We start from the raw sequence: 144,179 nt of genomic DNA, 5'->3' as shown, positions 1-144,179 counted from the left end.
GGTCTCAGTCGCTGCTTTCAGGTCTTACTGAATAAAACACAATATTCATTTTGTAAATTATGATTTCATTACAGTCACAAATGAGCGGGGAGGATTACTGGGTAATGACCTGTCAGTCCAATCTTGCTACAGACTTTATGCCACGTAGATCATGACTCCATAAAAACTGGTTTTAGCACAGAAACGGTTGGACACAGTGCTGGAACAAGCACATGTGTTAGAGCTGAAATTCATAGGCTTTTGAGTCCAGCGTGAGCAGATCTTAATGTCTGACACTGTCACACCTGAACACTTCCATTTATCCGTGGACTTTGTTTTCCTGTGTTTCAGAAACAACTCTAAAGCAGGGCGAGAACCAGAGACCATCCTGCAGGCCGTATGCTTGCCTTGCAGTGTGAAGGACATGGAGGCCAGACCAATCTTCTTACAGATTCAGGTGTACGAGAGGATAGGCACGCATGAGTATTGCAGCTGTCCGTTCGATCTGGCGGTTGGATGCACCTGTGTCGCGAGAGAATGACGGCCGGACGCCAGGCTGTGCTGAATGTGCCGTAACAATCTGCTTTAATTACTGGGTGTGCCTATATTGAATTTATTTATTTGTTACTAGTAAATACTGTTTATCAGGTTATATATGAGTGTGCATGTAAAATGCGACGACTTCATCCTTTTTTAACTTACCTATATGTCAATGACATGTTTGTTTACATGAGATAAAACTTCATGACTTATTGAATTTTGTGGCAGTGTTGCTCGTTTCAAAGCAACCTGAATCCTTTTTTCTGGAAAAATTCAGTGTACTGATCTGTTCAATGTGACTCGGCATCTGAATATCACATTTTATTCTTTACATGCATCATGTAATATGCAGTAACTTGATAATATCATAGTCATTTCAGAATATTTCTGGTCAGTACCAATGTGAAAATGTTTGTTTTGTATTATCAAAATGCCTGATTTTTATGTACCTCACTGAGCTTCATTAAAACTATTAAAGCCTCGTATTCATCAACGGATTTGTAGTGCACTAAATGTGTTTTTATTGCTGATGCCTGATTTTACATATTAGCACAGTGCTAACAGACAGATAAAGCAATGAAAATATATCTGGTGATTTATAATAATATTGCTTAGCAGAACCTAGTTAAATGTAAAAAAAAATGTTGTTGTAGCACTGAACCCTGTGGAACTTGTAACAGTAACAATGGTGTGGTGTCTCTTTAATGTAACATAAGTCACGGGGTTATGAGGTCATTAGTGTGCGCCACTGCCCTCTCTGAGATTTATGGGAGCAACGTGCTTGCACAGGAATACATGGAGAGAGACGGACTTTATATGTTTTACCCCTCCATAAACCTTTGCAACGTTACGGGTTGTATGAACACTGTCTGTCATGTTTGATAAGCAGCAGCCGTTCAACCGGGCCTTCTATGGTTGATGAAGAGAAGGTGCATTAAAGGAAACGCTGTGGAATTCCCAGGACCAGTCTGATCGTGTATTCTTCCTAGTATCCTGCTAAGGTTTCTACCGCCTCCTCTCAACCACTGAACACAACCCAATGTTTCAAACTCCATAATTGACCTCAGTGTGTGAAGAGGACTCTCCATTTACATGTACAAATTGGAGTCTATTAGACAGATATGATACAAACCACTGCAGTGCAGTACCTGTAATACCTACAGCATGTTCTAATCGCTCTAATAGGATATTATGGTCGACAGTATAGGTCTAGCAGGACAAGCACAGAGATGAGTCCACTGTCAGAGGCCATAAGAAGATCATTTGTAACCTTCACTAAAGCTGTTTCTGTGCTGTGATGAGCTCTGAAACCTGACCAGAACCATCGCAATCTGCACAGGTGCAGGTGAAGCGGACAAGATCCTCTCTGGGACTTAAACATTTGAGGCGTGCTTATGGGCTCAAATTGTGGTCATAAATATTTTGTACTTGTAAATCAGGATTTGTATGTGTAAAAAGAATTTGTGTGTTTGTAAAAAAGATTTGTGTCAGTGGTTAGAAATACCATTATTACTTTAGGATTAGTTTAACACAAAGTCAGGGCTGACCCGGGACCATTGCTGTGAGTCACAGTGCGCAGCATAAAGGTCCTTTCACATCGGACGCAGGATGTGCTGCTAATGCTAACTGCTAACTAAAAGCAAAGGATCCAGAATTTGTTGCGCTGGCTGCTGAGCTCTGTGGGTTTTTGCAGCAGCTCTACCTGTACTAGATGCACCTGCTCCTTGTCGTTTCTATCTCTGACTTTATGTCCTCTACAAGAGTTTCTGTTTGTTTTGCTAGTTCTTCAAATGTTCAATAAAAACATGTATGCTAATTCATAACGAAGAAAGCTTTGTAACTATCCCCACTATTGAAGACTGTCATTTCCACAACGCTCCCCCCCACCGAGGTCCGCAGCGCTGTTGAAAAGGCTGTGGAGGTTGTTACGAGTTCAAAGTATTGGAGATGGATACAAGAGGAAAACCAAAATAACAACACTGGTCCAGCTGGGTTGAGTCAAACGATGATTTTAATGAACACACGTGTGGGAGATGAACACTGTACGCAGACAGCACCAGATCTCAAAATGATGGAGCATTGCTCAAACTCTTATAGCCTCTAGTGGCCCCCACCTAGTCATAAAAGCCTAAACATTCACATTCTTCCTCTCACACGGTGCCTAAGCTATGACCTTGGCTCCCTGTTTATCTGCTCCTGCTGAGATGGGGCAGAAAACCTCTCCGGTATGTTCTGTTCTCTTCTAATCAGACGAATAAGATCATGACTCTCTGAAAACAGTATTTCTCCTAACTCAGCCGTATAATGCATCATAAAACAATATCATTCATTCACAATAAATCAGCAGTCTAATCTAATACAAATCAGTTTAACAAATGTAATAGTTATCACCTTCTTCTAATTCAGGAGAGTAATGCAAACTAAAACTACATAATATTTCACAATCTTTAATTAGGGGTATAACATGACATAAGGTAATATAATAATTTCACAATTCCCCCTTTTGATCTCTTTTTCAAAGAGATCACTTACATCTTGCAATCCAACATTACGAGGTCCATTTCTTCTTACCCCTGAGGCCTTCTGTCCCCCTTTAACGGGTGGACCATATGTGAGATGATCTCTGTGTTTGCGCAGTTCAGTTGCAAGAAAAACTATTATTACAACAACAATAGTAGGTACAGATAACACTCCCATCACTCCCCAGTTCTCCTACAGCTTTATTTTGGTGCTCCAGTTTCCCACCGCCATCTTGGTGCCACCTTATACCCTTCAAACGTACTCAGACTAGAACCTCTGTCCGAGGAGCTTTTAGCCTTTATTTTATTGCTGCAGCTACCAGTGTCTTCCCGTCGGGTGATTCTCTGTTCTTCTTTCTTCAGCCTCAGGGGTTAGACCACCCTTCAGTCGTTGCACAGATCAGGGGATTATTCTGCCCCTATTTCAAACAACGATCTGTGTATTCTGGGGTCACAGCTGTGTCCCCCAGAGAAAGGAACAGGAACGTGTCCCCCTTTTGCCAAGAGCCTCTCGAACCTCGTTGGTGGTGTTCCTGGATTTCCACCAACCCCTTCATGGTTATTGCTGTGTTTATGGGATCCTTCCTCTCCAGGTCACTAGTCGGAGCCCAAACACTTGAACCCAGTTGGTGTCTTGGCAAGGTCCATTAAGCACGTAAACCCGTGACACAAAAATCACAAAACTCGGACGACCACAGACTGTTTTCCTTCATGGTGATGAAGGAAAACGCTGGGCTGGCATGTAAAAGGGCATTTATTCCCTTCAAGGACCTGAAGCTCCATAAAATACCCCTCCGACAGCCAAACCCATCTGTTCTCTGATTGGATAGTTAAATTTGTGATTGACATGACATTGACCAATCAGATGAAAGGAAGAAAAATAGGGTCAAAATTCATACTTGTAACTTGAAACTTGAGTATTTTTTGGCTAAGTCCACACACAAATCTTTTTTACACATACAAATCCTGATTTACAAGTACAAAATATTTATGACCACAATTTGAGCCCATACGTGCTGGATGGTTTTTTGTGGGACACCTGGATTTCTTCCTGACGAGGACGATGGCGAGCCTTTCCTTTTGAATCGAACCACAGCCATTCCGAGTTGGCCCAGAGGGGCAGGTTGCTCTTCCCTCATGAACAATTGCAACAGTGCGGTAGGACGAAATCGCACCAATCACAGACTTTTGACCTTTTGGATTTGACTTGACTGTAAGTAAGTAAAATGTATTTATATAGCGCTTTTCACAGATATAAATCACAAAGTGCTTTACAACACAAGAAATGGAAATATAAAACAATGTAACAGTAAATAAAAGAGTAATGTAAAACAATAAAAACAACATAAGAAGAAATTAATCAAATGCTTTTCTAAATAAAAATGTCTTCAGCTGTTTTTCAAAAGAATCAATGGAGTCTGTGCAGCATAGAGACAGTGTTTAGAGACCACGAGTTTTAAAACGAGTGCGCGGTACCACCAGCAGTCTCTGATCTAATGACCTTAAAGCTCGAGAAGATGAATGTGGTGTCAGCAGGTCAGATAAATATTGGGGAGCTTGACCATAAAATGAAAAATGAAAATGAAACCTAAAACTTACAGGAAACCAGTGAAAGGAGGCTAAAACTGGAGTAATATGAGATCTTCTCTTGGTGCCTGATAAGAGACGTGCTGCAGCATTCTGCACAGTCTGAAGACGATTTAAGGCTGATTTCTGAGACCATGTGGTCTGGAGCAACAAGTAGAGTTTCTGTTTTATCAGAGTTTAACTGGAGGAAATTGATTTAACCATTGGTTGATTTCTGTCAGGCAATTCCTTAAATTAGACAATTTATGAAACTCAGAAATTTTGAAGGAACAGTATAGTTGAATGTCATCAGCATAGAGATGATAGGAGATATTTTTATAGCGCTTAATAATTTGACTGAACACTATTAAGCCAGCAGGACTGACATATCTGAGCTCAGATAGGATTCTGGGGTATTATTATTGCTGTTATTGTATTTTTATATTTTTGTTCCTGTTTATGAACAGCTTTTTAATTGTTGCTACATGTTCAATACAATTCAAACCAACTTTACCTGCGACTCCAGTCATTCTTCTGCATACAACTCACCTTAGCCCTCCTATGAATCTAGCTATTGGCCCATTCTCTCCTTTTTACTTCCCCTACCCTATTGTGTACTTTGCTACAGGTGGCTAAGCTACCTTCAGCTGCAACAGCTGCAGCGGCCTGGCTAGCTATTGGTTTTTCAAGGGTGTCTCCAGTCCAGCTGCAAACAGTCTACATTTATCACAAGTATCATTATTACTAAAGGAGGCCGAGGAGTAACTATCTGACACAATAAGTGTTGAGTCTGTGTTTCCACAGGCCCCACTAGTTTAGAGACTTATTCCCCATGAAGAACGACACCAAGACAGAACATCTTCAACCGGTCTTTTACTCGCTAACGAGGGACGGCTTGGTCAGAACCAGGCTGTGGAGCTAAATGCTCCTCACCTTCAAAGAGCAGCTCTCCTCGCAGCTATTTATTGACAAACTGTTACAATACACATCACAGCACAAGCACCTCCCACCGTAAAACCCCCCAATGGTTCTAAGACAAGGCACTATATGTGTGTGTGTGTGTGTGTGTGTGTGTGTGTGTGTGTCTTCCTGATCACAACTGTTTTTAAGAACATCCTTGGTCATAAAGTAATCTCCCCCACACCCAATATATGGTTCAATTCCTGTATTGGTTCACCATACACAACACAGGTGAAGCCATGAAAGGGCAGGAAGTTTACCGAACAACAAACAGAATCTTCACATGGGATGTGTCTGTGATAAAACACTACAGCCTCCCCCAGAACCTCGAGAGGCTGGGGAGGGGGACAAAGGAATGCCTTTGATCCTATAGTTTGAACTAAGACTTTACAAATTTAAGAAACACAATGACAGCATTCAACAATTTGACTTAAAAATAAGCAAGAGGAGTGCAGGAGGCACAGGTGAAGAGACCATGCTGCTAGCGAGCCGACTACGAGCTAAGCTAAGCTAGTGAATCTCTAAAGACACAGTGAGTGAATACTGTGAATATGTTTAGCAAGTGAATCCACAGTGTGCTTTGGACACATGAAGATTGCACTGTGAAATAGGACGGTTTCCAGGAGTTCCAACAGGAACAGGAAATGAGGCTAAGACAAGGCTAAGAGTCAAGCTTTCAAATGAAGTTTAACTCTGTCTAGGTCAGGGACATCAAACTCGTTTTACATGGTGGGTCACATACAGCCCACTTTGCTCTTAAGCAGGCCGGACAAGTGAAGCTCGCTTTGTGTCAGTGTAAAGAAGTCGCATATTTACAGTGTTGGGGAGTAACGGAATACATGTACCGCTGTTACGTATTTAAAATACAAAATATGAGTAACTGTATTCCGTTACAGTTACCGTTTAAAAAGGTGGTAATCAGATTACAGTTACTTTGTTGAAATAAATGGATTACACGGCGGTCTTTTCCTGTTTCATATGTTAGGGTTAGGGGTTATTCCACGCTGGTGGAAACCCAAACAAAACACGCATTAAGAGGCCCTAATGCCTGTGTCTCAATCTCACATCTCATAATGACGTGAAGAAATATTTTTTAAAATGATTTAATATGAAGGCAATAGGCAGAATGCTACAGGCATGGCCCTAAAGAGTGTAGCTTCATGGGCAGTGTAGTCCGTGCTGCGGGGAGAATGGACTGCCATACCCGTTATGTGTCTGTGAGCAAGGGAGGGAGAGAAAGGAAAAGTACGAGTTGTCAGCGAGCAGAAACGGGAGCTGGAAGCATGTAAATATAATAATAACCACTGCAGCCAAGAAGAGTGCCTGACGAGCCCATTTGTAAGTAAGCTAGTAAGACTCAACTGTACACTGTGTTCGTGTTTTCCTCCAAAACAATAAGTTCCGTTGGAGCCTTTCAACGCCTCTCTCTGTCTCTTGCTAGCAAAGTTGACCCAGACAACAAAGTAAAGCTAGTTTTCAGCTACAAGCCCGACACGAACCCGACGTATTAGCCAGAGGTCCCTTTACTACGGTTCGGAGCCGCGGACCTGTTTTATATACGCGCGGAATAGTTTTCTATACGAGATCGCTGCCAAAAGTGCAGCTTTACCTAATGTCCACCTACTGTTACCCATTTATATTATTATATTATAATAATATATTATAAGATTTAAACATCTAGTCGGTATTGGTATGGTGAGTAACCTTCAGTAATAGTAATAAATCACACAGCAATAGGACATTCATGTAGATGTAAAAAGCACAATAATATATTAAGTAATCCAAAGTATTCAGAATACATTACTCTCATTGAGTAACGTAATGGAATACGTTACAGAACACATTTTGGGGCATGTAATCTGTAATCTGTAGTGGAATACATTTTAAAAGTAACCTTCCCAACACTGCATATTTAAGAAATCTCTTTGGACTGAAATTACAGAAAAAGTTCTGGTAGCTCATTGCCCACACTGTCCATTTTTTTGTTCTTGTAGTTTTTTTTAACCTGTAGTCATAAACAAACAGAAATGTCTAAAATAGAAAGTGAAAAACAGAAACTCTCCTGTTTTTCACAAAGTTACAGAGGTTTTATTAGAGACATCCTTGCAGCACAACTAGTGCAAAGGTGGCACCACAGGGCTGAGGTGGCCGCTGGGCCATTATGCACCTGCTGCATCACTGAGTGGAGTTATGTGTGAGGAAGTAGGATCTGGTGGTAAAATACGTTGTAAATACTGTCTGAAGTGGGAATGAACACCACAACTGCCAGGATCTTTTGTCTGGTTGTGCAATAGTTTTTTTTTATTTTTTTGCTAGCTGGCAGCTGCCTGCTCCCATAGGCCAGAATCCATTCTTCACCCCCTTGTACTTGGAGAGGATCGGTCCGATCCCCCAAACTGTCATCGGTGTCAAGGAACAGCTCCTGGTCCAGGAGTTAGCCTAGGCCAGGAGCTGCTGTAAGCCATTTTTAATTCTTCAAATGCTTCCTGGCACTCAGCAGACCAGTTAAAATGGGCACACTTCATAGTGAGTTCATGGAGGGGTTTGGTTATTGTGGTGAAGTCACAGGAGGATCCATGCTTTGTGTTTACATGTTTTTGAGGAATCTGTTCACCTGCTCTTTAATCATTTGCTGTTTTAGCTGTTTGGTGGTCGTTGAAATGGTTTTGTGAGCTTTTAGCTGAGATTCTGACGTTTCTGTGGATACCACACATGTCTATATTTAAATAACAGATTGGGCAGTACATCCTGCTCTCTCTGTCGCCCCCGATACTGGGGGCATTGGGGTTCAACAAGTTAACTGTTTATTGAATAACCATAAGGGAGGTTTTAATCTGTGGGAAAAGCTGTAAAACTAAAGAAAATACATATTGATGCATGCTCAATCATCCAGGTAAGTAAATCTCCAAAGGTTGATCAGTGGACTTTGATCAATAAGCTTTGATCAATGGTCATGAGAATTTGCATAATCATGATGAAGGTGACCCCCCAGCCCATTGTTCCTTCAGTGGGCTGGTTTCACTCATTATACAAATGTCCTGTTTATAAGATTGAAAACCTGCAGTCAGCTGAGACTGAAGAAGTTACCTGGACGAAACGTTTCTCCCACGTCCAGATGAACAGAATCAACCTTTGGTAATGAAAATAAAGTTAAAAGTCCAAAATGTCTTTTTGTGCTTGTTTGTGGTGAGCAGCGGATCAAACATGTTAATAAGTATGATGATAAGTATAAATGGCTTCACTGAGCCATGGCTCTATGCTACATGCACGTATTTCTGCATCTGCACTCAAACACACTTTATATACAGTTTATTTTATGTGACGTTCAATCCTGAACGGTACATTCAGTCATTTTCAAGGAAGCAATTTTTATTCAGTGTTTTCATCAAAGCCTTATTTTTATGGATTTACTACTACTAGTGAGAAGACATGAGGTTTAAGGCCTGGACAAGTTTGAAACCAGCTGAAAAAAAAGCGGGCATCACTTTAATAATGTTATACATTCTGCTCTCAGCTTTGCAGTCTTTTTGCAAGTTTTCCCAACATGCATTTAAATCCAGCTCCCCGTCTCTCTGTATAACTGGCCTGTACCACTGCACAGCAAATCCAGTATGTCCAAATTAACACTGTCAGATATGATTTCAACCCTAGTAAAGTGTCTTTACGAGTCCACACCAGAGAGAGTTAATTTAACTCTTTTTGGAGAGTTAACTCTGATTTACTGTTAAATATGTATGTTTGTGGGCTTGGCCGGTGAGCCGGCCGGCATCAGGGCGATCAGCTGATCTCTGGAGTAAACAGTCTGTGCAGTATGTAGGAGTTGTGCCGCGGTCCCGTTCCTCGATAAAAGTAACAGTTCCCCGGCCACCAGCAGAACAAAAACTCTCTCAATCCACATGATAGGAAGATAATAAATGGATGAAAGTACAAATAAGGAACAAAGCTAAACTAACGAGAAAAACCAGGAGCAACTGTAACAGGCTGCATGCTGGTTGACGCATGCGCACTTTTTGTGTAATATTTTATTTGATTGTATTTGATGGTTTGAGCCCCAGGAAGACTGGAGTTCCTTATAAACAAACAAATAAATACACACACACACACACACACACACACACACACACACACACACACACACAGTTCTAGAGTCTGTGAGAGTAAAGTCATTTTTAAATGTGAGCACAGATGTGTCTGACCTCGTCAGCAGCAGTGACTGAAACACCCTCAGCACTGAGATCTGATTCTGGAGCAGTTCAAAGATCTGCAGCTTTAACCTGAGAGACCTGACTGAGTGGTAGACACTGAGCAGGTCACAGATGTGCCGGGGGAACCAAACCACTGAGCGCCTCTGTGTACCTGTAAGGCCTCCGCTGCAGTGCAGGACCTGAAGTTGTGCTGCTGATAAACAGTGTTACAATAATCTGACCTGTTTGATATGAAAGCAAGTATTACTGGTAGCCTTATTTGGATGATCCAAAATGATGCCAAACTGCTGACTCACTCGCAGAGATAATAAATACACACACGTTTTATCTCTGACTATTTGGACCAACAGCAAGCATGACTGTCAGAGCAGCTTGCTAGTCTGTGAACAGAGGTCATCAGAGGAGAATCATAAGTACCACTGTGTGTCATCTGCATAAGAATGGTATGTGATATATTGTGAGTCCTTATGACAGTACCAAGCCAGAGCATGTGAAGTTTAAAGAGTAAAGGTAAAGACCGACCCCTGAGAATCGCTGACTGAATGTTGATCTGTGCAGAGTTACAAAGCCTTTGAATCCACAGAGTCAAAGGCAGCAGTCAGGTTGAGCTGGACGTGAAACTCTGAGAATTGCTGTTGGTCTTCAGCTCAACTTCAGCTGGTGAAAGAATGTGAATGCTTTTACTTTGAAAGAATACTCTCATAGAAATATTTATTTTTCCATGACACTGAAACTCTGGCGACTGCATCACTTCCTCTTAAACAGGCCGAGACAGGCTGCATTGTTGCAGTAGATCTGATATGGGCTGCTTAAGTAAGTTCATGTTGTATCAGTTTATTTCCATTTTATTTATGTAACACCTAATCACAGCAACAATCACCTCAGGATGCTTCCTAATGTCAGGTAGAGGCCCTACAATAATACAGAGAAACCCCAACAATGAAACAAGCCCCAATAAGCAAACACTGGGCGACAGGTCAAGGTCAAGTTTATTTATGTAGCACATTACCAACAGTCCAAGCTGCACAAAGTGCTTAACAACGTAAAACTCCACTAAAATAAATAAAATGCACAACAATGATGCAGTAAAACATAGAAAAACAAATGAATCCATTAAAAAAACTAAAACTAAAACAACAACAACTAAGACTGGTAAAACCAAAATGTTCAGGTCAACGTGTGTTAAAAGCCAGACCATAAAAATGTGTTTTTAGTAACTACTTAAAATGTTGGAGTGTTTGTGCAGATCTAATATTAAGACTATTCCAGAGTCTGGGTCCTGCCACAGAGAAGCCTCTGTCACCACCACACTTAAGTTTAGTCCGTGGAATAGTTAAGGTTAGTTCTGACCTCACGGTTCTTCCTGGAGCATAAAGAAACAGCGTGATGCAATGCAGAGGGCACATTGCATCACAGTTTGAGCTGGTTTCTGTCCACCCACATATCCCTGAAATGCCTTACTCATACTGTTTTCTTTCAGTATGAATTTGGTTATTCCACTGAACTGTAAATGCTTTTTGACATTTCAGCCATATCTCAATATCTGTACAGTTCAGCCTCCTCATTTTTCATTTTACAAACATCTCTCCCCATCTACTGGAGTCAGGTGTTTGTAAATCATGAAATCCTCCTGTATGGCATCATGAATATTTCTCTTCTCATATTTCTGAGCATAGTTGATATTACTTTTTCTAACTTATCTTTTCTAATTTCTGAAATATTTAATAATTTATCAAAAATTAAAACCTAAAACCACTTAAATGACTTGGAGAAGGAGTCTAGAAGCCAAGCTCAAGTTAGCACAGTTAGCCAACTATTGGAGCTGCAGGAAGGTGTAATGAAGAAGGTGCCTACGAAGTACAGCAAGCTGTCGTCACTGAGGCCTTGGAAACTGCAGAGCAAAGACTCACAGCCTTGGCCAGCAGCTTGAAGAGGTACACCAGAGAGATAGAAGGCAGGAGAATAAACCAGCTGTTCTCCACAGAACCAGCAAAGGTGTAATCTCAGTTGTAAGGGAACAATAAGAGAACAGCACCACCTAGGCTGGAGACGGAGCAACACTGGAAGAGCATATGGGAGAAGGAGGCAACAATAACAATGCTCAGTGGCTAGTGGATCTGAGGGCAGACCATAGCGACCTCCCTGAACAGGGTCCAGTAACCATCACAGTGGCAGACATCCAAGAAAGGGTCTCCAATGTGAAGAGTTGGACAACATCAGGCCCCGACATGGTTCACGCCTGCTGGCTGAAGAAGCTGACTGCACTCCACGAGCGTCTGGCAGGACAAATGAACCAGCTGCTAGTTGACGAGAGACATCCAGAATGGCTAACCGAAGGCCGGAGAGTCCTGATCCTCAAGGACCCCCAGAAGGGACCGGTCCCCTCCAACTACCGACCAATAACCTGCCTCAGCACCACATGGAAGCTCCTGTCAGGCATCATAGCGGCTAAGATGAACAGGCACATGGGTCAATACATGAGCGGGGCACAGAAAGTAATACCAGATGAACAAAACACCAGTCTAGCTACTGGTGGACAAAGCAGTCGCCCAAGACTGCACGACTAGACCCACCAACCTGTGCACTGCCTGGATTGACTACAAGAAGGCCTATGACTCAATGCCCCACAGCTGGATCCCGACTATGTTCAAGAGTGGATTTTTGTTAATATATATATATATTAATGCTGTCAATAGATTTAAAAATTTTTATTTTATTTTTTTTCATTTATTTATTTATTTTTTGTCTGTCCCGTTTGGATCTTTAGCCATCAGAATTGTTGTCTGAAGGCCAAGAAAGATGCCAAGTGGATCATCATGGCCTTGCCATATTGGTCCATTTGATTGACCTTTATTATAATTATGTATTTATTTTATTTTATTTTCGGTTGTTACAGACGGGACAGACATGACTGGGGGATAGGACAGGGAGAAAGAAAGAAAGAAAGAGATGGTGAGAAAGGCGGGAAGAGAGAAAAAAGAAGAAAAAAAAGAAAGAAAAACAAACAAAACACCTGGATCACCTGTATGGAGATAAGAAAGAACAGAAGAGAAAACAAACAAAAAAGAGCAACATAATAAATACAACACCATCACAGTAAGCTAGCTAACAGTAGAGACCAGGGGTGATTTTAGCCCATTTTTGGGGGTGCTTTGATTCATCTTTGGGGGTGCTTCACCCCCAAAGATGAATCAAAGCACCCCCAAAGATTTCTTACTTTTTTGACAATATTTGCTGTTTGTGTGACACACTGCTAAAAATATAAAAAGCATACAGTACTTGGTTGAGATGTAACATTTCAACAACAAAAGTATAGATAACCCCCCCCCCAAAATGGTTTGTTCCAGCTCGCCTCTCCCCCACTCTGAGACGCAGCGGAGCGGAGGTGTGAGGGCCTGGCTGAAAACAGGACATATTAGCTACATTTAACCTGCAGTTACTCTTTATGTAGTTCGGTAGGAGTCAGACCATGTGTTACGGCTGCGGCCATATGACCACTGTGTGCTGTCTTGTTCTGTCTCTCTACTGTGTTCTAGACTCTTTGCAGGTCCATCCTCTAATGAAGAGTAGCGAGCGGCTGATTGGCCCGTGGAGCACGTGCCCACGTTCAAAAGCCGCTCTGACAGTTCCGGAGAGAGAGAGAGAGAGAGAGAAGCGAGCAAGCGGTTTGACAGCCGACGCGGTCCTGGCCCTGGTTTCCAGCTTTTACCTTTTGTTGTGTATTTGTGTGAGCGTGTTCAGTGAGAGCAGCTCCTAGTGGGTTAACTTAGTGCTTAGGCACTTGTAGGCTGAAGCAGAAGGGGTGAGCCGCCTTTTTCTTTGAACAGTTTTCTCCTGTTTTCCGGGTTAGGGAGCGAGGGTTAGTATTGTCATTTGTTTGTTTTATTTCTTTCATAGGGTTTAGTTAGTTTTCTCCGGTGGGATTTAGTTGGTTTTGTTTATTGTTTTGGCCTGGGTTCACCCTGGAGCTATGCTTCATCACCTTTAATAAAATCACTTTTTTTACTCACAACTGGTTTTTGGATGTTTGGCTTGGGAACCAGGGCGGGTATTTGTCTCTCTCTCTTCCAACCTTTATGTGCGCCTCCACCCGCCTAGACTGGGGGCGTAACATAAATGGGGGCTCGTCCCTTTTTGTTCGTGTGATTGGTTCGCTTCCTTTTCGCTTTTGCGGTGGGGGAAGAGTCATTGAGGGTGTGTGGGTAGACGGAGAGTTTCATTCGTCTATGCGTTAGGCGCGTGTTTTGCGGCCCTTTAGTGAGCGGATGCTGTTAGTTGTCTGCAAGGTTGTGTTTTTCTTTTTTGATTTGCTCGTGATGTCGTTTGACATGGATGATTTTGCACAACAGCCCTCCATTGAGAAGTTGGAGCGGTGCACAAAAGCGGATTTGCTATTAGTGGCTAATTTATTCAATGTGGATGTTCCGTTGAATTCTAAGAAGGCGGAAATTAAACAGTGTTTGGTGGACAAACTGGTGGACAGGGGAGTGTTTGGGAGGATGAAAACTTCGCCGGGTGGGTCTGGGAGTTTGGAGACGGCGGTGGGGGCGGAAGCTGCTGGGGCCGTCCCGAAACCTTCCAAGGGGCGAATGACGTCGGGGGCGGAGGCTCCTGTCGCCGTTCAGTCTCCTACATTTGACCCGATTAGCCAGGTTGCGGCGGGTTTGGTGACGGAGGATCTTAAGCTTGCCCTTCGCTTGAAGGAGGTGGAGCTGGAGGCTAAGGCTAAGGAAGTTGAGCTCATGCATCTTCGCATACGAGCTATGGAGCTGGATCCTTCTCGAGCGAGAGACGCTACTCCCGTCCCTGTGAGTACACTCCCCGACACTTCCACTGTTGACCAGTTTAACGCTAGCAAGCAAATTGTTTTGGTACCTCCTTTTAGGGAGGGGGAGGTTGATTCGTATTTCACTGCTTTTGAGCGCATCGCAACCACTTTAAAATGGCCAAAGGATGTCTGGAGTCTGTTGTTGCAATGCAAATTAGTAGGAAGAGCGCAGGAGGTTTGTGCGAGTCTTTCCATTGCTGACAGTCTGGATTATGAGGTTGTCAAATCCACTATTTTGCGGGCTTATGAGTTAGTCCCGGAGGCTTACCGGCAAAAGTTTCGTGCCTGTAGCAAGTCCGACAGACAAACATTTGTGGAGTTTGCACGTGAGAAAGCGGTCTTATTTGATAAGTGGCTGGCTGCCAGTAAAGTAAAGAACTTTACCGAGCTGAAGGAGTTGATCCTGTTGGAGGAGTTTAAGACATGTCTCCCTGAAAGTATTGTGGTGTACCTTAATGAACAGAAGGTGGAGTTACTGTCTAAAGCCGCTGTTCTTGCCGATGAATTTGTGTTAACCCATCGCGCGTCACTCTCGACAGCACGCCGTGAGTGCGTTTCCCCGACTCAGCATGCCAAAAGTTATAGGGTTTCTCCTAAGCGACAGACGCGTTCTGCTGCTATTCCTGTGTCAGACCGCAAATGTTTCTATTGTCATGAAATCGGTCACCTTGTCGCTGCTTGTCCATCACTACAGCGCAAGGAGCAGGCTCACACGGTAAGGAAGCCGAAAAGTGTTGGTTTCGTTCGTTCTATGTCTGCTTCCACTTCACCTGACAATGAAGTGAGAAGTGACAGCTTTGATGACAGCTACCGTCCTTTTGTGTCGGAAGGATTTGTTTCTCTGAACGGCAAGGAGGAGGATCGGGTGCCGATCACGATTCTGCGTGACACCGGAGCCGCGCAGACACTTATTTTGAGGGGTATTTTGCCTTTTTCTGATTTCTCTTTTTGTGGTTCGGATGCTCTTGTCTGGGGAGTGAATATGGATGTGTTGCGAGTACCGCTACACAAGGTGTTTCTCCAATCGCCGCTCGTTTCGGGTCCGGTAACGGTTGGAGTGCGCGATTATCTGCCAGTGCCCGGTGTTGCGATGATTTTGGGGAATGATTTAGCAAATGGGAAAGTGTTTTTCACCCCGAGAGTGGTTGAGGATCCTGTGCCTGATACTTTGATATCTGACCCTGCTGCGGAGTGCTCCCACTCTGTTTTTCCTGCCTGCGCAGTAACTCGCGCGCACAAGCGCAGGTATGGCGACGTTGATTTGTCGGATTCTTTTCTCTGCGCTGGTGGTGAGCCGGAGCCTGAATCTAAACCCTGTGACCCGCTAATGGGCGACTCGGAGGCGATGCTGTCTGCTAGCCCATCCGTGACATCTCAACTGCCTTCCGGAGTTAACAAAAAGGATTTTGTTTTGGCACAACACAGTGACCCGACTCTGGTGGGTTGTTTTTCAGCTGCCCACTCTAGTGACCAGTACCCTCGTGTTTATAGTGTTGAGGATGATGTGTTGATGCGTACCTGGTATCCGCCTGCAGCTGGTGATCTGGGTTGGAATGTGTCTAAGCAGGTTCTGGTGCCTCAACAGTACCGGCACAAAGTTCTTAGTCTTGCCCATGACAATTTTTCTGGACATTTAGGTATTAGGAAAACCTACCACCGCATTCTGCGCCATTTCTTTTGGCCAGGACTGAAGAGTGACGTTGCTAAGTATTGTCGTTCTTGCCACACCTGTCAGATTAGCGGTAAGCCTAACCAAGTCATTCCACCCGCTCCATTACACCCCATCCCAGTTTTAGGGGAACCTTTTGAACACATACTCATCGACTGTGTTGGTCCACTCCCTAAAACAAAATCGGGCCACCAGTACCTCTTGACTTTGATGTGTGTTGCTACACGTTTTCCCGAGGCAATTCCATTGCGCACCCTTAAAGTTAAATCAGTGGTTAAAGCGTTAGTGAACTTCTTTTCCACTTTCGGGTTGCCAAAAGTTGTCCAAACCGACCAAGGCTCTAATTTCATGTCTAAGATTTTTGCTCAAGTTTTGCAGTCGCTCGATGTTAAACATCAAAAATCCAGTGCCTACCATCCAGAGTCTCAAGGTGCACTTGAGCGGTTTCACCAGACCTTGAAATCCATGATGCGAAAATTCTGCCTTGAGTCTGGAAAGGAGTGGGATGAGGGGTTGCCGCTGCTCCTTTTAGCGGTGAGGGAAAGCGTGCAGGAGTCACTAGGATTTAGCCCTGCTGAGCTGGTGTTCGGTCACACAGTGCGTGGCCCGTTGCTTCTACTCAAGGAGAATTTTCTGTCCGACACAGACGCTCCTAAGGTAAATGTGTTGGACTATGTTAGCTCTTTTAGAGAGCGTTTGCATAAAGCATGTGCAATCGCACGCGATGCTCTCGTTGCAGCGCAGGGTAAGATGAAGAGGAAGTTTGATAAGAAAGCTGTGCAAAGGAAATTCGAGGTTGGTGATAAAGTGTTAACACTTCTACCGGTCCCTGGTCCTTCTCTCCAGGCAAAGTTCAGTGGTCCGTATACGGTGCAGGCAAAGTTGAGTGACACGGATTATGTCATCGACACCCCAGAGCGAAGGAAAAAATGTCGTGTGTGTCATATTAATATGATGAAGCCCTACTTTGCTGGTGGTGTGTCAACAGTTGCGACTGTGGGGGTGCCAGGTTTAGAAGCCCGGTATGACCCCGTAAATGATGATTTAGTTTTCGGTTGTGCGGAGGGCTGCGCACGTCTTAGAAACTCTGAAATCCTAAGTGACCTCAGGTCCCATCTAAAAGATCTAGATGATGATGTTCAAGATGATGTGTGTCAGTTGATTGAGAATCATCTTGATCTTTTCTCGGACACTCCATCCTGTACTACCGTGCTGGAGCATGACATCGATGTGGGGGGCCATCCTCCAATCAAGCAGCATGCCTACCGGGTGAATCCCACTAAACGTGCTCTTTTCCAGACAGAGGTCTCTTATCTGTTGGAGAATGGTCTTGCTGTTCCTAGCTCTAGCGCGTGGAGTTCCCCGTGTCTCCTAGTGCCTAAAGCGGACAAGACCCCACGGTTTTGTACAGATTTTCGGAAGGTGAACAGCGTGACCAAGCCTGACTCATATCCTCTTCCCAGAATGGAAGATTGTGTTGATAGGGTCGGTTCTGCGAAGTTTGTCACTAAGCTGGACTTGTTAAAGGGCTATTGGCAAGTTCCTCTAACATCACGTGCAGCCGAAATCTCTGCTTTTGTCACTCCTGACCATTTTCTGCAGTACACTGTCATGCCTTTCGGGTTGCGCAACGCCCCCGCCACATTCCAACGACTCATGAACATTGTGTTGGGAAGCGTTCGCAAGTGTGAAGTGTACCTAGATGATATTGTCGTCTACTCAGACACCTGGTCAGAGCATATAGAAACACTCACTGACGTGTTCCATCGCTTGGGAAGGGCATCCCTTACCCTCAATCTCGCCAAGTGTGATTTCGGTAAAGCCATGGTGACATATCTGGGGAAGCAGGTGGGTCAGGGCCAAGTGCGCCCTCTTCTGGCCAAAATCCAAGCCATACTGGACTTCCCTGCCCCTCGTACTAGGCGTGAGCTCCGCCGTTTTCTCGGCATGGTGGGCTACTACCGGGGTTTCTGCCGAAATTTCGCGGAAGTGGTCGCACCCCTCACTGGCCTCACTAGTGTATTGAAACCTTTTGTGTGGTCTTCTGTGTGTCAGAGTGCGTTCCTGGCTGTTAAAGCGCTCCTGTGCAGTGCGCCAGTGCTGGCTGCCCCTGATTTTGCGCGCCCTTTTAAATTGGAGGTGGATGCCAGTGCAAACGGAGCAGGTGCTGTACTGCTACAGGAAGACCAACATGGTGTGGATCACCCAATCGGCTATTTCTCAAAAAAATTCAATGTCCATCAGCGAAGGTATAGCACGATTGAAAAAGAGGCCCTTTCTCTGCTGTTCGCATTGCAGCATTTTGAGGTGTATGTCGGTTCCAGCCCCTCGCCTGTGATCGTCTATACCGACCACAACCCCTGGTGTTCCTAATGCGTATGCAGAACTCGAACCAAAGGCTTATGAGATGGTCTCTTCTGGTGCAGGATTTCAATTTGGACATCCGCCATAAAAAGGGGACAGAGAATGTGTTGGCGGATGCACTGTCCCGTACCTTCCTTTAAACGTGAATGTCAAAACATCTACAAGGGCGATGTCTTTGATTTTGGGAAGGGGGGTGTTACGGCTGCGGCCATATGACCACTGTGTGCTGTCTTGTTCTGTCTCTCTACTGTGTTCTAGACTCTTTGCAGGTCCATCCTCTAATGAAGAGTAGCGAGCGGCTGATTGGCCCGTGGAGCACGTGCCCACGTTCAAAAGCCGCTCTGACAGTTCCGGAGAGAGAGAGAGAGAGAGAGAAGCGAGCAAGCGGTTTGACAGCCGACGCGGTCCTGGCCCTGGTTTCCAGCTTTTACCTTTTGTTGTGTATTTGTGTGAGCGTGTTCAGTGAGAGCAGCTCCTAGTGGGTTAACTTAGTGCTTAGGCACTTGTAGGCTGAAGCAGAAGGGGTGAGCCGCCTTTTTCTTTGAACAGTTTTCTCCTGTTTTCCGGGTTAGGGAGCGAGGGTTAGTATTGTCATTTGTTTGTTTTATTTCTTTCATAGGGTTTAGTTAGTTTTCTCCGGTGGGATTTAGTTGGTTTTGTTTATTGTTTTGGCCTGGGTTCACCCTGGAGCTATGCTTCATCACCTTTAATAAAATCACTTTTTTTACTCACAACTGGTTTTTGGATGTTTGGCTTGGGAACCAGGGCGGGTATTTGTCTCTCTCTCTTCCAACCTTTATGTGCGCCTCCACCCGCCTAGACTGGGGGCGTAACACCATGTTTCCTATTAGCTGAAAAACATTACACCAGGTAACCTGCAGTGTTGGAAACGTGTTTTCCGACGATGTTTGCTACCCTACAATCCGTCCTGTTGCTCCCTTTGAAATGTATACAGCCTATTTAAAATCTAAAACTTAAAATTGTCCGTAGCTTCTGTTGTTACCACTGTCCTGTTTGAAATGGATACTAACTAGCTAACCCCCCCACTGCTGCTGTTCCACCTCAGACACCTCAGATACTTCACACCTCCTCTATTCACCCTGCTCACTCCTCCCCACCCCCAACAACAGCATCCAATACACACAACACAAGGCTCCAGCCTGTCTCTCTCAACCACCCAGGTTCGGAGGGAACTGAGGAGGATTAAAGCCAAGAAGGCAGCGGGTCCAGATGGCATCAGCTCGAGGGTCGTCAGGTCCTGCGCGGACCAACTGTGTGGTGTGATGGAGCACCTCTTCAACCTGAGCCTGAGGCTGGGGAGAGTCCCACAGCTCTGGAAAACCTCCTGTGTTGTTCCAGTGCCAAAGACTTCACGCCCCAAGGACCTCAACAGCTACAGGCCGGTGGCTCTGACATCCCACCTGATGAAGACCCTGGAGCGGCTGGTCCTGGCTCAGCTTCGGCGCCTTGTGAGCTCATCACTGGACCCACTTCAGTTTGCCTACCAGCCTGGCATTGGAGCAGATGATGCCATCATTCACCTCCTACATCGTTCCCTCGCTCACCTGGAGACCGCTGGGAGCACTGTGAGAATCATGTTCTTTGATTTCTCCAGTGCCTTCAACACCATTCTTCCCTCGGTTCTGAAGGACAAGCTGGAGAACTCTGGAGTGGACCATCACCTCACTACCTGGATTTTGGACTACCTCACCGACCGACCACAGTATGTGAGGACTCAGGGCTGTGTGTCGGACAGGGTCGTCTGCAGTACGGGGGCCCCACAGGGAACGGTTCTGGCTCCGTTCCTCTTCACCATCTACACTGCAGACTTCTCCCACAACTCCACCCAGTGCTTCCTGCAGAAGTTCTCTGATGACTCTGCAATAGTCGGCCTCATCACTGATGGGGAGGACAAGGAGTACAGAGGACTGACTCAAGACTTTGTGGACTGGTGCCAGCTGAACTACCTCCAGATCAACGCCAGTAAAACCAAGGAGCTGGTGGTAGACTTCCGCAGGCACAAGCATCCTCCACTGCAACCACTGAACATCCAAGGTATGGACATCGAGGCTGTGGATAGCTACAGGTACCTTGGTGTTCATCTGAACAACAAACTGGACTGGACTCATAACTCAGACGCCCTCTACAGGAAAGGGCAGAGCAGGCTGTACCTGCTGCGGAGACTCAGGTCGTTTGGAGTGGAGGGCCCACTCCTGAAGACCTTCTATGACTCTGTGGTGGCCTCAGCCATCTTTTATGGTGTGGTCTGCTGGGGTGGCAGCATCTCTGCTGGGGACAGGAAGAGACTGAACAGGCTGATCCGAAGGGCCAGCTCTGTTCTAGGATGCCCTCTGGACCCAGTGGAGGTGGTGAGTGACAGGAGAATGGTGGCTAAGCTGTCATCCCTGTTGGACAACATCTCCCACCCCATGCAGGAGACTGTGACAGCACTGAGCAGCTCCTTCAGTGGGAGACTGCGGCACCCACGGTGTGGGACGGAGAGATTTCGCAGGTCTTTCCTCCCCACTGCTGTCAGACTCCACAATAAAGACTTTTGCAGCTGATCAAACACACAAACCCACACATGTGCAATAAGACTGCTATACGTGCAATTCTTCTTCTGACGAAGTTGTGTTTTTGTATTTTCCTACTCAGTTGTATATAGTATTTGTATTTCTATTTTATTCTATTGTATATATTATTCTATTCTATTTTATTCTATTGTATATAGTATTTGTATTTCTATTTTATTCTATTGTATATATTATTCTATTCTATTTTATTCTATTGTATATAGTATTTTATTTTATTTTATTGTATTTTATTGCATTCCAGTGTTTTCTAATTTCTGCTACATAACTTTGCACTTTTGCTGTAACAAAACAAATTTCCCACCTGTGGGACTAATAAAGGCCATCTTATCTTATCTTTATCTTAACTGACTGGATGCCCATTAACCTTATAAGTCCTGCTGTATGTGTGTGTGTGTGTGTGTGTGTGTGTGTGTGTGTGTACAGAGAGACAGCCAGGTTCATAATGGATATAAGGAAGTTTTTTTAAAAGTATTATGTTGGATCAGTGTTTCAATATTTATATCTTTTATTAGATGTTCATGTGGTTTGGTTATTTGCCTTTTGGTTGAAAGTACACTGAGAGAGGACTTTTCATTAGTGATCTTAATAGTATTTTTTTCATATTCATGTAATTTTTCTTCTAATTGAATCCAATCTATTTGTGTATGATTGTCAGTCCAAAGAGGGAACGTGAGGAGAAAGTACAAGGTCAGGAAGAAGCAGGTAAGTAAACAGACAGGGAACAGTGACAGGCAAAACAGAAACTGTTAAACTGACAAAGACGAAAAAAAACTAATTTTACTCGTACAATCAGGAAGTTGTGTCTCCCTATATTAAAGCTGCTATACAGAATCTGCTAAACAAACTGGGTTGAAACATTTTTGACCCTCTTTAACAACATTCCAACATAACATTATCATTGATTGGGGAGATTAAAATTAATGATATATTTTTATGTGGTTCAGCCACAACTCTACTAAAACCTCAGCCAGTAATAGGTAGGCCAACTTTTGGACCATCTAGTTGTCTGTATGTCTGCAGCAGTACGTGCACCACATTTGCACACTGAATCAGAAAGTGCCAAAGACAGTCCTGGTGGAGTGAGGAGCTGTAACGAGAAGCAGATGCTCTGTTTATATTCTAAAAATGTTTTAAGCTTGTTTCAAAGATTCTGTACAGCAGCTTTAAATGTTTTCCAAAAGCGCACATACACTTATCAGTGTTTCTCAAACTTTTTACAGTGTGTACCACCTGATAAAATGTCAAGCTCTCCTAAGTACCACTATGAAAGCATGAAACTCATAAATCTTACAACACAAAATTAGTATTATTAAATTAGTCAAATTAGTATCTGCAGTAAAGATTTTTACATACATTGTATACACTGTACCACAGGCAAAGTTGCCTCCATTTTTATAGTTTTTTTAATTAATATTTTGTAATAATTTATTCTGTTTTGGGAGTATATTTTTATGTATCTGTATTATATTATACACACACACATTAAAAGTGAATCTCTGTCCAAATGCACTCAGTTTACTTTTTACTCACTATGAGCATCATTCATTATTCTCCCCCAGTAATTAAGGTTAATATATGTATTTTTTTTATTCCAATCCATTCTTCTTTTGCAGCATTTAAATAAACTTTATCAGATTTGATGGTTTTGTTACAGACTTTAAAAAAGTGTTTTGCTTTTCTTTCACAGATGTGGGGATTAAATTGTGTTAAAATGTACAAAACGGTGATGTCATGTATCGTGACGAGGACCCAGGCACAGAGAGACTTGATGAATTTAAGAATCTTATGATTTAATAAAGAAATTTGCAGACTTGCACAGAGAAGGTAAAATTATGATGACTGATAATGGAGACGAAGACAACAGACGACGAGGACAGGGAGGAACAGGTTTAAATGCACCAAGGAGACAGTCAGAGAGAACTCAGGACAACTGGAGACATTTAAGGATGCAGGGACTGACAGAGACGGGGAAGAAGTCTCATTGTGACGAGTAAAGTTTATCTTGCCTGGCTGGGCAGCTCTCTGGGTGCTCAGCACCCCCAAAGCTCTGATCCTAGAATCGCCCCTGGTAGATACTAAATATTACATGTTATTGTGCAGCACGCAAGATCGACAGCGCACAATGTGCTTTGAGGTAGCAGCCAAGAAAGGTGTAGCTTGTGTCTGTGTACACCTGTGTGCACACCTGTGTGGATCGGCGCGCTTGTATTCAAAAGATTTCTCCATGTAATGATCTGCTAGGGACTGTGGGGAGCCACAGCCCCGTCCCCCAGGGCATGAAGCAGGTATGGAGGAGATCCAGGCCCCAGACATCCAGAAGCCCCAGAATACGAGGACCCAAGGAGGACCACCGCAGGGTAACCATGCCACCCTCCTGGGAAGAGCTGAGGAGAGCCCCAAACGAGAGGTCACTCAGCAGCCACGGAGCAGAGGCCAGAGGGGGCTGCAGTGACGTGCCCGTGGGCCCTGCCGGCAGCCAGCTGTGCCAGAGAGGACCGGGCCTCAAGCCCAGAGGTTAGCCAAAAGTCGTAGCAGCATCTCCGGCTAACGTATGCTTCATGTCAATGTGATATTTTAAGGTGGAAGTGCTTCGGTGAAAAGAAAATGCATAATACTTTATGTCGGTCAACTGTTCCGTCTTCTTATTTTTTTAATACTCAAATTTCCCATCGAGAGGGCCAATGCGTGTTTATCATCTTCCATATTGAGTTGATTGACTCAGCTGCCCGTCACTACCAGATGTACTGCCCACATGTGTGAAGGTAACTCTACTTGGACAAACTGTCGGAAATGCGTTGACAGAAACATTTCAGGGATTTTGAGGCATTCTGCGCTCCAGATGCGTTAAATGCGTTGAAAATTTTAATCGTGTTGACCGTGATGGCGGATTAATTTGTATTAACGCGTTAATTTTGACAGCACTAGTTTGTATATATATATATTTTTTTAAAAATTCCCCCCCTCGCCCCTGTGGGCGGTCTTTCTCCTTCAAGCTCGGGTCCTCTACCAGAGGCCTGGGAGCTTGAGGGTCCTGCAGTATCTTAGCTGTTCCCAGGACTGCGCTCTTCTGGACAGAGATCTCCGATGTTGTTCCCGGGATCTGCTGGAGCCACTCACCCAGTTTGGGGGTCACTGCACCTAGTGCTCCGATTACCACTGGGACCACCATCACGTTCACCCTCCACAATTCTTTTGCTGCTGGTTCAGTGAATTTTGGTCTGAGAAGGACGAAACCTACAGCTTCAGAATCCGTGAGATGTCCGTGTACGGTGAATGATCCGCACTTTGTGTTTAAATCTTTCTGCAGAATCGTTGCTGGTTTAGCTGTTTGGCAATTGTTGAAATGCTTCTGTGAGCAAAATAATTTTTATTTAAAAATCAATTCAGGATTTAATGAATTGATATCACATTATTCAAACTAAAATCGATTTGAATCAGAAAATCGATTTTTTAAACCTATCCTAGTCCTGTTGATCTTGTTCAAATCAAGGCATTTCATATTGCCAATATTATTATAAATCACTAGATATATATTCATCACTATGCAGATAACACCCAGCTATATCTGTCTGTTAGCACTGTGCTAATATGTAAAATCAGGCATCAGCAATAAAAACACATTTAGTGCACTACAAATCCGTTGATGAATACGAGGCTTTAATAGTTTTAATGAAGCTCAGTGAGGTACATAAAAATCAGGCATTTTGATAATACAAAACAAACATTTTCACATTGGTACTGACCAGAAATATTCTGAAATGACTATGATATTATCAAGTTACTGCATATTACATGATGCATGTAAAGAATAAAATGTGATATTCAGATGCCGAGTCACATTGAACAGATCAGTACACTGAATTTTTCCAGAAAAAAGGATTCAGGTTGCTTTGAAACGAGCAACACTGCCACAAAATTCAATAAGTCATGAAGTTTTATCTCATGTAAACAAACATGTCATTGACATATAGGTAAGTTAAAAAAGGATGAAGTCGTCGCATTTTACATGCACACTCATATATAACCTGATAAACAGTATTTACTAGTAACAAATAAATAAATTCAATATAGGCACACCCAGTAATTAAAGCAGATTGTTACGGCACATTCAGCACAGCCTGGCGTCCGGCCGTCATTCTCTCGCGACACAGGTGCATCCAACCGCCAGATCGAACGGACAGCTGCAATACTCATGCGTGCCTATCCTCTCGTACACCTGAATCTGTAAGAAGATTGGTCTGGCCTCCATGTCCTTCACACTGCAAGGCAAGCATACGGCCTGCAGGATGGTCTCTGGTTCTCGCCCTGCTTTAGAGTTGTTTCTGAAACACAGGAAAACAAAGTCCACGGATAAATGGAAGTGTTCAGGTGTGACAGTGTCAGACATTAAGATCTGCTCACGCTGGACTCAAAAGCCTATGAATTTCAGCTCTAACACATGTGCTTGTTCCAGCACTGTGTCCAACCGTTTCTGTGCTAAAACCAGTTTTTATGGCTACGTGGCATAAAGTCTGTAGCAAGATTGGACTGACAGGTCATTACCCAGTAATCCTCCCCGCTCATTTGTGACTGTAATGAAATCATAATTTACAAAATGAATATTGTGTTTTATTCAGTAAGACCTGAAAGCAGCGACTGAGACCATGAAGTCACGAGGACAGAGTTTAGAGAGGCCCCCACTGTAAGCCGAGTGTGAGCTATGTGCATCCTTACACTCACGAAGCATCAGTCATATATATACAGCTGTATCTGTGTGATTAATAAAGCCTAAGTCTTTCTTCCTCCTCTGTTTCTTGGCTTTAAGTAAGTAAACTCACTGTAGTTTCCAGGGCGCGACTGAAGAACTTTGGAGGTCTGACACATGAGTGAAGTACTGCCTGTGATAGTGCTGAGCGTGGTTGCAGTTTTGAGGACAAACCGGGCTGCTGAACGCTGTCCCCATCAGTCCCAGGAAGAGCTGGAAAGACAAACACACATTTTACAATGACGCCGATCAGAGGCTTTGGCTGATCTGTCTCCAACATCCCTCCAAAAGAAGCTCAATGAAAACGGTTTGCTCTGTACACACACGTCACACAGGTTTGTGTAGTAATGAGCTGTGCAGTCCAAAGCTGTTTCCAGGCTGTCACTGTGAGGTGAACTCAGACTGTACAAAGCGTCTGCACACCTGTTCTCCAGGTGATGGCTCGTACTCACCAGAATAGCGCTGGAGTTCATGCTGAAGCTGCTGAGCTGGAATGCGTCTCCTCCTGTTCACCTGTGTAAACTCTCTGCTGGCACAAAGCTGCTGGTGTCTCCCTGTCTGAGCACACCTGTTTTATCCCGTCACTCGCTGATGAAAGCTCATTTGCATTGCGTGGGAGAGGTGGCGGAGCCGTGTCAGCGGGATGTCATCATCACGCTCTGGTAGTCAGCGAGTGTGTACGTGGTTTAAGTTTGTTTTGTGTCGTGGCTAAATTTAGCCTGAACCTGCAGACTTTAAGTCAGCTTTAAGCTTTATTGTTCCCGAGGGGAAACTTTCAAGTTTCAAAGCAAAGAGAGAAAATCAAAGGTGAAAACATAACATGAGATTTCAAAAGGTAAAAAGACTGTAACAGAATTAAATACACATTTAATGGCTTTTATTTCATTTAATTGAGCTCTTTTAGATATGTTATAATATCCTTTAGTTGGCTTTTGACTTTCTGACCTGCTGATCAGTTTGAAGTTATCCTGGATTACTGAGCACTTTCAGACTTCTTCTCTGGTTTTCAGGCTCTTATTTTGTCAAGTCAGCCTTTGGGATGATCCTCAGTCAGACTAAATACTGACATTTATCACAGCTTAAGGGAAACTACATTTGACCTGATGTAGCTGCAGTTTATACGACCTGTGTTTTGTTTCATGTCCAAACTGAGTGTTCGAATGTCTCGTTATCCAGTTATTTTCCTCGAGGGTCAAAATTCCCAGGCTCGGGACACCATGACAGGGATTTCCTTAGGGTGTCGTGCCAGGGAATCCTCGTCTTCTGCTACATCACCAAAACGCAGCTTCCCTGGAATTTGACCCGGCCTGACACCCACACACCGATGGAAGTCCTGATGCAAGTGTGGGTTGGAACAAGTAGGAACAAGCCTGCTGCCTACTATCACTGCTTTCACAACACCTGAAGCGCTCACCTAATGAAATTCCAAACAGGCAAAGCTATAAATAGAAATCTTGGAGGGCAAGCAGATACAGGCTTTGCAGTCAAACAGCTTTGGATTCAGGAAATGTGTGTCTTCAGGAACAAAGCTGCACACGCTCAGTTTCATCACTATCCCACACACCTTACAGTGAGAGCAACAGTTTTCTGTGAATGAACCTTTATAGTGCAGATTAACTTTAATCCCCAGTTTAACTGGGATTGTCATAAAAATAAGCGCAACGATCCGACTTGTATTTGTAATCAGGCCTTCATCGTCCTGTGAGCTCTGAGTGATTCTGGTTTCACGATAGTTTCGTATTTGGACACATTTATCGTAAGATGTCATAGCTGTGACGTTTCTTAGTATGAAGCACAGTATTGATGAATTTCATCGCTCTGGTGTCTCCTGAATGTCACCGATTGCTTCATCAGTGCAGACGAGTGGAGGTGAGTGTGCGTTGACTAACATGCACACAGTCTCCAAACAGCCAGTGTGACCTGTGCTTCTCTAGGAAGTCAGTAACGTTTATTCAAGAACTAAAGTGGCAAAGTGCTTTTGGGTCTACAGCACAGTCTCCTTTAGTCGTTCACCTGGACCGAGGAAGTACTGATGAGGGGACCTCAGAGACCTCGTAGTTAGCAGTGGATGTAGTACCTCATTAATACTCCCGCAGATCTGTAACAGTGATCGCCAAAATCTGACAGTAACCCTGAACTTTATGGGGAGCCGGTGTAAAGAGGACACAGTCAGGCTCACGTGGGAGCTTTAGGAGGACCTGCCGAAGCCTTCTGCAGCCTCACAGCAGCATCCTGGACCGCCTGGAAGTGATCCGGGGATGATTTTCTCAGGCAAAGGAAACAACAAATGACCAAATCAAAGCTTGTATGGTTCCAGTTTACACGGAGACGGATAAAAACACGTTTGTACAAGGCGGCCAAGATGCTTATCAAATCTGAACAACAGTAACAGCCACACTCCTCACAGCACAGCCCCTTCTGTAAGTTTAGCTTGATTGATTCACCTGATGCTGAAATAGTCCCTCTGTTTGTACATCAGTCCTTTCTTTGGGTTTCCCCACAGCACACCTGGAATTACTCCAACAGCAACACTCCCTGACATTTCAGCTCAACATCGAATTCTATTGTCCTGCACAAACTCATAAACTCAATAAATTATCTATTGGAGAGTCAGAATAATTTGCCTCAAGCTGCATTATATTGTAAAGACCCTACAATAATACAGAGAAACCCCAACAATCATATGACCCCATATGAGCAAGTGTTTTGGCGACAGTGGGAAGGAAGACACCTCCGGCAGAACCAGGCTCAACGACGAGAGCCGGAGATTAATAACAACTATGATTCAGTGCAGAGAGGTCTATTAACACATAGTGAGTGAAGAAGAAACACCCAATGCATCATGGGAATCCCCGGCAGCCTACGTCTATTGCAGCATAACTAAGGGAGGATTCAGGGTCACCTGGTCCAGCCCTAACTATATGCTTTAGCAAAAAGGAAAGTTTGAAGCCTAATCTTGAAAGTAGAGATAGTGTCTGTCTCCTGGATCCAAACTGGAAGCTGGTTCCACAGAAGAGGGGCCTGAAAACTGAAGGCTCTGCCTCCCATTCTACTTTTAAATACTCTAGGAACAACAAGTAGGCCTGCAGTGTGAGAGCGAAGTGCTCTAATAGGGTGATATGGTACTACAAGGTCATTAAGATAAGATGGGGCCTGATTATTTAAGACCTTGTATGTGAGGAGCAGGATTTTGAATTCTGGATTTAACAGGAAGCCAATGAAGGGAAGCCAAAACAGGAGAAATCTGCTCTCTCTTTCTAGTCCCTGTCAGGACTCTTGCTGCAGCATTTTGGATCAGCTGAAGGCTTTTCAGGGAGTTTTTAGGACATCCTGATAATAAAGAATTACAGTAGTCCAGCCTGGAAGTAATAAATGCATGAACTAGTTTTTCAGCATTTTACTGTTTAATAGGTTTTGCATGAAATTTCATAACAAAGCCAACTATTAACAGTCATACTGCAGTGTTTGATCAGGTACTTAAGTATGTTCATTGTTTATAGGTAAATACCTTTTATTTAACATAAAGAATCTGTAAAGTTAAATCTACAAAAATTGAATTTCAGCTTCTCATAAAAAACGAATGTTGTGGATTGGAATTAGCTCTAAGTGCTGGTGTTTTCTGAACACTTCAGGCGTTGAAGAACATGTTGACATGTTGGTAATTCCCCTCACTGGAAGAATAAAATAAAGGAAACACCTTTCTGTGTATTCCCTTCCTTTGTTGTCATCCTGTTCCTCAAATGTCGTGCTGCTCTCTGTGTTCGGGAATCCTGGGGAAGACCTCGAATGTCGTATTTGCATAATGAAAGGTAAACAGGTGGGTGGATGGAGGACGCATGAGAGGACTGGACAATGGGAGAGCGGACAAAAGGCGATCCCACATGCAGCATGGAAAGTATATTCCACAGCGCTGTTCTGTGTTGTTGTCCAGATATGAGGCCTGTGTACAGGCAGGGAATCCCTCCGAACACTCTCACGCACATGGAAAGTAAACCACAGGACTTTATGATTCCAATAGGAACAAATGTTGTTGGCTGTTTGTTTCTCAGGATCTTTGACTGCAGGTCATCACCGGCTCAAAGCAGAAGAATATATAAATATACACCTACAGGAGTGATTCAGTTTAGGGAACGAAAAGTCACCCCAGACTTTCACACTGTGTACAATCTGTTTATCAGCTGCACTGTGTTCTGCTATTTTCTATATATAGTATATAAACATATATAAAGCACGTAGTAGTTGTGTTCGTTTTAAGCACCGTGTACAGTGTTGATGCCGTGGTTTATCAGCTCACAGCTTAAATAAACACAATGGTTTGTAGCTGAGTACAACAATAAAGTTATGAAAGCACATGTGTGCAATCTGACACCGGCTTGAAGCCACAGCCTCTGTATTTGGTTTCAGTGCATTTAACACTACAAGCTGCTGAACGAGTTGGCGTGCTGCTACAGGCGCAATAACATCCTGACATCGGCGAATTGTAATGAGGTGCTGACGAAAGCGGCGCATTTCTTATGATCCAACGTGATTTTGAAATCGTGAGTGGAGGCAGATCAGATCTACTGCAACCATCCAACCTGTCTCAGCTTGTTTACAGCGAATGACTCAGCCACCGCAGTTTCAGTGAAATTAATGTTCATGTGAGCAGATTCTTTTTAAATCAAAGCATCCACATTCAATGACAGAGTAACACCAAGTCCGTTGGAACTTGTCCTATTGTGTGCCTTCCTCCTCTTCACAGATATTCCTCCTTTTTATTATTTATTGCTGCTGTCTCACCGTGCATATTCCTATCCATGCACAGATGGTGATGTCACTAAAGCCACAGCTGGCCTCATTGTTGCCGCAGGGCCTGATATGCTGTCAGTTCCTCCTACTGGCTCACTGACCACACATCTGTAGCATTTATGGAGCTGTTAATCAACAGTGTACATCTTCCCCGCATGTTTCACAGTTTATGGCTCATATGTAAAGAAGAAAAACATGAACAAAGAAAATCCCCCTGGGGCCCTGAAAAGAGGAACAACCATGCTGCCCGCCTGCAGGAGGGACGAGAAGCTTCACAGTGAATGAGCACATGTCGGTGTCAGCAACAGGCAGAGGCACATCACACATGAACATCACTGACCAGAGGTCAGCCATGGAGAAACCCCACAGAGACTAACGTCAACCCTGTACCGACTCTACAAAACACAGCTTTAACGTCCTGCCCGGTGTTTCCTTCAAACCCAGAGCCACCGCACTGTCTGCCCATTAGCACAAAACAAAACACAGTCGAAAGCTGAGACCGTCTGGAGCTGAAAGGCTGATGTGTATGAACGAGGTTACTTTTTGCAGTAGATGTCCTGCCTGTGCAGCTCCACGCTGCTGCGTGAGGTGCACCTCATGACTCACAAAAACAAGTGTTTACACTGGATTTTAGTCAGGAACATTACTTACACCTGCAGGGATTTCTGTTGGAAATGTAGCTCAGTGAGAACTCCCAGAGCAGAAAAGACATGAGACTGAAACCGGAGGAGAGGAGGAGGCTGGGCAGAAGTGATGGCAGCACCTGGATCCAGGCTGGATATCAGAGACTTAACAGGAATCAGCTGATCCTCACTGAAGGGCTGAGATAGAAAACCTCTCTGGTGATGCAGCACTGCACCGGGATCAGGGCTCCACCCCAGACCAGGCTTGGGGAAGGAGCCCCTAGCTCTCGTTCACGTCTTCAATCCAATCAGCCCTCGCAGGTCCTCAGATCTGTGATCTGCTCAGTGCTTTTTCCTTCCCACTGTCGCCAAAGTGCTTGCTCATAGGGGGTCAAATGATTGTTGGGTTTTTCTCTGTATGTGTTATTGTAGGGTCGACCTTACAATATAAATACCTTGAGACGACTGTTGTTGTGATTTGGCGCTGTGTAAATAAAACTGACTTGAATAAAGGTGAACTCTGAGTCACATGTTTATCACTGACAGGTGTGTCCACATCAAAGAGCTCCCGTTTGCAGGTTACTTCAGATCAGCAGCCTGACGGTGCTTCAGGTGTTTGAAATGAGTGCGAGTGCAGATCTAACGTCAGGGCCAAAAGGGCAGAGAAAATAACAAATTTACCCCTTCTTCACAGGCTAGGTCTGTAGCATCAGTTACCATGGTGATTTATCAGGAAAGACATGAGCCATCTTCACAATCCTAAAATCATGACACTGGATGGCCACGAGTGCGGCTGATCTTTGGGATCAGCGTGGAGAATGACGAGACGTTTTCAGGTTGTAACAATTTTAATTTCCTGCCATGAACTTGATCACAAAAAGCCGTTCACATCACGAGGAGACAGAAAGAGCAGAAGGTTACAGAGACGATGGATGGCGTCTGTCTTCGCCTTCGTGAAGGGAAACCAAACATAACAAAGAGCGAGAATAAAAACTTGGATCAACTTTTCCCCCCCAGTGATAAAAGCTATCAAACCTAACAATGTTCAGACAGAGATATAATACAGAAACACTACAATACTAAAGGCCCCCCTCCCACGTGACTGCTGAAGCCGAGGGCGCACGACCACGACACACTAATGCCGACTACTGTACACTGCACACCGCCGCTTGACACCTGCCCACGCCCCCCCTGGGTCCGGTAACGGTGCTGTGTGAGTATCTGCTCAGTCTGAAGCCCCGCCCTGTCTTCCGTTCTGCACCTGCGTGCTGACCTCACATTCTTTATATTCCTGTAATACCCAGAAAAGAATTTTAATTTTACCTGTAAAACACCTCAAACACCTGAGCTCTGTGAGGGCGGGGCAATGCTGCCTCACTTCACACACTCGTTTTATTAACACGTCAAATATCATCAGTACCGAGGTCAGTTTTGGCATTTAGGTCAAATCAATATTTTATTATTATTATTATTATTGTTAGTATTATTGGCCAACAACGCACACATAAATGCTACACAAAGTTTCAAACAGCTGATTCGCTCGTCAGTGATCGCAGTTACACTGCTTAAACAAAAGGGGGCGCTGATATCAGAGGGCAGGCTGGGATGTTCTCTCCTGGCTAATCATCATGAAGGCTGTGTGTGTGTGTGTGTGTGTGTGAGAGACAGAGATGTGGACTTTATTACTTTTTAATGAACACTTTTCACAATAAAGGCCTCTGGCTGTTCAGTAGAAGAAGACTTTTAATGTGAAACAACAGTAAGTGAGTTATCTGAGTTTACAGTTGTGGGTGTGATTATAGTTTAAATACAGGTAAATTAGCCCGGATTCAAACTCACATGAAGCGTGGTCCTTACTCATGTAACTGTACGTAAATACAGTGAAATCACTCTGAAATTACCAGATATTTACAAGTATTTCCTCTGTATAATTACTATATTTCCTGTGGGAAAAAAAGCATATTTACTGTATATATTTACTCTGTAATGACATGAGAAATACTCGGGTAATCACACTGTAAACTCAAAAGAAAACAGGGTAACTATACTGAAACTGCGCTGTAATTACGGGTGTGTGTATCTTTGTGTATGTGCATGTGTCTGTTTGTGTAGCTGGTGGTGCTAACATCAGCCACAGATGGTGCTGGGTGGATTTTACAGGAGAATCGTACATTCTCTGAGCGGGAGTGGCGGTGCTGGTGGAGGATCCCCCCCGCCCCCGCCGCCAGCGACCCTTCGTTTGTCGGCCATGAAGCAGACAGTGGGCAGATTGACGGTTTTAATGATCCCGAGCAGCGGTGCATGCTTCACTGTCCCCCCGTGCAGCGCTGCAGGAAACCGTGTGAGGAATGTTGTCTGTGACAGAATGAGGCTCGTTTGGGTCAACTTAGTTTTTAGTCTTTTTTCCTTCATTTTTGTTTAGCAAGTTTTTGGTTTTTATAAGAAATCTTAGAAAAATGTGACGCCTTGGAGAGGAGACTGAACGCAGCCATTAGCTCAACCACCACATCTGCAGAAGGAAACCTCAGAGACGATGTGTGGAGGTGTGTGTGAGGGGAACAGAGAGGTGAAAATGTGACTGGCCAAGTCAGACCAAACAAGTGCTACAGCGCAGCGACCTCAGTAAAAATGTGGCAAAAGCTGCGAGGACGATGGTCCAACGACAAAAACAGAACAAGTCTCAGATCAGGACCTGAGTTTTCAGCCACACTTCGCCTCCTCGTGCACAACGGCGTCACACAGAGGGCTAAACGACACCACGGCACGAAGGCTCTAATCTAAGAGCGTCACTGTAAACACGACTCAAAGACCACGAACGGGAACGGGCTCGACGGCTTGTTAATCAGCTATAAATATGTAAAAACCTCTGACACTCGTGACTTTTATACGTCCAAAAATTTCACTTGGATTCGACGTTAGCTGCCGATACAAGTCGAGCGAGCACAAACCAGGCAGTCAAAGGCGTTCCCACGAAGCCAGCATCGGAGATAAAGGTAGTTCTTGTAACATCCTGTTTTTATAAACTGCTTTAAAAATGCTCAAAGTTAACTGGAGCATCACCAGGATGTGAAGAAACTCCACATCCAAAGCCCCGGCGTGGCGTGCGTGCAAATGTATGAAGCGGCGAGCGCTCATTTACAGCATGAAGATGCGCTGGTGAAATGCTACCCCAGGTGGTGAAAGGGGGAATCACAACCAGTGCCCTTATGTAGGAGGTTTTCGTGTTTATTAACCCGCTGCACCTCCAGTATTAAAAAAAACAAACCTTTATTTACACAGACAGGAAGTGAAGTTGGCAGGCTGCGTTTGGTGCTTCGGGTCACTCGTGTTACAGCTGCGCTCCTCCGGATGACCTCTTTGCTCAAGGCGTGGCTCATGGGCGGAGCTTTAGCTGCATTTCCCTGTTTAAACCTGTTTGTTTGAGTAGACTCTCCGAAGCCTGGGACAAAGGCTCCGCGTCATAGCCTGGCAGCTGCGCGGCGGTTGGTGCTGGTGGCAGCCGTTTAAGACAATATAGTTTTTATTGGTTTATTTATTTTATTAGAAATAAAGTTTGAGGTCATTTGTTTCTTTGCACATTCCTCTGAGGTCAGAGGTCAACCGACTCGAGCCAACCGACACATTTTCACCTCTGTGTGTGTTATCTGGGATTTTCTGTGTGTGAGGAAAAGTAGGAAGAGGAGGAGGCGCCTGTCTGGAGCTGCTGTGATTGGAGGACAGGCGGTGGTGTCGGGCTTTCCTCTCTCTGCCGCCTCGATGGACTCCGGACGGTCTCTTCTCCACCTGCTCTAGGTAGCCTGCAGGAGAGGAGACACACCTGGATTATTGGCAGGGAACCCAGCACGACACAGGAGTTCTTCATATCTTCATATCCGCAGCCTAAATTTCCCTCTACAAGGAATAAGTCCTGAAATACGGAATGCCAGGTTTTACGTGTCAGGACTGTTTTGGCATTTTTTGGACGGACGCTCTGCCGAGTGGCGGGCTGACCTCTGCGCTCTGCCGCTGCATCTTGTGCATGGAGCAGGACGCCGGCTCTTCTTCCCCGACCCCTCGCGCTCCGACTCGCGCTCCCGTTTCCCTGTGATGCCGCCCGGGGAGCAGAAGGAGTCCTGAAGGAAAAGGAGGAGATAAAGGTCTGAGCCGAAGCTGACGTGAAACACTTCAACTGCTTCCCGCCCGCGGCGTACCTGGGTGTTGAGGCACAGCAAACTCGTGGTAGAGTCGGCTGCTGGTGTTCTGGCTGGCGTCTGGCACTGTGTGGTATCCTGCATCACACACACACACACACACACACCAAATATGACACTGTACCACTAAACTGTGAATCTGACGTCAGTTTGGCCTGTTTGAAAGCACACAGGAAGCTGCGGCGTCTGATGGCGACGCTGTCCGTGTCATGTACCATGCTGCTGCAGGCGCTGATGCTGCTGTCCAACGCCGCTGGGGCCGGTCTGTTCTTCGCTGTCAAAGTTGAGCAGGATGCTTCCGCTGCCATTTCCTGTTGGAACGGGGCTCCCTGACACTCCGGGCGCTGAAGACCATAGAAGAAGACGTGACTCAACAACAGAGCTGCCAGAGCGGCTGGAAGCTCGGACTGTGTCCGGAGGCCTTACCGTTGGTCCCTGGCTGCTGCTCTCCAGGAGAATAGGCCATCATTCCTCCGTTCACGTTCCCGTTGGTGGACGGCACTGATGCCAGCAGACCTGAAAGATGCACACACACTTATTACTCTGCCATCGGGGACGTAACTTTGAGAGTTTGCCCCAAGTCCTCCCTGCTTCCTGCTGCTTTCTGACCCTGACAGGACCACTAACCAATTAGGAAAGCCTCAGGTACTTGTGGTCAGCAGCAGCAGAAGTTACATCTGGAAGCCTCAGGTGTGTTTTATAAATGCAGTGCACTCAGTCAGGACTCACAGATACCAGGCGACGCTGTACTGCAGCTTTCTACTCTATCACGCCTCATTCACACAAGCTCTTTGTCTGCAGGGGTCAGCGTCTTGCCAAAGGGTACTTTGGCATACAGACTGGAGCTGCCAAGGATCGAACCCCCAACCTTTCAATGCCCTGCTCTACCTCCACAGCCACCTTTAAAGGAGACTTTCCATCCAACTCTCCCACGGGCTGATATGAGCCCAAAGGTTTACCCAGAATGCACTTGGTTTCCTCCAGCAGAAGATCAGACACGACTCAGGCACCAACGCTGGTTGTGCTCGTGTCTTGGACCTTTGTCTTCCTCCACTAACCCGACTGCTCTCTCAGACAGCCGCCCCTCCCTCACCCTTTTACCTGATTGAGGTTTTTCCTCCCCACTGTCACCAAAGCGCTGCTCATATGTGGTTCCTCTGTATTATTGTGGGGTCTTTACAATATAAAGCAGCTTGAGGGGACTGTTGTATAAATAAAACTGAACGCTGCTGCTACACGTCACAGACATCAAACTACTGCAGGTTATTCCATCACATAAAACCTCCTGTTTGGAGGAGAAAAACACTCCTGCAGAATAAAAACCAGGTTTGGCTTTAAATGAGTTTTTTTCATGCAGATCTCTGTTAAACTCCTGAAGCTACGACGACTCAAAACTCTGGAAGGAATCACATGAATGTGACCCGTGTGGTCCTGAAAGTTTGCGCATCATGAAGATAAAACTTGGCCTCATTAAATATTCTAACATTACTCACAGCACCGCAGATAAAACCAGCCGATCGGCAGGTCGGACCGCTCTTCCTGGAGCGACCTGGGCGTGATTTAATGCTAAAGATTTATGTTCTCGGATCTCGTACCCAGTCCTCTGTATCGGCTCAGCTGCTGGTAGATCTGCTTCATCCTCTCGATGTTGAGCCGGCTCGCCTCTGCGTGGTGCACCATGGGCTTCGGGTAATGGACTCCGATGATGCACTTGGCCGCTGCCTGCACGGACTCTGGAGCGTTCCACGGGTCATAGATGAACTTAGCAGGAAAACCTCGGAGGACAGGTAAGTATCGTCTGGAAGCAGATGGAGACATTAGACAATGCTGGCTTCTGTCAGCATGAGGTGGGGTACAAAGTGCATTGGGGTGGGGGTGATGTAGGGAGGCAAAGGGTTAACAGGAAAAAATGCCATGTTTGAATGTTTCGGAGCTACGTCTCAGATATGAGCTGAAATGTGTGTCTCCAAACTTTAGCTGCTGCTGTGTGAAGAGCTGGCTGAGGTTTAGGCCTGCAGCCGGAGCACGCTGGTCTGCAGCACTTCGTGCTTACAAGTTTTAAGGAAGTCCGCTGCTGCAGAATGAAGCTACAAACAAGCACAACACTGCACAGTAAGGCTACAGGACATGAGTGAGAGGCACTGCGGGCAGTAACCGTCGCAGGGCGCTCAGGGAGACACTAATGCTGCCAAACGTGGTGGAAAACCAGGGGCTGTGGTCCCAACAACATTTACTGTGAGCTGGTGTGACGGCAGCCACGCCATGCACACGCAGAGCGACGCTGCGAGAGCCAATCAGACTGCAGCAAGAGGTCAACATCTCACAACCTGCTGAAGGTTCCTTGGACTGTCGTGGAAAGAGAACCACCTACCTACTGCGCTTGGTCCGACCTTACCGAGTCCAAGGAGGGGACACAGGCGGGGCGGAGGAGGGGGCGAGTGGAACTGTGGGAAGCGGCACAGTGGGGGCAGGCGGCGGTGCGGCCTTGTGGACGCACGCGCGCTCGACGGACGGAGAGCGCCATGTCGTTAGAGAGATCACTGCTGATTGGTGCCGCTAGGAGACGTCTACTGCAACACGCCATTAGAAAGCACAAAGTTTTGAGCCCACCCGCCCAACCCCTCCCACCCCACCTGGACCGAAGCCGGCGTATGGTGGAAAAGTTCTGCCATCGAGCTTCCCGTCCGTCCGTCGCTCAGAGCTCTTCCTCGGTTTCATTCTTCACAGCTGAACAGCAGAGGAAGCTGAAGTTCTCCTGAGAGCTTGCCGTCGATGACAGAAGTCCTCCACCCTACCTCCCAGCTCCGGCCCCACCCTCCCCCCAACCTTCCCCACCTCCATCCCCATCAAACAGCAGTGGACTGAGAAAAGAGCTCAAATCTGCCCCCCCCTGCCCCTCAGACTGTGGTGGTTGTCTTTTAAGTGGTCAGTGGGCCCAAAGCCCCTGCTGACTGTCCTCTCCCACAGCCACAGCGCCACACTCTGGGCCGGCACACTAGGGAGCCCCCTCATTTCACCAAAAGGGACCACAACCCTTTTGCCAGGAAGATTCGCGACCTGCCGGCAGCACGTGGGCCGATGGAGGGCAGCGGGTGGCGTGGGGTAATAAGGGCTTCCTCTTCCTGTCATGTTTTAATCTTTGGTCTATAATCTTTGATGATGGTAACCTTTAATCTGCTGTCCAAGTTTAGTGTCACGGCTTTGGATTTTCACCTCACACCTACGCTGGCAGATATGCAGACATCTTTAAACAGTAAGGGTGGGGCTGACTTTCCCTGCTGCATGTCGTTGGATGTTGGATGGATGTAACTAAGGGAGGGTGGATGATGGTTGGGGAAAAGCTTAAGCCTGGCCATGCGAGGGCTGTTTATCCTTTGTATCTTCTTTGGTCTCGGCCTGTTTTTGGCCCTACGTGATGCACATGTGCACTAGTGATCCACGCCGCGTGTCTTAGTGAGCCAGCTGCCGCTCCGGGTCCGACTAAGCCGGCAGGGCTGCATTCACAAAAGCAGAGCGCCACTGAACATTTCACAAAGGGCCGGACGAGGGGCTTTGCCCAGCGCCTGGACAGTGGACCGGCTCGCGTGGCACGGCGCAGGTAACGAGTCCCGGCGCCAACCGTGCTTCACTGCGATGGCAGAGCTACAGCTGGTCCAACGCCTCTCCTCACTACCCTCCGTGGAATGCTTCATAACGCTCTACCTAACGAATGCAGGCGAGGCGTTTGCATTTCCCTACCAAGCGGTCAGAATCCCTTTTGACGAAATGAGACGCCACCGAGTCATAAACCTGCTCAGAGGGTGCCACTGGGGCGCGAGTGCCTCAGGGCTGCACAGGTACATGAAACAAACCGCCATCAACAACGTCCATCCATGGCAGCCCCAGCTGGAAGCGGAGGCTGCACCTGGGTGGAGGGGCGAGAGAACGGCCAATCACCTTAAAAGCAATCAGCTACAATCTACGAAGGGGAGAGTGACCGCTGAACTTTTCCCCCAACCCCCAAAAATCACAAACAAGGGGGGGGGAGCGGGGGAGAGACCGGTGGGGCAGAGGGGAGGGGGAGCGGAGAGGGGGGAGACAGGAGGGAGAGAGGAGGGGGAGAATGGGGGAGAAAGCGGGGGACGGGGGGGGAGACACACACACACAGACACACACACACTCAGTGTGAGGTCATTAGCATCCTGGATCAAACTAAGCTGAGGTGTGAACGGACAGCTACAAACAGCTGATGACACACAGACAAAGACGAGGAGGGAAGGACGCTGGTTTGTTGACTTACCCAAAGATCTGGACGTCCCCTTTATTCCCCCCCCCATCTCTCTCTCCCCCTCTGCTGGCTTCAGCTGACCTGTCCCTGAGCTGACTGTGTGTGAAACACTGACATCATCACTCACTGGCAGCTTCCATCAGGTGAAACTGGTGTTACTTTTAAAACAGGTAAATCTGTCTGCTCTCCCCTGCGACTCACTGCTCTCCTCTGATGACGCTCAACGCTCTAATATCTGTGCAGTCCTGAGAGACAGAGGGAGGAAGGGCGCCATCCAGGTGTGGGCTCAGCTGTTGGCACCAAGGGACGATAGAAGGAAAGGTACCCACCTGATGAAGTCCCCGTTGGGGTCGGTGCGCCGGCCGAAGCCCACGGGGCAGTAGCAGTGGAAGAATTGCTGGAAGAATGAACTGCAGGACAGCCACATCCAGCTGCCCGCGTTCACGCTCCAGTCTGCATCCAGCAGCAGCTCCTCAAACACCTGCAGCAGGTAACCACAGCCCATTAAAACATGAAGTGTGAACATAAGGCGATACCCGAGTGAGGAACATCGCTTTGTTTTCACTCGGTCGTTTTTATTCCTTGAGCATGAACAGCAGTTATTGGCAGAGAGCAAACGTGGCAAAATAATGAGGCTGACACGAAGAAGGAAAAACAACTACGACATTAAACCCTGACGCACAAAAATAAAGGCAGTAATGTGATCAGCTGTTCCCAACACCTCTGATTCATCAGCATGTTTCAGTATCTGCACGTCATTGCACCATGACTGCTTCCCATGTGCTCACCTTCATTCCTTCCTCCCAGCTGATCCACAGGTCTCCTCTGGTGAGGAAGCAGGCCACGGCATGTCGGGCCAAGTGATGAATCCATCCCTCCTGCCTCAGCTGAGTCATGATGGCGTCGATCCAGGGAAAGCCCGTCTTCGCCTCAGCCCACTTGGCGAGCGCCTCAGGATTTTTGTCCCAGGGAATGCGGACGCAGATGGGGTTTCCCTCCATCTTGTCGAAGCGTGGGTTGTTGGTGGCGGCGGTGTAGAAGAACTCGCGCCACAGTAGCTGTCCGTAGAGCGAGAGTGGAGGAGAGCTGTTCTTCTTCACCTGCATCAGTAGAAACATCACAAAAGCATCGGGTTAAAAGCGTTCAGGGGGCTTAACCTGACTCTTTCAACCTCATCCATCGTTTTTATAAACGTGTTTCACTTCAACGACGTTCTGTTGATCACAGAGGTCGGTCACCGTTCGACCGTCTCAGTGGGTTCAGCAGCACCGACCTGAGCCCAGCGGTGACGTCACCGCCCTTTCGGCAGGGCCTTCATGCCAATATTTCATCTCCGATGGTTCAGATCTGACCAATCAGATCACTGCATCTGGCAACAAGCGCACTCATAGCTCACACCTGCACTGATATGCAATGATCTGGAAATAATAAAATGATATTATCCCTCTTTGGGAATCGTCCTGTGAGGTCAGAAATCCCATTTCATGTCGAACTGCGTTATGTTTGGCGTGTTTCATAGATTCACAGATGATGTGTTTGCGTGACAGCCTGCCTTCTTTATTTTTAGCTTCCGATTCGAATGTGTTTGTAATGTTAGGTTGTGTCTGCACACAACAGGCACAACCTAACACTACAACACTGGTTCAGAATGATTCAGAGGTCAGAGGTGAACATTATAAAGACCTCTGGACAGCTGTTGCTGAAGAGCACTTCAAAGATTGCAGGAACGTTTGTGAAGAAATGAGGGGTGGCTCAAGACTTTTTCACAGCATTGTCTCGTCTTCCTACTTGAGCCTGCAGAGCCGTAAATATGGAGTTTGTTCGTACAAAAACAGAGCAGCAGATGGGCTCTGCTTTATACACGTGGATAAATGAAATCAGTGCTGTGGTGCAGTCGCGCTGATGCTTCGGGGCAGAACAAACGTGCAACAGCAACATGCGAGTCTGAGGCCGACCTTGCGGTACAGGTCGGTGAGCTTGAAGTAGAAGAGGCGGCAGGAGAGGCAGCCGAAGCGCAGGTACGGGCTGAGGCCTGTTGGGCTGGCCAGCAGCGAGTTGGCGTTCATCCTCGGACGCTCGAAATTCGCCACCCACGCCTGGAGAGAGAGAGGGCGAGAGAGAGGAGGGGAGTTACTAATGCGTTTACTGAAACAGATGAATGCATGTTTCTTCTATTGTGATGTTGAACGTCTTTAATCTGCCCCAACCACAACCAATGAAAACAGGAGCGGCGTCACTGAGAACTCCTCCCACAGCGCTTCTGCTGAACGTCATCCACTCAGCTTTCTGTGACCACAGCCCAGCAACAGCTGCAGTACCCACCTTTCTCTCCAGGTGGCGCTCTATCCTGGTCAGAGCCTCTGTCTCTCCTCCCGGCCACACGGCTGACGGCAGCCCCTCCGTGTCAAAGCCTGAAAGAGACGGTTCACCTTCATCATCTTCCTCAGCAGGTCAACCTTCCATAAACACACACAGCCAATCAGAACTCGGCACCCTGCCCAACTGTCTCCCATCCCAGACCTGTTGGATTACCTGAACCTGCTCGCTGTGCCTTTAAATCACACCTGCACAGGTGAACTTTAAACCTTAGGTACCCAGAGCCACAGAGACAGACGCTTCTTCTGGTTCAGGAACTAAAGAGCGATGCTCCGTCATTGCACGACCCCGTGGTTAAACGACCCCGTGATTTCACTTCTTTAACCTCTCGAGAACGAGCTCAGAGTAAAAGTTGGTCAGAAAATAAAGATTGAAGATGATTAATTTTTATGTGTTCAAGTTTTTTCACCAGAATAAAAAGTTCAATATTTCATTTCTGGACATTTTTGACATTATTGATCAGAAGTAAAAGTATTGATCAGATCTGCTCTGATGCGGCCCATCAGTGGATCTGCTGTAGGATGAAGGAGAAACCCAACCCACCGTCTCCCCACCTGCCAAATCCGAGGACGACTTGGAGTGAAAGAGCGGTGTGGGCCTGACGCCACGACTCGTGACAGATTCAACTCTGAGTGAGAAGCCTTCAGAGCACCAGAAGTCACTTAATTGGGATCAGATTGAGATAGAGATAGAGTTATATTGGGCAGGTGTGCATCACTCTACACGTGACCTGATGAGGTCAGTGAGCGGCAGCCGTGAGTGGCAGATGGAGGCGGAGCTTTGTGGAGCAGCAGGTTTCTGTGAATGGGGAGCAGACTGAGGATCAGCACGTTCATTGAGGAGCACAGAGCTCCTTAAATGCCTCGGGGTCAGAGGCAGGTGCTCCACAGCAGGTGCTCCACAGCAGGTGCTCCACAGCAGGTGCCTGCATGAATGGACAGAGACAGATGGCTTCACCCGACTCAGAGCTTTAAATTAGAGAGCAGGTGACAGTTTCGGGGTTTAATTATAGGAGGAGTTCTTCCTTCAGCATCAATCAGCTGACTGCAACTGCAGATTCTCCTTAAAGCTGAATGAGTCCAGAATCAGATCCACCAGACTGGAAGCTCTTTTCCTGCATTTAAGACCGCTCCAGCAGAGGGCGCTGCAACAAACATTTCATGTCTGTGGAGCTGCAGAGGCCTTTGCTCAGGCTTGGTGCTCGGATCACAGAAGTCGAGGGACTCCGCAGAGAGGACAACTAAGCCAAAGGCCTGTTTGGGGTGGGCTGGTCCCTGTGGTCTGAGAAACAAATCAGTGTTTCAAAGTAGGGCTGCTCGATTATGGCAAAAATGATAATCACGATTATTTTCTCGATTATTTGACGATATTTATTTAACAATAACAATATATTGAATAATGGCTTTAAAGATTGTCAAAAAATAATATAAAATAGTTTGCAAATACTGATTACAGTGCAAATGTTTGCAATATAAAAAATAAATGAATAATGTAAACATCTATGTTTAGTGAACTTCAAAATACTGCATAATATTTATGCATACAAATAACCAAACCTCAAGGCAAGCTGTGTAGCCACACAATGCACAATTGCATCAAACTGACATTGAGGTATGTCAATTTGTGGTGTCGGTCTGTGGTGCAGCTACGACACCGTAGCAAAGTTTACACATGCCTACTTGATCCACGTCTGACTCCGCAAACCCATAATGTTTCCACACCACTGAAGTTGTTTTACCTCTCTTTTCAACCAACAGCATTCTTTCTTTAGCAGCCATTATCCTCTCCTCTCCTCTCTAAATAACTTCTACTTAGCTTTCCGAGCTAAGTAGAAGTTAGCTCGGAAAGCTAACTTCTAGCTTTCCGAGAAGCTAGAAGCTTTATTGTTGTGATGCGTGTTCGAAACGCAGAGAGGTGCGCTCAATTTGCCACACAGAGCAGCGCGAGAGTAAAGCACGAGGGAGGTGCTAATAATCGGCTCAGTCATTCTTAATGATCGTTGAAAGCCCAGATCGTAATCGAGATTAAAATTCGATTAATTGAGCAGCCCTATTTCAAAGTGAAAAAAGTTTCAGCCAAGTATCTTTTAAATTATTTCACTCCAGACACACACTTCAGCTTTGGATGAATGTGCAACACTCAAGAGCTTCAAGCGTCACAGCTTCACTCAGAAGCCCCGTTTAATGCCTCCTGGCCCTTAGTTTGATTTTAAAACCTGCAGGTATGAAAGCACCAGCTGACTGACAGACGCTGTGAAGGAACGCCAACAAGCTGCACTGAAGCTGTGATGCACACAGCTGCCACAGGGGGGCGCCGCAGGCCCTGATGATCTACACTCAGTGTGAGAGAGAGAGTGTGTGTGTGTGTGTGTGTGTGTGTGTGTGATGATTTCAGACACAGCCTGATCATTGTTCGATCTTCGCCTGTTTGTTGTTGGATTGTTGTGATTTTGGTTTTAGGGTGTGGATGAATGAGTATGCACAGATTCTGATTGGTGCTTCAACTACGAGAAACGCTGTCGGCCATCTTTGTGGTCGTTCTCTTGTGAGTGCGTTTGTTTTCTCACCCAGCTCCTCCAGCGAGGGGACGCCGTACTTGTCCCCGTGGTCCTCAGAGACGGGCGTGACGCAGCGCCCCATCAGCGTGTCCGTCAGCATCTCCACGGGCATCTCTGGAGGATCCAGCCGGCTGATCAGAGTCTGGAAACGCTTGTAGGTGAGCGGAGGCTGCCCGCCATTCAGCTCGATAATCCTGCGGAGAAGCAGAGCAGGTCAGCCGCTAACCAGAAGGTCGGTGGTTCGATCCCAGGCTGCTCCAATCTGCATGCCAAATATCCTTAGGCAAGATACTAACCCCATGATGCTCTCCGATGCATCCATCGGAGTGTGAATGTGTATGAATGTTAGATAATTAGCACTAAGCTTAGAAGAAGTGCTTGTGTGAATGGGTGTGATTGGGTGAATGAATTAGTTGTATAAGCGCTTTGAGTGCTCAGAGTAGAAAAGCGCTATATAAGAACCAGTCCATTTACCTCAGGCTCCATGACGGTTTGAAACAACCCTCCCTGAATGTTCTTACAGCATCGCTGTGTTCTCACGGGTCCGCGCCACAGTGATGTTAAGTAAAGTTCACTCACTTGTCAAGGTCATACAGGGTGTGCGATATTTTGACGATGACCTCCACGCCTGCCTCCATGGCCAGCTTCTTGATGGCGGCATCTCTCTCCTTCCCAAAAGGCTCCGAGTCGTATTCAAAGGTCAGCCGGGAGATCTTCCACTCCTGAGAAACAGAGAGAGAGAATTCCCAACAGGCTCTGGGAGCAGCAGAGCAGAGCGCCCTGGTCACATGACTGCACCGACCCCGGAGTAGGATTTCCTGTGTCTCACCTTAAAGAGCCGCGGGAACACGTTGGCTGGTTGGCCCCTGATGACGAAAAGGCGAGAGTTGAGCTTGCGAAGGTTGGCGTCCAGATCCTCCAAACATTGGAGAAGAAACCTGAGGAGAGACAGGAGGACAGAAACGGGACGCATGAGAATGCGAAAATCTTTGACCCTCATGTAGGACGGGAATCCAGGGATTCCAGGGAAATGCCCTCTCAGAGATATCCGAGACGAAAACACTTTAGTAATAATTACAGCCCACAGGAAGGTGTTGGATCCCACAGGTGAAACTCACACTCTTAAAACCCGACCCAGATAAAAATCACTTCGCTGTAATGAGACAGGCTGTGATCCATAAATCATTTCAGCTGCCCCCACTAGGGGGCACCACAGTGAAACCCTGAGAAGTTTCTTGGTTTTTGGAAAAGAAAGCGTGTGTCTGAACTAGAGATGGACCGATCCGATATTACGTATCGGTATCGGTCCGATACTGACGTAAATTACTGGATTGGATATCGGCGAGAAATAAAAAATGTAATCCGATCCATTAAATATCATGAAAACACCTCAAAAAACTTGCGACATGGCGTAACTCGGCTCATAACCGTAGCACGTCGCAGCAGTGCGCTCACGTGATAGAGCGGCTGTGTGTATTTGGAGCCTCGCTACCAAACCAGCATTTCATCTCCGAGGAAGTTATCCCAGAGAGAAGTAAAGCAAGTGTGTAAGTTCATCTCTGAATGTTTGTAAAGCGTTCCCACGTTAAGCTTAACAACCGATATATGGAGCGACTGCCTCTCTCTCTCCCTCTCCTGCGGCTACTTCAATCGTGAAACTGATCAATGATCAGCTGATCGGCTTTTCTGTCGCGAGTCCGTCTCTCTTCTTTGTTTTTGGCCCACTTTGCACCAGAAAGAGGAAACCAGCGGCTGAACAACAGCAGCACGTTTAAGCTTGATAAGCTGTTGTTAGAATGTATTTAATATTACTTTCTACACCAGGATCCTTTTCTACGTAGCTGACGGCTGGTAACTGTGCAGGGGCGGATCTAGCAAAGTGTAGCCAGGGGGGCCGATAGGGCATGAACAGGGAAAAGGGGGCACAAAGACATACTTTTCTTTCTTATTCTGATTTAAAATGTCTCGCTTTTAATAAATAATTATCTGAATCTTACACCCAAAGTTTTAATCTGATGTAAAATGTATAGAAGTCCATTACTGTATATAGTAACTGTTAAGTCTAATATACCCTAGTAAGCTATAGTACTTTTTCCTTTGGGACGGTACCATCTGTGCAGTCTGCAGTTCTGTAGAAGAAAGATGTTGAATCTATTTAATTATTCTTGAAAAATAATTTGTTTCTGTGCATTTTTTTTTCACCCTGCATCAAATTAAAGTTGATTACATCGATTAAGCATCATGAGGTGGAGGGTGGGGGGTGGTTCCCTATTTTTTTTGCTGGGAGTTTGCAACCCTATTAGTTAGGTTGCTTAATATTTCTGCTAAGTACTCTTTAAAATACCAGAATAGGAAGGATGGAGTAGGTTTAAGTTTATTAGATTGATCAGTGTTGCTGAACTATGAAATATTTTGGGCGCAGTGTATTTTTTTACATACAGGTATAACAGAATAGCTTTAGTGTTGTTGTTTATTTAAACTTGAGTATGAACTTATACAAAATGCAGCAAGACATTAAAAAAAAAACAAAAAACAGTTTTATTGATTAAAAAACACACTATATCGGATTCATATCGGTATCGGCAGATATTCAGATTTATGATATCGGTATCGGACAAAAAAAAAAGTGGTATCGTGCCATCTCTAGTCTGAACTCCATGCAGTCATAGCTAATGAGCTCTGAGGGTGAGGGTGCTGAGGATCTGATCAGGTGTGACTGCAGGTCCAACAGACCAGACAGAGTCTGATCGTTACAGCTCCGTCCCCCCCCCCCTTCTGACCCCATCGTTAAACCGCCAAAGCTCTGCCTGCTCCCAATCTGTGCGCGGCGGCACGTGAGTGTTTTATAACCACCGTCTGCTCTTTTTATAGCTCGGTTCAGGCAGCAGCCACTCGGGCCTCCGAGCAACATGAAGTCTGATTTCAGGAGAATAAACCGATGTCGACTTTACAACGAGCGCAGAAACGGCTCGACTGAGGCCGCAAAACCAGCGCAGTCATTAGACACAGTCAGTCAAACGCAAAAGACCTGATGTCCAAGAACGACTGTCAGCGCTGTGGTTTCTCTGCAGTGGCTGCTCGTGTGTGCAGCTGTGTTTCTGTCACAGGGACTCAGACGCTCAGTGCCGCCCTCAGTGCGGCCTCGGTTATTCTGTGCCTGAATCCATGGAAGTGAAACACGTTCTGATCACCGAGGTTTCGGTGAGATCACCGGTGAGAATAAAGAGGACAACAACCAAAACAGTGGAGAGGCTACGAGCCTGAGTCCCGCGCATGCAGGGAACATCCTGACCTACCACACTGAGCCACGCGCCTGCATTCACAAAGACAAACAGCAGAACGGCGCCCCCTGGAGGAGGCACGCTGACAGTAAAAGACTGTTCTGAGGAAAGCCTTGTTTCCATCTCACTGGATGAAAACACAACCAGACGCTTGGCTCCTTCGTGCCATCAGCTGTTATGTGTGCGCACAGCGTGCACGTGCAGAGAGTGAACATGTATAACCACGTGCACTCAAGCAGGCAGGTATCGTTAAAGGGGAAGCTCGCACTGCTGCTCACGTACATGCTCGTGAAAACACAGAGAGGCGCTGTGTGTGTGTGTGTGTGTGTGTGTGTGTGTGTGTGTGCGTGTGTGCGTGTGCGTGTGCGTGCGCGTGCGTGCGTGCGTGTGTACAGCCATCCTTATATAACTGTTCTGGCCTACATCTGTCAGAGCAGACACACTCAGCTTCCACCGCTCCACAACACAATCCCTTAGCCCAGTAACCTCATTCCTGTCTGAGCGTGCAGACACACACGCACACGCACACACACACACACACACACACACACACACACACACATGCACGCATGCGCACACGCGCACACACACACACACACACACAACCCCGACACTAAAACCACATTTTGAGCCTCAAAAAGGCCTTCAAACTTTTGAGGACCAGGTTGTGTGTCCTCACAAGTGACTGTTGGTTCTCACAAGAATAGTTGAATGCAGATTCCGGTCCTCACAAAGATAGCTAGACAGGAACACACACACACCTGTAATGAGTCACAGGCTGAAGCGAGAGCAAATAGAAACTGTCCTGACTGGATGAATTTGGTGCTGTGACACTTTCATGGAAAACTTTCTGCATAATTATCATGAAATAAATCCAAACTTTGTGTTTTTGCTGATTCAGCACGAGTCACTCCGCAGGCTCACACTTTAACGCTTTCAGCTAACGATTCATAAGATCTGATGAGCTGGAGGCCTGAACGGCTCACAAACTGTAGTAAACCCATCATTGTGCGTAACACTACATCATTGTTGTCCAGCTTTGAGTTGTACAGCGTTTGTTTCTCTGTCAGCAGTAACAGGAACACAGACACTACAGTAAGTCAGGTGACAGAGCGAACTCTGACCTGTTCACTCTCATCCTCCATACTGTAGTCAGCTCAACGCCACAAACAGGTTTAAGAGCACAAAGACCCTCACACTGTGTTTGGGTGGGCTCATGTGCTGTAGTGCGTTGGCTGTATTTCTCCAGCTCTGCTTGGAGTTCCCAGGCTTGGTCTGGTAAGCCTGGGTCCACGTTAGATGGCGAGCACCATCACAGACCTGAAACAGGTCAGGACTCATACTGGAAAGCTTCGCACCCGTAAGCAGCAAGTCCAGTTTGACAATATGGCAGCTGTGTTTGACGAGGCATAACTCTGTTATCATAACAGCACAACCTGCACTTTGGCCTCTGGGGTGAGGAAAGTGCGTCAGCACGGCCGGATTCAAAAGAGTCTGCGAACGAGTCCCGATACCAACAAATGTCTGTTTATTCCAGGCTCGAAGGATCCGCGTTCGGCTCGTGTAAGTCCTCGGCTCACGGACTTGAATGATTCGGGACGTTGATATGTGAAACAAACTGACCTCAGAACGGCGGCGAGCCTGCACTGTTCTGCGGTTCAGCTCGTTGGCTCTTCATCAGGGAGAGGTATACTCGGGCCTGACTTAGCAGCCGGCAGCCTCGCTCAGGGGGAACGCTCGGCACGCTTACGTAGTTTAACAGACTGTTATTTAGTTTGATGCTCCTTTATCTTTTCCTGCTCCTCTAGCATCGATCAGCTGTGTGAACGATTGAATAACGGCCACGTGGGAGAGCCTCCCCTCATGTAGGTCACCGTCACATAACCGCTCATAAGTTTACCGCACTGGCACACTAACCTACATGTCAGCACAGACTCTCACATTTCCTTGAAAACGGCAAAATATAAAATATAAAAATGAAAGCCTGTAACAGATACATATCCATAAAAATAAGTCCATATATAAAATGTGTTACTTTCTATTTTACACATTTGGTTTCTTAACATTAATTTACTCTTCATAGATTTAATCTTAGGAAGACAAAAAAAGCCAAAAACCAAATGTCCACTTACATGCTGGACTTTTAGGGATGGCGTGACTTTTTACACACATGTAGATATAAAGGGAACTTTAACATGAGCCAGATGTGACTGATTAATAAATACAAAGAGGACTGTAGTTAAATAAAAGATTCAGAAAGGGTCGTGGATGAGCAGAGGGGCAGAGGAAGCGAAGCTGAACACAATGCCAACAAATAAAGAGTGAAATGTGGAGTCGAGGAGGAGCAGAGCAGGAGCGAGATGAAGAGGAGGAGGAGAGGAGCTGAGCCGAGGAGGAGCAGTGTGAATGAGACGCTGCAGGCCGGTGAAGCGGAGGCAGACAGCGCGAGAAACGTTCACTGTTTTACGAAATGTAATCCAGTGTTTCTCTGTGCAGCTGTGACGTCCCTCTGAAACGCAGCAGCTGAGTGGTAGGGTTGGGCGATATGTATAAATTTTCCGACCGGCAATCGTCAGTCCAATAATCGCCGATGGGCGATATATTTGCACAGGCGCAGACTTTTGGGCAGCTCAAGTGCATAATTCAAGCTATGGTGGCTGCTATAGGACAAACATGTTTTAGTTTGACACATTAAACTTGGACCTTTAATGACTGCCAGCGTGCTTCTGAATCAGGATCCACCCCCAAGTGTTGCTCCCGGCTGTGTAGGCTGGCAGTCTGCCGCTTACCTCAGCTGTCAATGCGCGTGAGCGGCGTCCATCTTTATTTACACAGTCAGAAGCTCACTTCTGACCAATGACAGCCATACTGAGGTGAGCTTTTGAGGACTTGCTGAATCAGTAAGCACTACTGTTAGCCTCTGTTAGCCAGCGTTAGCCTCTGTTAGCCCGTACTAGCCTCTGTTAGCTGGCATCAGTGAAACCTTCTCGGACTCTTACTGAATGAACTTTCATACGATGTGAGAATATAATCAAACTGTTTATCAGGGGAAAGAGTGACTTCTACGATACTACAGCCGAATATTAGCTGCTATAATGTTAGCTTATAACCAGCTGTGGTTGTTGAGCTGGCTCTCTGGAGACGGGAGGATCACATGTCTAATCTGCAGACAATAAGTAATTGTGACAATATGGAGAATAAATGAGCATGTTTGAACTGGTCTTTGCGTGTTGGAGCCCTGACTTCAGCTCAGGAGATGAGGGCTGAGGTGAGGAGGATGATGTTTTATCCAGATGTCTGTGCAGGTTCTCAGTCATCCAAGCCTACGACCTCTCTTCTCCTCCACCTCTGCTGGATGGTCTCTAGCCACGTACGTCGACGTCATTAGTGAGAAGGGAGACGTGCTTTGAATATGGTGGGGGAACATGGTGGCTTCCACATACTGCCAAGTATTTTGCATATATTAAATATAAATTGATGAGAATGAATCAGTTTGTTGGGAGAGTAGTTACACACTAATCTATGTATAATTATGAGCACAGGATGCTTCTTCTCTTAAATATCCTCAAAACTGACAGACGTGATTGACGTGTGATTGTTATAATCTGTGTTTATTGGTGGAAAATATAAAAAGTTTTATGATCTGTAAAGAAGTCGTTTGAAAAACTGAACTAAGTGTTTATTTTATGCCGTTTCAGCTTAGTTTGGCTTGTTTGAGTGAAGACTGCAGCACAGATTAGATCTGGGTTAACAGTAACCTACATCTCAGGCAGCTCTCTAGTTTCAGCGCATGGTTATCCAACGTGGCCGTTTAATCGTCTCTGACCTCTATACGATGTCCTGCAGCACACGGAGGGTGTGAGTCGGGAACACAGAAAGCTTTAGAGGGTTTTGTTCCATCAAGTTTACCTTCAAACATCGCTCAGGGGCGGAGCCTCAGGTGACTCTGCTCATTCAGGAGATGGAGCCCTTTAATCCGGGAGTGACTCGAGGTTTCAGGTAAAGATAACGATGCTAATGGGATGATAGGCTGCCATCGCAGAGCTGCAGGTGTCACAGCAGCTGAACAGACATCTGCTCCCGAAGCGGGACAATAAAGCTCAGAGCAGCTGACTCATACTAAAAGCAGGTTTGTGGGCTTCAGCGACGGCGCACTTCTGAGCCACGGTCTGCAGATTTACACCCACTACAGTTTAAGACGCAAAAATTAAACCTCAACAGAAGAAGCTTCTCCCTTCAGAGTCCACATCTTCTCAGCTGCAGCACAAACCTGTGAATCTTTCTGCTTCCCCTTCCCTCACGACTGACTCAGAAAAACCTTAAATGTGTTGGTCACATGGACAGAAATGGCAGGAAAACGCAGATTTTAGCTGTAACAACACGAACTCACTGCTGTTCCCTCTGCTGCCCCACCGGGAATCCTTCGGAAATTCTCCGGGTTTTCATCCCGGCCCCCTGCATCCTGTCTCAGACTCAAGGCAGACTTTGATGCCACGCGATCATAAAGTGAACATGCAACACAGGAAAGTACGACAGCTTTAAGAACTCGTGTCTGAAAACATTAAGAATAAAACTTGTCTCACTGGCATCAAACACACTATCAGCAGTTTCTGCATGAACTCTAAACTCCATCTTTTATTAATATTTATTAGTTTTTATTAGTTTGAATGAAAAATGTCCGTCCGGGAATTTCTGTAGAGTTTCTGGAAATCCATGACAAACAGTCACAGAGCGTCACCCATGTGCACTTCCTGTCTCGATGCCGACACCGCTGACCAGTTTACACTTTTAGCATCGCAGTCAGCTGGATACGAGCAGGTCACTGCCTTCAGGGTGGGTCGTGCTGCGCAGCGACCACAAATAGCAGTTCAACCCCCCCGGTCTGCACGTGAAGCCGAACGGCAGGCGGCTTGGTCTGACCACACGCAGCTTGGACAGCGATCCTCTAACCTACTTCTGCTGTAACCTGTTCATCGCGCCGGCTGACCTCCTTTCCCGGGATTATGCAGAAGTGAGCGGCTGTGAAAGCAGCTGAGCGGGCGTCTCCGGGTGAAACACGGCGCAGAGAGACCACCGACCCACGGACAAAAACGTCTGCCGTTAAATAAGCGCCTTAAGGAACTGCAGCTTCACCAAGCACCGGGCTGCTCATTTCATTTGCATCGAATCATATCTGTTATTAATCTCTGTCTCTCTTCCACAGCATGTCTTTCATCCTGTTTTCCTTCTCTCACCCCAACCGGTCGCAGCAGATGGCCCCGCCCCTCCCTGAGCCTGGTTCTGCCGGAGGTTTCTTCCTGTTAAAAGGAAGTTTTTCCTTCCCACTGTCGCCAAAGTGCTTGCTCATAGGGAGTCATATGATTGTTGGGTTTTTCTCTGTATTTATTATTGTGCGATCTACTGTACAATATAAAGCGCCTTGAGGCGACTTTTGTTGTGATTTGGCGCTATATAAATAAAATTGAATTGAATTGAATTGAATTGAATTGAATTGAATTCCTCCTGCTGGACTCATAACGACAGGACCACCAGATCGTCATGGAAACACGTCAAGTTTGTCAAACGCACACGGAACAACGAGCAACATGATTATTACACCTCCGCTGTTATCAGGAAGTTAGAAGGATAAAGATATGATTGTCTGTCTTTACTGAAGACTCAGTGAGATGACGCGCCGCAGAGAAGCATGAAGTGTTCCTAAACAACGCGCCGCTCTCTCACAGTGTGAAACCCAGAAGTGTGTTTCTCAGTCAAAACATGATGATGGGAAAACAGAAACGATTTAAAAACATCCACTTTCAGTTTAACTTGATTTTAATGGTTAAATTCTCAGGTTCACGCAGAGCCGAGCATCACATGATCAAACACGATTAATAACTGATAATCTGATTGTAACTTAAATCCTCTTACCTCCACCTGTTGACCCCGACGTTGGAGGAGCCCGCGAACCACGGGTCCAGGAAGTAAACGCAGCGCACTGTGGCCGCCCCCTGGACCGCCTCCCGCAGAGCTGGGTTGTCATGGAGACGGAGGCCCTTCCGGAACCAGTGGATGGAATTTAGGGCCATTTTATTCTGAAAGGAAAGAGGAAACAGGAAGAAGCTTCGGTGAGTCTCATGAACCGAGCGGTGAAAGGCGCAGCTCGGCGAGTGCCGAGCAGCGGCAGCTGGCTGGCGAGCAGTGGCGTGGGACTGGCCCACAATTGAAGCAGGCTTTTATTTTCTACTGTGGGTAGAAACAGTAACAACAAGCTCAAAGCACAAGGTTAAAAAATCTTCAAACCATTTCCTGTTTCCTCACTTCCTGTCGCGCCTCATATCCTGATATTGAGCTCGGCGAGTGCAGCTCAGGCTCCAGGCGCTCACTCATCACAAAGTTCTACAGCCAATCAGACTAAAGAGCTGAAGGACGGACAGTACCGACCCCCTCGGTCGCACCTGTCCCACAGGTGCTCACAGGGATCTGTCACCTGAGCTGAAACTGAAACATCAAAGCAGCAGGTGAGCTTTACCTGCAGCACAGACAACTTTTACTGGCTTTTGTCTCAGGTGAGCTCGGCTTCAAAGGTGAACTCCTCGCGCTCAACAACAACTCTGAGCCTCGAAGGTTCACCACGAACTCAGAGCGCACACAGAGCTGTGAGACATGGATGCATCGTTAGCGTGTGGTGTTTGTCTCCACACCTGGACGTTTGCTGCACGCCTAACACTGCACACCTGTTTATCTCTCACACACACACACACACACACACACACACACACACACACACACACACACTACTTTTAAGGATAACTTTCCTCATTGAACGACTGGCGACCTGTAGCCCTGACCCCCATCGTGAGCAAATGCTTCGAGAAGCTGGTCAGGGACTTCGTTTGCTCTGTGCTACCCAACTCACTGGACCCTCTACAGTTCGCATACCGCCACAACAGGTCCACTGATGATGCCATAGCCCTGACACTCCATGCTGCCCTGTCACACCTGGAGAAAAGAGACACGTATGTGAGAATGCTGTTTGTAGATTACAGCTCAGCATTCAATACCATCGTTCCCTCGAAGCTGGACAGGAAACTGCAGGATCTAGGACTGAGCAGCTCCCGCTGCAGCTGGATCCTTAACTTCCTGTCTGACAGACGCCAAGTGGTCAGACTGGGCAGCACCACCTCATCCCCCATCACACTGAACACTGGTGCTCCACAGGGGTGTGTGTACTGAGCCCTCTCCTGTACTCACTCTACACCTATGACTGCACGGCCACTAACAACTCCAACATCATTGTGAAGTTTGCGGACGACACTACAGTGGTGGGTCTTATCACCAACGGTGATGAGACGGCCTACAGGGAGGAGGTCAGCGCCCTGACCCACTGGTGTCAAGACAACCATCTCACCCTCAACGTCACAAAGACAAAGGAGTTGATAGTGGACTTCCGGAGGTGCAGAGGAGTACACACCCCCATCACCATCAACGGCGCCGCTGTGGAGAGAGTGAGCAGCTTCCGCTTCCTTGGTGTACATCTGGCTGAGGATCTTACGTGGTCAGGACACACAAACAAAACAGTGAAGAAGGCGCAGCAGCCTCTTCTTTCTCAGGAGACTGAAAAGATTCGGCATGAGCCCCCGCATCCTCAGGACCTTCTATCGCTGTGCCATTGAGAGCATCCTCACTGGATGCATCACCACCTGGTATGGCAACAGCACCGCTTACAACCGCAAAGCTCTCCAGAGAGTAGTGCGGTGTGCTGAACGGATAATTGGAGGTGAGCTTCCCTCCCTCCAAGACATCTACAGGAAGCGGTGCCTGAGGAAAGCGGGGAGGATCATCAAGGACTCCAGTCACCCCAGCCATAAACTCTTCAGACTACTTCCATCAGGAAGGAGGTTCTGCAGCATCCGGTCCCGTACCAGCAGACTGAGAGACAGCTTTTTCCACCAGGCCATCAGACTGCTGAACACGTCATCGACACCTCACCCTCACTACTGGAACTTCAACATTATGCACTCCATACTGTACATTAATGCCACTGTTTTGCATATGTCCGACTACCAACCTCTGTACATTTTATATATCTTATTTTATTGTTTACTTTATTTCATTTGTAAAACATGCATATACACACTATATACACACACTCACACACACACACACACACACACACACGTAGAAAAACATATTTAGTATACACATTCAGTAATGTATATACCTTTATATATTGTACATATATTTATAACTTTTTAGATTAGCCATTTTTATATTTTGCTTGTTTTACGTTATTGTATTTTTGCACAACTCTGTTGCTTGTGAAGCTCGCACACAAGAATTTCACTCGCATGTACTGTACCAGTGTACCTGCACATGTGACGTGACAATAAAAGTGATTTTGATTTTTTTGATTTTTTTTTGAGGTGCGGCTGTGCCTCAGGTGTTCAGAGTCAGGTGACCCAGGTTGGTGCTCGGACAAAACTCGTCCAGCCTGATCATTTATCGGCTTCTGATTCATTTTTGGACGAAGCGCCGTGTCCTCAGCTTTTCTGTCTGTGTGGACAGTTTAGAGAAGAACAGCTTGTATTTGGCTCAGGTGTTAGAAAGCTCCACCCATCATGAGGTGACCTCATTCTTTTGAAATGTTCACCTGTTTCTGTGACAGGTGCTGCTAAAGGTGCTGCTAAAGCTCCACGGCATTGAGAACTTCCTGTTACCTTTGATGCACCTGCTCGTTGCATTATTCACCAGCCAATCAGGTCCGCTGACACATTCTGCTGCAACGCCTGCCCTGCGGCATCTAAAATAGCGACGACAGTCAGTTGGCCTGGCAACGAGCGGCCGTCCGCCAGCCGGCAAACAGACGCGAGGGGCGCCTGTGATGTAAACGGTGTCATCAGCGTGGAGGAGATGTTTCAGCCAATCACCAGCTGGAGGCTCACTTCAGAGGAGTAGTCGGAGTGTGGCGGGCTCATTTTCACTGAGCACACAGTTTTACAGAGATTTGTTTCTTTGTTTTTTAAATATTTTGAGTCGTTTTTTTTAATCGAGTTCGTCTCAGAAATGTTTTGAGTTTTTTTTACTGTTCTGCATAAAAAAATAAAAACATACAGGACACCAAATACCAGGAAGCCAGAGCAGCTCAATCATCCCTCAGTGAGTCCAGACTGCTTCCATGCAGGTGGATTTGAAATCAACGTAAAAAGACAAAACAGAGTTTTTAACAACTTACTGAAACTTACTGAGGTCCGATCAAATAAAACACTAATCCAAGCTGACCCCTCCCCCAGCTTTAAGCAGCATCATCACACTTTCAATAACAAGAATATTATCAATGATGAAGACAATCCCAGGGTGCACCTGGGCGAGGGAGTGGCGCTGGGCTGCAGGTCGGAGCTCCTGCTGCTCCTCAGCAGCAGAGGAGACGTTCCTCGGAGTGTGTCCCAAACACACTCAGATTATAATCTGAGCCTGGTCTGTAAACTCAGGCTTCATTCTCAACTGTGCTGCGGGTCTGCACTATGGCCGGCTTCAAGGATCATCTCTGGGGGGAACCTTCTCCTGTGCAGCAGAAGCGCCGCTCCGACTTCCTCCTAACAACAACACAAACTTCCCACTGACCCACTTTCCTCCCGACTCAATCAAACCATTAGCACACCGACCCCCGATCAGCACACCGACCCCCGATCAGCACACCGACCCCCGATCAGCCAGCACAGGAAGCTGCTGGTTCAGAGATCAGCTGTCGGATGAATCCTGGGATCCAGGTTGCGATGACTGCGGTCAAAGCTCCGCTCTGATGATTAGTCGGCGGATCTGAGACGTTTCTGACCTTCTGGATGTCCAGCGGCTCCAGGCTGAACTTCTCATCCTCACACTCAGCCCACGCGATGAAGATGATGAAGATGAAAACATAAACGCCGAAGCTTTCGGCACGCCGACAGGCTGAGATGCGTTCACGGACTCTCCAAATGAAAATTAGGTCACGGAGTTTTTTGTGAATGGGTTCTCCGCCTCAGCGCAGCTCCGGCTGAGTAAAACCTGTGCGAATCCAAACCACCTCCACCTGCCCCTCACACACCGGGGAGACCCCCCACACACCTGCCCGGGACGGCACACCTGAGACGGCCCCAGAAACGGGGTCACCGGAGCGGAGCTTATGTAACCGGTGGCGCTGTTTACGCCGACCTCCGTCTCCCCCCAACCCGCACCCACCCGCTCACCTTGTGCTGGCTCCCCGGAGGTGACATCTATGTGAGGCCCAGGGACGGGAGCATGTCTTCGGGCAGAGCGGGGAGCTGTGCCGGGGTATTTGTGTTTGCGCGCTGGGTCCCTCTGACTGTCTGCACCTCGAGCCGCTGCTGCGCTACTTTGTTTCGTAACACTTTGGCTCAGTGCGCATGCTCCGCCCTCTTAAGCAGAGCTCAGGCTGCGTTCATGGACCGATGGAAAAAAAGACCACCGAGAACATAAATGATTAACGTCATAAAATAAATCAGGGGTAGTCAGCAGCAGGAGCTGAAGAGACCCAGCAGAAGCTGCCCAGACTCAGAGACTCAAACTCAGGAGAGTGGATTTATACAGAGGAGTGTCTTGTTGTCTTGTGATGGACAGGTGATGAGAGATGAGAGAGCCTTTATTTGTCAGTTGCAGTTGCCCACAACCGAGATGACAGACCTTGCCGACCGTACATACAATGCACAAACATCACATTGGGGAGACAGGTCAGGCTAGGTAGCGAGGAAAAAAACATCGAAATGTGTAACACAAAATCCAGGAATGCACCGATATCAACACACCATAACACAATAAAACAGACACAAGCAACATGGGAGGTTATCGACGGTTCCAGCCTCGTACAATAACGACACACCACACCAGTTAGTTTCACACGAGGCGTTAATGGAGGACACAGCAGCTCGTCCTGAAACCACACCTGTCATCTCCACATTTCCACTAATACGCTGTCGTACTATTCTTTCCTACGGCACCGGAATGCAACACAAGCACTGTTGAACGTGCATGCTGACGTGCGTCAAATTCGGGCTTCCTCAGTGGCTGGTTAGAAGTGACGTGCTCCACGCCGAGTCACGTTTATTAGGCATGGAGATCCGGAAGTCCATTCAGAGCCAGCAGCGGCAGAGAGCGGCTCACAGCGGAGGTGTGCAGCCTGCAGGCTGGGCCCAAGCACCGGCTGTCAGCGGACGGCCTCCCGCTGTGAGTCGGCGCTGATTACACGAGTGTGTACTCCTGAAAACCCACCTCTTTACCCTGACCTTTGACACCGTGTGAGAGCTTGGTTTTATTTTTGTTTTAGTTGTTTTTAGTTGATTCTGTTTTAGCTTGTTTTTTAATATAGGGCTGTTTTAATTTTTTATGTATTACGTGTTTTATTTATTTATTTTTTGCTGTTTTCTGTTATTCTATTGTTTTTATCTGATTTTGTCTACAGCACTTTGCTCGTGTGCTTTTAAAGTGCTTTATAAATAAAACTGGATTGGATCAGCATGTGTAATGCACAGTAACTGAGTCACACAGGTGGCTCTCCTTTTACCTGCTGAATCACCATGGTAACAGGTGAGCGGGTCATGTGCAGAGTTTGAGTTCAGATCAGCGGAAACGCTTTCGATGATGCTTCTGTGTGCAGCATGTTTTCAGTGTGAGCAGCTGCTTCCTGAAAGCACTGAATGATCCAGAACATGACCCTGCTGAGTCTGTCACACTGCTGCAAACACAGAACACACCTGGACACCTGTTCAACCAATCACATTCCCTCAGCTCTGATTCCCCCGCCTCCTTCATCAGGCTTCATGGATCCAGTTTAAAGTCTCTGATGTGCGTCCGTCACCTTAGAAACAAACAGCAGCACTGAGCGCGCTCAGACGCCAACTCATTCACTGCATTTCAAATCTTTATTTTACCGCCCTGTGCCAAAATCACCAGACTAACCGGAGTCTGCAGCTTCATCTCTTACATTATTTACTGCAGATTTTTAATCACTATTTTATCCTCATCATCAGCTGATAACGTCTCTGGGTGGAGCAGGTGGTGCTCACAGGGGTCATATTGTGCTGAAGAAGAGTCACGTGACCTGCCGAGCCCCCCTCTTTAAGTGAGCACGCTCAGAGCCAGCGAGGGAAAGTTGATGACCACCATCGTGGTGCCCGCTTTACTGTGGGTTTAAGATAGTAACACAAAGAATAACAACATGTGCCTGAAACACAAAGTTACAGAAAAGAATTCATAAATAGTGTTGGTGACGTGTAAAATGTGTTTCCCTGAGTTACTATTCAGGTTTATACAAACACACCTCAGTAACACGAGCAAAGCGAACCCAGCAACAGGAGAACATCACGAACACATAAAGCACACAGTGTCTGCACCCACAGCCCCACTCGCGTTTATCTGATTCAGCTCACTTTAGTTCAGGTTTAGTTTCTCGCTTCTCTGTTAGTTTTACATATTACTATTATTATTACTATTATTATTATTATTATTATTATTATTATTATTATTGTGACGTGAGGGGTAGATGTAGGAAGTCTGTGTCCGATATAAAGCAGCGCGTGTCGATCCACAGCGCGCTCACTCGGGCCAAATAAACGCTGGAATTTTCCTGTCTTCATATTTCATTTTGTCCTTCGGAGCGCTGTCTTCTCTGCCTCTGTCAGACCTGCGGCTGCGCTTCATTAGTTTCTGTTAATTATGCGCGTTTCATGTTCGGGCCATCTGTCACGAACACGAGACGACTGTGACAAGACATCACGAGTCAGGTGTGCAGCAGGTCCAGGCCACGTGTGATCACGTAAAGAGCCACAGAAAGCCTTCCTTCTCCTCCTCCTCACAACTTTATTCACTCTTGATATCGCTGTCAGTATTTCTCTGGCCCACTGATCGTGGAAAATCGGGGCTACTCGCAGGAAACATGGGACAAAATGACGCTGAGGTGAGTGGAAGGTCAGCTGTAGCCGTCGTCTCTGGTTTATTTCCATCACGCTCTGATTCTTGGTCTCTGCAGATCCACAGAGCGCCACCTCTCGCAGGTGAAGACGGTGTGGCAGCACTTTTACATTTTGACTCCGACCAGATTCATTTTAATTTGTTTTTTATTTCACATTTATTGAAACAGGTAAATCTCACTGAGACACGAGGCCTCATTTTCAAGAGCGACCAAATATCCAAAAGACAGCAGCAATAAAACATTAAGAACAGGAACCAGCAGCATGTTTTCCAATCATCATCATTAGTACAGTGTTTCAGTGAATGAAGTCTGTGGATAAAAGCGCGACCCGGCCGGTCATACAGAGGCGATCTTTCAGGGGGAGCAGGGACCACCGCCCTCCTGCAGCTCTATTAGTGAAGTTGGACAGTCTGGGTTTGAGACCCCCCTCCCCCTGTGCTGGCCTGAAGATATCCTCACATATAAACAGACTGTTGATGCACGCATATAAAAACTAGATATGAATAATGTTTTATGGACGAGTTGTTTTGTCATTATCTGTGGAGAGGTTGGAGGGGACCGAGGTGTTGGCAGGCTCAGTGTTACTCGGTCAGGTCTGGGGTCAAATACAACAGCTGACACTTATATAAAGCTTTGTTTCTTTCATGGTCCGTGTGCTGAAAGCACATCTGTCTTTACAGCGTTAGCACCATAGAAGTCGGGTCTTCATTCGGTTTTAGCCTCGTGGTGAGTCCTTCAGACAGATTTGTGTCTTTATGCTCCTCAGGGCAGATGGCGCCCTCGCTGAGCCCCGTCAGGTCCAAGTGCCTTTAACCTTTAACCCCAACCCCTGTTTTCTAAATATGTCATTTTTCTTCAGTCAGTAATCATTATAGCTGACACATCACACAGGGGTAGGGTTTCTTCTCATCGATGATAACAGGTAATAAGAGCTTCAGGTGAGACGTGGTGGGTGTAGAGCGGCTGAGTGGTTATTAAAACCTTCACTGAAACTTTCAAAGAGGGAAAGAAGTGTGTGTGTGTGTGATAAAAACTACATGACTGTGTGTCTGTGGTAGTAAAAAGTGCTGACGGGTCAGAGGATATAATTACTGGTCTGTTTAAATTTTACCTGCAAAAGGAAATGAACCTCCAGTTCACTGACCACGCCCACAACTGGAGAGTCGCGCCCTGAAGCCTCGAGCTGAGTGCTTTCACTGTTGCCCAGGATAATCCTCCCTCCTGATTCTGACGTTCTCCCGTGGGCCTGCAGAGCTTTATCACAGCTATCGCCCCCTGCTGGCCTTTAAGAAGAACATCCAACTCCATATTACACTTTTCAGATGCAGAAGCTATGTCCATGTTTTATAGCGTCTATGGTTGTACTGTTAAAGCTGTTTACAGAGTTGGCAGGATTTTAACTCCACCTACTCCAACCTGGACAGGTAGGCAGCCTATCACAGGGCTAAGACACACAGAAAACCATTCACGCACAACTTAGAGTCACGGGTAACAAACATGTCATTTAGGTTAACTGGCATGTTGTGAGCCAGATTGAGTTGATATCCCTGGTATAATTAGAAAATGTACACCTGTTTGCAGGTAAGGCTAACGTGAGAGCACAGCAGGATTTAGACGTTCAGAATAAAAGCAAGGTGAAGTTTCTAAAAGACCGACAGCAGAAAGAGTTTTTGAGTCTTGTGTTTTCTCAGTCCTCTGAGAGTCCGCCTGAAGAACTTTGCTCAGCTAGCACTTTGTAACCTGCAGGCACCCACACGGTCACTCGTAGAGCTTCATACGAACTGGAAAACCAGCCCCACTGGGCTGGTCAGGAGTTCTTCCTTCCCGCTGTTGCCGGTGCTGCTTGTAGGGGATCGTCTGATATTTCAGCATCTTAACCTTAAAATGCAAAGCTTCCTGAGAAGACCTCCAGTGTCCTGGTGCTGTATAAATAAAACTGGGCCAAAGCGGGGAGTCCAGTATGTTCAGATCTGAGGCCAGGTCCAGACCGGCTATGAGTCATGACAGTCATCAATACCGATGAGGACGGCAGACCGGAGGAAAAGCATTCTGAAAACAGGACGAGGAACAGATGCTGCTTTGGGAGTTCCTGTGGACTGAAGCCAGGCCTCGATCGTGGCTCAGGCTCGCCATCCCTCGCTCAGCGAGCCCGCCCACACGGGCCGATGTGAACCTCCCACGCTGCTGCCTCCGAGCATCACAGCGAGCCAGGCCACACGTCATCATCTGATCTGTTGGGGGGGGGGGAAGAAACGAAGCTCCAAACAGAGGTGGAAATCAGCGAGTGCTCGCCATCTTTCAGAACAAAATCAGCAGCTATTAAGTGACTGAGACATTTCCATCAGTTCGTCTCTCAGAAGCACTCAAAGATTCCATGTGGCATCCGTGTCGCATGTTCCGGATTTATGGCATTAACGACACACACATGCCACATATGGATGCGTGTAGAGCACTCCGTAGTGTCCCGTTTAAACGCACCGGGTAAGCATCATTTCGGCCGTCTCACCCTCAACCTAACCGTGTGTTCAGGCCACTGCTGACAAACCGCCACCACACACACTCTTTCCTTAGAGGAGCAGCTCTCTTAGTGCCTGACTCTCACCAGATCATATTTGGTCAGTAAATCTAAACTGTGAGTGAAAGTGAATGACAAAACGTTGAAACAGGACCCAAACCATGACCTGAAGAGACACGTGCATTAATATTCTTGTGGCTAATGCATAAAGCCCCAGGTGTGTGCACTGCAGCCTCTATAACCCTCTAATAAACTGTACTTACAGCACATCGGTAGCTGCTTCAGCTGCAGTCTGCTGCCTGTGTGGGCTTGTTTACATAAACCTTGTCATGTGACCATGACCAGGATGACACCTGTGCATTCAGTGCACAGGTGTCACTGCACAATACAGGGAGTGCAGAATTATTAGGCAAATGAGTATTTTGTCCACATCATCCTCTTCATGCATGTTGTCTTACTCCAAGCTGTATAGGCTCGAAAGCCTACTACCAATTAAGCATATTAGGTGATGTGCATCTCTGTAATGAGAAGGGGTGTGGTCTAATGACATCAACACCCTATATCAGGTGTGCATAATTATTAGGCAACTTCCTTTCCTTTGGCAAAATGGGTCAAAAGAAGGACTTGACAGGCTCAGAAAAGTCAAAAATAGTGAGATATCTTGCAGAGGGATGCAGCAGTCTTAAAATTGCAAAGCTTCTGAAGCGTGATCATCGAACAATCAAGCGTTTCATTCAAAATAGTCAACAGGGTCGCAAGAAGCGTGTGGAAAAACCAAGGCGCAAAATAACTGCCCATGAACTGAGAAAAGTCAAGCGTGCAGCTGCCAAGATGCCACTTGCCACCAGTTTGGCCATATTTCAGAGCTGCAACATCACTGGAGTGCCCAAAAGCACAAGGTGTGCAATACTCAGAGACATGGCCAAGGTAAGAAAGGCTGAAAGACGACCACCACTGAACAAGACACACAAGCTGAAACGTCAAGACTGGGCCAAGAAATATCTCAAGACTGATTTTTCTAAGGTTTTATGGACTGATGAAATGAGAGTGAGTCTTGATGGGCCAGATGGATGGGCCCGTGGCTGGATTGGTAAAGGGCAGAGAGCTCCAGTCCCACTCAGACGCCAGCAAGGTGGAGGTGGAGTACTGGTTTGGGCTGGTATCATCAAAGATGAGCTTGTGGGGCCTTTTCGGGTTGAGGATGGAGTCAAGCTCAACTCCCAGTCCTACTGCCAGTTTCTGGAAGACACCTTCTTCAAGCAGTGGTACAGGAAGAAGTCTGCATCCTTCAAGAAAAACATGATTTTCATGCAGGACAATGCTCCATCACACGCGTCCAAGTACTCCACAGCGTGGCTGGCAAGAAAGGGTATAAAAGAAGAAAAACTAATGACATGGCCTCCTTGTTCACCTGATCTGAACCCCATTGAGAACCTGTGGTCCATCATCAAATGTGAGATTTACAAGGAGGGAAAACAGTACACCTCTCTGAACAGTGTCTGGGAGGCTGTGGTTGCTGCTGCACGCAATGTTGATGGTGAACAGATCAAAACACTGACAGGATCCATGGATGGCAGGCTTTTGAGTGTCCTTGCAAAGAAAGGTGGCTATATTGGTCGCTGATTTGTTTTGTTTTTGTTTTTGAATGTCAGAAATGTATATTTGTGAATGTGGAGATGTTATATTGGTTTCACTGGTAAAAATAAATAATTGAAATGGTATATATTTGTTTTTTGTTAAGTTGCCTAATAATTATGCACAGTAATAGTCACCTGCACACACAGATATCCCCCTAAAATAGCTGAAACTAAAAACAAACTAAAAACTACTTCCAAAAACATTCAGCTTTGATATTAATGAGTTTTTTGGGTTCATTGAGAACATGGTTGTTGTTCAATAATAAAATTATTCCTCAAAAATACAACTTGCCTAATAATTCTGCACTCCCTGTATAGGCCATAATTATCAGCGCCAGTATTTGGGGCTCTCAGAAGCCTCCTGCAGCCCAGCCACCTGGTTATGTGGGGCGAGGCGACCTGTCCATGAAGCCATGTTGAATTCTCTGTGACCACGTAAAATGGGGGAAAGCATTTTTAACAGGGCCCCACAGTGAGAGGGGGAGAAAAGCGCTCTCACCACTGTGCCCATTAACAGCTAAAGAGCCCCTCTGAAGAGCCTGGTACCAGCCGCCCCGCTGTGAGCTGAAAACGAGGTAAGATGACATACTTACTGTGGGGTGGCCATGACAGGCTGACACACAGACATTCGGCCTCCTCTCTGAGGGTTTCCAGCTCTGAGCTCAGAGCTCCAGCCAGCTCACTGGTGAATATAAACGCCTCCAGTGACGGGGAAACATTGAAATTGTGTTTAATCAAACTGTTACAGAAACCACACACTGACTGCAGACCGCCACGTCGCCTCCTGATTTATGACAAACCAAAGCTGCAGCAGTTTGATTATTTTTAGAAAGAGGACCGCAAAGAGGGTGGAACAGTGAGCTAATATGGCGTTATTTTTGTGCCACTATTCTGAGCGCACGTAAAAAAAATTGAGCGCATGTAAAAAAAGTTTGTTGCATTTTGAGGAGAAATTTATTTTGAGCAAAGAAAAGCTAAATTTGAGTGAACAAAATTCATTGCTGCGTGCAAAAACTGTATTTCAGTGTTTGCTATTATCCACACACACACACACACACACACACAATAGCAGCCCCTCTTGCTCAGTTTTTGCATTTGCGCTTGCTCGCAATGTGTTGCTCGCGCTCTCAACATTTCTGCCCGTGCGCGCTCAACTCTTTCTGTACACCGTTATATTTGTGCCACAAAACCAGCCAATCACAGACTTGGATGCAAAAAAATCTGATTGGCTGTTTTGGTCTCCAATCAGATCGAAATGACGAAATGCAATATCCCAGAATGCATTTCGTCCAAAACGAGGCAGTGATGGAGGAACACAGAGTGGCGGAGTTTGAAATATTACTCTTTCTGGGTCACAAAATAAACTTTTAAGATATTTTCATGCGAGAATGTTGCTGTGTAAACTTCAAATATCTGCTCGATTTATCAAGACATCACATATTTGCAAAAGTGCTCTAACGTTCTCGGAGATGCCTGTTACCCACCAGCTGACCGCATAGCTGGACTGGCCATCGGTCCACCGTGCAATGGTGATTTTTCATTTTTATGTTTGTTTTTGTAACCGTATAAACAATGAAAGGTGGTGGATTAGCCAATTGGTCATGATCGCCTCTGGGCTGGACCAATTACAATACATCCGTATTGAGGGGAGAAGGAACGCGATTCGTCCCGAACTTCAGCTAGAATGAAAACGACACAAAGCTGGAGTTATTCTGTCTTTATGCTGCAGCTGCCTCTTCTTCTCTCATTCTCTCCCCTCCCTCTCCTGTTGCTACTTCAATCATGAAACTGATCAATGATCAGCTGATCGGCTTTTCTCTCTTGTTTGTTTATCGCCCACTTTGCACCAGAAACAGGAAAGCAGTGGATGTCGCGCTAAACAACAGCAGCACGTTTTAGCTTGATCAGCTGTTGTTAGAATTAATTTAATATTACTTTCTAGGATCAGCTGATGTTTGCTGGAGCCACAGCTGTAAAGCTGCTGGTCATGATGTCGGTTTGGATATGTGGTGAGAGGGAAACATGAAGGTGATACAAATCATGCATATATACCAACAAGACAGTGCACATCACTGTCACAACAGCGTTTGTTTTAGTTCAAAGGTTTATGGTTTTCCTATAATACCTGGTGGTGTAGTCGGTGATTTTTTGTCAGTTCAGCCTTATATATTACGTTTAACCCAAGTGACCACCCGGTCAGCTGGTGGGTAACAGGCATCTCCGAGAACGTTAGAGCACTTATGCAAATATGTGATGTCTTGATAAATTGAGCAGATATTTGAAGTTTACACAGCAACATTCTTGCATGAAAATATCTTAAAAGTTTATTTTGTGACCCAGAAAGATTAATATTTCAAACTCCGCCACTCTGTGTTCCTCCACCACTGCCTCGTTTGAGTTTTGGACGAAATGCATTCTGGGATATTGCATTTCGTTATTTCGATCTGATTGGAGACCAAAACAGCCAATCAGATTTTTTTGCATCCAAGTCTGTGATTGGCTGGTTTTGTGGCACACATATAACGGTGTACAGAAAGAGTTGAGCGCGCACGGGCAGAAATGTTGAGAGCGCGAGCAACACATTGCGAGCAAGCGCAAATGCAAAAACTGAGCGAGAGGGGCTGCTATTGTGTGTGTGTGTGGATAATAGCAAACACTGAAATACAGTTTTTGCAGGCAGCAATGAATTTTGTTCACTCAAATTTAGCTTTTCTTCGTTCAAAATAAATTTCTCCTCAAAATGCAACAAAGTTTTTTTTACGTGCGCTCAGAATAGTGGCACAAAAATAACGCCATAAGCTAACAGAGCCAAAGGAGAAGATCAGGGGGAAGGATAATAATCACACGCTAATAAGAGCAGGGGGAAGACAAAAGGAGGGAAGAAAACACACGAGCATCAAACCTTCAAAATAAAACAGGAAGTAAACCACAGACTCTATAAAACATAAATGAATCTTCTGGGTCTGAATAATGAAATCTTAAAGTTGCCGGATTCTAATAGCTGTGGTTCCACCTCTGTGGCTTCTGCGTCGCTTTCCACTGCTGTTTAGATTTAGCTGCTAAAAAGTACCTGAAACCAAGTTTAGGAGCTAAAAACGACTCGTACGCTATTTTTATTGGACTCTGACAGACACCAGTCCTCTTTCAAAGAGCTACAAAGTCTGTGGTGGTACCTACTCAGATCGACTCGGCACGGTTCGCCACGCTTTTCAGGGTTTTCCATTAGGTCATAGTACTGGGTACCAGGTACCTTTTTAGCTCCTGCTAGTCCGGGGTTCCAAGTGATCCAAGCAGGTACTAAAATGTGATGTTGTCAGACTGCATGCCACCAATTGGCTGTTCAGTAGCGTCGATGAAACAGCGTGAGATGATGAGTGTCTCTTTGAAGCTGAAGGTAGTTTATTGATCATGTGCCTGTGGTTTCCTGATATTACTCACTGCAATTATTTTGGGGGATTGAAGTAATTTTACCAGAGTTTAGTATGACCATTTTATGAACCTGCTCCAAATCCAAGCTAAGAATTTCTCAGGTTGGCTCTCACTGAGACCTCTCACTGAACTAAATGACACCCTGGGAGGATAATCCAGATTATCTTTACTTTACCTAGTCAGGTAATCATAAAGATGGTATTTGACTTTTTAGCCTGTTTATTAATCAGATCTAGAAAAAACAGTCTGAAGGCCTTTGTTGAAAAATGTTTCTGTGCTACAACTGGATCCAAATGCAGATGACATCAGGTCAGGCAAAAGGAAATACACAAAGCATGCTGGTTAGCCTGGAAACCCACAGAAACCCACGGAAAGGTCAAATAAGCTCAAAGGAATCAAACTGAAGCGCAGACAAACAGAAGAGAAACATATATGGAGGTACAGCAAACACAGGAGGAGGGAAACAGACAAAGGCAGGAAGTAAACCATTTGAAACGCAGAGGGAAGGTAACTGGAACAGGAAATGAAACAAGGAGACACCCTGAGAAACTAAAAGATGTTAAAAACCGTCAGCAGGTGAAAAAAAGTGTAAAAAAAGCAGAATTTCTCGCAGCAGGTCGGAGCTCCCGTCTCAGACTTTCCATGCCGGGCTGTTACAGCAGAGCACATGTGCACCCACGTGCATGTCCCACTGACGCTGTGCAGCACCCACTCACACACACACCTCGCCGCCAGCACGGGACACCATGTGTCAGGCGTGTTAGGAGATGATCTGACGGCTGCACTGAGCACGCTCTGCACCTTGTTCTCTCACGATACACTCACCTTCCACGTGCTCCTTCTGGTCCTCCTCATACCATCATGGTCGCCACGCCTACGCTGAACGCCGCCTGTCTGTGTTCATTTCAGCCTCTGCTTCGCACTGCTTGCCTGGCTGGCACACCTGCTGATTCCCAAACATGAATTTAACCTTTCGAGTTTAAAATGTTTGAACCAGACTTTTTTTCTTTTTGGCTCGTGTGCTCTCTCCGGTGTCAGAGGCTGGAGGTGTGTGTCATTCATTATTTAGTACGTCAGAACCAGAGATGGGCAGTAACGCGTAAAAGATTACAGTAACGCGTTACTTGTAACGTGTTACTGTAATCTTATTACTTTTTTCAAGTAACAAGTAATGTAAGGGATTACTGTTGCAAAAAAGGTAATTAGATTACCGTTACTTTCCCGTAGGAACGCTGCGTTACTGCGTTACTAAAGCCGTGAGTTTTTTGCGAGAATGTCTCATGACAGTGACGTAAGCGAGTGCGACGTTTGTGACAACAGCTGTGTGCAGATCAACAATGGATAATATATCGAGTGCGGAGAGAGTATGAGCGTGCAGCGTTTAAAGCGTGGAAGTACTGACCTTATTTTGAGTTTGATTCCATAAAAAGTGACAAAAACATCAGTGTCCACTGTGCGTGGGAAGAAAACTTCTTTTTAAACCCCTAAACTTCCAAGCAAGCAGCAAGTGTACTACGACGTAATGTGAAATTCACAGAGAAACTCGCGGAGTCTTCAACTGACCGCTGCGGCACACCTGCACCAGGGTAAACCTCCGCCTACCCCAGTCCTGCTTTACAGGTGAAAATAGAGCAACAGGACCGCTGAGTCTTTGATTTTATTTATTTTCTGTTGTGTTTTACTTGCATCTATTTGAAAGTCTGAGTGTAAACACAAAAACATATTTTATTTTATGTGCTGGAATGTGCAGAAAATAGGTTTAAATGTTAAACAAATTTCCTCCAGTCAGAGAATGTTGCATATAATTTAATTTTTGCTTGATGCATAAAGTTAAAAGATTAAAACTAATAAAACACGTTTTAAACAGAGACGTTTCCATTTGATTACATTTTGTATGATGGATTATGCAGAAAAAGTGGAATTGGGCTGAAAGATCTATCGCTTTATCACCTATTCAGGTTGTAAATCGTGTTTTTAAAAAGTAACTAAGTAATTAATTACCTTTGAAAATAAGTAATCAGTAAAGTAACGGGATTACTTTTTTGGGGAAGTAATCAGTAATTAGTTACTGATTACTTTTTTCAAGTAACTTGACCAACACTGGTCAGAACCAATTATTTCACTTCTTTAGTCAAAGATCTTTTTGGTTCCCCACCCAGGACTCTCAAACTCAGGTGGATCAGGACTGACGAAGCTGAAATGAATAAAGTTATTTGATAAAGTTGTTTTGTTTACTATGGATATATGTGAGTGTTTCTGGAGCTTTAATCTCTTCAGAGTTAGTTTCCTTCTCTGGGCACCTTGGATGTAGGTGAAGTTGTGGCAGAAGCCTTGACTGTGTTTCTGCTGTGTGAGGCTGGTGCTCATCAGGCTGCAGCACAAACCGCTAAACACGCTAAGGTCATGTTCACCATCGTCTCCAGCAGCTTTTCTTCTGTGCTCCCCACTCGACGTCACGCCATCGGACCTTTTAACCTGTCTCACCTGTTTCTGATCACACCAGTGAAACACATACCAGTGTTTGTCCTTAGTGTTGCTTCTTGCTATAGGCGAGGCCTGATCTTTATTTGAACTTGGTTTAACTTACATCTTTAACTCAAAATGAAACTATTAAAGGTGGGAGAGCCAGAATCAGCTCCGAGACAGTCAAACTTCATTTAGAGTTGCTAACAGTTCACAGTCCTTCCGGTGATCACATGTTTAGAGCGTACAGTTCACATCCACATGAAAAGTATTTCCTGCTGTGCTCCGAGTGATGCTCGTGGTTTCAGCAGCAGCCTCGTCCTTCTCCTGAGCTTCTGTTGAACTCTGAGTCCGGGTGAGGATAAACTCGGAATTCAGGTCTGTGGATCGGGTCCATGGTGGACTGAACCGACAGAATCTCCTGCGCCAGCATCCTGAAACGCCACAGATTTCACAGCTTTAATGACGTGTTTTCCTGACTGATCAGATTGAATTTTCTGTTTAATACTCTTTTTCTGTCTTGCTTTAGATCACAGACCTTTGTGTCAAAGGAAAGACGGCCTGGATGCCTCGATAATGTTCAAAAACATCCCAGCTGTTTCCAGCCAAAACCTGCTAGATGATGTCCTGCTCAGAAACTCTTTGAGCTGCTCGCTTTGAGCTTCAGTAATTTCAATGATGGGAGAAAACAAGCTGTTGCACCATGTCCCTCCAACATTCAGAGCATCGTCTTTAAAGAATAAAGCCGTCGTTCCATTTAACCAGGCAAGCAAATATGAAGTTGTTAGCTATTTAAAAGCTAGCAGACAGCTAGGAGTTACAGCTGGCTGTGCCCCCATCCACCTGTCAGTCAAAGAGGCCACGCCCCTAATAATACAAAATGGTGAGTTGTAGAAACGCCCCCTCCCCCACAGGTGTTATGAAGGAGGAGGACCTCAGAGGAACTGCAGACTAATTGTTCAGGTTGATTCCAGCTTTTGTAGGTGCTAACATAAGCTAATTTCATTCTTGCATCTTACATTTTATTGAAACTGCACATAACACCAAACTGAGACGTGGGATTCTACTGGATTGGTCCAGGTTTAAATCTAAATTCCTAAAAATGAAAATAAAAAATTCTCTGATCTCTGCCTCTGAAGTTCTCTTCCTACCTCATGGCTTCTTCAACATTCTTGTTGTCTTTGACTGACGTCTCCATCCAAGTAATGAAGCCGTGGGCTTTGCTGAACTTGTCAATGGTGTCTGCAGAGACGGCCCTGTGAGCGAGGTCGCACTGCAAACAGACCGAAACAGAAAAGTTTATAGTCAGGTGACTCACTGCATGTAAGCAGCCTGTGCTCATTAGTAAAGCCTGAACTTGAAAACTTCCAGGTGGATTATTCATTAGCTGCACTCAATCACCTTGTTAGCCACCAGGATGCAGGGGATGGAGTCTCCGTTGGGCAGCATGGCCTTATTGTCCAGGTCCTGTTTCCAATGGCGACAGCTGGAGAAACTGGAGGAACTGGTGACGTCAAACATGACCACACAGCCCAGCGCCCCTTTATAGTAGATCCTGGTCATGGATATGAAACGCTCTTGGCCTGAAGAGATGAGGCAAAGGTCAGTGTCTCATCAGGGCCTTCATCCATTAAACATCCAACCATCCATCCATCTATGCATTCATCCATCCATCCATCCATCCATCCAACCAACCAACCATCCATCCATCCATCCAACCATCCATCCATCCATCCATCCATCCATCCATCCATCCAACCAACCAACCAACCAACATCCATCCATTCAAATATCTGTCCATTTAACTAACCATCCATCTATGCATTCATCCAACTAACCAACCCACCAACCAGCCAACCAACCAACCAAACCAACCAACCATTCAACCAACCAACCACCCATCCATCCATTCACCCATCCATCCATCCATGGCCCAGTCAATATGCAGAGACTTTAGAGATTTTGAATTTAAGTTTTATTTTATTTTGAACTGTTTTTAATTGCTTTCAGTTTTGTTCCTGTCTGAAAATGTTCAGTTTAGTTTTTTTGTTTCATTATTTGTTTGAATTTATCATTGTTAATTATTTTGAACAGATTGGAGATGTTCAGTACAAACACAGCCCTTTATGTCAGGTAGACAAAGCAGTTTCTAAACAGGTGCACCAAAGCCTCCAGATGCTTGTTGAGCACACTGACTAAAACTTCAAACACTTGCTGTTGTTCTACCTGCACACCGTATCATTTCTGTTGATTTTGATCTTTTTCTCAAGTTAGTAGTTTTACTTCACTTAACTAGTCTTAAGTAGCATCAGCTGACCCACTCAGGCTAAAAAAGCTGAAGCCAAACTTTCTTTGTACCTGCGATGTCCCAGAGTTGCAGTCGGACCTTCTCTTTATCCGACCAGCGCAGCAGCTTAACGGAGAAATCCACTGCAGAAGGAAATACAATCTGTGTTAGAGACGCAGCAAGAGAGAAATGAAACAGCACTGAAGGCACGTCTACACAGGAAGCTCAAAATATGAAAATAAACTCAAATTAAAAAAAATTCCCCCAAAGTTTCACTTTACTTCTTCTGAAGTGAAACCTCTGTGAAATTATTCATTAAGCACAAAGAAGTGAGAGCTGAACCTGCACTCATTCTCAGTTGCTTTCAGTTATGTATAAATATTTAAATAAACAACGTGTCTCATCCTGTAATTATTCATTCAGTATTTTGTACACCTGGGGTCTGAATCAGGTGACTAATCGACAATTTCTAATCGTGCAAACAGATTAAAGGCTGTGACATAATCAGTGATCTCCTGTTTATTTGATTCAACTCGTGCAGAGAGACTGTGAACCACATTATTTCCTGGAGCTTTGGTTTAAAAGGAGGATTGCTCTGGTGAAACACCTGCTGAGGCTGTGATGGGTTCAAATGTGGCTGTGCAGACCGGCGGACTGAAGTCGTCAGTCACAGCAAACCAAAGAACAAAGACGAAAATCAACTCCAGTGATTTTTGTGAGAAACAGACGAAGTTTTAGATCATAAAGTTCAAAACTTTTCTTACAGCCAAGGTCCTGAGATGAAAAACACATTTTGACACTGTCACGGTTCTGGGACATTTTGACCCTGCTTTTTTGGTTTCTTGTATTTTGGTGTTTTTCCAGATTATGCTCATTATAATTATGTTCTGATTCTTTAGCTATCCTGTGTTTATTATTATTATTATTATTACTATTATTATGGTTTGGGTTTTGTCTGTGCTTAGTCTTCTCTGCCCGTATGTCCGTCTGTCTGTCCATGGTGTCACTTGTCGTGTCCAAATTCATGGGCTGCATCCTCCTGAGGCCGCATTTGTAGACCGATTACGTCACAGCGACGTGCCGAAGGCTGTCCAAATTTGTAGACTCCTCCGAATGCAGCCGACAAATGCGTCCTCCTTTTCCCCGAATTTGCAGGATGGGTCGGGTGTGTCCTTCGTGGCCCACCATATCCCAGAATTCATAGCGCGGCCCAGCCAAACTCCAGTTTCTGGCAATGGCGGCCGCTACGAAGTTTTAAAATTATTTTTATTAATCTTTCTGGGTCACAAAATAAACTTTTAACATATTTTCAGGCGAGAATGTAGCTGTGTAAACTTCAAATATCTGCTCGGTTTATCAAGATATCACATATTTGCAAAAGTGCTTCAATGTTTTCGGAGACGTCTGTTACCCACCAGCTCGATAGCTCGAGGGTCACTGAAGCCGCCGAGAACGGCACAACTCCCGGCACATCATTTTCAGATCACCGCGGACTTTCGCTACTCAGGTTAAACATAAGTCACTTAGACAACCTAGAAATGATATTGTTTGGCTTTTTTCAGTGTTTTATTTGTTCGTGAGTAAATCGGTTTGGCTGAGATTAAAGATATTAGATTAGATTAGATAAAATAAAACTTTATTAATCCCCCGGGTGGTTTTCACACAGCTGAATAAACGTCAAACAGAAAACTGATTAAACAGAAGTATGAGACGGTTGAGAATTTACGCCAGTGTCCTGTTATATTTTACATAGCAAGGAGCAGACGGCCGAGTTTATTAAACTCCACCGAGACAGCGGTGACGTTAATCAGAAGGCTAGACCGTCCCATTTCACAGCCGTTTACTTCCGGCCTACCCGACCTTCTGAGGACCCGACCCACGTAGACCGCGAAGGCCGGGTCCTCAGGAGGATGCAGCCCATGAATTTGGACACGACCACTGTGTCTGCTCGTGAATCAGTCTGTTAAGTTCGGTGTCTTGTCTGGTCCTCTGTGTCTGTTAGTTTCCTGTTTTATTCTGAAGGTCCTTGTCTTATGTGAGTGTGTTCAGTTTACATTTCGCCTGTCTCGTCAGCTGTGATTTCTCCCACGTGTGTTCCCCTCCTGTCTCCCATCCCTTGATTACTGCTGTGTGTATATAAGCCCTGTGTTTCCTTTGTTCTCTGTTGCGTCGTTAATGTCTCCTCACCCTCAGTCTACGCTCTGTGTTCCAGTCCCTGTTTACCTGTCTGTTAGTTTATATTTTCCAGTATAGTTAGTCTTCTGTTCGGTCACCTTCCTGCAATAAAGCTGTTTATTCTGAGTTCACTTTTGCCTCCGTGAGGTCCTTCAACAAAGAGAGAGCAGATTTCTCCTGTTTTGGCTTCCCTTCATTGGCTTCCTGTTAAATCCAGAATTCAAAATCCTGCTCCTCACATACAAGGTCTTAAATAATCAGGCCCCATCTTATCTTAATGACCTTGTAGTACCATATCACCCTATTAGAGCACTTCGCTCTCACACTGCAGGCCTACTTGTTGTTCCTAGAGTATTTAAAAGTAGAATGGGAGGCAGAGCCTTCAGTTTTCAGGCCCCTCTTCTGTGGAACCAGCTTCCAGTTTGGATTCAGGAGACAGACACTATCTCTACTTTCAAGATTAGGCTTCAAACTTTCCTTTTTGCTAAAGCATATAGTTAGGACTGGACCAGGTGACCCTGAATCCTCCCTTAGTTATGCTGCAATAGACGTAGGCTGCCGGGGATTCCCATGATGCACTGGGTGTTTCTTCTTCATTCACTACCCACATAGCAAGCAGGTCTGGCCCGGATCTGGTATCAAGCCGGCACTGCTGGTTGACTTCTGGCATGATAAGACATATGTCATCCAGATATGGGCCAGGCCTGGCATTAATGGCACTGTTTATGTGATGGCATGCCATATCTGGCTCGATTGTGGTTTGGTTTATGTGGCCCGGGCCCATAGAAAACAGGTGGGGCCGGGATCTGGCATCAAGCTGGCACTTCTGACTGACTGGTGTCATGGCAGGGTGTATGTCAACCAGATGTGGGCCAGGTCTGGCAATGATGGCACTATTTATGTTCCTATTTTCCTATTTTAGTTAGAAGACCCAAATGCCATGTTCCAATACTATACTGCTATGGTGGCCAACATTTCAAATGCAGGTTTGACAGGTTTGTGAGTGTAGACTTTATCCAAGACCTAGTGAGGGTTTACTCATATTTACCACTGAGTGGCTGTAGCTCAGGAGGTAGAGCAGGTCACCTACTCATCGGAAGGTTAGTGGTTTGATCCCTGGCTCTTCCAGTCTGCATGCCAAGAGTGTGAATGTAGTTAGGAAGCACTCAGTTTAGAGATAGCGGGTGAATGTGGCATGTTGTATAGAGCACTTTCAGTAACCCGTGAGAGTAGAAAAGCTCTATGTAAGAATCAGTCCATTCACTGTCTGAACAGAGTTTTGTCATGTTACTTTTGCACTATTATGTTCCGGCACATGTTGTTATTACATGGCTTGATTAAGGTACACATTAGGTTGACATCTGGGGCCAGAGCTGAAACTGGTCTGTAGAGGTGGCCCACACATGGGCCAGCAGTGTGTCTGCAACTGGCCTTGTGCTGGCCCATGTGTGGGCCACCTCTACAGTCTGGGCCACCAAAGGGCCGTCATTCTTTGCGGTATGTGGGCCATGTGTAACCACATTGTGTGGGCCAGATCCGGGCCATACCAATTTTGCTATGTGGGCATGTGTTAATAGACCTCTCTGCACTGAATCATACTTGTTATTAATCTCTGTCTCTCTTCCACAGCATGTCTTTATCCTGTCTTCCTCCACTTTGGCGCTATGTAAATTAAATTGAATTAAACTAAAAAAACCCTTTGTGTGTGTATAATAAATATAAGGTCCCTTGAGGAACGATTTAAAGCATTTTCTTTAAATACAGCTGGTGAAGGTTCCCCAGGGAACTCGCACAGTAAGCAAATTTCCTTGAATAACACAACTTCTCTGAGACATTTCTAATTCAGGAAGAAGTGAAGGAAATGAGACAATAGTGGTGGGATAGAGGACAGATAGATGTTAAGATCCTTTACAGTTTAAATTAAATCATCATCTTATGTAACATGAGACCAAAGCAGGAGCTGTTCAACAGTCTGACGGTTTTTGTTTTCTCAGTCAGGACCAAAGTGGTTATCCACTTTTATATTCCATCTGTCTTCAGATTTTACATGAACATCAGTCTGCTCCTCTACGATATAAAAACCAGTGTGAGGTTAGTGCCTGCTAATTCTAACATGACATTTGAAGTTTTCTGATGACCATGCAAAGTGTCAGGGCACCCAAACACACCACGAGGACCCTGCCAATATTTCAAAGACACAATAAAGTAAAGCAGCCCTACCTCCCACCGTCATCTTGTAGGTCTTGTTGAACTGTCCGCTAACGTAGCGATGAACAAAGGAAGACTTGCCGACGTTTCCATCACCAACAATGAGAATTTTCAGAAGGTGCTCCGTCATCGCTGTCCTCTGTTACACAACAGCAGGTGACAGACCTCAGCATGGAGAGCTCAAAGTTCACACCTCTGCTCAGGAAACACCATTTATGAGCCAGACGCACATTTTACTCACGTCTAACTAAACAATACCACACATACATGTTCTGTTTCTTTAAATTACACTACATTCAAATCTGCCCTGTCTTAAACCCAGAGAGACAGCCAGGCTCAAACCTCAAAGCTAACTGTAGAACAGTGCTGCCGGAGTCGCTATTTCAACACTCTGCTGCGCCTGTTTCCTGACAAGAAGTTGCTGCAGGCCATAAATATGAATCAGACACATAAACCACGCCTTCGTGGACAGCGGGCTGTTAGTGACTCTGCACTCTCAAATTCCCACTGGCCAAAGGACAAGGTCTTCGTGGCATCACTTTTCATTGTTTGCACATTGGTTTCTATTGGTTTCATGGCAGTCTGTAATTACCTGTGGCCAGGTAGTCACAGCTGTGTTCACCCGGAGTGGGTCTACTAATCGGAAGGTTGGTGGTTCAATCACCGGCTGCTCCAGTCTGCATGCCAAACATCCCTGGGCAGGATACTAACCCAAGCTGCTCTCTGATGCGCCCACCAGTGTGTGAATGTTAGGTAGGACACACTCCGGTAGAGAAAAGTGAATGCATGGCTGTGAATGTTGTATAAAAGCTGTTTCTCAGCGACACAAACAACCTGCTGCTTAACACCGAGAAGACTAAGGAGCTCATCGTGGACTACAGGAGGAATGCTGACCCACATCCACCCATCCACATTAAGGGGACGGCTGTGGAGCGTGTGAGCAGCTTCAAGTTCCTGGGAGTCCACATCTCCGAGGATCTCATCTGGACGACCAACTGCTCCAAGCTGGTCAAGAAGGCTCACCAGCGCCTCTTCTTCTTGAGGACTCTGAGGAAGAACCACCTGTCCTCAGACATCCTGGTGAACTTCTATCGCTGCACCATCGAGAGCATCCTGACCAACTGTATAACAGTCTGGTACGGGAGCTGCTCTGCCTCGGACCGGAAGGCGTTGCAGAGGGTCGTGAAAACTGCCCAGCGCATCGCCGGAGCACCACTTCCTGCCATAAAGGACATCTACAGGAAGTGGTGTCTGAAAAGGGCTGGGAAAATCATCAGAGACCCCAGTCACCCATCACATGGACTCTTCACCCTCCTGCCCTCTGGGAGGCGCTACAGGAGCCTCCGGACTAAGACCACCAGGTACCAGAACAGCTTCTTCCCCACAGCTGTCAGACTCCTGAACTCTGCCTCCTGACATCTGACCCACGTTAAACTCATGGACTGAACATACACACACCCACAACCACTAGCACTTTATCACTATCACAATTATCCACATATCTCACTTATCTTAACTGCACTACTGTATAGTTCTGTGTAGATAATCATTCTGTACATACGATAATTTTTAATCCCACAACTGTTTATAACTTACATAGTTCACATTTCTGTATAACTGTATATCTCAGATTTCTGTATAGTTTTTATTTCATATTTATATCCTGTTCATAGCCTGTACATAGCTTGTACTCACTACAGCCTGTACATACTTATAATTATAGAATATTCATAACATACTTCACACTGTGTACATTATAACATACCATAATAGACCCATTTCTGTAATATAATTACACATCTCTATTATTGCTAATTTATATTGTAATATATCTATATCGCGGCTAAAGCACTTCTGGATGGATGCAAACTGCATTTCGTTGCCCTGTACCTGTGCATGTGCAATGACAATAAAGTTGAATTCTAATTCATATAAGAACCAGACCGTTTACCAAAGATCAGAAACAACAGGTAAATAAATAATGTTATAATAAACACAGTTTACAGAGGTAGGAATGTTGGTTGCATTATAGTATAAATAGAAATATGATGTATAAATAAAATGTAATGTCTATGACTGCAGTTATCCTCCAATCAGGGAGGAGGTAGGGCATGTTTGACAGCCTGTGGGTAAAAACTTCTGTTGATTCTGTTTGTCTTTGACCTGATGGACCTGTAGAGTTTACCAGAGGGGGGGGGGGGGAGTGTCCAGGGTGTGAGGAGTCCTTGATGATGATGCTGGCTTTCTGCTGAAGTCTGTCAGTATAAATGTCTCTGAGGGGGGTTAGTGAAGTGCCGATTGCCCGCTCCGCTGCCCTCACCACCCGCTGCAGTTTCCTCTTGTCCTCCACGGTGCAGCAGTAACTCAGAAGGCTCTCGATGGTGGAGCGGTAGACGTTTACTAGCAGTTTCCTGAGAAAGTACAGCCTTTGTTGTGCTTTCCTTACCTGGTGGGAGATGTTTGTGGACCAGGTAAGGTCGGCCGAGATGTGGACTCCGAGGAACTTACAGCTTTCTACCCTTTCTACCTCCTCCCCATCAATGTAGAGGGTAGAGTGCTCAGATCGCTTTGTTCTCCTGGAGCCGATTACCATCTCCTTGGTCTTGGCTGTGTTCAGATGCAGGTTGTTGTCGTCACACCATTGCTTCAGATGCTGAACCTCCTCTCTGTAGGCTGAATCATCGTTGTTGTCGATCAGTCCTATGACGGTGGTGTCGTCAGCAAATTACTGTCAAGGAAGACTACACAGGCTGCTGCATTTCAAAATACAGATGTGAAATCTCCATCACACAAAAGAGCAGAGCATCGAGTGAGAAATGTTACAAGTTTCACTGATAGAGAAACAACAGAGAAATCAGGCTGTGCATCGTAACCAAAGCTTCAAAGCTGCAGAGTAAACGTGAACCATGAGGACATTTTCATGGAGGCTTCACCTTCATAAAGACTTCACTGTCCCCACCATCATCTTTGTGATGCAGGCAGAGTTTACCTGCTTTTACTCTGTGGTTCTTCCTCCTCTGCCCTCATCCTGCTGCATCTCCTCTTCATCTTCTTCGCTCTGGGCCTTGTGGAGTCGAGTTTGACAGTTATTGGTGGGTGCTTCAGTTGTCATGAAGCAGACTCACCTCTGTGACTCCGTCAGTGTGTTTCCGTGTCTTGATCCTTTTGCCGGTGTCACTCACGATTTAAAAACAGCTGCTCTTCTCACCAGGCCTGCCTTTGTCTTTATCCCAGCAGCAGCAGCAGTTTGAACACAGGGAGTCTTTAACGTTTTGTGTTTAAAACGCTCAGACTGTCTGTGGTGTGGCAGGGTTTCTGCTTTTTTAGCTACAGATGTTTTCATCTGTAACGGATGCTGTATGTGACCTGTTCAGGGTTAGGGTTGGTTAGAGTTTCAGGTGTAATTCTTTGAAGGCTCTGATCCTTCCAGCAGGTGTTCAGCTGAATGATGTGCAGCTCTGTAAAACTGAGTGTGTTTCAGGTCTTCACACCATCAGCTCCCACAAAACAGCCGAGCTGTGGGTCGACGCGGAGAAGAGGGGGGGTGATGCTGTTAGTGACCTGACTGACCTGAGGGCAGCGGGTCAGACAGGTGGTGGGTGGGGTGCCTGGTTTACCTGAGACAGGAGGATCTGGTGATGGCCTCCGGGGGTGTCAGAGGGCAGCCGGTGAAGTTTTGGGTGGGGTTAGTGACCCTCTGTGCAGACTTCCTGTTCCCAGTATTGGCCCCTGAGTACCAAACACCAGGCAGGAGGAGAGCACCCTCAGTTTGTGTTGTTATGTGAAAGCAGTGGCACACACAGACACTTAACACCACGTGTACCAGGTGTGCTCACACGATCAGCAGGGATCCAGCATGTGACAGAACTGGAGTGACTTCTGAAGTAAGTTAACACCAACTGATTAACTGTGTGTTCTTGTCTCTGCAGGAGATCTCTGACTCCTCCCAGCAGGATGACTCTCCACCTCTGACAGGTCTGGTTAAACCTGGGTTCGGGTCTCTCAGCACTCACAGTTGACCTGGAGGGCGTGGCACAGGTGGGCGGGTCACAGCTTTTTCCCTGAAGGCCATCAGCAGAATCTCAGCAGTCGCTCTGATGATTCATTTATCTTCTTTGTCTGGTGTGATCTCTGGCTGGGCTTCATTTTCCTCAAACCGGGCACAAACACAATGCTGCGCTGAGCTAAGCTCCTCCCACCCTTTGTAAAGGCTGCAGGTACACCGGCAGACCCGACTCTGCTGCTTTATTCAGCTTCACCGTGATTAGTTGTAGAAAAACAGAATCAGGAGTTCAGCTGCAGTAAACCTGCCTGAGCTGACTGACTCCACCTTCTCCAACTGCAGACATGCGAACATCACAGCTGATGTGCTCTCTTTGTCTGTGTGCCTTTCAAGCTGGAGTCTGTGGCTGTCATGTGGCGACATCTAGTGGTCACAGTGACAAACTACAGCTCAGTGCATTTCCCCAAACAGCTCAAACAGACAGCAGCGCGCCCACAAAGAGTCTTTGAAACATTATCGAGTGCTCCGCTTTTCTAAAGGTACAAAATGACATAAAATGACTTCAGAGAACAAAGAAAATCCAACAATCACCACTTTACTCTGTTTTTGTCATTTATTAGACGTTACACATGATTAGAAAGTTACATTTGTGTTATTATGGACAGCACTGTCATATTATCTGTTATTAATGCTGCTGAGTTTATCAGAACATGTAGAACCACAACATGTTCAACTAGTGATCTATTTACTATTAATAATACCAACAAGATTACAACCTGATACTTCATGTTTTTAGCATATGTTTTGTTTACCTTGTGTAACGTGTTATTAATGCATCAGTACTGCAGTGACTGAATAAACAGGAAGCAGACGCGTCAGTGTGTGTAAGCAGAAACAATCCAACCTGACGTCTCCTCCGAGCTTTACAAACCAGTTCACTCTGCCATCATCTGGCACCGACACTCAGAGGAGTCCCACAAACACTCAGCCACCATCATGGGCACCACACCCACCACATCAAAAACTCCACCCACTTCACCGGCCCAGAGACTCCCCCTGGATCCAGATGAACCCACAGTGCTGTGGTCTCATGCTTCACTAACATACTGAAGCAGTGGAGACGGTCAGAAAGCGACTACAACAAGACCCCTGCTTAGAAAACAGAAGCTCCACCCCGATCAGACCTGCACACTGTTACACCTCTGCCTCACCTCCACATATTTAAGTACAACCAGGGTTTCTACAGACACAAACATGGGTGTGCCCGTGAGCCGATTGGAGCCAACCTTTACATGGAGGGGGTGGAAAATAAGGCTTGTGGCTCTTTCAAAGGGACAGCACCTGGATGCAGGTACAGATACGTGGACGACACCTGGGTCAAAATCAAAAGTAGAATCCGAATGTCTGCTGTTAGCAAACAATGTAGCAGCGTCTCTGTGGTCACACAGCAGGCCGTGGTGTAAACACTGCTGTGGATCAATACATTTATTGACTAGTAATGATCTTGGTGCTACCTGAAGGCTGACCACGTGACGATGGCGCGCTGACACAGAGCTCACACCGAAGCTTGTGTGGGAACTCCACCCACATCTTTAGTCCCTCGCATTCACACCTGACGCAGTTTTGGACACGTTTGTTTCTGTGTCTGCTCATCCAGCTTTAAACTCTGTTACCCTTCCAGGACCTGAAGCTCAGTGAAGCGCAACCAAACCATCTGTTCTCTGATTGGATTGTTACATGACATGACACTGACCAATCAGGTGAAAGGAAGAAAAATCGGGTCAAAATTTGTACTTTCAAGTTGAAACTGACACACAGCGAGGGCGACACGAGCACACAGTTTCACTCGTAGTCTTTTGTTTTGTATCTGTAACCTGAGCTTCACAAATAAATGTTTAATGTGTGTCAATATGTTTTACAAACACACACAGTTTCATCTATGGGTAACAGCTGGCCACGCTGCTCGCCATCCGTATCCAGAACCAACTTCAGGTTCACAAAAAAAACAGCCTGCACATACAGAGCAATGAACAAAACCGTTTCTGAATAAAACGAGTGTTCAAAATCAAGGACACTGTTGTTTTAACATCGTTTCTGTTTCTATGAATTCAGTTTGTATTGCTTTACAGCATTACAATCAAATACATTTATACACCCCTTTTCAAGGCATGTGTAATCAAATTATGAAATGTTTGTAACTTAATTAGTTTTAAGTAACTTATTTACATGAATTAACCCATAACTGAAATGACACAGTGCATAAAAGGCACCGAGTAACATGTACGACTGAAAGAAAGGTGAATTGCATTATTTTGGTGCATTTGTGAAAGTGCTTCATTACCAGTGTTGGGTAAGTTACTTTAAATTAGTAACTTAGTTACATTACTAGTTACTTCTATCAAAAGTAACTCAGTTACTTCAAGATACTTGTTACTTTCAGAGTAACTAGTTACTAGGGAAAGTAACTTTGGTTTTACTCAGAATTCTCCTGTTAATGTGTTGCTTCTGTAACTGGATACCCAGCCAGACTGCCAGTCTTCTAGCTTGCTTACTTGCCACAAGTGCACTGTGCCACCTACCAATAGAAAGGAAAAAATAATGTGCATATTTCCACGAGAGAAATCCCACGCCTGGACCGTCGTTGACCGCCGCCATGATTCTAGCCTGCTTTTTACATCCAACACAAAAACTGCAGTCGTGGTGCTTTTGATTGTACTCAGAACTTGGAAATTCTGCCTTCTGAATAGGAAGATGTAGGTAACACCAGACTGCAGATGAGCTGCATACAGAGCTGGACTGGGACAAAAAAATCGTCCCGGGCATTTTGACTAGAGACCGGCCCACCATTATAGGAAAAATCATAAAGCCTTTGAATGAAAATAAACACTGTTGTGACAGTGATGTACACTGTTCTGATGGTATATATGTATCAATCTATCAATTGTTTGTTGTAAGACTCAGATAATTACTTATTAAAAGCGAGACATTTTAAATGAGAATAATAAAGAAAAGTATTTCTTTGTCCCCCCCTTTCCCTGTTAATGCCCTACCTGCCCCCCTGGCAAAACTTTGCTAGACCCGCCCCTGCACAGTTACCAGCTGTCAGCTACGTAGAAAAGGATCCTGGTGTTATTTGTCTCTCAGAAACAGTTCATAACTTCCCTTCAACTCATTCATGTCACCTAAAAGGTAAACCTGTTTCTCCATCACCTGTTCAGCTCTGATGATTCAGTAAGGACATCTCCTGGTTTCATCTTCATGTTTCCCTCTCACCAGATAACCAAACCGACATCATGACCAGCAGCTTTACAGCTGTGGCTCCAGCAAACATCAGCTGATACTAGAAATTAATATTAAATAAATTCTAACAACAGCTGATCAAGCTTAAACGTGCTGCTGTTGTTTAACGCGACAACAGGGCGATCGTGGCTCAAGAGTTGGGAGCTCGCCTTGTAATCGGAAGGTTGCCGGTTCGAGTCCCGGCTCGGACAGTCTCGGTCGTTGTGTCCTTGGGCAAGACACTTCACCCGTTGCCACCCGGTGGTGGTCAGAGGGCCCGGTGGCGCCAGTGTCCGGCAGCCTTGCCTCTGTCAGTGCGCCCCAGGGTGGCTGTGGCTACAACGTAGCTGCCATCACCAGTGTGTGAATGGGTGGATGACTGGATGTGTAAAGCGCTTTGGGGTCCTTAGGGACTAGTAAAGCGCTATACAAATACAGGCCATCCGCTGGTTTCCTCTTTCTGGCGCAAAGTGGGCCATAAATAAACAAGAGAGAAAAGCCGATCAGCTGATCATTGATCAGTTTCTGATTGAAGTAGAAACAGGAGAGAATGAGAGAAGAAGAGGCAGCTGTGCAGCTTCAGCTTTGTGTCTTTTTCATTGTAGCTGAAGTCCGGGACAAACTGTGTTCCTTTTCACCTCAGTACGAAACGCGTCATATTTTCTCTGAATACCAGACGATTCTGTTTTTTACGGGACGGTTGGCAACTCTAATAATTAACCGTATGAACAAAATAAAGTTCAACATCAGTAACATAGCACCCACCCAGCTGTATAGAAACTCCGTCATGCTAGCTAGCACGCAGTACGAAAATGTCAGCATACCGAAAATAAACTCCACCTAAACTTGGTTTATATCTGACCCAGATAGACTGCAGGTCATAACTTCTTACCTGAAGTTCAGTTCACCTGACACGCGGACCGGCGGCCGCTTCGGGTCTCTCCTCTTGCCTCCCTTTTCCTTCATCCACCTGCTGGCCTCCACCACTTGCTAATGTTATTGAATCTGTGGAAGCTCCGCGATAGCCACCACACGAAGTAACGAGTAACGAGCCTATCTAAATCCCAGTAACGAGTAACGCGTTCCTGGTTTTGGCATAATAACTAGTTACCGTGCTCGTTACCACAATAATAACGTAGTTACTGTAACGCGTTACTTAATAACGCACACACACACACACACACACACACACACGCACCATCAGGTTTGGTCGAGAGCAAAACACATAAATGGCTCTAAAAAGTACACAACTTATTAAAAGAACACTATATTTCTTCCATTATACTATAACATACTATAACATTTGTTTTACATGGATAGCCTCGCTGTGCTTATGTTGCATTCACGGGACTACGAAAAATCACGGTGTGTTCAAGGGCCATTGGAAATAATGATATAAGGCGAAAAAAAGTACCAGTAACCATGTCTGTAGGGGTTACAGATGCACAAACATACAATGTTCAGATATGTTGGTTTCCACGGTTACCAGGTTCACACCTACACGTCTGATTTACAGGTACAAAATATTCCTGAGCCCACTGAACGTCTCCACCCTGGAGCTGTGGTCGTCACGACAACTTTACATTTGAATATAAGTGCTGTTGGTGATATACTGAGCTTCACCGAGCAGGTGAGTTCACCTGTTTATCCAGTCTAAAGCTTTCTGTCTGCTGGTGATAGAGCTGCGACACCGTCCGACAGACGTGTCAGTGTTTCACTTTCCAAAATCAGCTCATCAAACTGAGACTAAAATCAGGAAATAATCAAATATGAGTCATGAAATATTCATGAAAAAGAGAAAATAATGATGAGCAGTGAAATTAGACGAGGAAAGCTGATCTTAGCCACAAGCTAAGATCTCTCGGTCCCTCAGTATTGGTGCCCCTCAAGGATGTGTCCTCTCACCACTACTGTTCTCCCTCTACACTAATGACTGCACCTCCAAGAACTCGGCTGTTAAACTCCTAAAGTTTGCAGATGACACCACCGTCATTGGCCTCATTCAGGATGGTGATGAGTCTGTATACTGGCAGGAAGTTGAGCGGCTGGTACTCTGGTGCAGTCAGCACAATCTGGAGCTGAACACTCCTAAAACTGTAGAGATGACAGTGGACTTCAGGAGACATCCCTCAACTCTGCCCCCCCTCACCATATCAGACAGCCCTGTGTCGACTGTGGAGATCTCCAAGTTCCTGGGTACCACCATCTCCCAGGACCTGAAGTGGGAGACCAACATCAACTCCATCCTCAAAAAGACCCAGCAGAGGATGTACTTCCTGAGACAACTGGGGAAGTACAGTCTTCCACAGGAGCTGCTGATCCAGTTCTACACTGCAGTCATTGAGTCTGTCCTGTGCTCCTCCATCACAGTCTGGTATGGTGCAGCCACTAAACAGGACAGGTGCAGACTGCAGCGGACTGTACGGGCAGCAGAAAGGATCATCGGCGCCCCCCTGCCCTCCATCCAGGACCTGTACCTCTCAAGAACCAGGAAACAGGCAGGAATCATCACAGACCCCTCACACCCTGGACACAGACTTTTTGACCTGCTGCCCTCTGGCAGACGGTACAGAAGCCTGCAGACCAGGACCACCCGACACAGGAACAGTTTCTTTCCCCTCGCCATCTCCCTCCTAAACAGTTGACCTGTCACACTGCTCCCACTGCCAGACTGCACCTGCCCCTTATGTACATTCTGTAGTTTTCATTCCACCTCATTTCATTTCTGTATTTTATGTATATAAGTTTAGATTAGTTATTTATAGTTGGTTTACACAGCTTTGTGTATGTATGTGTAATGTATATATAGACACGTGTGTGTGTGTGTGTGTGTGTGTGTGTGTGTGTGATTTACATTGCTGTGCTTGAGAGCCACCATCTACCGGAACCAAATTCCTTGTATGTGTCTGCACATATACTTGGCCAATAAACACGATTCTGATTCTGAGCTAAAGGAAGCTACGAGTCGCAAAAACGTTGTTTTATAGTTACGTGGCAGCCTGGCAGCGAGCTCCCACGTTTTTCATTTATCTTAGTGAAACTGAGTCACTGTAAGCGTGTGCTTCTTTTTCTTCTATCAGGATCATCAGGACAGCATCACCTCCAACCACCACGAAGCTTCTGCTGAGCTTTAACTTCGCTCCTATCATCTGCTGGAGGTACAGGCGCCATCCAGGGAGAACTTCCTGTCCTAAACCCGACCAATCAGCACGCGTTAGTATGATGGCGTGATTTCTGGCACGTGATCCACGCTGGATTCTCTGAGCCACTGTACAAATCGTGACCAAACTTCCTGTTAGGATTCAAAGTAAAAGTCGTGGCTTCATCATAAAATGAAGACAAACAGTTTCTTCTTCTCTGCAGATTTCCAATCAAACCTCAGGATGCAGAGCGTTGGGCTTCAGCGCCTCTTCCTCCTCTCTGTCTGCCTCTTCCTCCGCCTTCTGACCTCAGCTGAGTCGCAGCAGGTGGAGCAGCTGGAAGAGGAGGTGCAGAATGTCCCGGTGGAGGTCATCACTGAGAGCTCCCCCTGCAGCGCCACCTGTGGGCTGGGCCTCCGGACTCAGACTCTGTGCCTCCTAAATGACAGCAAGGCAGCGATGGAGGAGAAGCTGCCGAGCGGCGGTGAAGCAGAGGTACAGACGTGATGCTGCTGAACACAGGAAGAGGAGGTGGAGGAGGAGGAGGTAGTTACCATCTGTGTTTGACCTGCAGGTGACGGAGAAGTGCCGCGTCCGGGCGGTGCAGTGCATGGACACGTGGCAGTGTGGACTCCAAACCATGACAGTCACATCCGGACTGAGGGTGGAGGTCGACTGTGTGGGAGATGTGATGGAGGCCACTGGGAGGTTCTCCTGGAGGTGAGGAGGAGGTCTCAGTTTGGTTTTTAAACCAACCTTTGGGTTGGCTGGACCAGACGGGACGTTTGGACAATGAGACAACAGAACTAACCTCCTGCCTGAAGGCGGGCCCTCATCGTGTCCTTCAGCTTTAGATTTCATGTTTATTTCATTCTGATCTTCAGTCTGACTCTGTCGGCTTCTTTTACGGCTCAGGGTGTCGTGGCGTTATGCCCGAGGGATCATCAGCACTGACGACGCTCTGTTCGCCCACTGGGACGCTCCCGAGCTGGACCGAGTGGTTCTGGACCCCGTCAGAGAGGAGGATGCAGGTGAGCGCACCTCTGCATGTGCTCAGTCAGACCCAGATTGAAGGAGTGACGTGATTCTGCTGGGATACACCGTCTTTATTTGTGGGTCACTAACCTGTAAAAGCTCTTCTTCTGTGGTGACGCTGACACTAAAGGAAAATATTTGTGAGAGTGAAACTCGAATCAGACCGACTCCTCCCATTGTCCTCAGGGACGTACCGCTGTGACGTGCAGGACGCCGCCTACCGCAGGGTCAAACGGGCTTACTGGGGCATCCGTGTTCTGGCCGTCGGGGTCCTCAGCCTGGACTACGACAGCTCCCTGGCCCTTTGGGATGAAGGCGAGAAGAACCAGACCGAGGAGGAGGAGGAGCAGAGGAAGATCTTACCCTTTGCTCTCCTTGCGGTACGTTTGGTTTGGAACACGTTCATTTAACGCTTCTTTTATCAAAGTTTAGCTGCTGCTTTGGTCACAGATGGGCGTCAGTGCGGCGGTCGCCGGCGTCTTCACTGCTCTGCTGAGAGGCTACGAGGCGATGAAGAGGAGAAGGAGGAATTTAAAGGCGTCTGGTTCCTTCTGAATTTTCCAACCTGCTTCAAATCATTGAAAATCATTAAAGTTATGTAAAATCATTTTTCACGAGTTTGTTATTAAAACAAATCACAGACGTAATAAAACCCAAACCTGCAGATACGCATCACCAACAAGTTTCTCTGAAAACGTTTCAGTTTGGAACATTTCAGGAAAGATTGGAGAGCAGCTGACTTTTATCAATACAGCCTAAAATCATGTTCCAGTCTCTAATCAGTTTAAATCATCCAATCAGCACACTTATCACTCCACTAATCATAAATGCTGTGGCTCATTGGTCAGTGAACCACCTGAACGTCTGCAGTGATTTTACAAAGTCCACTGCAGGAAACCGTTAAAGAGGCTGGAGCAGGACACAGCCTGTTTCATGCACTCGTTTATTTACTGATTTCTGGCTTCTTCTCACAGATGAGTGGAAACAAACAAAACACATTCAGAGCTTTATCTGAATGTGTTTTTTAGAGTTCATGTTAATTACTGCATCTTTAATGCAATGATGCCTGATCAAAACAAATCTGATAATGCGTTGCAGAGATGACACAGGGCTGATCCACACGCTTCATTCTGCAGGGTGCAGTGCAGCCGTGTTCCTGTAGATGGCAGTGTTGGCTCAGGCTACTCTCACAGCAGGACCCAAACCTGAAGCTCATCAGTCAGCTGCTGCATGCAAAGCTTTTTATCCACATTTTAAAATATTCTTTCAGAGTTGTGAAAAAACTATCGTTCCTTTTTTCCAGCATTCCGGGTCACAGCTGGAACATCTGTGCGCTCAGGTGGATCCGTGTGTTTTACAGGTGTGTTTGAGTCTCAGACTGCAGGGCGGCTCCAGCCAGGCAGTGAAAGCGTTAAAGACTGTCCTCCATAATAACCAGTTTGGTGTTGTTGGCAGTGCTTTGGTGCTTCCATGGAAAGGCGTCTCCTCAGCAGTGCTGCTGATTCTGCTTCACAGTAAGCAGCTTGTTTTAGCACAGGCCAGGTTATCAGAGCCGGTGAACGAGGCCACAATGCTGTCGAGCTGAGTGAGCGAGTGGGGAAAACAAACGAAGTGATGATAACAAGCTCGCTGTAAGGGATTCATGTCCTGGTGGAAGCAGCCCTGCGATGCTCTCCAGCTCTTCAGCATGAGGCTGCAGCACAGCGGGCCCGAGCCGGGGGCATCAGCACTGGCAGGCCCCCCTCTCCACCCCTCACGGGTTCACATGGAGCACATGGCACAGGTGTGAAAGAGCAGTATCTCCTTGGACCTCCACCTTAGCCAGCCGTGGGGTCCTCCTGCTGCAGGACAAAGCCCGACCTCACGTGGTCGTGGACGATGAAGCTTTGCATTGATCCCACTGATCGATTGATGACCTCTGAGAAGGTATGCTGACCAGAGTCACAGGCCGTCCACAGATGTCCTCTTCCAGTTAAGGGAGGAGACTCCACAGGACACCGACCACCATCTCATCAGAAGCCCGTTGCTGCTGGGAGTGTGTGCAGGTAAGTATGTACACACCTGAGAGCCACCATATAATAATAATTATGATCATTATGATTATTTTGCTGGAGCGTCTGAGGTTTCCGCTGATGGTCACGCTGTTGTCAGGTAGGCCTACGTCAGGACCATTTACTGTCCTCGGCAGGGAAACAGTCAAATGTAATGCACATGTGGTTCATGACTAATGCACCCATCTTTATCGCCACTTATTGTTCTGACTCAGACGTTACATGACAGATGGTCTTCACTGCACCCTCTAATTGTCAGACTGATAGTTGGTGTAAAAATGCAATAGAACTGGTTTTAAACGATGCCTCAGTAATAACTCATCTTCCCAGGATCGCTGCCCTGTTTTTAAAAATAATAAGCCACGCTGGGGTTTGTGATGAGGACCCAGTGCAGTAATATCTCTCTCTCTGCGGGGCTCTCATTTATGAAATGGAGCGCCTCACTCTGAAAAATGTCCTCTGTAGAACCGTCCAATCAGTGTTTGTGTTTGAGCATGAAAACCCAGCTAACGCAGGCTCTGATCAATACATCTCCAATCAACACAAACTGATCGCACCTTTTTATTCCTCTCTATGCCGTTTCCAGCCATAGACCAAAAACATGATCACCAATGAGCTTCATGTTGACTTAAAGGGGAGGAGCTAAAACAGCTTGTTTCAAGCAGAGGATGAGGTGAGGGGCTCGTACCTGCAGCCGAGCGGCTGATTTACCAAAGAAGAATCAAAAGAATGAAAAATATGAAATGAGTGAAAGCACAGCTGCTCCAGATAAACCAGACATGTGAGAAGAAAAAGTTGCTGCACATCAGATTATTCTTCTTATGTTATTACTATCTTATTCTTATGTTACTAAAAGTGAGACTGAAACCTGGGAAGAAGCCAGCCAGAGGTGACAGACTGATCAATATCAGCCCTCTGTCATTAAGACAGGAGAATCTGATGGATTATAATTATTATTTCATTAAATGAATCATTAAGAGACACCTTTAGTGTTCATTCTCTCAGCTGTAGCCTCAGTGCTGTTTAAAAAAATAAAATAAAATAAAATTTGTCTACATGCAAATTTCGATGTGAGGTCAGCAAGTGCAAACAGATGCTCTATTTTGGGGTTGTATATAAATACTTAAGGAACAATAAATCTGTTGTAAAATTAATATATATATATAAAAAAATCTATTTCAAAATTTTCTTTGCAAACTCCTTTGACTACGATGACCTGGATGACTGAGAACCTTCACAGACATATTTCAAAAATCAAACAACAAAGCTGACTGACTACCAGGGAAATACAAAGACAATAAGCAGTACTGGAAAACTCCAGGCCCTCCTACTGTTGCCACGCAAAGACTTCACTGCTGATCTTTAATCTGGAACGTAACCTGCTGTTAGATGTTAGGTTTGCTGCATACCACACAGATACATCCCTGTAAGGAGTAAAGCACCGTTGCAGTGCTGAAGTCCCAGGATGAACATCTTACTCTTCATCACTGAGTGAAGAAAATCAGAACAACCCGAAGTTTCTCTTCAGCACTGCAGCCAGGCTGAGAAACAGTCAGCGCTCTGCTGAGCCAAACATTCCTTCAACATTAACGATGGCCGCTAACTTTCTGCTTCTTAATGCAGATCAAACTGAGGTTATTGTACTCGGCCCTGAAAATCTTAGAAATATGGTATCTAAGCAGATTCTTACTCTGGATGGCATTACCTTGGCCTCCAGTAACACTGTGATGTCCTTCAATGTTGAACAAACGGCTGATGGCTGCAGCTCCCTCAGCACGGTTCTTCCAGAGGTCTGTTCCTGTTAATGGGAGTTTTTTGTTCCCATTATCACAAAGTGCTGTCTGCTATCTGTTCTTTGACTATCATACATGTCAGTGTTTTTCAGTCCTCACTCATTATAACGCACACACACTGTATAAGCTGCTCATTTGATTATAATGTCTTCCCCCTCTACCTCTGTTTGTTTTTGTCTGTTTATGACATTTTACTTGGTGGTTGTTTGGTGGTTTTGCTAACTGTACAATAAATCGCTCCCTGGGGATAACAAAGACGTCCTCAGCCCCCCTGAAAGCACACAGCTGCTGATCAATCAGCTGTTACCAGGGTTCAAATGAGAGTCAAGAATCTTTTCAAGTATAAATCAATGAGTCAATTCATCAATGTTTGAATTAAATCTTTAAATAATTCATCACATCTGAGAAAGTTATAAAACATAAACATTGCACAAGGTCACCTGGTTCTGCTGTGTACTCTGAGGTTTAATGTTTGAAATACTTAGTCTGGATGAATAGTTTCTCTTCTGTAGGGAACAACCTGCCTCATGTTCCACTGCTTATCTGTATATGTGTAGAATTTAGTTATTGATTAGCACACAGGCAGGTCAGGGGTCAGCTGTGGGGCCGTTTATGACCGTCTCACTCAAGGACACTCATTTCTGTCCTAACTCATGCTCCATACATTATCTCTGACTGCACCTGTCTTCATGCCAAGGGCCCCGAAGTCATTCTGTCCTCTCTGTCAGAGACAGCCGTCAACATAAAGAGCTCTGCTTATGTGTGATTTTCATTGTGAGGCAGTGCAGACGGGTTTGTGTCTCATCAGAGTCACCGCCGATCAGTGCAGAGCGACGACACGAAGGCTCACCGATGGTTTGCTGACTGGGAGACGTTAGATGGATGAGTTGCTGGGTCTGTTCAGGCACTGCAGACCCAGCAGCTACACAATCTGTGGATTAAGAAGTCAGCTGTGACCCTGCAGCTGTAAATTGCTGAGCTGGGAGCACCGTCTCCTCTGTGTTGTCTGTACCACGATAAACCTTCATCCTTCTGTGAATCCTAAAGTCCGCTCCCCTGACGGCGGGTCATCACAGTGTGGCAGCATCCTCTGCTGTCTCTGAGGATGATGGACGGGAGGCGTTTTCACCACTTCAGAGTGGTCTGATGGACGGATCGTGAGCCTCTGCAGACACTTCTCCTCAAAAACCAATTAAAGCTAAATGTAAGCAGCCCTCTGTCACACTGTAATCTGAAGATTAGAGCAGGAAAGGCGACTGATGGAGTGATCTCCAAACACAGCATGAACGTGTTACCCTGCAATTTCATCCTGAGTGAAGGCGTAATTACAGCTGTCAGCAGCCATTCTGTCTCAGCCACTGTTTAATGTCCTGAGATGACTCTGAAGAAGCTCACCAGCACACGCTGGCTTTAATCAACTTTGTAGAAATCATGAAACTTTAACCTTCTCCAGTCCCACTCAGGGTCCAGTCTGAGCTCTGCAGGCTGAGACGCTGACTCGTGTGTTGGAGTATGTCAGCTAATCAGAAATCAGGCCATTTATCCAGTCTCCATATAGCCACGCCCACATGTCTCCATAAAAGCAGGCGTGTTTACTTCGAGGAGAAAGCAGCGATGCTGTTAAAGTGAAACCTTTTGTCCTCCTCGTCGTACACCTCGGGACGGACGGTGGTCAGGAACAGGAACATAAAGGAGGACGAGGAGCTCAGACGGACTCTCTGCAGTTCAGTCCAAGACCAAAGAGTTTCCATGTTCATGTTTGCTGGTATGAGTCTGTTCATGGAATGCGGCGGCAAAGCCACGTGCAGGCTGAAGGAGTGGAGACAGCGCCCCCTATCTGACACTTACCAGCAGACTGTGGGCTGGCAGGAGCATCTGTGCTCGAGCTGTTAGAGAAACCGTTGGATTTTACCAAGAAATAAATCAGAGCGGAAATGCAGATTTTATTTGAGTGCTTGGAATTGTATGCCCCGCCCACACTCAAATCACCTGTGCCTGATCAGCCAATGAGGCTCCTTTGTTTTATCTACCACCAATGCGCCACGTTCCTCTCGTTCTGTCTCAAACTTTCCATCCATGCCCCTCTTGGTCTTCACTGCTCATGTTTGACCTCTGAACTGTTTCACAGGTGTTGCTCCTCACCTGGTTTGTTGGCCACGCTGCTCACCTGAATGAACGTGCAGGCCATGGATTTCCTGTTTTACCTCTGTTCTCCTGTGCTGGGTTCTCCGCAGAACAAGCTTTCCCAGGCTGAACTCAGATCAGGGTCTGGAGGAGTTCTGAGTCAAAGCTAGCGCTCAGACGTCGATATATTTTGTTCTTAAAATGAAACTGAAATCTTGGTAAATAACCATCCCGAGAACCAGATGTTTTCTCTGTGTCAGAATAATCTGAAGCATGTATCGATTGCATCACGATGAGGAGGAGTCTTTCTCTGAATAGATCCGTCCCGTTTCCTCTCATATTTCAGTCAAGTTGCTTCCTTCAGCTCTCTGTGACAGACTGGAGTCGCTGCAGAGGGACACATCAAAGCAGCCCGAGGCTCAGACGGCAGCTCATCACATGGCAGACTTCAAACAGCAGAGCGAGGGAGGACCTTGATGAAGAGGACACGTTCTTCATCATTTTTCACTCCTTGAGTCTCTCCCAGCTCACTCACAGCAGATAGAAATCAGCTCAGCAGCTCAGAGTCGAGCCACACAGGTCATAGAGGACCGCGCAGAGGAAACACGGACACACAGATATGTTCGGATTTTTGTTTTTGTGGACCATTTTTAAGATGGAATTTTATTTGTATAATCACAACAACATTGACCTCAAGGCGCTTTTATATTATTGTGTGGTAAAGATGCTACAATAATACAGAGAAAACAGACAAACCCAAAAATCATATGACCCCCTATGAGCAAGCACTTTGGCGACAGTGGAAAGGAAAAACTCCCTTTTAACAGGAAGAAACCTCCGACAGAACCAGGCTCAGGGAGGGGCGGGGCCATCTGCTGTGATTGGTTGGGGTGAGAGAAGGAAGACAGGATAAAGACATGCTGTGGAAGAGAGACAGAGATTAATAACAGATATGATTCGATGCATTCAGTGAGTGAAGAAGAAACACCCAGTGCATCATGGGAATCCCCAGCAGCCTACAGCTGTGTCCCAAAACGTCGGCTGCATCCTTCGGAGGACCCGGCCTTCGCGGTCTACGTGGGCCGGGTCCTTCGAAGACCGAGAAGGTCGGAAGTGCGAGGCTTGTGAAATGGGACGGTCTAGCCTTCACATTTGCGTCACCAGCTGTTCCCGCCCTTACCACTTTCTCCCCCTCGGTGAAATAATGGATATCGTTGAAACTCTCTGTATTTTTCTCTTATTTTTGTTAATCGAAGAGTTACAACAAATCAGCCGTCGCAGACGACTGATTTATCTCCGACTAAGAGATAACCGAGTTCAGGTACAGTGAAAATACATGTCTTCAGTTTTTTCCCCCATCGTTTATGTGTGTATTTGAAATCTGTTTACTAGGTAAATAAAACTCCGATGTAGAAGTGATTTTATTCGCTCTTTTATCTTTTATCAGTTAACCAGTGAATTTTACTTAAGTATGATAATCAAAATAAAGTTTTGACACGTTTTTTTTTTAAAGAACAAGAGCAACATTCATAACAATGACAAAAATAAAACATTTTCCTTATTTTCCTTCACCAGGCGAGACCACAGTACTGCAGAATTAACCTGAGTGTCCCAGTCCTGGACAGGTTTTTTAATAATGAGGACACTAGGCCTGATTTTCGTCTGAGCAGGGAGTCTCTGAAAGAGCTGCTGAACCTCCTTAACCAGGATCGGCCACATGGTTGGGGTGCCACTATTGAGGTCCTTGTGTTTCTTTTCTGGCTGGCAAGTGGAGCATCCTACAGAGTTGTTTCCAGAGTGTTTGCTATTCCTCGCTCCACTGTTCACTGCATCGTCCACAAGGTCACAGAGGAGGTGGTGGCTATTCGCCATCAGGTTATCCATCTCCCTCGGACTCCTGAAGACCTAGATGTCCTGTCTCATGGGTTTGCAGGGCTGGCAAGACACAGAGCCTTTTTAAAGGCTGCTGGTGCAATTGACGGCTGCCATGTCCGCATCAAGCCTCCCAGCGGCCCTGATGGTCAGTGCTACAGAAACAGGAAATTGTTCCCATCCATACTCCTGCAGGCAGTTTGTGACCATCAGGGCCGCTTCATCGATACATATGTGGGCTGGCCTGGGTCAGTGCATGACTCCAGGGTGATACGCAACAGCCCACTGTACCAGCAGGCCATTTACCCTCCTCCAGGGCATTTCATCTTAGCAGATAGAGGGTACCCATGTCTCCAGCATCCACTTCCCCTCATCACTCCGTACAAGAGGCCAGTTCAAGGTGTGGGAGCCCAGCGCTTCAACTCTCATCATTCCAGGGCACCCTCTATTATAGAGCGTGCTTTTGGAATGATGAAGACGAGGTTCCGGGCCATCTTCCTTCAAGTGCTGGAGGTGCACCACACCTTTGTACCACATGTAAGTCATTACAATATAGTGCCATTCTTTTTCAAATAATTATAATGATATAATGGGAACTTTAGTGTATGTACATTTATAAACACCTTATGTTTTTTTAAAAAAACCAAAAACATCTGTTTCAGGTCATAACAGCATGTGCTGTCCTACACAACATCTGCCTCGGTGCTGGTGACGCTATGGACCCGGAGGATGCACCTGAGGATGATGTGCAAGATGAGGGGGAGATGGGTTTGGAGGCAGTCAGTGGTGCTCCCTGGCGGGACCAGCTATCTGCTGGGGTGTCTGCCCTGGAGGAGCTACCCCAAGACCATGAATATTTTTAAACAGGCAAGTATTCTGTTAGTAGAGCATTTTTTAGATATTACTTGTTAGATCTTTATTAACAGGATTGTTTGCATCTTTCTGAATACATCTTAGTGACATGGCAGCCGTCAGTTACATCAGCCCTGCAAACCCAAGTGACAGATGATGCGGTGGACAGTGGAAACGAGCATCCCTAGACCCTATGGAGATCACCCTGTATGATGCTCCACTTACTAGCTGGAAATACAAACCAAGGTCTTGCTTGTGGCACCTCCTCCATCTCTCTGGTCCTGGTCTAGCACATTCAGCAGCACTGCCCGAGACTTTCTGCTCAGCCAAAGATCAGACCTGGTTAAAAGTACCTGTGCTTACTGGGACACTCAGGTTAATCCTGACTGTAATAATAATTCTTAAGAATTCATGTTTTTTGTTGTTTTTTCTATTGTTACTTTTTTCAGACATTTTTAATTAATTGTGTTGATAAAATTTATGTTGTACATAGTTTCTTTAAAAAAAAAAGGAAAAACAATGCAAATAAAGGTGAAGCATTTACATTTTTATTTACAGAAATTTAATCCTTTTTTTTCTCAACAAGTTTCTCAAGCAAACCAAACAGTCTGTCCATTCTATCTTTTGCCTCCTGTGCTCTTCTTTCCTCCATTTCCCTCTGCAATCTCATGTCCTCTCTAATTAAATCCAAAAACTCATCCCTGTCCTTCTTTCTTTTTGCCCCTCTTTGCTCCACCTGGCCCTCATCTTCCTGCTCTTCCTCATCCAACACTTGGTTGCCCACTGCTGAACTGGGCCCTGGAGTGTCCTCATGGATGGAAGCAATTAGCACTGGAGGCTTGGTAGAAGGCCTCTGTCCTAACACCTCATCCATGAGGGCAAACCAGGGCCATGTAGCAGTAGTGGGCTTCCCGCTCACTCCCTCGCCTGACCCTGGATACCTGAAGTCCTAAAGGCAGAGGAAATAAAAAGTGGCAGTTGACAAAAAAAAGCCACAGTACAGGTTTACATGAATAAGTTTCTAGCTTGCTAAAACCCCCCCACATATTTGAATACAGCTGTACATACTTTATATTTCTTTTTTAGATTGTCCCATTTTTTTTTTCGCCTGCAAAGGGGTGACTTTACCCTGCAGGCCCATCTTTTCAAGAATGGCCCTAACAGACAGAAAATAATAGAGCATATCAATCTTCTTAATTCCTGAACAGTATCCATAGCAAAATGTACACACTTTGGACTAAAAGACAGATTAAGCTCTCTCCCTTATGCCTAACAGATTAAAAGCGGCATATTGTTGCTGTACCTCCAACCCACAGTGGAGTTTTTGGCACCGGTAAACAGTTGCTCACTATCGCTCCGGAGTTTAATGAAAGTGGTCGTCTGCTCTTTGCTCCCTAAAACATGACAGGACATTGGAGTACAATCAACCATCTCACACTTCTGTTTAATGGGTTTTCTGTTTGACGTTTATTCAGCTATGTGAAAACTACTGTAACTTTAATCTCAGCCAAACTGATTTACAGAGGAACAAATAAAACTGTGAAAAAACAAACAAACATTAAGACTTATAAGTTATCTAAGTGACTTATATATATCATGTTTAACCCGAGTAGCGAAAGATAGCACGGGGTCGGGAAACTTACAGCTGGCGGGACTCCTGTGTAAGTTTAACGACTGTAAAAAAATTACTTCCATTGAACTGCCTTGTTAACTACTTTAAGAAACATCTTAACATTTGTATCGCTACTTCAAATACAACTTACATTTAAAAATGTAGTTGTCCTCGACCACCGTTTCTACCGTCTCCGTAACTGCCGCCATTGCTGAAAACTGGCGTTTGGCTGGGCCGCGCTATGAATTCTGGGAACCCACCCGATGGATTAATAATTATATATAATATATATAATTTATATTATATTTTATATATATAAATATAATATATATAATTATATATATTATATTTATATATATAATTATATATATTTAAAAAATATATAATTATATATAATATATAATAATATATACAATATCTAATAATCTAATAACTTTGATCTCAGCCAAACCGATTTACTCCGGAACAAATAAAACACCGAAAAAGGCAAACAATTACATTTTTAAGTTATCCGAGTGACTTATATATCATGTTTAACCTGAGTAGCGAAAGAGCGGGGGTCTGAAAACGATGAAGCTGGGAGTCCGCTGCTCTCGCCGGCTCGAGCGACCATTGAACCCCCGGCTTGCTATCGAGCGGGTGGGTAACAGATGTCTCCGAAAACGTCGGCACACTTTTGCAAATATGCGATGTCTTGATGAACCAAGCAGATATTTGAAGTTTACACAGCCACTTTCTCGCCTGAAAATATGTTAAAAGTTTATTTTGTGACCCAGAAAGATTCATAAGAGTAATTTTAAAACTTAGTAGCGGCCGCCATTGTTGGCAGCTGAAATTTGGCTGGGCCGTGCTATGAATTCTGGGATATGGTGGGCCACGAAGGACACACCCAACCCATCCTTCAAATTCGGGAAAATGAAGGATGCATTTGTCGGCCGCATTTGAAGGAGTCGACGAATTGGGACGGCCTTCATCGCCGGGCTGTGACGTAATCGGCCTTCAAATGCGACCTCCGGAGGATGCAGCCGACGTTTTGGGACACAGCCTACGTCTATTGCAGCATAACTAAGGGAGGATTCAGGGTCACCTGGTCCAGCCCTAACTATATGCTTTAGCAAAAAGGAAAGTTTGAAGCCTAATCTTGAAAGTAGAGATAGTGTCTGTCTCCTGAATCCAAACTGGAAGCTGGTTCCACAGAAGAGGGGCCTGAAAACTGAAGGCTCTGCCTCCCATTCTACTTTTAAATACTCTAGGAACAACAAGTAGGCCTGCAGTGTGAGAGCGAAGTGCTCTAATAGGGTGATATGGTACTACAAGGTCATTAAGATAAGATGGGGCCTGATTATTTAAGACCTTGTATGTGAGGAGCAGGATTTTGAATTCAATTCTGGATTTAACAGGAAGCCAATGAAGGGAAGCCAAAACAGGAGAAATCTGCTCTCTCTTTCTAGTCCCTGTCAGGACTCTTGCTGCAGCATTTTGGATCAGCTGAAGGCTTTTCCAAAAACCACTGTGTAAAAACAAAAAAAGAAAAAGGTTGGAGTCTAGCGCCTCTATCCCTCTTTTAGCTACAGTCTGTGGTTCCACCTCTGGTCTTAGCATTGAAGAAGACAAAGAAGCATAAAAAACAAACACAATAATAGAAAAATCCAAATGCACAGCATGAATGCAGATTGTGAATCTTTGCATCTCCTCTGCATCTGTTCCTTTCTCCCTGCTGAGGCACAGACAGATGAACAAATGTGGTTTAAATGACACGTTTTTGGTTTTGTGGGTGTTTTTGGGCCATCGTCTCATCCCAGACTCTGAAAGTGATCAGGTAATAAACACTGCAATGGCAGCTGGCTGTGTGATTTGATTTTCTCTACACCTGTATGGGAGACAGAGCAGAGGCAAAAACGGGTCGTGAAGTTGACCAATCACAGAGCAGATCTGAGAGGCCTTTGTTCACAGAAACAATGGCGACATTTTGAAGTGCACGGATACAGAAACCACTCGAGCTCAGTGCCATCGGAGGACGTGTTTAACATTCAAACGCTGCAGAGTTCGAGGCCCTTCAGTGAGGTCGTGATTATTAAATACTCGACACTCGGCTCGAGGGTCCCTGACCCCGAGAGGGCCTCTGAAAGCCTGATCCTCGAGCTCTGAGAAGCACACTGCCACTCCGTCCATTACACAGCAAACACTTGCTTTATTCCTGGTTTTACTAATTACACTGGTTTCTGATACCTGACCGTCTGTAAACAGGATTCCTCTCTAGCCTTGCCCGTGGTCTGGTTCTTCAGGTGATCCAGTCTTCCAGCTCCTCACAGCTTTCTGACAGATTTTCATAAATCTCTGAAAAGACTCTGGAGGGTTATTTTCATGTCAACAAATCCAAATGTACACACATCCATCAGCTGTCTTCTTATATTACAGGAGCTTTACACACCGATGGATGCATCCTGGATCAGATCCGTTAGCTCTCAGGTGGAGTTTATGATAGCGGATGCTAACATCCATTAACTGTGCTGTTAAACGTGACTAGAGTGGAAGTGATGTCACAGAGGGACGTATTTTGTCAGCAGAACAAGCGGGTCGTTTATAACCGAACATTCAGGTCTCCAAAGGATCAAAATTTGATGCAGCGCCCTCGTCAGTCTCTCTTTCTTCAGCGGCACCTCGGCCTGCTTTCGTGGTTCTTGTTGTTCTTCTCAAAACTTCACGTATCGGAGTTTCAGTCGTCCCTTCCACAGCGCTGCGGTCCACACGCTCAGCTGTGACGCCGACTTTGGAGTTTGTTTGTCATGAATCCGTCTGTGTGGCCTCCCCGTCTCACCTTCAGCTATGAGCTCTTCTACTAGATCAGCTACCAAAGGCTCACTTAAGTTTAGTATCTTCAGCTTTAGTTTCAAACTTCTGGTGTTTCAGTGTTTTTATCTCTGCACTGCAGAGTAAGCAGTGGCTCAGTCCGAGCTCCTTCAGCTAATGATGCTGATAAAAAAGTGCAAAGACCTGCCTGGTTGGATGCTTTGGTTGCTTCTGCAGTCATTAAGAGCTCATTAATCCTTCAAGTCACACAGAAAATGCAAATTTAATCCTTTAAACTGCTGGGTGAAGTTTTTTTTTTACACTGTCCAGCAGAAATCTGCACAGAGGACACCGTTAAACATAAACCCCCGAAACAAGCCGTGAATACGTTCACGATGACAGCGTGAGAAACACGAGCGTGATCAATAAGGCCGATAAATGAACCACAAGTGTGTTTAAGAGCTAACACAGAAGTGGTTCTTTTCACCATAACACTGGCACCAGAACCAGAACCTGTGACATCAGCCTTTATGGGTGGAGCCACCATGGGAAAGTCACAGATGATTGGCAGATGCAGCATACAAACTGTGAACCTCTGCTGGAGACCCAATCGGCTGTCAGACGTGTCGATACGTGGACCGGACCAATCAGAGTTTGTGATGTTGTCACAGAGACAAAGTAGATCAGTCTACGAGATGTTCGCTGGAGCTCTGTTATTACTGTCATGTGATCCATCTATCCATAGTAGCTTTATCAGCAGGGATAGTTAAGGTGGCCACGAGCATCAGTTCTGTGATGGACGTTCATCACGTTCCTGAGATTTTCAAATATCGAATAGGTGACGGAGGAGATGTGGACCGACATCAGACTCCAACGTTTACCGTCTTCTCTCATGATGACATCAAAGCTCAGCTCTGCAGCTGTTCATGCTAATGAGGCGCCTGAAATGGAGTCCATGCACTGACGTTACTGCTGTCGCCTTCTTCATTGCAACATCAGGCAGAGCAAGCAACCCAAAATGCACCCAAGCCCATTTAAACTAAGAAAGCCCAAAGATCAAATCTGTGATTTCCACAGTGGGTTCAGGGTCACGGCTCCACAGAAGAAATCTGACGTTCAGATGGAGACGATGCCTCCTTGAGCTAAAAGGCTAAGACTCATTACATAATACTGTAATGAGCAGGACATACTGCCTGAGTATGACGCTGCTTTAACGTGTGACTCAGGCTTTAAGTTTATTTTACAGTGAGAAAGCAGGAGCCTCCCAGCATCCACAGCATCCCCGAGTCACGCTGCTGCGAGTCACGCTGCTGCGAGTCACGCTGCTGCGAGTCACACTGCTGCGAGTCACGCTGCTGAGAGTCACACTGCTGCGAGTCACGCTGCTGCGAGTCACACTGCTGCGAGTCACGCTGCTGAGAGTCACACTGCATTTGATTTCAGGGAGGATGCAGGAAACACGAGGAGGCAGAAGGAAAGGAAGAGCTCTGAGTCAACACATGCTAAGCGTCATCATCAGCATCTCCATCCTCATCATCTTCATCTCTATCATCATCATCTTCATCCTCATCATCTTCATCACTATCATCTCCATCATGATCATCATCATCTCCATCATCACGTTGAAGGTGGAGGAGGAAATTTTGCAGGCAGTGGAGATCATGTGAGTCTCCCTGAATTATTATTCCAGATTATATTTACAGCAGGAAGTGATGAAAAAGAGCAGGAAGTGATGTGTATGATGGTCAGAAAGTCCTGGGGGATGCAGGCAGACCTCTTTCGGTGACAGGCTGGACTTGGCCTGCTCCTCCATGTTTCCATGTGTGGAGCTGTGCGCAGGACGCAGGCAGAGGAGAGCAAACAAACGCAGATAAAAGGAGTTTGAGCTGCTGTTAGCTGGAGGGAAATAAGAGTGTGAAGGAAAAGGCCAAAGTGTTCCAGCTCCCACCCAGTCTCAAATAGTGCGGTGCTCTTAACTCTGCAGCGGCTCCCATTTACGAAGAGAGCCACCATTTAAGAAAGAGAGAAAGGACGCGAGTGAAGAGGACAGCAGCTCCTAATGGACCTGCTGCAAATGAAAAAACAGCAGCTGATGGAGGGGTGGATGGAGGGAGGGAAAGCGAGAGCACAGAGAAACACGAATACAGCTGTGCAAACAGCTGTGCTGAATAACACACAGAAACTCATCTCACACCACTAAGCTACCACTGAGAGAACCGCATCATCCACAGCTCACACAGTTTCTCCTCCTCCTGCTCAAAGCCTCCATCATGCAAGCTGAATGCTGGGAGGAGCTGCGGCTAAAGCTGTGAACGCTTCACACAGAAGTTTGACCAAACTGGGCAACGACCAGTGTGAAAGAACACGAGGAGGCAGGCAGCTGGTCTGAAGCATGATGTAGCCCAGGAGAAACAGATTCTTTCAGATTGTTTCCTTTAGTGTGTCTATAACACAGCTGGATTAAAACTGAAGATATTTGATAATTTGTGCATTGTTAGGACGAGCAGTCGGCTGTCGGGGAAACTTGTTATGTAAAGTTTGTTTAGCTAATCCGCGCAGGTGAATGAATTTATCCTGACTAACGGCATCAGGAGGAAAGCACCGGGCTGCTCAGTCACTAACTACTGTCATGAGTATTATACTGTAAGAGCAACAGGCTGGACTCTGTTTCAGGTGCAGAGCAGCAGCATGTTTTCTGTCTCCTGTCACACCTGTAAGGACAGTAACACACTTCAGTAAGCCCTCATTAATCATTAACTACGGATTAAAATAACAAAGCCCAATATTTCTGTACTGAAACCAACTACGGCCGTTTGGCAGCTTAAGTTAACATTTATGTTTCATTTTTCCACTGATGACGGTTTTAGCACTGACTCTGTATTTTGTTTTGTTTTTTTTACTGAGTTTGTTTCAAATATTCAGGTTAAAAACAGTCTGACTTATTGTTAATGTTCACAGTTACATGTAGAACTGAAACATGTAAGACAAGAACTTCAGATCCTGAGTGTGAGGACAGAAGGATCTGCTTTATTTCAGATTTGAGTGAAACTTTATAATTCAGTTTGTGATGGTTCTGTTGTCTTTGTGATTGCAGGAGCTGCCCTCAGATTCAGACCTCAGCACCACCCAGTGACATGTTAACTGATGAAAACAGTACAAAGGTTAAAGTACCACATGTGCTGTCAGTGGAAGCTGCAGCTTTATTGATAAAGTTAAAGACAAAAAACAAAAGGATTAATCTCTCATGTAACTGTGTCACTATATATCAGCATTAACAGGACCTCAGTTTGGTGTTTCACAAAGCTGCTGATCTCAGACCTGCACAGCTTCCGTTTTAAACACTTGATGTACTCAGCTGCATGAAGAGCATATGAGATTTTCTCTGGCACAATTAAATAAAACCTGATGAAGGTCATAGGTCATCACCTGTAGGTCTCCATCACAGTGTTCATGAAATGCTGGGTTTATCCATCTCCTGGATCGGGCCTACGGAGGAGTGCTGAAGATTTCCCTGTGAGGGAGCTGCTGGTGAAGATCATGAGTCCTGCTTGATCAATGCGATGAGCTTCAGTCTTCCTGGTGTTTCTTAAATGAAGCCTCTCTCAGTGGGTCAACAGCACCTCTGGTACAGGACAGCTGTGATGAAGAAAGGGAAGAAGTTTCTCCAAACCTCTGGACCCAGGAAACCCAGCTTGGTCCTGATGGTCTCCCTCACTAGTTTCTCTCCAGGGTGAATGTAGCTGTTGATATAATGTGGACTCTATAATAAAATGAAAAGAACAAGCTACACTTCTATGAAACCTGCTGCTGTTGTTTTTAGTCCCCTGGCTGTAGAGTGGCTGTTAAAGTCTCAAAGGACAGCATTATATTTCTGATATTAACAGTAACTCTGGGCCTCTGTGGAGTGTGCAGCTGATCTCATCGCTGTCTACGAATGGGTACCAAAACTAAGGAGTGCTGAATCATTCATAAACACAGACTATTAGAATAACAGGTGTGTAGCATCGCTAACTAGCTAGCAACAATCCTCCAACACAGTGCGTATGCCAACAGCTAATCTAGCAAACGAATTACCCACAGAGTGAGCAAACACATGCTAACTGCTTCCTCTTCTTCCTCTCCTCGTGCACTTGTTTGAGTCACTCGAACTCTCTTCCTGTCCACCTGAGTTATTCGTCCAGTGTCTGTGAACAGGTGCGACAGGAGCGAGGCTAAATGCTCTTTGAAGAACAGTGTTTCTGGATGTGAGCTCAGAATGAGACGTGAGTCCTGATGGACGTGTGCTGAGATGGTTTCACACTTACAGCTGTGTGTGTGAATAAAATGGGAAATCAGTAATAGACACAAACATGTGAGTTAAAAAATGTGTAAACGCTGATCAGCTCAGATTCCAGCGCTCACAGAGACGGGAGAGAGGAGAGAGGAGGGGGGGGGGGGCGAGTCCTCACCTCTGATTTCAGTCAGGTTCACTTTGTTTCTATGAACCAAATGCTGAGAGCACAGAGCTGCACGGCTGTCAGCAGATGAAACAGGAACGAGGACGGACTGTCTGAAACCATCAACCATGATAAATAACAAGAAAATGAATCAATTACAGGAAGGAAGCAGCTCCATCCTCTCTCTGCTTATTAGCTCACAGCGGCGCTCTGCACGCCAGCATGTCTCAGCAACTGCACACTGATATTTCATGCGCGTGTGTGTGTGTGTGCATGTGTGTGTGTCTGTGTGTACGGGTTTTTAATATCTTGGTGGGGACCAAAATGAAGACCTTCTATGACTCTGTGGTGGCCTCAGCCATCTTTCACGGTGTGGTCTGCTGGGGCGGCAGCATCTCTGCTGCGGACAGGAAGAGACTGAACAGGCTGATCCGCAGGGCCAGCTCTGTTCTAGGATGCCCTCTGGACCCAGTGGAGGAGGTGAGTGACAGGAGAATGGTGGCTAAGCTGTCATCCCTGTTGGACAACATCTCCCACCCCATGCAGGAGACTGTGACAGCACTGAGCAGCTCCTTCAGTGGCTGCGGCACCCACGGTGTGGGACGGAGAGATTTCACAGGTCTTTCCTCCCCACTGCTGTCAGACTCCACAACATGGTCTCTGCAGAGGACCACACACATGCAGACAGACACACACACATCCACACATGTGCAATAACACAAAGTGTATATCTCTTTTTCTGACAACGTTGTATTTTTTTCTGTTTTATATAGTATCTTATTCTTATCTTATCCTACTCCAGATGTTTTCTTAATTTTTGCTACTGTAACTTTGCACTGTTCACTTTCTGCTGTGACACAACAAATCTCCCACGTGTGGGACTAATAATAATGGAGTGCATTTATAAAGCGCTTTACAATTCCACTATTCATTCACTCTCACATTCACACAATAAAGGTTATCTTATCTTAAATCCCGGTCCCCACGGGGCTGAGGGCATTTTTAACACTCAAATGTGGTTTTAGTGTCAGGGTTACAATTGGGTTATGGTTAGGGTAAGGCTCAGGGAAAAAAATGTCAATGGAAGGTCCCCATGGGGATAGCAAACCAAACGTGTGTGTGTGTGTGTGTGTGTGTGTGTGTGCGTAACTGTGTGCGTGTGTGTGTGTGTGTGTGTGCGTAACTGTGTGCGTGTGTGTGTGTGTGTGTGTGTGTGTGTGCGTGTGTGCGTGTGTGTGTGTGCGTGCGTGTGTGTGTGTGCGTAACTGTGTGCGTGTGTGTGTGTGTGCGTGTGTGCGTGTGTGTGTGTGCGTGCGTGTGTGTGTGTGTGCGTAACTGTGTGCGTGTGTGTGTGTGTGTCCTTGTGTGTGTGTGTGTGTGCGTGCGTGTGTGTGTGTGTGTGTGTGCGTGTGTGTGTGTGTGTTGGGGTGCTTCTGTGTTTTGTGACTTCTGGACAAGATTAAAGAGTCCAGAGCAGCAGAGGAGGAGACGCGCCGGGATCGTTTCCTTGCTCAGAATCACAGTGCGATCGGAGATAAACGAGCTGTTCGTGCCGGGAAACGTCATCGTGCTCAGAGCTCCTCGGTCCGCTCTGCTGCTGCTGCTGCTGCTTTTTGCAGATTAAAGGAGTTTCAGCTGTGATGAACTGAAGTTGCAGAGATGACCGAGGCAGTGATTGAGGCCAGACTTTGACAGCAGTGGCTGAGCTGTGTGCTGTGATATTACAGAGAACATGGAGATCAGAGCAGTGCTCTCGCTGCTAATAATGAAAATTAGTTATCATCTATACCAGCTGCTAGACATTCATGGCCAAGTAAATCTGAGTAAATTTGTTCGTCTCAGAGGACAGTGATCCAGATATTTTTTGTCACAGCAGCGTCATGAATGTCTGCGGGGAGCAGAACTGTTCCTGCAGCCGGCTGTAAGCAGGCCGGTCTCTGCAGGTGAGCACAAAGGGTAATGTCCGGACACGGGTGGAGCGTGACACAGTGGGTGGGACACTGAGGTGTTCCCCATCAGCTGAGAGACTGGATCTCTCCATGATGTCCTGGATCTGCCCTTCAGATGTTTGGATCATTCCTTAAATGTGTCACACAAACAGAAGAATGACGCCTTGGTGCGATCACCTGCTGGGATTGTACTGCACAGAGCTTACTGTGTTGCTGTCTGCAGTCATGTAGATGGTTAGTAGGTCCCATTTTCCAACCCGGGACATTAAAAGCTTCTGATGTCTACACCAGGAGCTGATTTTAATGCTCATATTTTGAGCGTCAGGCTTCTGGTTTCGGCTGCTTTAAAAAACCTTTTAATAATTCTAGCAGAGAGCATCATCATGACTCACTGATCTTGGATAGGTGTGCTCTGACTTGTCTTTGCTGGAGGAAAAACACCCACAGGCTCATTTCTCCCCATCTATGCTGCTTTTTGCCTCATTTGCAGCTGTAGCTGCTGTTTGCATGCAGCTCTGATGAAGGCTGGTAAAATCATTTCCATGAGAGGATGAAAGTGTCCTGCAGTGTGAGGCAGCTTTCAGCCTTTCCCTTCTTTCATACAAAGCACAGTCTGAGAGCACCGGGCAGGATTGGAGCGTTACATTTGGACTTCTGAGGATGCCTCAGGTCTTTTCAGGCCTGCAGTGAAGACGAGCAGCTTTACAGAGACCCTGTTGCACCATCCGTTACTCCGACAAGTGAATGTCACAGTCACAGCTCGTGCAGATTTGTAAAGCAAATTATTAATAGACTGTTTACTAGCAAGGCTAATGTGATATAGCTCAACATTATGTAACTGGAGCTCTTCTTATCTAAAAGCAATAAAAACATCAAAACGAATCTCGTCATCTGCTGAAGAACTAACATCTTTCCCTTTGTTAACAGGAAGCTGGAACAGCAGAGATTTAACGACTTCACTCGGATAAAAATCCAAAACAAACACAAGTTAAGTTGAGTCAGCTTTGTTTGTATAGCACATTTAAAAGACATCAAGTGTCGGCCAAAGTGCTGAACAGATGGACGATGTAATCAAATAAAAGAAAGACCTGCTGACACTAAGAAACGTTGTTCATACCTTCAAGGAGAAAATTACTTCCCAAGAAAGAAGAAGAAGAGAATATAAAACACATATGGGGTGACTGTAGCTAAGGTGGCAGAGCAGGTCAGCCACCAATCAGAAGGTCGGTGGTTCGATCCCAGGCTGCCTCCTGGCTGCATGCCAAATATCCTTGGGCAAGATACTAACCCCATGTTTGCCTACTGGTGGTGGTCAGAGGGCCCGGTGGCGCCAGTGTCCGGCAGCCTCGCCTCTGTCAGTGCGTCCCAAGGTGGCTGTGGCTACAATGTAGCTTGCCATCGCCAGTGTGTGAATGGGTGAATGACTGAATGTAGTGTAAAGCGTTTTGGGGTCCTTAGGGACTGAGTAAAGCGCTATACAAATGCAGGCCATTTACCATTTACCATAAGAGACAACACAAGCTAAAATCCTGGTTAGACCCCATGCCTGAGTAGTTGGGAATTCTACTTTCCTTGAGTCTGCTGGGGTCTGCTGGTGTCCGTTGGGTAAATGGTAAAATGGCCTGTATTTATATAGCACTTTACTAGCCCGTAAGGACCCCAAAGCGCTTTACATATCCAGTCATCCACCCATTCACACACACATTCACACACTGGTGATGGCAAGCTACGTTGTAGCCACAGCCACCCTGGGGCGCACTGACAGAGGCGAGGCTGCCGGACACTGGCGCCACCGGACCCTCTGACCACCACCAGTAGGCAACGGGTGAAGTGTCTTGCCCAAGGACACAACGACTGAGACTGTCCAAGCCGGGGCTCGAACCAGCAACCTTCTGATTACTGGGCGAACTCCCAACTCTTGAGCCACGATCGCCCCCACGATTGTCCGTTGGGGTCTGCTGGCATCTGCTGGCGTCCGTTGGGGTCCGCTTGGTTACCAATGAGCGAGGGTTCATGCAGTCCTCCTGCCTCTCCACTCATCCTTTGTCGCCTCATTCCTCACGGTTGTTTGTTTCTTTCCTGTGGTCTCCCATTTTTCTCCTATTCCCTGCTCCAGGTGTTTTTTGGCTTTCCTCTATCACCGTTAAAGCTGTAATGTGAGCTCCCTTCTGGTTTCTTGAGTCCTGCATTTGGGTCCACATCATGTCTGCTCATAACAAAAACCACCTTCTAACTGTAGCAGTGATATCAGCCCAGTGTCGGAGATGATCCAGGGGTCACTGTATTTTCCACCTGGGTCCTCGGTCGAGTATGAGCCAAGGTTTATACTTCTTTGGCCTCCAGCTGAAGTCTGCTGCCTCCACACAGCAGGCAGGCCCGCGTAGGCCCGCACGGACTCTCGCTCTAACCGTCTGATGACCAATCTGACATCACTAGGGCAGGCGGACGCAGTAGTGAGCTCACCGATATGATCTCCTCAGTGAAGTCGTCCCACAGAGTGGGAGTCCAAATCCTGTGCTGGGACTGTGGGACAGAGGACCTCTTATTACCACCAGACACATCAGATCTAAGCCCAGGCAGGTCTTAAAGGGCAACTCAAAGTAAAACTAATTAGAAACCAGTGAAGAGAAGCTAAAATAGGAGTGATGTGCTCTGTTTTTAGGTGAGAGGTCTGGCTGCTGCATCTTTGGACCACCTCGACTTTATGTAGATTTGGTGTAATGAGGAGGCAGCGCGGTGGTCCTGGGTTTGATTCTCCCCGTGTGTGCGAGGGTTTTCTCTGGCATTTAGTGGTGTGGATTTAGTGGTTCCCAGTCTCTGTGATAACCCTGCAACAGGCTGGCTACCTGTCCAGGTGTACCCCGCCTCTTGCCCTGTTGCAGCTGGATAGGCTCCACCCCCTCCCCAAATGGATAAGCAGAGGAAAATGGCAGGATGGCTGGATGGAGTTTGACCATCTCTGTGTGCTGGAGAAGCTGATGTTGCTGGCTCTGCTGATGTGCTGCACTTTTACAGTATTTGTCCAGGAGTCCAGATGTGGCTCAGCTGCAATAATGGCTGCTTCGCCTTATCCATTTTTAGTGTTTCTGTGCCATCCAGCATTTAATATCTTGGACACAGTCATTCATAAATGTCACTGAGGTTAGAAGAGATGTACAGCTGTGTGCCAGCCAGGAGTGAGGGCTCATGCTGTGCCTGTGGATGGCCTGCCCCAGGGGGAATATGGGAACAGTCTGAGGACAGATCCCGAGGGGCCCCACAGGTCACGAGAGGATGTCTGTGACGGGCTGACAACAACGCTAGAAGATCTGTCCTGTAATAAAAACTAAAGCTGTCCTGGAGTCTTTGATGCAGTGTTTTATCTTCCAGCTCCGCATTGTTCATGGTGTTTGGTTAATGGTGTTTTGTGCTTATGAGTTGCATGCAGCTCAGATTTGATCAAACTGCAGCAGAAGATGTACAGTATCATCCATCCCTCTGCTGGTTTTCTCTAAAACTCACTGGAGTGTTTCAAAGCGCTCATTTCTGTTTAAAAGCAATCGACCTTTCAGCGACAGCCTTTCCTAAAACTTTGGAGAGAAAAGTTTGGAAAGTTTGGAAGTGATCCACAGTCAGAGAGGGCTCTTTGGGAGGGTGGGTTTGAAATAAACAGGGACCGAAAGCTGAAAATAAACTGCAGATAGACTGCAGGCTGACATTTCCATGTTCAGGATCTTCAGGAATCTCACAGGCAGGATATCCAGTGTGTGCAGTGTGCAGTCATTAACACCCTGTGTTAATAACTGCAGCCGGTACTGTGCAGAAGCACTCAGCTGAGATTCTGTCCTGTGTTTAGCAGGAGGAGGATGTTTGTTCTGATGCTCGTAATTTCAATGCCTGCATAAGTTAAATATTCCTCACGGTAGTCTGGGAGGGGTCACAGTCTTTAACTGAAACATCCTTCATGGGGCTGCTTCACGCCGTCACTGCCCGTGTTTGATGGTTCACCTCTGGGCCCGTTTCATGCGTGCTGGCTCTGAAGCTTCGGTCCTGCTCTGAGTCCACGTCACTCTTCTTCTCTCGCGTTGCTGTTTCTGCCGTCCAAAATGAGACTGAGCTGATTAGTTTTCACTGAAACAGGTTAGACGACTTCACACCGAGTGTCGTCATGAGTCGCTTTCATGGTAGGAATGTTTAATGACTCAGCTTCCACATATGTGCAGCCACATATTTCAGGAATAAAAAGAGCTCCTGTCAGTGTTCCACATGTTTAACATGAGATTCATGCAGTAACCAAATAAATCCCTAATGAGAGTCTGGAGGTTGATGCTCTGACTCATTTTCACATTAAAGAAACCGAAACATCCATAAAAGTCAGAGAGCAAATGTTGGGACGACTTGTGTGATGGCAGAGATGAATCTTTGTGAGTCTGTAGCCTGAAGCTGCTGCTCAGAAACATAACACACATCAGCGCTCGCTTTCTCAATGACCACGACGCCAAACACACTCAGACAAAGGTCTGCCAACAGGCCGCCATTCAGGTGCTAACGGAGCTCTTTGTTTGGAAATTATAAAGTAAAAAAAGAGAACGCTAAGGTGACAAAGGTTTAAATATCCAGTCCAGTGTTGGCTCTTTTCCTCTGAGATAAACACCCATGATTACAGCTGGTCTGTAATATATGAACAAAAATCATGCCAAGAAGAAGAAAATCTGTTTCAGACCCTCGCAGAGCGATGGGAGCATTTTTAAACCATGCTCACATGTGGATGGACCTCAGAAAGCACATTTTTACTGCCTCAGCCACTCGTGCTGACGGCTGTTCTGCACTCAGTCACAAACAGAGACAGCATGGAAGCAGCCGCCACACTCAAAACCTCCTTTAAAGTGGCGTCCTGTGGTTTTAAAGTTTCACAAGTGACGCAGAAACATTTGGAGAGACTCGGCCCTGAAGCACCACATCTGCAGAAAACACACTCAAGTCATCGGACGGGCGCGCTCAGCTGGATCCAGTTGACTAAACGGGCGTTCATCATGAACATGTTAAGTTAGTGGCGGCGCCACATTCACTGCAGTGTTGTCCTTGTTAGAGTGGCCGTACAGTGAGGCGCAGTGTTTCTCATGACCAGCAGGAGGCGACGTTGCAGAGTGAAGCAGGTTTGGGTGTGACGCACCGGAGGAAGTCATTAGCAAGACAGGTGTGTCAGTCCCAGCTCATGCTTTATCCACATGCAGAGCTGCTGTTGTGAAGACGCAGCACAACCCAAACCTCCATTTGTTCCCGAAGGCGAAGCTCGAGTCCCGATGGACATCCTGACTGACACGTGGTCACCTCTGCCGCCCGGTGTCAGGGCAATGGCAGTGCTACATGACGTCGGCATCAGTAACAGATGGATAACTGACTGTTTTCAGCTCGCCGATCATTTTAGAGCGTGTTTGGCTTGAAGCGGTTTCTGCTCAGCAGGCTCGTGGATCACAGAGGACACGGTTTGATTTCCCAGCAGTTAAACATCACGACTGTGCAGAAGCACACGTGTTAAAGACAAACAGCCGACGGGTGTCATCGTTCACTCATGGGAGCATTTAAAGGCTCGCACACACAGCTGCATTCACTTTGCAGAGGCATTAAATCCATTACTGAGAGAAATCACACTTACACAGGCTGTGCAGCCACATTTTAATATTTAATATGGAAATTCAGAGCACACAGCCTCTCGCGCTGCTGTGAGACGTTCAGCCTGTAGCAGGAAAGAGTTCAGCTTTGCAACGAGGACGAGAACGCTGCAAATGCTGCTCGCCACGAGCCACTCGGAGAAGGTTGGAGATGTTTCCTCAGCTGCTGTTTGAGGGGATTTACAGGAACTCTGCGGACCGTCTGCATAGACAGCACATTCAATTAAACCATTAACGGGCTGTGTTAGCAAAGCGACCAATGAAGTTTTACCTGAAGACAAATGCTCATGTACGAGTTCCTCCCCACCATGAACCTGATCGATCTCAGCAGCACCCGTCGGCTTTCAAACTCGAACCCAGGGCCTCGAAACAGATCAGACACATCAGAGATTTCCAAATGTTTCATTCACGGCCTGCTGACTGTGTGAGCTGTTACTGACAGGTGAGCACATGATCCACGCACCTTTCCAAAGTCTCAGCAAAGAAGCCCAGACGTCCCTCCTCCAGCTCATCTGAGGGGACACAGAGACGTTACGTTCTGGCTTGGCTCCTGGTTCTGTCCCGTGGCCTCCTCTGGTAGGACATGCCTGGAATACTTCACCCTAGGAGGCGTCCAGGAGGCATCCTAGTCAGGATCGCCTCAAGCTTTCAAATGTCTCATTTCTTCTTTTCTCTTACTGTATTTCGTCCTGCTCTCAGGAGTTGTGTCAGAGTTTAAGGCCTCCCTTGGGGTTCCTTCCTCTCGTGTCAGGTCTCGTTCATGTGCCTGTTTTCCACATTCAGCTTCCAGTTTTGCTTCCTGTGTCTCATTGTCTGTGATTTAGCTCAGCTGTCCCGTTGTCCCCGGGTGTCTCTACTTCCTGTAATCGGCCCTGTGTGTTTATAGATGCTGTCCTCTGTCAGTGTCCCCTCGCTCACTGTGTTTCTCGGCTATCCCTGTTGGACTTTGTTGTTTTTGCTGCAGTCAGTCAATAAATGATGGAGTCTAGTGAAACCTGGCCTGCCTCCACACGTCTGCGTCTCCAGCAGACTGTATTTTACTCGAGTCTTTTCAAACAGTCGTGTTCTTCATCCTCAGGACACTCGTCTGTGGATGCTGGTTCTGTTGGACTCCTTCATTCAAACATGCTGCACACAATTCAGACTGTTGGTTACAGCCATCCTGCAAAATCTCTGTAGGAAATCCAGATTGCAAGCTTTTGAACTGGGAGCTGTTATCAAGGCCTCGTGTTTAGATGAATGAATTGAGCGGCTGTGACCTCAGCACGGCTCCTTTGATGCATTTCTTCACTAAACTAGGTGCAGATTCTGCTGTTCACGACTAAAACCAATCACTCAATTTCTGTGTACAGTTTTTAAAAAAGGAGTCCAAATGTCCTCTGATAATGAGCGACAGTCAGTGTAGGAAACATGAACGATGGGAACTATGAGATGCAGTCCGGGCCATCCGCACTGACACAGAACCAGAGGTCATGACCCTGAACTGGTGCATTACCACCACCAACTGGTATGGAGTGTGGACCAGAAAGTCACCTGAGGAATAGATCCTATCATACTAATGTGTTTGTGTAAGATCATTAAATGGTGCCTGATAACGTTCACTTCTTGAGTCAGTCTAGTTTCAGTTTAGGTTTTGAGTCAGTTGTCTTCTGTCTTCCTCACACTGCTGACAGTGTGATATAACATGCTCTGCTGTCTCCACAGGGCTCCCATCACAGTGTTTCCCTACAGTGAACAGTGGGCTGTTAATCCCAGTGTGCCCACACCTGAGACGTGATTGTTTCTTCCCTACTGCTCCTCTACTTCTCATTTCTCCAGTTTTCCTCTGAATTTTATAAAACCACCGTCTGCTTTTTGCCACCTCTCCTTCATTTTCTGTTGTAATAGATTTTTTATTTCTGTTTTTCTAAAGCTGATAATTAATTCCACTAATCTTTTTCCAGAGGCCTCCTTTGCAGCCATTTCATTTCCCTTGACACCGTGATGTGCTGGCACACATAAAACTTAATCATTTTTCCCATCATGTTTACTCTGTCTAGTGTTTGTTGAATTTCTATTAAGAGTCTACGTTCTGAATGGTTGCCTTGTAAACTTACTAACGATGAACTGGAACTTAACTAATGACTGATATTAATGATCTTATGTCTTCAGCCCATTGGACGGCTGATAACATCACCTGTGTGTACTGAAAGTCCATCACTTATCCTTTTCCCTCCTGTGATATTAAACTCTGGTACAATCACAGCTACTCCAACTCTGTTAGATGCTGTATGAATCTGCACGTGACTGTGATATTTCTGCGCTGTATGTGAGTTTAAAGTAAACTCCTCATCCTCATTTTTCCTTTCCTATCTTCTGGAAGTATCCACGGTTGTATTTCTGGTACTGACTGTTTGACTTATTGACCTGATCTATTCTGAGTTCAGCTTCTTTTGTGATTCTCAAACTAAACCTTACATCTTTTTCTTCTTTGTCCCAGCCCAGCTGTTCCTGGGTTGGATGACCATGTAAACTTGCCCAGTAACTCAGTGTTAGCTGTTCTCTTCTAATGTGAAGTGGCCTTTCTCCCATTTCCACCTGTGAGAGTTGTTGTAACTGAACCTGTACAGAGTCTCAACGCTTGGTACTGAATACGATCTAAAGTTTGTAAAGTTGTGTCCGCTGCTGAACTATAAACCAAACATGCATAGTCTAGCACTACCTGATTGTATATAACCCTCAGAGCTGTTCTATCACTTCAAGTTAAACCCCTCTGTTTGAATATGTATGGCCCGTGTAACCCTCTCACCAAACCAAACCCCAAGAAATTTGAAATGTTTTCCTTCCAGTTCTTGGTTATATAACCAGTTTCAGTCAGGTTTCAGAGCTCATCACAGCACAGAAACAGCTTTAGTGAAGGTTACAAATGATCTTCTTATGGCCTCTGACAGTGGACTCATCTCTGTGCTTGTCCTGCTAGACCTCAGTGCTGCGTTCGATACTGTTGACCATAATATCCTATTAGCGCGATTAGAACATGCTGTAGGTATTACAGGTACTGCACTGCAGTGGTTTGTATCATATCTATCTAATAGACTCCAATTTGTACATGTAAATGGAGAGTCCTCTTCACACACTAAGGTCAATTATGGAGTTCCACAGGGTTCAGTGCTAGGACCAATTCTGTTTACATTATACATGCTTCCCTTAGGCAGCATCATTAGAAGACATAGCATACATTTTCACTGCTATGCAGATGACACGCAGCTCTATCTGTCCTATACTCTGGGGCTGGAAACACTAAACCCTGCAGTTTTCTATAGATAAGTTAAAGTCTCCATTATTGGGGGCGTGGCCTCTTACACTGTCAACTCAGAGATCAGCTGAGCAAGATGCTGATTTTTTCCTGGACTTCTATCAAATCAGACCTCAGAGAAGTCGCCCCCCGCTGGACATTAGAAAGCATTCAGGTCTGAGCTGCTTCAGGACTGGGAGCTACATTTCTCTTTATAATAAAATAATAATAAAGAAATAAAGCTGATGATCCTGTTTTGTGACTCTCTTCTTTTCCTTTAAGACTCCTGTGACTCACGACGAGAGCCGCAGCTGCTTCCATCGAGTTATTTTGAGGTGATTCCCCGTCCTGCAGCTGCGCTCCAACACTTGGTGGTCAGGGTGAATTTGCTGGTATAACACCAGGTATCAGGTTTCATTCATCAGGTAAGAGCTGCTATGTAAGGAGACAGCAGGAGCTGTGTGTGTGTGTGTGTGTGTGTGCGTGTGCGTGTAGGCAGGTGGTGAGGTAAATGTCACTGGTGTTGTGTGCTTACCTGTCAGTAAAAAGAGAAGAGGAGTTTTTGAAAAGGCCATCTTTTAAAGGTCAGAGGTAGAGTCACAACTTCAGCACCTCGACACACAAACTGAGATCAGTGAACACAATGCTGGGATTTATCCCAGAATGGACCGTACTGTACTGACAGTCATCCATACAACAGCCCATCGTTACTGTTACTGAAGGAAAATTAAACTTAGTTTAACATCTGTTACTGACATAAAGGCAAAATTCACTGTTGTGTTATTGACTGCAATGACAATAAAGACTTATCTAATATTATCTTCAAACTGAAAAACAGGTGGATGAAAAGTGGATAACCGAAGAAATCCTGCTTGGTCTGTGAGGGCTTTAAAGATGGAGCCTCTGCTGAAGCGTACAGTAGATGACCACACAGCAACACCAACAACACCAGCACCACAGTAACCCAACAAAGAAGCAGACAGAGTGAAGAGTGCATCATCTTTTCCCTGAATTATTCCAGTTTTTCACCTTAAATTAACGATAATGTGAAAAAAGCCGCACTTATCCTTTTAAATGTGCATAACTGCGAATTCCTCCTTATCTGAATAAGCCTGCTCCACATCAGCACAGGTCTCTCCCTGGGAATGTATGGGCGGTTATACTCAGCCTTGCCTCTCTTAAGACCATGCTCCATATTTATGTGCACTGTTCGCAGGTTGTTGTAGTTTAATAGACTCTACATCGTGTGTAAATGGTCAGTAGAAGCATTTATAAGGCGGCCCAGGTTTATTAGCCGTCCCTCATTTCTGGGGCCGTTGGCCTCAAACTGTCTGTTTTACTACAAACATTAAAAACCAGAGAGTTTCTCCTCTTAACTGTCACTGATTATAACATGATGGATGATTTAAACCCTGCTCTGCTCATGCCTCATATTAAACACAGGAGTTATAAATTCTTTAGTCATGTTCCCCAACGCTGTTCTCGTGTCCCTGTGAGGATAAGTGCCTCCTGAGAGAAGGCAGGATTCACCTTTGACCTTTGAAGAAGCACGTATTTGTCACACAGATGCTTACAGCTGTCGAGTGTCTGATTGGGGACAAACCAGAACCCTGCATCAGTGGTCACATGACGCTGGTTATCAGCTCACTCACATGTGGAAGGGGCGCTGCTGCCAGCATCTGACCAATCACAAGCATGGATCAGTGTACTGACAGCAGAGTGGCTCTGCTCTGTCACTGATACAATCGATTCATTCAGTGTAAAAGTCACTTTTAGCTTTTATTCTGAAGCTGCTGTCAGGGTCAGCTGTACCTGCAGGTAGATCTGGCTTCCTGTCAGTCGAGCTGATTTTCTCGCCTCTTTGAAACCAGAAACAGGAAAATCAAACCAGCAGACCTCTTCATTCCACCTACTTCACATACAAGGGTCAGTTCTACAGGCAGAAACATGGGTGTGCCATGGGCTCCCCAGTTTCACCCATCGTGGCCAATTTGTACATGGAAGAAGTGGAAAAGAGGGCGTTGCTATCCTACCCTGGATCACCACCAAGCCATTGGTTCAGATATGTGGATGACACCTGGGTGAAAATCAAATCTCAGGACGTACTACATTTCACGGATCACATTAACTCGGTGGACCGGCACATCAAATTCACCAGGGAGGACATGAAAAGTGGCAGGTTAGCCTTCTTAGACTGTGAGATTTCCATCAGTAATGGGGGACATCTAAAAGCTGACGTGTACCATAAACCTACACATACGGATCAGTATCTAAGGTTTGACTCTCATCATCCACTGGAGCATAAACTGGGTGTCATCAGGACGCTACAACACAGAGCGAACACCATCCCCACTGACACAGCGGCCAGGGAGGCAGAAGAACAGCACATCAAGAAGGCCCTGAGTAAATGTGGTTATCCCAGCTGGACTTTTGTCAAAGCTGGGAAGGCTCCTAAAGAAAGCTCCAGCCGATCCAGGAGAGAAGGACAACCACTGCCTAAGAGAAAACCCATAGTGATCCCGTATGTGTCAGGAGTATCGGAGCAGTTGAGACGCATTTTTTCTAAACACCGGGTCTCTGTGGCTTTTAAACCCCAAAATACGCTGCGCCAAAAACTGGTCCACCCCAAGGATCGGGTCCCCCGACACAAACAGAGTAACATAGTGTACGCTGTTAAGTGCCAGGAGGATTGCCAGGATTTATACATCGGGGAAACCAAACAACCTCTAGCGAAGCGGATGGCACAACACAGAAGAGCAACCTCATCAGGCCAGGACTCTGCAGTTTATTTACACCTACAGGCCAGTGGACACTCTTTCAATGATGAGGATGTACACATCCTGGACAGGGAGGAACGCTGGTTTGAGGGCGGAGTCAAGGAGGCCATTTACGTGAAAAGGGAAAGACCATCTCTGAATCGAGGAGGGGGCCTAAGGGTACATCTGTCACCATCTTACAATGCTGGGATTGCAGCCATTCCCCAACTCTCTGTGAATGGGACTCATGGCCATTGATCAGTGTTCTTTGATCAGTGGGTTTTGGTCAGTGGTTGTTGATCAATGGTCATGAGAATTTGCATATTATGATTAAGGAACTGACCTCACAGCCCATTGTTCCTTCAGTGGGCTGGTTTCAGTCATTATGCAAATGTACTGTTTATAAGGTTTGGGGAAACCTGCAGTCAGCTGAGACTGAAGAAGTCACTTGGATGAGTGACGAAACGTTTCTCCCACAAAACGCTACGTCCAGATGAACAGATTCAACTTTTGGAAACCAGCAGACCGTCTGCAGGTTCCAGTTTCTGCTCTTTACACATAAATATCCAAACTGTCACCAAGGAAACGCAGAGAAAAAGGACAAAACAGAAACACAACAGAATAAATCCATTGTGGATTTATTGCTGTGGAAGTTCCTGTGTCTGTGACTGACGGTCAGACTCATCTGCTCTGATTGTCTGATAATTAACGTCGTCGTATGCATGCGCCCGTCTGTCAGCCTGATAACGACGTCCATAAAGTCGATGCAGCTCGAAGTCCCGCTGCAGAGCACTGAAACTACAACCTGAAGCGGTGTGTAAGTCTGAGTTTCTGCTGCTCGTCTCTTTAATTGGTGTCAGTCTGACATCATTGCTCTAGTCCAATCACCTTCCTGCTCGCCTTCTTTGAGCCAATCAGCCTCCACTCTGTGTCATTTAGATCTTTGCTCTCCCTCCTCCTATCTCCCCCTCCATCCTCAAAGCTCCATCCAAGCCTCGGGCTTCATCTTCACCGCCATCATGATAAAAACAATAACAGTCATTTAAAAAAAAATCTTTAAAAGCCTTTCAAAAATGATTTTGTGAACTTGGAAAACTAAATAAAATAGAAATCTGTCTTTATCACAGCCTGTCGGGGTGAGACGTGGACCCCGCAGCCGTCATCATCACAGTGGTGCGTGTCAGTGCATTTCATTGTGTTTGTGTGATGAAGGCTTCACGATACTGATTTTAATTATTCATATTTAATACAGATGCTATTGTGAATGATTCAGAGCTCGCTCTCCCTGATCAGCAGAGATATCAAACACAGCTTATTAGAAAATAAGCTCCTCCCACACAGATGCTCAGAGCCACGTCTCCATGCACGTGCGTGTGGATACATATCTGCAGGAAATCTGCTGATTTCAGCAGAGATGAAGTCAGAGTAGGATAAAGTGATTTTTCACATTTATTATGTGAAACATGGAGCTGCACAGGATCTGACCTGCAGTTTAACAGTCACAGTGGAAAATTCATTGATTCCCTGATGTGTAAAACTCTTCGATGCTGCACCACCAGAGGCTGCCGGAGGGGGCTGGTGCCACCCCTGCCCCCCTCCTGGACACACTCGAGTTAACACATGGCCAGAGGAACACACTGACACTCAGACCAAGGAAGAAACTAAGGAAGGAAATGAAAAAGGACACTGCTTTTTCTCTCTTCTTCCTCTCCCTCGGCTCGTCGGGCCGTCACAGAGCTGCTGTCACGTTTTCCTCTTACTCTGAATGCAAGATCACAAACTCCATGCCACAGTGATCTGATCTTCCCTTTCCCATCAAGTTTTCATGTCTTTACTGGATCCATCTTCATCTTTTCAGCAGCTTTTTTCTTCCACTCCAGCGCTGAAAAAAAGCTCAAATTCTTCTGTGTCCCATTTTTATTTTCACAAACACTCATTTATTCCCCTCTGAGTCCAAAAAACAAACATCAAAGTAAAAACAATCTGCGGCTTTTCTTATGTCACTTCCTGTTTGTATGCACACAGCAGCGTGCGTGCTCAGATCACTGATGAACCCGGTGAGCCTGTCAGACAGACAAAGAGAAGTCAGAGGAAATCAGAGGAACAGGTCTGATGGAGAGATGGATCCACATCATGGTCAGTGTGTGGGAGGAGGTCAGGAGGAGGTCCAGCAGTCTGCAGCCATCTGTGAGGCAGATCAGGTCAGTCACTGCTGTTGGAGAGCTTTGATAAACTGAGGAGTCTGATCCACCGTGCAGGATCATCTGGAAACATCAGCTTCATGTTTCAGCATGAAAATGATCCAAACACAGTGAAAGCACAGCTGGATAGAAACGCACGGGGGAACAGAGCTGGACCTCAGCATGACTGAAGCAGCGTGGGATCATCCTGACAGGGAACAAAACATCCAAAGAAGAGCTTTGAATGTCCTTCAAGGAGCCTCAGCAGGCTGTTAGTGAAGGCGAGTGCACAGCAGTCAGAATATAATGAAGAGATATTTTTGTTTCCAGGTGAAAACTGCTGACTGAGACGTCAGTCAAACAAACACGTGAAGCTCCTGCTGGGCTTTAACGCCACTGCTGACGCCGGGGGAGCTACAGATTAGAAACTGGAGCCATCGATGGAGGGCGTCCTGTCCCAAACGCTTAAAGACCAATCGGCACGCGTTAGCAGGACGCCGGTGATTTATGGGTGTTGTTGGATTTACATTTTATTATTGTCATTTGTATTGAGAAACATATAATCATTTGTGTTTAGAAGTATATAGTTGACTGCATATTGAAAGAATGTCTCATCCTAGGAGGTCTGTAACAACTCTGTGTAGCATGAAGAGGGGAGTGCGTTCACTCCTCTTCAGGGTGTCCTGGCATAGATCACACACCTCCTAGGGTCATGAGAAGAGGTCGTATCTTCTCTTTCTGATATATGGTATAGCAAACACACATATATCTGTTTGAGTGTAAGAGCCTTTTGTTCAGATGTACCGCTAGACTCCTGGCTCCAGCTTTGGGGAGTCTTCATGGGGTCACATCTTGACCCCACACACACACACACACACACACATACTTACATGACACACAGACAAGGTATTCTTTGTCCACATGCATACCTATGTAAGATGTCATATGTCAATGAACCTATGTATATTCATGTAACCTCAATAAAAGAGCAGTGTTACGGGGGAGCGGACGAGAGCAACTGGGGTCAAGCGAAGCGTTTGTCCAGTTCTCTCCCGTGCACGAGAAACATAAAGAACTTTGCCTGCTTGGTGCTTTTTGCTGTGTAACTGAATTGTCTTGAACGTTCCAGCGAATAGGTTTATGCTACAAACCTATCAGGTGTGGTGTTAGCAATAATGTGGGCCTTGTATCAGACCGTTGGGGTGAAGAAAGAGCTGAGCCAGAGTCAAAGTTTCTGGTTTCCTGTCCAGCCACAGTCAACGGACACCAGAATGAGGGGCCGCTAACAAGGATTGGGCATGTGGAAGTTTGTCAGACATGCCGACCTGGGCGGACACCCACAACCCACCGAAGACAGTGTAGTCTATATCTGCTGTGGTCAACAGCTCAGGATCCTCCACGAGGAACTGAAAAGAGCTGTTGGGGAGGACGGTGACCAGCTTAGCCTCCTGCTGCCGTGAAAAGAAGAAACTGAAAGATGAACGAAACGAGAATATTTGGCCTTCAGAGAGAAAAGCTGAAACTTCAGTTTGGTTTTAAGGCCAGTCCTGCACCATCTCATCCAGATGTGGCCCTCACATACATACTGAGCTTATTGCTGTCAGTGTTCATGCTCAGACTGAGAAACCAATGAAAGCAAAGCTGTAATACGGCGAGATGTTTGCACCATTTAATCTGTTGGTGACTCATGAAGATCATCGTGGCTGAAATCATGTTTGTGCTGCAGCAGAGAGATTTTATGGCTTCCCATCAACATTTTCATGCTCGGTACACAGACAGACGATCATCATTGGAATAATTGCAACAACACAAACAAACATTATTACTGAGCATCAGAAACTTTGTGTCTTCATGTGACTCACTAACACAAACATGTTTCTGCCCGCGAGGCCTCTGATTAGTTTCTGTCGGTGATTATTAGCCTCCTTCCTGCACAGCTGTTGAGCTCATTAGCTCCCCACTTTACACACACACAGACACACACACACAGTTGTATGATGGTTTTTGTTGCTATGTACACAGCTGTCCCGCCCTGTCATTTGTTTCTGTCGGTGACGGCGGCTGCTCGGCGGCGCTGAAGCTCTCGGGATGTCCTGAAACTTACTGACAGAAAAAACGTCACATGAAAAATCTTTATTTAAACTCTGAAAGAAATGACAACGATGACCATTATCGCCACCATCCTGACCCCACAGAGGAGAAACAGCTTTAGCATCGAGGAGCTGTGACATCTCAGCGAGCACACACCTGTGACAGGTGAGACACTCTGATGTCACCAAAGCGAAAACGGGGAGGAGACCCAGAAGGTTTGAAAGAAACTAACAGACCAGGAAGAGTGAAAGTAAAACTCTGTGATGCCCGGTGACACAACGAGGCTGAGTGTAACCCTCCAAACATTCCCAGGGAGGACTCCCTGTGACCTTAATATGCAGCCAAGCACAGGTGTGGGTCCCTCACACAGGTACGACAGCGCCTCTCTTGCTCACCTCTCAGGGCTGTTTGTAGTGTGATTTTCTGTCCGATGCTTTGCTCCCACAGTGATGATCTTCCTCTAATGAGCCTCACATCACTCAGTTTGTCTTAAAATAGAAAGTCTAGATTTGAAATAGTCTCTCAGCTGATGTATTCACAGTTTGGAAAAATGCTGCTCTGCACTGAATATTTCTCACAGTTGTACAGTTTGACGAGAAGATCAGGAGCTGATCGGTTTACTCAGGGATCAGCACCGTGAAGCAGGACTTCCTCTTATCCACGCAACTGTAGGTTTCCACAAGTATGGAGCCACTGCCTACTGACCAATCAGATCTCTGGAAAAAAATGGTGTCACCATTCCTGAAGATCCCTCAGAGCTCTGAGTGCCGACAGCAGGAGGAGAGTGTTTGATGATGAGCGTCAGTGTTTAATACAGACACATAATTCTCCACCAGTCTTATGGATAAACATGAATATGATGAATGATGATCCTCTAAATTTGTGACACGCCATTTCCTCTCCAGCTTACGAGTCATCTGCTTTAGGCTACGTGTTTGAGAATTATACCACGGAGTCAGGTACTTCTGATTTTTGCTTTGTGAATACAACCTAACAATCAGTCGTGTTTTTATCTCCGTGTGCTGTTTGACCAGTTTGACCTAGAGTAGCAGAGTAAAACATGTATTACTGCAGTATTACTGAAGGCAGTGGCTGAGAACTCATGTGTAAGAAAGCACAGCGATCATGTTAAGCACATTATGATGAGTACGACTGCTTTTAAACACTCGGTGCAGACTATAAACAGCTGATGGAGAGTTTCAGGGTTTCTTTCTTATCATCCAACTTTCATGTTAAAAATTGTTTTTCATGTTTTTCAGGAGTGATTAAAGGAGACACAGCACAGCTAAACCTCAGCATGTGGAGCCCACAGCTCCAGATAAACATTTCCACAGAGATGAATAAATCACCACTTAATATTCACAGACATTAAAAAGAACCAGAAGCTGCCGCTGACTCCAAACAGGAGTCGCCATCGTGGTCTGGCCTGCAGGACAGTGACGCTCCCTCTTCATCATCCTGGCCACAGTACTTCTTCCTGCCTGTAAGACCCACGCTTCACCCAAACATGGATCCGAGTACGGTGCAGCTAAACTAACTGCTGGGCTTGGGCTGCTCTGCATTTACATTGTGTTAGGCCTTCAGACACTCAGCATGCATGATGTGCTCAGGAAGGCCTCCACAGACAGCTGCATGCACACGAAGCATCGGCGCTGCGACAGTGCACAGAAACAAAGTCAGAATAATCCACAGGATGGATTGTCATTATTAATTAGTTCAACATTATCTGTCCGTCCATCCAGAGTCCAACAGGTGTGCATTAGGAGGCCATTATGACTCAGTGCTGGGGTGAAAAAGTCACACTGAGCATGCTCACAGATTACTTGGTACTCTTACATTTGTTCTAACCGATGCTGTGAAAAGAACACGAGAGAAGAAAAGAAATGCCAAAGCAGATCAGGATGTGCAGCTAACAGAGGAAACCCCCTGAGCAGCGTGTGAGCAGCGGGTGAGGACGAGGGGAATGCGATCTTCTGTGAAGCCGGTGCCTCGCTGCAGTGGCAGCTCTGTGTAAGTCCAGTTTACTGTCCCTGCTTGTAGCTCATATCAGTCTGAGCGTGCTCATCTAACCACCCCACCGCCTCACTGTCTGTCTTAAATACAGGAGACAACTTTACAGGCAGCACAAACACTCAGCGTTACAGCGTGATGTCAGCACGCCAAGGTGCTAGCGTCAGAGTTTTCACTGCAAGTCTACAAGTCTGCAAACAGGAAGTCTGCACAAGGAAAAACGTTTCTTTATCCGCAGACACCTTATTTTGGTGTAAGGGAGGAAAAACGTCCACATTTGTGACTTTAATGGCTTTAATTTGGACACATTCATGTGCTATTGTGCCCTAATATCACTAATATCTACCAGGAGGAAGTGTCATTGTTTATTCTGTACTGTATATATTTATACAGTACACTATATATATATATATGTATAGCAGTGAATGAACAAAAGAGGAATCTGTTTGGTGGGTATCACCCTTTGCCTTCTTCTAGGTACACTTGCGCACAGATTTTGAAGGAACTCGGCTGGTAGGTCGTTCCATCTTGGAGAACTAACCACAGATCTTCTGTGGATGTCGGCTTCCTCACATCCTTCCGTCTCTTCTTGTAATCCCAGACACACTCGGTGATGTTGAGATCAGGGCTCTGTGGGGGCCATGCCATCACTTCCAGGACTTCTTGTTCTTCTTCACGATGAAGATAGTTTTTAATGACTTTGGCTGTGTGTTTGGGCTCGTTGTCCAGCTGCAGAATACATTTGGGGCCAATAAACAATCATTTATATCATTCTTTGTTTACAGCATTTTTTCCACACCTACCTAAAACTGTATGTCCAAAACAAGCTTCTAAAGTCAACCAGCAAAGACATTATTTAAAGTCAGGTCATCTCTCCTTCAAGGTGGTCTCCTGCTGCAGATCTGGAGCTCTCCCAGCACTGCTGCTGTTCCTAACAGCGTGTGAGTGCGGGATATATCCAGGAAGTCCATGGATTCATCTCACACAGTCCCTGAAACACTCCTGGCATCTGAAACCTCAAATTCAGAGTTTTGTGAAGTTTAAATCAAACTTTAAACATTCTGCTTTGGTTGTTCAAAGTTCTTAGTTTGTATTTTTTCCAAGTTTTTCTTTTATTCTTCATACTTTGTATTTGGGTTTGTGGACTTATTCATATTAGAGTCTGAGCTTTACTCTAATCTAGCGCCCGTCAGCGTCCCCTTATATCTTGTGGAGCCTTTGTCTCTGTGTTCTTGCTATGTGCTGTTTTATTTTGTTATGCCTTGCTTTTACTTTTATTTCCTGTGTGTCATTATTAGCTCTAGTTCAGCTGTGTTTTGTTCCCCCGGTGTCTCCGCTCTGTGTATATACAGAGTCTCTGATAACGACTTTGAGCTCTAACAAAAAACAAGGATTTGTTAGCCTGTCGTGTTGTTGATCAGGACAGGCTGTGATGTCACAGGTTTCTCCTCAGGTGAATGTTCTTCAGGGTATTTCAACACCACCGACTGTCAGCGTTAGCCATCTTTCCCCACACACTCAAAATAACTTCCTGAAGTCTAAGCGAGTTTTTTAAATGATCACAGTGACAGTACCAAAGACTGTAAATGTGTGTTTGAAAGGTGGCCTGATCAAAGAAGCCCCACGGAGACATCGAGTGCTTCAGACGCTGTAAAATACACACCAGTCAAATGAAAGGTTCACACAGATCAAAGGAGGATCTGATCGATGCCTCGAGCTTTCTTTGTTTGGACATAAACAGAACGAACTCGTTTGTTTTCTCAGTCAAACACTTGCACATTTTCTCTGATCAGATTTAATCTGTGTGTTTAAACTCAGCGTCAGTGTGTGATCATTTCTGCAGCTTGACTGGTGACCTGCAGGAGATCAGAGAGCGACATGCTGAACGCCCGAGGTCGCTTTCATATTAAACACAAAATATGACTCGTGTATTTACATTTAGTTTGGATGGGAGTTTCTTTTCTGTGATGTACAGAAGTCCTAAAAAGCACCAAATGAGTCTGAGAGGAGCTCCTCTCATCACGGCAGCTGATCACGTGATGCAACCACAGATCAGCCTGAAGTCCTGAACAAGCACTTTGTTCTTTACCAAGTCTGACTTCATGTAAAGATGGACGTCACTGAAGGCGTGAAGTAGTGATGTGCGATCAGTGTTGGGAAGGTTACTTTTAAAATGTATTCCACTACAGATTACAGATTACATGCCCCAAAATGTATTTTGTAACGTATTCCGTTACGTTACTCAATGAGAGTAACGTATTCTAAATACTTTGGATTACTTAATATATTATCATGCTGTCAAGAGATGTACTCTAAGACACTTCTTCAGCTGAGAATCAGAGAGGAGAAACACACAGTTTTACTTGCATGCAAGGGCAGCCACAGAGCACTCGCACTTGGAGTGAGGGCTCCGAGACTCGCGCTCTGCCACTGCCCTGGTCTTTATTTATACACAAGAAGAGTAATACAACAGTGAATACGTTTGTTCAGTGGAATGTTGATGCGTGAGCATGTGCGAATATGTGTGTGTGTGTGTGTGTGCGCGTGCCAGGAGAGGCTCCTCTACCTGGTACAAAGTGAAACTGCTTATTAAGCTCTTATCTAGCAGGTACTGCTCCTTCCCTGCATGATAACAGGTCACAGTGAACGAAAACAGTCTGAGTTATAAAGAGGTCATCATGCAGTATTCTATCATATGCAAACTTATATCATTAAAAGCTTATACTGACTATTGCTATGTGATTTAGTACTATTACTGGAGGTCCGCGGCTCCGAACCGTAGTAAAGGGACCTCTGGCTAATACGTCGGACTCGTAGCCTAAAACTAGCTTTACTTTGTTGTCTGGGTCACTTTGCTAGCGAGAGACAGAGAGAGGCGTTGAAAGGCTGCTCCAACGGAACTTATTGTTTCGGAGGAAAACACGAACACAGTGTACAGTCGAGTCTTAATAGCTTACTTACAGCTGGGCTCGTCAGGCACTCTTCTTGGCTGCTGTGGTTATTATTATATTTACATGCTTCCAGCTCTCGTTTTTGCTCCGTGACAGCTCGGACTTTTCCTTTCTCTCCCTCCCTCGCTCACAGACACATAACGTGTATGGCAGTCCATTCTCCCTGCAGCACGGACTACACTGCCCATGATGCTACATTCTTTAGGGCTATGCCTGTAGCATTCTGCCTATTAGCTTAGCACAACAACAACAACAAAAAGCGCTCTCTCACCCAGGAAACACACAGTCGCAGAGAGAGCGCGTCACCCTGTAACCATGGCAACTGCAACGCTGCCGCCTGGAACAACAGAACGTAGCTGTCAAACAAAACCCAAACAGTCGTGTAATCCATTTATTTCAACAAAGTAACTGTATTCTAAATACCACCTTTTTAAACAGTAACTGTAACGGAATACAGTTACTCATATTTTGTATTTTAAATACATAACGGCGGTACATGTATTCCGTTACTCCCCAACACTGTGTGCGATACCACTGATTTCCTTTCCGATCCAATTCCAAGTAAAATTCAGGGTGGTATCAACGATGCTGATCCGATACCAATACTTTGTTCAAAAGCTTAATGTGTTATTTTATTTCAAATTATAGCTTCATAATGATTACAGGACATCAGACTACTTGGTCTTATTGTTTAGTTATGAAGAATTATCACATAGAAATAAAAAAACCTGAGGTTAATTGACGCTACTTGAACACGTATATATCTTCCCTGGACATTTCAACAACAACATTCAACATTCAACATTCACACTCATTCACAGTCGTGCTCCTCCACACTGCAAAGGCAATCAGGCAGCTAATTGGGGAGAGGGTAGTGTGCCATGACTTATGAGATGAAATCTCTGAACACATTTTAATCACCACTATAGCACTGTGATTGTTGCTTTCCACAATAATTAGTTAACACAACAAAACACACCCTTCAGCTTGTCGTGTGTTTTGAAACTGGGTTTTTGGAGACCTGGTATGTCAGTGTTTCTGTCTGTAAAGCACACAAAAAGGTTCGGACATTTTTCATAGTGCACGTTTGAGGTTTATTTTTTCCAAAGGAATAATTGACACAGTTCAGGGGGCTACATGTTGAACTTGAAAGATAAAAGCAAAGTATCAATCCAATCGTGCTAGTATCGATGCGATACCAATACTAGTGTTGGTATCGATACTATCGATATTTGGATCGATCCGCCCACCTCTAGCATGAAGCCTGCCGTCCAGGTGAGAGTTGGCCTGCTGCTCACCTGATCTCTGAGGACTTCATGGTGTCAGTTCAGGTCTTATCCGGTTGTTCAGTGATGACGTGACGAATCCTACTTCCGGGCCTAAAGTAGTCTGCGTTTAATATGGCTTTTGTGTTGTTAACATGTTTAATGTTTTGTATTTTCTTCTATTTAATCTCAAAAAGCTCCTAAAAACAGTCAGTGATCACTGTTGACCTCCCTCGGCTTTTATTACTGCTAATCATTTATTTAAGCTCAGTTTTTAAAACCTTACGATGTAACTACAGCACAGCCCATGCAGCAGTATATGAATAACTAACCTCGTATTGTGGATGGATTATCTCACTTGTTCTCCTGGCTGAAGTTTAGTCCTTTTACAGCATCCTGCCATGCTATTACATTTGTTCCTGACCACTGAGAACACTCACGTTAACTTTTATCGAGTGGAAAAAAAGTTAGCTTGTTTATATTATGCTAACATAGCTGTGTCGCTAGCGGTCACGTAGCACATCATTATATAGCAGCTAGCCAAACTTCAGTAACCCTACAAACGTCACTGCTGTTTAGTTTTCTGTCTTCATTTATGTTGGAAGTGATAGCAGAGCTGTACGTTTGAATTTTTTTCCAAAACCCCGCAGTCAGGACATGCTATATTGTATTTAGATGGAAGCTAGCGAGCTAACTTCCTGCTAACTTCTAACGCCGTTAAATGTCATAAATTCCATTTTCATGGATGCCTGGATGTTAAACTCAATTGTTACACCTGGTAGAGCAGAACACTGATCATTTTATTAAAGATGAAAGACTTTAGACAGTTTTTCAACTCTCAGTAATGCCACAGTGATCGTTTGATATATGGACCTGCAGCGGAGTTTAGGCCCAGACACGGCCAGTGACGTCAGACTGAACAACCGGATTGATGAAAGCCTCATTTTGAATTTTGGTATCAATCGATACAGAGCCGATACTTTTAACCTTTTAAAGGCAGATTATGCAGGAGAGAGCAGGGGGTCACGATTTATGAGATGAATCATCATCTGTAAATTATTAACACATTTTAATGACCCCTGTGAATTAAGACAATAAAACACACCCTTCATCTTTTATTTTGAAATGTGCCTGTGTCAAAGGCTCAGCTTCTGTAGTTTAAATGTGCTTCAGGCTATACATCAAAACACTTCATATTTATATAACACAGTTCGGTGGGGTAATTTCTGCACTCATAGGTTACCAAAAAGCTTCAGGGGCTTTACTACCGCCCTCTGGACGGGAGTGCAGCTAACACTGAAAAATAATTTAACCCAGAAAAACAGAGTCCGAGTCAGTCTGCGCTGCAGAGACGGTGTTTTCCTGTAAGCTAAACGTGACACATCCTCAGTGAGGACGTGACGCTCACTCTAAGGCCTTTACTCCAAGAAAATTCCAGAATAAAAGCTGGAAATGAGCTCACTGAATTAGCGTTAAATGTGTACCATCTGACACCAGCGGCACTAACCAGACCGGCTATACCTGATAAAATAAGAGCTCCCGGGGAGGCTCAGCTCAGCGGGAGCTTTGAAGAGCGTGTTCAGGATAATGAGAACAGGCGTTATTTACCTGCTGGGAGTTTCTGCACTGAGAGTCCATCCAAATGTCAAACAGTCTATTATCTGCAGCTCATCACACCTCCTCCTCCTCCTCACAGCTCCTTTCGCACCTTCTTTTCTTCTTCTTTCTCCCCACCCTGTGCAGCAGACGCTCGTCAGCGTCCCGCCCACACACAGGCTTCCAGTAACCATAAAGTAACGATGGGGCAGATATCGATTCGTTGTGTCTGTTTTTATGGATTTTTATTGCAGATTTGAAAAGCTCCAAAGTGCCATCCACATAATGGTGCACTTTACCTGCAGTGAGATAATTAGAACAAAATGTCCTTTAAAACCATTCTGACATCATCCTGCTTTCCAGAGGAGCCACAGCGTTTACCCGCTCACACATGCAGCTCCTCTGCTGTCCCGGTCACAGGTAACAGGATTATTGAGCACATGCACACCTGTCCTGAATGTGAGCATGTCACGTTTTTTGCCCTGTGAACCACATTCAGAGTCACTCTGAGGGATGCATGTGGATGAGCTTCGGTCCTCAGATCATCAAGCTCCTTACGCATCACCAGGTGGACAACCGTTATTGGAGGATGTGGTCCAGATTTAGAGCGATGGCAGAAAAACTCAATAAACCAGAGAAGGGCAGAAGCCTGACAGCTACGAAACTTCAGAACAGAATGAGAAAAATTAGCCTTCCACACTGACACTCACCTGTGTGTGTTCAGTCTTCAGAAAACTGCCTGAAGAGAATCGCTGCTGTGCCTCACACAGTGCACAGCCAATCAGAGTGCTGGATCACAGGGCTTGCCTGAATGTTGGGGTTGTTGGGAATCCTCAGGTGCTTTACTATATAAAGCACCTGAGGTAACTACTGTTGTGATCTGGGCCATTATAAATAAAATGGAAAGAAATCAAATAAATGGAACAGACTCGTCTTTGTTGTTCTGACATTCTCTGAGGGTGAGTAAAAGGTTTGATTGTTTTTATCCTGCCGGCCTTTAAGGTTTGGATTTCAGTCTGTAGCCCTGCACCTATGAAGCTTCAGCAGAAACAGACCTGGCCCGTCACTAAATGATTACAAACTAATATCCAGCCAGAGACAGAACCTGGGACAGATAACAGACAGCTAAACAAATGAATCTCCTTGTTTTATCTCTTGCACCCTCATTACTGTCTGGGTTTCTATCCAGCAGCACACTGACCTGTCGCTGCCCTGAGTCTTTGTAGTGCCTAATGATGGCGTTACATGCTGTTACAGCAGGTGATTAAAAACATCATCCATTAAAAACTGAGCAGAAGACAAAGAGAAAGATGAAATTACAGGAGAAAAAGTGATGAAACAAACACTTCAGAGCCTGCCTGAGGTGGCGTCCACTTCACCGCTCAGCACAGCAGCATGTTCTGGTTCAGTCATTAACGCTCACAGTCAGAGAGCAGTCCTTTCAACGTCACAGCTTTGGGGAAATTAAAGAGAAAAATACATTTCATGTTGTTCCAAAGCTCATCCATCCTCCCACAGCCTGTACTTGTTATTCCGTCTTCAGGAGCTTGAACACGATGATGGAAAAGAAGCATGAAAGATCTGATTGCACAGTAAACATTAGAAACAGGAGCAGGTTTTGCCTGTGATCCTGGGAGCTGTGGTATCCCTGGTTGGGTCTCTTAATCAGACCCATAGGCGGGGCCAGACGGAGGGCCAATCAGGACAACTTCAGTGACCTCACCTGAAGAGGGAAATCAGTGCCACCTCATGGAGTCAGACCTAGTATCTGTGGCTCGGCCCAAATGGATAACTGAAGCACTGGGGTGGCTGGGTGATGTGACCCCCTGCAGACTGCCTTGTGGGATACAGCACTGGTTGGGAGGAACTGGGACCAGTGAGACTGTGTTCCATACTGGGCCTGGGCTCATGTCTGAGCTGGACTCTTTCCTTTGCCAGACTGACTCATGGTCAGAAGTGCTGGATTGCTGTGGGGATGCTCACATGCCCCCGGCTGAGCGCCATTGTCCTGTCACAACCACACCACCCTGATTGGTTTACAGTAGTCAATCCTTTAGTGGGATCCTGGAAAAGCTTCTCCGGGGAAACTTTGCTTTTGTTTGGGTGACGCCTGGAGAGGAGGGATTGAACGTGCCTGATCTGAACCACAGAGGTGTTTTATGATTGGACTCCTGCGTAGATCTGGGTCATCCAGAACAAACACACTATTCTAGCCTCATAAGTGCACTCGATACCACAGCACAGCACGACAATGAGTGACGTTGTTCGTGAATCGTGTGATCTGTAGCCTTACTTCCTCTACAGCAGGCTGATGAACCAGCCAGAGCTGTCCCCTGATCACCACCCAGTGGTAAGGACGTCAGTCTCTGTTTGTTTCTGAATAGAGCTCCTGCTCCTCCACAGGACGTGATCAGGATGCTTCCTGTTTCCTTGGGAGGATTTTTAAGCATGCCCAGCTGGGAGGAGCCCCTACTTGTGGCCTGGGAGTGGCTCAGGACACCCCAGGAAAAACTGGAAAACGATGCCACCACGACTGACTACAGACCTGTGAAAGAGGATGGATGGACCTGTGAGTACACCCTGGAGACAATACTGACATTAAACAAGAGCTCTGATCATGAAGGTCTCTCCAGTAGTCTCATTAAAGGTCCCAGCAGCTTTTGTTCACCTTCCACAAAGAAGAGAAATGTTAGTGTTGGAAAGATGGCGTAAAAAGTCTTCATCAACAAGTTCAACCTGAAGGTGATTACAGAGTCTACATCTGATGACAGTAAGAAATGTGGATTCTCTGGAGTAATGTGAGTCCCGATAATTCTGATCATGTGATACGAGCCTGTGAAAGTCAGTCAGCCAGCTCACTTGTGTGGATCCAGGCTGTTTAACACCACTGCAAAACCACTGAAAACATTCATCCTGCAGAACATGCATGTGTAATTATAAACAGATCACGTCCTGCCTACATTAAACCAGAAACACACCAAACAAACACGCGTGACCATCTGAGACAGGACGTTACCGAGTTTAGAAACACCAAAAATCCACAGTGAACCTTCCCCTGCATCCAAAACAGATCGCACGTTATTTTATATACATGAGTTATAAATGAGAGAGATGGAGCAGAACCTGAGCTGAGTGACTCACACTGACACAATGATCCTGTGGTACTTAAGCTTTAAAGTTCAGCATTTTTAATAATGTATGAAAATGTAACAAGGACACGCTGAAAGCCCAAAGTTGGATAAAAGCTCCAATTAAGGAGTAATTAGCATTAATGCAGTGCAACAGGAATACGAGAAGGCAACAGTGACGTTAATGGAGGCTGAGAGTGGGAGGGCAGGGACACATAAAGCTGTTTGCTGCCGGCACAGCTTCACATTCAAGGCTTTTGGCACCACAAACGATGTTATCCATCCACAGGTCTGTGCAGACCTTTAACTCTGCTGAGGGTTCAACAACAGTCGTTCTTTTATAGGACATTTAGCCTAACAAGAAAACAATCACAATAATCAGCTGTATGTGTAGTCGTACTCGGCCAGCTGTGCTGCGGGGCAAGCCGTGCCCTCTGAGTGTGCACGTGGCCAACAACACACGAGAACGGCAACTTCATTTTCATCCAGTTTTAGTCGTGAGGCCATTCATTCACTGGTTTACTGGCATACATACTTCTGCATAGCTGCACAGTGGGCTCACACGTTATTATTGCAATGAATTTTCAGAGATGTAGAGATCACAACATCTTACAGGGATTTAATCTACCCTGAGTGGCCACACTGATTTTACCTAACAGAAACCAGAGGGCGGGGCTCCTTTGAACACTTCTCATTTCTCATTGTGTGGTTTTCTTTTTCTGCTGTTCACATTACCAACCTGAACTGCCTTATCAGCACGTATATGTAAACTGCACATGCGTCCTCCTTCCTCCTCTTACAATAAGAATAAGAATAAGAATAAGAACAACTTTATTTATCCCGAGGGAAATTCTTTTGTCACGTACATGCTCAAAGCAGCAGGAGAGACAGAGAAACAGATGAAATAGATATAAGATATACAATATATACAATAAGAATAGTGTACAGTAATATACAGTAGGATAGAGTTATCCAATACTATGTCTTGCACTAACAAAGTAATATATATAACTATATCCTGGTGAATAAATAACTTAACTATCAGTGCAGGCGGTTCTAGAAAGTGACAAAGTATTGTGCAATAGAATAAAGGGAGTAGCAGCATATGATGGGGGGATGAAAACAAATATTCAATAAGTACTCTTGGGTAATATTGCACGGTCTGGGAGGGAACAGAATAACATAGGTAATAGTCTCAGGAAGCTAAAAGCAAACCTGCCATCTACCCGAGGTTTCAGTTCTGGTACCGGTTAAAAGATTAATCCAATTTATTTACGAAGATGAACGTCCTTTTAAGCGACACACTTCCTGTCCCGTTTGATTGATTGATTGATATACCTTTATTAGTCCCACAAGGGGAAATTTCATAAGGCTGCCGACCTATTGCACGCAATGGCGGCGCCATCTTACCCTCCGACCATACATACATTACACAAACATCACATGGGGAAGACAGGTCAGAGAGGTATAACAATGGAAAATGCACCACATGAGGAAAGATAAGGCGAAAAAAATAACTCCCCCCAGACTGAGCTCCAACAGGGAGATTAGTTTGAGAACAGAAAAAAAAACACCTCTGCACATAGCACATGAAAAAACTCTTAATACACCAAAGAAACACATGACAAGCAACAGGGGCGGGTAAAGGGTGAGAGACAGCCGATGTAGACAGTACATCCGGGCCTGCAGCATAAGCGCTGGTCTCCATGATCCACCGTCAGCATCGGAAGGGAATAAGCATTGAAGGAGTTTGGAGGGGGGAGGGGGGATGAGTGTACATCTGCATGTGTAGATATGTCTGTGTGTGTGTGTGTGTGTGTCCAGAGTTCAGCTGAGACAGTGTCCTTCGCCCTGCCAAGCTAAGTAAACAGTCTTCCAGCCAACCCAGGTGGCCTTGCATAGAATGGGAAGAACAGACTAAACACAGTCGTTATCAGGGTGTTGTTGTTCAGCTCCAGCCTTGAGACTGCAGCTGGCGCCGAAGGGGTCTCCGCATGAAGTGATGGTGGTTTTTACTTTAGTGCGAACAACTCATATGAATTTCCAAGCAGTTCTACAGTCCAACACTCGTCTCTCAATCTCCCGTTGGAGAGCCGCGAGCTTCGCCATACTTGCGCTCTGTGATGTTGTCATTCTTGTGCCCAAAGAGCCGATTCTGAGAACTCACGACAGTGTGCCTCCCCGAGATGACATCCAATTTACGCTCAGAGATGTTATGCCGAGCGAGCCCTTCCGAGATGTAATCCAGTCTGCACTCAGAGATCTTATTCTGAATATTTACGGCAGCCGTAAGCCTTTCTAAGATCTTATCCGTGCTGCACTCAATGAGCCCATTTTGAGAAACTCACTCCTCTTCCCATCGTTTCAATCCCAGCGGGCAGCCTTGTGGGGGTTTGAACAGCCGGTTCTGCTTCCTTAGTTCATCGGTAAGTCAGGGCCAAGCCAGCTCCGATCAGCCCGAACCCTGTTACCATGGTTCCGAATAGGTAGATATCTTCAGCACTCAGGCTCACCCGAACCCAGACTTCTCGTTGAGAAAAGGGTGTCAATTTCATTCAGAGACCAGTTGATCAAATCCATAATTCTCTTTTAGGTTTTAGAGAACAGACTGTGAGAGAGTGTTCCAGGGAAAATACAAAAAAACCACGAGACTAGACAAGGACACAAGAGGCTAAGCAGGGAAGCTAAGGGAGAGGAGAGGAGGAGAGGAGAAAAGTGCGACCGCCTTCATCAAGAGCCAGAGCAAGAATGCTGGTTTGCTGGTTATTATTTTCGCCTCAGATACATTTAATGCAACCCAGCTCTTACTTATACTGAACTCCATCAGTAAGACAAACTGACATCATCGTGTGATGAAAGCTCGACCTTGGGTAAATCTCTGAACAGATTTCTTGTATTGTGTCAGAATTAATAAAAGGTTCGTCAGACGCAAACAGACACCCACTCACGTGGCATGATTGACAGCAGGAGGTTAAAGCAGGCAGCACGCCGTCTCAGAGAGACAAACATCACAAACACAAAGAGAAGCTGCCGTCTCAGTGTCGGGGCTCCAGCTCGTCACCTTAAAGAGTGACAGCTGACCCAGCTTTACGTGACCTGTGGGGATACAACTGTACATCGGGCGTTTGGTCGGGACCTTTAAAACAAGAACTGTTAGTAATAAAAACAGAGACAAGAAAAGACATTTGTTTAAAGTCCTGTGTGTCTGAATGTGGTTGAAAAGTGAAGAAAGTGTCATCCTCAGCAGCAGACTGAAACCTGAAGCATCGTCTCAGGCAACACCTGAAGACTCCTGCACTGCACCTGCAGAGACAGAAGGCTGGGTTTAAATTGGCTGCAGTCAAATCTGTTTCTCCATCCATCGCCTAATCTTCAGAAGAGTGATCAACAATGAAAGGACCACATCTGGCCCCTCCACTGTGTGCTGTGACCCAGGAAGCCTCTGCCATCAAGTGTGTGTCGCACTCAGCTCGTCACATGTGGAAGCTTGATCAGAACCCCTTGGTGCCACTTTGGGTAAGAGCCATGGATGCTGTGAGCGAGTGTTTCCTAATCATCCTGAACTCAGGATGCTGCAAAAGACAGAGCAGCTTGTAAGAGCCGTCTGAAACTGGGGAAAGGTCATTTTTCCAGCCTGTAGCTGGCAGATGCGTGCGACCTGATGGGTGTGTCCCTACTGCAATCCAACAGATTTCCAGATGAAACAAACACCTGACCACAACTTAGTAGTTAAAGGGCAATGCTGGAAGAACTCCATCCAGTCTGTCCTTTCAGCTTCAGCGTGGTTGCTGAATGCCAAACGTCTGTCTGCTGTAGTAACGTCACACAGTCAGTGTCCATGTTGCTGACCAGCACAGGCTGGTTTCCTAACAGGACACAGGCGTGAGGCGGACAGCATTCCTCCCATCACACACTCACAGTGATGCTGACCTGCGAGCCGCTGACCACAGTTAGAATCGGACTAATAGTCCCAGAAAAAGCACGTGCGACTGAAGCTAATAACCTTAATGATAGCTGTGCCGTGTCCAGGCCTCCTGTAACCTGTGACAGTGTGACACCAACCAGCCGGCAGCTCTGTGTAATGCCTGCTGTGCAAACACCCCAGAGTGCTTTAGCGCTGACCTGTGAATAACAGCTCCAACCCTCGGTGCCCAAATCCACCCGAGGAAGGTCCAGGGTTCACGCACGTCAGCGCATAATATTTACACAATGTTATTTCCTCATTCTCAGATTTAATGTTTGCTTCTTTTTAAGGTCTCTTTTCTCTGCCTTTACTCTTTTTATATTCTTTGGCGTATGACACAGTTTGACCCTGATTTCACTGCTTTAATTTAATCTGATGAGCAGATTTTATTGTTTTATTTTAATTTTAATTATTATTATTGTTTTTTAATGTATTGTTTTTTGTTTTTCTTTTTGCTTTACTTCTTTCTCCCAAAACAAGACCACGTATTTTTTATTTATCCCCCAGCGTGTTGTCTTACAGCAGCTAACGTCTAAATCTTAGTAACACAGCGTCCGGTCAGAGGTTTCAGGACAACAGATCGTCTGCGTGATGATGCTTGGATTATTTCTGTTTCCCTGCATCATAGTTTATTCTTTGTCCCTCTTTACTGTAAAAATCTTTTATTCTGAAGAGTACTTCCTCTCTTTGTGCTTTTCCTGCCCTCATTATCGTCTTGACTGAGTTCACCTGTGCCTCCCTCTGATGTTTTCAGTCTTCATCAGCTTGTTTTGTTCCCTATTTTCTTCTGCTTATGTTTCTGTTTTTTTTTAAATCCATAATAAAATTTATGCCTGTTTCTTAAATTGATGCACCTGTTTTATTTTTTAGATTTCAGATGTTTCTTCTGACATTGCTGCACAGTTCTTTGTGTTTACGTTGGTAATAAATGTGCCCTTTCTCCTCAGTGTGCCACTTTCTCATTAAAGGGATTTTTAAAGCATCGGGAACGATCGGATGTGATATCTGACAAAAGCTCGCCTGCTGTTCCCACGACTTCATGTCTGTTTCCTCAGATTTAAAGTTATTATTTTCACCATCTGCCTGTCACTTCCACTTTGATGTGAGTGACTGAGTCAACCTGAAGAAGCTCAGTGTGACGACTTCCCTCCCTGACATGAATCAGAAACACTGATGTGTTTTCTCCTTTGATTTCCTTCACAGTGGCTGCTGCACTCCCAAACGCACAGATCAGCGCAGTGACGGAGAAAGGCCAAGAAAGACTCCCCTTCCTTTTCTCGTCATCGCCCTGAAGCAGCATGGGAGGAGAGGCGGGGCTAAAGGGATCAAACTGTTTGGAAAGCACACACCTTTTGAAGGACGCTTCTCATCTCTCATCAGAAAGCAGGTGGAGAATGTGGAGGTGAAGAGTGGGAGCTGAAACAGTAATCAATCCTGACAGATGGCTTAAAAAAAGCACTCACTACATCTAAAAACATCCACCCTTCCATTAGCTGCACCCTGTCATCCTTCAGGGTCAGTCGTCAGGTACACCTACAGGTGTCCCTCACTCAACACTGCCTCACAAAATCACCTCAGCCATCAATCAAAAACAGATCAAATTCACTCATTCACTCCACCACACGACTGCTGCCTCAGCCGTGACAAAGACCTTGAATTATGTCAGAGAGTCAATGCTAACCCTAATATCAGAATGCAGCATCTGAACTTTTAAACGTCTTCCTTCTCTCACCCCAACCGGTCGCAGCAGATGGCCCCGCCCCTCCCTGAGCCTGGTTCTGCTGGAGGTTTCTTCCTGTTAAAAGGGAGTTTTTCCTTCCCACTGTCGCCAAAGTGCTTGCTCATAGGGGGTCATATGATTGTTGGGTCTACCTTACAAAATAAAGCGCCTTGAGGCGACTGTTGTTATTTGGCGCTGTATAAATAAAGTTGAATGGAAAATAAAAAGAGCGTTGTAAATAGTGGATGCTTGGGCCGTCTCCGGAGCACCGTTCACCTCACACATTTTGTGAATGTTAAAAAGAACTTTAGCAACGTAAATAAACACAATGAAGGAAAGATTCAGCTCCAAAATGAACTTCATGTTCTTCACTGAGACCTGAAACAGCGACTGAGATCAGAAACCAATCAGGAAAGCGTTTACTGAGCAGGAGGCTCATAGACCAGTCAGACCTCTTTTACAACCAGAGGAGTCGCCCCCTGCTGGACAGTAGAGAGCACACAGGTGTAAGACGCTTAATCTCTGCCTTTACTTCCCACACCTGAACGCTATGTCCATCCTTTATATACAGACTGTGATGCCATCCACCCTCCACCTAGCTGAGGTGGATGCCGCAGGTCTCTGAGATGGGACCGTTAACACTTCCTGACTTACAGAAAAGGACACCATGGATGTCTCAGCGACAGCCAGCATCTGACAAAACATTAGGTCACTCTCTGAGGTGACAACATATAGCCAAAGTCAAGATCAGCGATGATGTATGAGGGAGAGATAAACGCTGCAAGCACAGCGCCTTTCAGAAATGACAGCGTGGGCAGGACTCCACACCTTTCATACATCGTCTATCTATTTACCTCCCACAGGAATAACCTCCTCACAGGTAATAGTTCCTCACTGTGGAATAAATTCTCCTGAGCCTCAGACGCAGCGACGTGTTGAGTTTTGTGAAATGAGATTGTTTCAATCCTGTTATAAAGCTTGTTTTTATGTGCGGCCTGGGTGTGAAGTACAGACTTCAGCCTGACCTCCTGCTCCTCCTTCTCTGAGAAACTAAATGATCGGGTTCAACATCAGCACATTCGCTGTAATGAAACAATCTGAAAGGAAGACTCACAAACCTTCTGTTTCACTCCAGCCTGCAGGTAGAAATTAAAAAGGAACTTTCACCTCTCAGTCTGAGACACTGCTGCAGGTCTGAGCTCCAGCTTCAGACTCTATTTAAACTGTATCCATCCATAACTTCCTGTAGGACAGCCCTGCACCCTTACCTCCATTTTTTTAACACTCTAAGGCCGGGGTGGGCAGGTCCAGGGTTCAAGGGCCGGTGTTCTGCAAGGTGTAGGTATCGTGGGTCAGCACACTACATCAAGAACCAAACCTCATCACTGGGAGGGTGGAGGGGGGTGGATGTGTCACAGTGACATCACTTATGTGATTTTTTACATGAGTAATAACAGACACGTCTCTGCTGAGGTCCACACAGATGTCAAACTTTCCACATCAACTAAAACGTTGCTTTCCTGGTTGCCATGGTTACACCTTCCTGTTTCCACTGCGCTTCTGAAACGAGATGTGTGTGACTGTGTGTGTGTGCGTGTGCGTGTGTGTGTGTGTGCGTGTGTAACTGTTGGTGTGTGAACGTGAAACAAAAGGCTGATGTGCAGAGAGACCAGCTGTTACACACACACACACACACACACACACACACACGCACACACACACACACATAATGATCCTCTGAACCGTCTGTCTTTATTCCATTAAACTTTTTTTGTTTTCACTGCAAGCCGTTAAAAGTCGGCAGACGACATTTACGAGCTGACACGTGCAGAACAAATACAGACCAGAGGTGGCGCCCCCCTGTGGAAGGGCGCGCTTCCTAAGTTACAGAAACAAGTGTCTGGATCTTCATCCTAGTGATATCATTTCATTATTTCTTATCTTATTTCTTTAATCATTTACTATGAAGAAATTTGATGTTCAGCTGCAGTAATTTACAGATTTACACTGACAACGCTTCAGAAACAGGAAGTGACCCGTGAACTTTATGTTCAGCTCATCTTTTAAATCTCATCGACCTCGCTGTCCTTCTCCTGCTGTCACGTGTTGGCTCATTTGTCTTCATGCTGCTTCCTCCTTCATCATCTCTCTCTTAAATCTTTGACCTCTCCTCCTGTCCTGGCTCCGCCTCTCCACAGTTTCCTGTTGGACTTTTGACAGAAACATGCTTGGCGTCCACGTGCTGACAGCTCGATGTTACATATGAAACATTTTCAATACTGAATGCAGCAGAATTATTTAATGATCTGTTCCTCAGAGCATCCCCAACACTTTTAACTTGAGCTACATCTTCAGGCGACAGGATGAACTCTGCAGTCACTTCCTGTCACACGTCACATCGACACGGTTTAAAGCTCTGGTGACTCCTGCTGAGGAGGCGCTACCCGTCCTTCTCTGGGTGCTCTGGGAAGCAGCGTCATGTTTCACAAACATGAATTGTGATGTTAAATGATATTATTATCATGATTATTGTGACATTCTGATTAAGTGAGATACTGAGTTTGGGTTGTTACCCGCTCTGTCCTGGCCTCCATCATCTGAGCCTCTGCTGCTTTGTGCAGTTGCAGTTAGACACACGATGAACGAGAGGCAGTGTGCAGGAGAGGAATTAGCATGACCTCATTTAAACCCGTCACTCTGCTGTGACGACACTTCATCTCCATCCTGTCAAGTCTGATTTATGAAGAACGCTGTTAATAGTTTGACATATTGTTGCTGCTTAGTTTCCTACAGGAAGCACTTTATAAACTCTTTGATGGATTTCAGTTATTACAGTTTTTAGTCTTCGGCGTGGTGTCTCTGTCACAGATGTTTACAGTTTTACTTTTGTGGCTGGATTAAAAACTCAGTCCAGCCGATAAAGGAACAGAATAATGAACCATAGCAGTTT

The 144,179-nt window shown here is 45.8% G+C and overlaps 3 protein-coding genes across 9 annotated transcripts; 1 reads left to right on the top strand and 2 right to left on the bottom strand.

Annotated features, from left to right (window-relative positions):
* Positions 1-32,208: 32,208 nt before the first annotated feature.
* On the bottom strand, positions 32,209-58,428 carry LOC100701087 (cryptochrome-1). Its single transcript, XM_005477745.4, has 15 exons — positions 58,256-58,428; positions 53,961-54,124; positions 45,599-45,707; positions 45,349-45,491; positions 44,779-44,963; positions 42,159-42,247; positions 41,792-41,932; positions 40,625-40,936; positions 40,166-40,317; positions 37,165-37,367; positions 35,996-36,085; positions 35,785-35,913; positions 35,570-35,647; positions 35,370-35,491; positions 32,209-35,176 (listed from the first exon to the last, which is right to left on the bottom strand). Exons 1-15 carry the CDS (start codon positions 58,280-58,282, stop codon positions 35,168-35,170), a joined length of 1,953 nt encoding a protein of 650 aa, XP_005477802.2. The 5' UTR covers positions 58,283-58,428; the 3' UTR covers positions 32,209-35,167.
* A 12,207-nt stretch (positions 58,429-70,635) lies between these two features.
* Positions 70,636-132,533, bottom strand: LOC100695032 (ras-related protein Rab-7L1). Of its 5 annotated transcripts, none has more exons than XM_025901942.1 (6): positions 132,430-132,533; positions 77,720-77,846; positions 73,396-73,467; positions 72,439-72,620; positions 72,189-72,310; positions 70,636-71,471 (listed from the first exon to the last, which is right to left on the bottom strand). In XM_025901942.1, the coding sequence occupies exons 1-6, from the start codon at positions 132,457-132,459 to the stop codon at positions 71,342-71,344; spliced, it is 663 nt and encodes a 220-aa protein (XP_025757727.1). In that variant the 5' UTR covers positions 132,460-132,533; the 3' UTR covers positions 70,636-71,341. The 5 variants fall into 5 exon arrangements, with proteins under 5 accessions (XP_025757727.1, XP_019204817.1, XP_025757729.1 ...); XM_019349272.2 differs by lacking the exon at positions 132,430-132,533 and adding an exon at positions 85,882-85,935; XM_025901944.1 differs by lacking the exon at positions 132,430-132,533 and adding an exon at positions 83,225-83,529 and having other exon boundaries at positions 77,720-77,902.
* Positions 86,478-89,763, top strand: tmem81 (transmembrane protein 81). Of its 3 annotated transcripts, none has more exons than XM_025901941.1 (7): positions 86,478-86,619; positions 88,070-88,147; positions 88,353-88,624; positions 88,704-88,849; positions 89,045-89,160; positions 89,351-89,544; positions 89,615-89,763. In XM_025901941.1, the coding sequence occupies exons 3-7, from the start codon at positions 88,373-88,375 to the stop codon at positions 89,717-89,719; spliced, it is 813 nt and encodes a 270-aa protein (XP_025757726.1). In that variant the 5' UTR covers positions 86,478-86,619; positions 88,070-88,147; positions 88,353-88,372; the 3' UTR covers positions 89,720-89,763. The 3 variants fall into 3 exon arrangements, with proteins under 3 accessions (XP_025757726.1, XP_025757725.1, XP_005477798.1); XM_025901940.1 differs by having other exon boundaries at positions 88,070-88,259; XM_005477741.4 differs by having other exon boundaries at positions 86,479-86,619; positions 88,070-88,202.
* Positions 132,534-144,179: the final 11,646 nt, after the last annotated feature.

Source organism: Oreochromis niloticus, linkage group LG20 (assembly GCF_001858045.2).
Source record: "Oreochromis niloticus isolate F11D_XX linkage group LG20, O_niloticus_UMD_NMBU, whole genome shotgun sequence".
NCBI lineage: Eukaryota > Metazoa > Chordata > Actinopteri > Cichliformes > Cichlidae > Oreochromis > Oreochromis niloticus.
Note: the sequence above shows the minus strand (reverse complement) of the source record. Positions and strands in the feature narration are given on the sequence as shown.

What these genes read in the sequence shown, in the direction of transcription:
- LOC100701087 (XM_005477745.4), bottom strand. Translation starts at nt 58,282, where the DNA reads ATGTCACCTCCGGGGAGCCAGCACAAG. An exon ending in TCACCGACCTGTACCGCAAG is followed by an intron (nt 40,937 to 41,791) that starts GTCGGCCTCAGA and finishes CTACTGATGCAG; the next exon opens with GTGAAGAAGAACAGCTCTCC. An exon ending in CCCAACGGGGACTTCATCAG is followed by an intron (nt 37,368 to 40,165) that starts GTGGGTACCTTT and finishes ATCTGCTTCCAG; the next exon opens with ACGATACTTACCTGTCCTCC.
- tmem81 (XM_025901941.1), top strand. Translation starts at nt 88,373, where the DNA reads ATGCAGAGCGTTGGGCTTCAGCGCCTCTTCCTCCTCTCTGTCTGCCTC. An exon ending in CGAGCGGCGGTGAAGCAGAG is followed by an intron (nt 88,625 to 88,703) that starts GTACAGACGTGA and finishes TTTGACCTGCAG; the next exon opens with GTGACGGAGAAGTGCCGCGT. An exon ending in TACCCTTTGCTCTCCTTGCG is followed by an intron (nt 89,545 to 89,614) that starts GTACGTTTGGTT and finishes CTTTGGTCACAG; the next exon opens with ATGGGCGTCAGTGCGGCGGT.
- LOC100695032 (XM_025901942.1), bottom strand. Translation starts at nt 132,459, where the DNA reads ATGGACTCTCAGTGCAGAAACTCCCAGCAG. An exon ending in AGTGCAGAAACTCCCAGCAG is followed by an intron (nt 77,847 to 132,429) that starts GTAAATAACGCC and finishes GTTGTGTAACAG; the next exon opens with AGGACAGCGATGACGGAGCA. An exon ending in AATGTTGAAGAAGCCATGAG is followed by an intron (nt 71,472 to 72,188) that starts GTAGGAAGAGAA and finishes GTGGCGTTTCAG; the next exon opens with GATGCTGGCGCAGGAGATTC.